This window comes from Neovison vison, chromosome 11 (assembly GCF_020171115.1).
Source record: "Neovison vison isolate M4711 chromosome 11, ASM_NN_V1, whole genome shotgun sequence".
NCBI classification, from domain to species: Eukaryota; Metazoa; Chordata; class Mammalia; order Carnivora; family Mustelidae; genus Neogale; species Neogale vison.
The window spans coordinates 35,044,307-35,188,485 of NC_058101.1; the positions used below are offsets into that span (position 1 = coordinate 35,044,307).

At 37.6% G+C, this 144,179-nt stretch overlaps 1 protein-coding gene across 6 annotated transcripts; it reads right to left on the minus strand.

Moving 5' to 3' along the window:
* Positions 1-6,137: 6,137 nt before the first annotated feature.
* N4BP2 (NEDD4 binding protein 2) lies at positions 6,138-96,276 on the minus strand. Of its 6 annotated transcripts, none has more exons than XM_044224404.1 (18): positions 96,043-96,276; positions 81,500-81,596; positions 60,925-61,264; positions 56,194-57,337; positions 55,489-55,613; positions 48,274-48,362; positions 43,467-43,543; positions 38,983-39,138; positions 34,820-37,206; positions 34,133-34,218; positions 33,562-33,607; positions 32,087-32,283; positions 29,002-29,120; positions 22,945-23,083; positions 15,923-16,111; positions 14,784-14,952; positions 7,635-7,758; positions 6,138-6,409 (listed from the first exon to the last, which is right to left on the minus strand). In XM_044224404.1, the coding sequence occupies exons 3-18, from the start codon at positions 61,148-61,150 to the stop codon at positions 6,364-6,366; spliced, it is 5,319 nt and encodes a 1,772-aa protein (XP_044080339.1). In that variant the 5' UTR covers positions 61,151-61,264; positions 81,500-81,596; positions 96,043-96,276; the 3' UTR covers positions 6,138-6,363. The 6 variants fall into 6 exon arrangements, with proteins under 6 accessions (XP_044080339.1, XP_044080340.1, XP_044080338.1 ...); XM_044224405.1 differs by lacking the exon at positions 96,043-96,276 and adding an exon at positions 95,666-95,682; XM_044224403.1 differs by lacking the exon at positions 96,043-96,276 and adding an exon at positions 94,884-95,028.
* Positions 96,277-144,179: the final 47,903 nt, after the last annotated feature.

Here is a 144,179-nt window from a genome sequence, read left to right on the forward strand (position 1 = left end):
CTGGGGATCTGGATAGAAGATCAAACTAGCCACATAATTCCCTTCAGCCAAAGCCCAATCCAGACTCTCTCCAATTCTGTGAAGGCTGAGAGAGGTAAGGAAGCTGCAGAGACAAGTCTGAGGCCAGCAGAGGCTGGTTCATGAGGTTAAAGGAGAGAAGCAAGTAAAGCAGCAAGTGCTGATGGAGAAGCTGCAGCAGCTTCCCCGGAGGATCTAGTTCAGGTCATGAGGTGGCCACACGACACAGACTTCTGATGTAGATTAAACAGCCTTCTAACAGCTAATGCAGCCAGAGACTTTAAAGTTGAGGCTTCCACTCACAGTTCCAAAAACCGAGGGCTCTTGACAATTACGCTAAGTCTACTCTCCCTGTGCCCCATAAATAGAACAAAGCCTGGCTGACAGCACATCTGTTAGAACATGGTTTACTGAGGGCGCCTGGGTGGCTCAGTGGGTTAAGCCGCTGCCTTCAGCTCAGGTCATGATCTCAGGGTCCTGGGATCGAGGCCTGCATCGGGCTCTCTGCTCAGCAGGGAGCCTGCTTCCTCCTCCTTCTCTCTCTCTACCTGCCTCTCTGCCTACTTGTAATCTCTCTCTGTCAAATAAATAAATAAAATCTTTTTAAAAAAAAAAAAAAAAAAGAACATGGTTTACTGAATATTTTAAGCCCACAGTTGAAACCTACTGCTCAGGAAAAAAAAAGACCCCTTTCAAAATAGGACTACTCATCAACAACGCACCTGGTCATCCAAGAACTCTGATGGAAATGGAGGAGATTATTGTTGTTTTCAGGCCTGCTAACATAACATCCATTCTGCAGCTGATGGACAGAGGAGTCATTCTGACTTTCAAGTCTTACTATTTTAAGAAACCTGTTTCATAAGGCTATCCCTGTCATAGATAGTAATTCCTCGGATGGACCTGAAAGCCTTCTGGAAAGTTCACAATTCTCAATGCCATTAAGAACATTCCAGATTCATGGTAAGAGGTCAAAATGTCAACATTAATGGGAGTTTGAGAGAAGGTGATTCCAACCCACATGGATGACCTGGAGGGATTCAAGACCTTGGTGGAAAAAATAACTGTAGATATAATGCAAACAGCAAGAGAACTAGAATGAGAAGTGGAGCCTGTGGATGTGACTGAACTGCTGTAATCTCATAAAGCTTTAACAGATGAGAAGTTGCTTCTTCTGGATGAGCAAAGAAAGTGGTTTCTTGAGATGGAATCTACTCCTGGTGAAGATGCTGTGAAGACTGTTGAAAAGACAACAAAGGATTTAGACTATCAAAAAAACGTCATGGATAAAGTAGTGACAGGGTTCAAGAGGACTGACTCTCAATTCTGAGAGGTCAGCTGTGGGCAAAGTGCCATCCAACACCATCACATGCTACAAAGAAACCATCATAAAAAGAAGAGTCAATCAATGAAGCAAACTTTATAGTCTTATTTTATGAAATTGCTACAACCAGCTTAAACCTTCAGGAAACACCACCCTAATCATCCATGTTGGTTAGTAATATTATTTGAATATTTAAGTTAAAATAGACTGTGATTTCCTTTTTTATTATTCCTACCACAGGGTAATCGTCAACAAAATATGTTGACAGAATGCAACAAGAACTGATTTTCACATTATTTGCAAACAATGGTCAAAAATGATGTGGTAGAAACTGCCATGAATTCCCCTAATACACATTCTCTTTCCTCCAAGAGAATGCCCAAATTTTAGCTGAAAGTATAGTAGACTGAAATAAGACAATTTTCCAGCCTCTCTTGCAGATAGATATGACCACATGACTAAGTTCCAGCCAATAAGAAGTAAGTGGAAGTATTGCATGGCCACTTCCAAAAATCTTCTTCAAAAGATCGCTGGCCCCTGCCCACTGCTCCTTTCTTCTTTGTCATTCCTCCAACAGAATGCAGATGTGATTATTAGAGCTCGAGGTACCCACCACCCTGGTTTAGGAATCGATGACCACACCTGGGGTATGATAAGAGTGGTGAGCTAAAATAAAAGGATCCCAGATCTCCAAAAACTTCGTAGAAAAGAGCACACCCATTGGTCCTGCAGTCCCCAGCTCTGGAATTTTATATGAGGAGAAAAATGAACTTTTATGTTTGTTATTGGGAAAACCCCACAATACCAGCTTCCTTTGTATAAGGGAGGAAGGCAGATTTATAAGTGGCAGTTTTTCAAACACATGTACTGTGTAGCCACATCTCTCTTAGTTGGGGGTAACAGGATATTCTTTCTTTCCAAGTAATTATTTTTATTCTTATGAAAATGTAACTCCTCTATAGTTGGAGTTAGAGAACCCAGGTTCAAGTCTTACCTCTGCCCTTAATGAGCCAATGGATCACCTTCCCTAAGACTTTGTAAGACACAATGTAATAAGATTCTCTTGAGCCTTAAAATATAACATATATGGAAGTGTTTCACAATATAAGTAACTACACAGGGACAGCTGACTGCAATTATAAGATACCTGTGGGGAGAAACGGTCTCAGGTTGTTATCTCCAGTAACAAGTGCTCAATAAATATTTGTTGAATAGATATTTTGAAGTCCTTGGTAAATGGGTGAATTGTTCTGCTTTGAGTGAATAAATGTTCACAAGTCTTTAATACTGATTAAAGTATTACTTGAGTTTCTTAGAGCCAATTCTTAATTTTGCTATCAGTCAAAAGATACAAAGGTGTGAAAAAACAAACCTAGCTAATCCATTTATCTAGTTCAAAAATGGACCCCAATTTGCTATAGCAAAATAATTTAAGAACACAAGTTGTGGTACATAAATAAAATTTTTATGACCCTTTTCTTTTCCTTGAAATTACCAAGTTACATATAAAGACACACTTTAATATTTAAACCACTAACCCTACCACATCAAATGAAGGATTTCCTCACACTGGACTGTGGCTAAAGTATTTTATTAAATTGAGTATGTAATTTGCAAATGGTTTCATAAGAAATTTTAAAAGCAAAGTTATAAAACATTTTCAATAAAAAAGTACAGAGTTAACAGCAAAATTACATTTTCTTTATAGTACAAATAAAAACATTACATTTCTGATACACTGTCTGAAAATCTTATAATATATTCTCCAACTGATAGCTGCAATATTATATTTTAATGAGAAGTTTCACCGTTAATTCAATCATTTCCTAGTAACAGGTTCATCATTTGGACCATAAAAGTCAACTGCTCAACTTTAAGGAAAATAATAAAATTTCTCATTAGATAATGTTAAGTTACAAAAGGCTCTCCAGGATATACATGTATGCCAGCCTTGTTTCTCTACTAAATTCTGTAGAGGCATTAAGTAATATGTAAACTTCAATTACATTTTAAAAATAAGCACCATTAACATACATTCTACATAAATTTGCTTTACCTTTTAAATGACACTTTTTTTTTGCCACACAAACATTTAAATCTGTTCTCTTTACCATGTAAATTAAAATACGCAATATTTAACCACTCCACAGAAAACTACCAAACTTCACCTCATTGCACAATGGAAAAGCACTTGGAAAAAACACTTGGAAAAAAAACAGCACACGTTATTTTTGTGTCTTTTTTATAGATTTTGTCATTTTCTTAAATTGAGAGCAGTTAAAACATTGTCAGAGCAATTTCCTGAGTCTCAAAGTTTCTAATATCCAGCTCAGAAATAACCAATCTTGCTATTATACATTTCTTTTTCTAAGAACACACACAAAACATTTTAATTTAAAAAGAGAAAGACCAAAATAAGGACTGGAAACAATCCAACAGAAGAACTGTTTAGCTTTTCTTTTCAAAATGTGTTATAATATGCAAGACAATTTAAAGTATAAGTCAGATTTTCTACCATATAATATGTCCTATATTTAAAGGCCATAGAATTGCAGATAGTATAGAAACACTAATAAAGTGATGAAACCTCAACTTGAAAATAATACAGAACTACAGAACTATATGGACAGCCAATAAATCTAAGACAACATGCTTCCAAGTATCACGTTGAAGTAAGGAAGTGAATGAATTGAAAATACTATTAAAGAGTTTCCTCAGTCCAACCTACTTCCCCTGTGGTTTCCACATTAGTTCTCTTTTTTTTTTTCCTGGTAGATACAAGTGAGAGACTACTGAAAAGAACTAATTGTTACTAAAACCTTCCAAACTACAGAAGTGTTATACTTTTAGAAGACCGATATACTTGCAAAGAGCCATTTTAATGAGTCCTGGATTAGCACAAATACACCAATACCTGAAAACTTCAATAATCCCCACACTGTCTTTACTTTTGACACACAGGATTTGGAAAGCAAGGGAAGAATTTGATAAGCCCTGAACCTTTGGCATGCAGGATTTAGAAAAGGGCAAACAAAATAAGAAAAGAGCAACTATAAAATTTTCTTTCATAATTATGTTGTTTAAACTATGCTAGACAGTGGGGTGGGAGGCCGTTTAGAATTAAACAACTTCATAAAAACACAAGATGCTCAAAATTTGCCTAAATACTTATAAATGATGATTAAGAAAAATACCCGAGATATACCAAAATAAAGCCTAAAGTTGAGGTTGGTACAGCAGAAAACGTAACCTCTTTCATTTGGTTTCTGCCCACAAAATACCTCACCCCTTGTTCATTTTTATTGCTCCCATGTTAATCATAATTACAATAACACAAATAAATTTATCTGAAGTGCACAAAAGCGACACTTTTTTAAACGGGGTGAGGAACTATAAAAACATGGAAAGCTAGTATGCAGCTGTACACACTCGAATAACTCTGGGTTTTAGCACTGTTATTCACATTTCCTAAATCATATTAATTTATACATAGAAATATTTTATTTCACTAACAACTGTAGTTTCATAATAAGTTCTTAAAATGAATTGCTTTATTTTTAATTTATATAACTCTTCTAGATGTTACAAAAAATATGTTAAACTGTTGGTTTTTCTTTTTTAAACAAATTATTATCAAACATAAGAATAATATTTCAATACCACTCACTAAGTACTTCTAAATAATAAATTTGTTTTTATTTTTGTGGAAGTAAATTTAATAATATAGCTCTTTTAAAAGCATGCTTTCATGATATATAAAAACATGTTTTTGAGTTTTATTTTCATTAAAATGTCTGTTCTTTTGGGAAACCATTCTATAATTCAGGATTCTTTCAGGAACAGCTCGACCCTGTAGTTCCTGATCCAAATGATTTTTAAGCTTATCAAAAAGCAACACAACCATTTGTTAAATTACATATGTTGGAAAGAGTCTCCATATCCAAAGTCAATAAGCCATTGTTTCATGTTGGAAAATTATACTTTACCACATTAAACTTGCGTAAATGAAATTATAATTGACATACTAACGGGACTTTTTAGCTCACACACACAAGAAGTCAATCAAAGTTTCCCTTCAAAAAGTTGGCTCATTTTAAAAACAAGGGTAAAAAACTTTCAAATTGTAAAGATTCCTTTTAAGATTATATCAAAAATGTCTTCTATATTTGCTTTAAATTAATAGAGGACTTTAACCTACTGCACTTTAGAAATCATATGCTTCAAATATAAAATATAGCTCTTTAGTACCGTCTTAAATACCATTTACACAGACAGCTCTAGAAGCAGTTCTATAAGACACCAATACTTGGTAGATTATCTAACCATTTCTCCTTCTCTAAAAACTTTTCTGCCTACAGAAGGTATAAAACTGTATTATAATCTCAAGCTCCAACTTTCCTCCTAGAAAATGCACACATACAGAACAAAAGGTAAGAGATCAAGATCATATACAAGACCAAGGAAAGTGCAAACGGCATGCCTTCCTTCCTGTAAGATATGGCAAAATGAAACTTTTTTTTGTATTTAGTTTTGAAATCAGAAAAGTATTCAAGTGTTTTTGTTAGATTATCTTTTCTTCATTACTACTACTACTACTACTACTACTTCTACTCCTTTTAATACAAGGCTTTGATGGGCATGAACCAGGTCTCAAAGCACTTTAAAATACCTTTCAAAGATGCCTTTAGGATATTACTAAATATTAAACAATTAATACAAAGGTATCATTTTTTTCTCTGAGAAAGAGTCAGAGCACTTCAAACTTCGAAACAGCAGCTAATACTTTTCTTAGACATTTTATAATCAATAAAAATTCTCTTTAATATAACAGACAACATATTTGGCATTTGACTCAGTAAAAAACTATTTTTTTGAGTTCTGAAAAACATCATCATAATGTTTTTACTATAACTGGACATTTCTAATAAACACATGTTTATAGTAAAAATGACTAAATTTACCGTAAATAAAACTAAGTTTAACCTACAAACCTTTACACGTCTAAGTCAAGGACGTTTATTTTACTTTAGCATGACTTTCAAGCATCCTGGTTTAATTTCAGAGAACCTACAGAAATGAGAAAAGACTTATTTTAGGTAAAAAGTTCAGAATGGTTAAGGAATATATCATGCATGTAATCAATTCCAAGTATCTATGCCAAATATAATATTTACTATCAAAGTATTCTCCTTTATTAAGTCAATCATCCAGGACCAATATCTATGCTTATGTATCCTTCAATCCATTGTAAAAATAAAGAATCCTAAGGCTAGGGGTTACTCCTAACTTAGTAATTATTTAAGATTTTTCAAAACTCTCGAACCTGAATTTGACCTTCATGAAGAGCATACTGTCTGAAGGATAAGCTGATGTCTGCATTACATTATTTCTACGCATTAAGTGAGTACTAAAAAGAAATATCTAACATAATCGTAAGTCTGATACCTCAGGCCGTGAAATGCTTCCAAGCCCTTAATGTGAAATTTAAAAAATACTAGTCTCTACAATAGCACATTAATTCCAACATGATAATGTTCTAGTCCAACTACTTTTTTAACAGACACACTGAAATGTCACCTGTTTGCATGCTCAGAATTAATGTTACCATTTCCTATAACGTAGCCAAACGACATTTTATTACATGGCATAAATGTAACTAAAACTAGAAGTAAGGGGAGGTTTGGTACCTAATGATAAACATCCTCAGGGAATCTATCCATCAACAGATCTTATTCTTAGACTTTTCTTGTCATTTCCTGTTACTGAATCATAATCACTTAATGAAAAAGGACATGTCATGTTTGTTAGTTAAGATCATTACAACACTTGATTTACGGACATGTATAGATTCATAGTGACTGGATGCTTCTGCTAAACTTTAAACAAATCCAAATTATAATCATATTTTAGTAGAAACCCCCAACTCCTTCCGAAATCTATGAATGCATAAATAGTAATTTTAAACTATGATACATATAATCTCACTATCTTGGATAATACATGATCAAAAAAACACAATTATACTTACTTTCTGTTATATTTTGAATTTATGATAGAAATAGTTTTGTCAAGTGAGTGCTTCAACAAGAAACACATTTGTCTTTCATTTCTGGTTTTCTGAACATCATATATCCAGCAGGGAATGTTGTATCATAATTTAAGCATAAACTTGTGCTTATACCAGGTGGTTAAATTTAGTTAACTATTTTAATAAGCCATCTGAGCACATGACTAGTGTTTACTATCTGTATATGGGCAATTGCCATTATCAATAACAGAAATCTATACTCACCTGAAGCTATGGCTTGTGAGGTATTTAATGACGGCTGGTTTGATGCGAGCAACTCCTCCTTGGCTGTGGTTTCCTCTCCCCGTAATCACAGACAGATAGGACTTCCCACCATTCTGCTTAAATTCTGTTACAACAGGAATTGGAACAGTTAAAATTCATTTATGTTACATTCTCAATAGAAAACAAACCTGAACTATTCAAACACATATGGAATTATTTTCATGGGGACTTAGATATTTATAAATTCAAAAAGCCCCCAAATTGAGGTTTTTAAATCCATGTTTCATCTATACTGTTTAAGTACAGAAGCCTCAAGGCAACTCATCCACCTAAACACAAGTGAAAGTTCTTCCCCTGTGGGAAAGGAGATTTCTGTGTCCTACCAGAATTTCTTTCTAAAATAATGATAATGACAATAACAATATTAATGATATCTTACAACTATTACACACTTGGAGTGAGGCACTGCTTAAGGCAACTTAATTTATTAACTAAGAATCTTCACAATGGGGGCACCAGGGTGGCTCAGTGGGTTAAACCTCTGCCTTCAGCTCGGGTTGTGATCCTAGGGTCCTGGGATTGAGTCCCACATCAGTTCTCTGCTCCTCAGGGAGCCTGCTTCCTCCTCTCTCTCTGCCTGCCTCTCTGCCTACTTGTGATCTCTGTCAAATAAATAAATAAAATCTTTAAAAAAGAAATAAAAAATCTTCACAATGACCCTTTTAATTAAATATTCTGAAGCCAGCCAGCTTTGGTCTGATTAACAGTTCTGCTGTTAATGGCTGGATGGTATGACCATGGACAAGTTATTTAGCCTATCTGTGCCAGTTTCCTTATCAGGAAAATGGGATACAGTCTTACTGTTAAAGATAATTGTTAAGAAACTCTTCTAAGGGCAACCTGGCTGGCTCAGGTTGGAAGAAGATGGGACTCTTGATCTCAGGGTTGTGAGTTTCGAGCCCTATGTTGAGTACAGAGATTACAAAAAAACAAAAAACAAAAAACCTTAAAAAAACTCTTCTAAAGAGATGGTTTTTAAATATTAAATGAGCCTAGGCCTCTTGTAAGAATATAGATCCTGCTCTGGATATGACCAGGTGAAAATCAAATGTATAAATCCAAAAAGTAAGGAACAGCTACAATAAAATAACAAAAACAGTGTTAAGTAAGAGTTGACTTAATGAATTTAATAAATATTTGTTCCTCAATCATAAACAGCACAAATTTTACCTTTAGCATAAAATATACATAATATAAATATTCTATATTCTGCTCATTAAGTTGCCCTAAGACTCCAGCAGATCCACTGTTTTTCAAGTCTCCTATCTCCAAGGCAATATTTAGCCCAAAACTTTAAGAGGGTATGTTGCCCTTGCATTTCTAATTCCTTCTTTGCTTAAGATCTCCATTAATTAATTTCTTTCTTTCTTTCTTTCCTTTTTTAAAAAGACATCATTTATTTATATGAGTGAGAGAAAGTTATAAGCAGGGCAGGGAGGGAGGGGCAGAGAGAGAGGGAGAAGCAGACTCCCCGCTGAGCAAGAAGCTCAACACAGGGCTTGACCCCAGGGCCTTGAGATCTTGACCTGAGCCAAAGGCAAACACTTAACCAACTGAGCCACCCAGGCGCCCCAAGATCTCCATTTCTACTCTAGTCCATACCCATTACAGGCTCCCTGCCGAGCAGAGAGCCCGATGCGGGACTCGATCCCAGGACTCTGAGATCATGACCTGAGCCGAAGGCAGCGGCTTAACCCACTGAGCCACCCAGGCGCCCCCACTTTGAAGAGTTTTTATGCTATACAATTGTTACTTGTGCCCTGTTCTTCATAGATGTGATATTACAAAGTTTATTTTAAAAAAAACCTCAACTCCCATAATAATTCCCTCTCATCACTCCTTCACTGCTGCCCCCCTTATCAGTTAGGGCAGTCATTTATACCACCTCATTTTTAAATTCACTGCTCTGAAAATGTTCCACAGTTAAATTGCGTGCCTCAGATAAAAGTAGGCTTTCAAAGGATGGCTACTGAATGAATTAACGTGTATGTTTAGAGGTCCCCAAATTTCATGCTATTCCTAACATTTAACATCCTTTAAAAAAAAAAAAATCTATTTAACTCATTTTTAAGCCCAGCTCAGATTTCTTATCATTTCATTTGTAAATATTTCTGTGTATATTTCAAAAAGGACTCTTTAAAACACACACACACACACACAATATCACCACCATATCTTATAAATAGCTCCTTAATATCATGCTTCTAAAAATGGCTAAAAGTTTCCCTCAAGAAAATGTTTTTACAGTGGTTTGCTTAAGTCACAGTTGAAACAGGTCCACACATTGCATTTGATTGATATTTTCTGAAGTAACTTTTAATCTAAATGTTCTCCCTCCTCCTGGGTTTTTCTTTACAATTTGTTGAAAGACTTGGTTTACTTATGGGACACCTGGGTGGCTCAGTAGGTTAAGCAGCTGCCTTCAGCTCAGGTCATGACGCCAGAGTACTGGGACTGAGTCCCGCCTTGGGCTCCCTACTCGGCAGGGAGTCTGCTTTTCTCTCTGCCTGCCACTCTGCCTGCTTGTGCACGCTCTCTCTCTCTGACAAATAACTAAATAAAATCTTTAAAAAAAAAAAAACTTGGTTTATTTATCCCAGATTTTCACAGCATGAATACTATTGATTGTATCCTCATGGTACCATTTAACCTGTTCCTCTGTTCCCTGTAAATCCCTACAAAGTAGTAAAAACTTCATGGGTGCTGGTGATGCACAGTCCAACCAGAAGGCACATAAAGGTCAGATACTTCTTTTGTTATTCACTCCCAAGTTTGACAATCCCCTTTTATTACTAAAAGCAATGGAGGGCAGAGCCACAGATTGTCCCCTGGATGTATTTCTGTTCAACAATACTACCACCTGGTGGTGACTCGCTGCAACTACAGACTACCACAGGTGGCAACACGCCCAAGGATAGGCCTGGCTTCAGAAAGGGTTTGTATCTTGGGTCTGACCTTACACAAGTTATTTAACTATTTTTCTTGTAATCTTTTAATACGACATAAAGCTCATGATTTTAAAAATGTACAATTCAGTGGCTTTTAGTATAATATTGTGCAACCATAAACACTAATTCCAGAACATTCCATCATCTCAGAAAGAAATTTTCTGTACTTGTTGAGCAGTCACTCCCAATCCATACTTTTTAGCCCCAGCAACTGCTAATATACTTTCTGTTTCTATTGGTTTGTCTATTCTGAACATTTCATATGAATGGTAATCATATAAAAAGCGGCCCTTGTGTACCTGGCTTCTTTCACAAAACATGTTTACAAGGCTCATCCATGTTGCAGCATGTATCACTACTTGATTTCTTTTTGTGGCTGAATAATATTCCATTGAATAGATACACCAAATGTTGTTTTCCCTTTTATCAGCTGATAGACATTTAGTTGTTTCTACTTTTTGGCTATTGTGAACATTCACGTACAAGTTTGTGTGTGAATGAATTGTGCTTTCAATTCTCTTGTGTACGTAACCAGGAGCAAAACCTGCTGGTTCATACAATAACTCTAGGTTAAACTTTTTGAGGAACGCCAACCTTTTCCATAGTGGCTGCACCATTTAACATCCTCACTAGCAACATAAAGGGTTAAGGGATGCCTGGGTAGCTCAGTTGCTTAAGTAACTGCCTTCAGCACAGGTCACGATTCCAGGGTCCTGGGATCGAGTCCCACATCAGGCTCCTTGCTGCCAAAAACTACTAGTTAATTAGAAAGAAAAGGTACATTTACACAAAGAAATCTAGCAGAGTCCCACATTAGCTAAGAAATCAAACTTAACATCACCAATAATGGGCCAAAATGACCACGTTATGGCTTTTGATGTATTTATCAAGGATAATTCAATATCACCTATGTAGTATTTTTGCCCCCAAAATTTTCCTAATCAGGAGGAAAGAATCAGACAAAACTGTAGGTCAATCTACTAAAAGCTAGGAGTCTTCAAAATGTCAACATAGACAAAAAAACAGGCAACGTAACTATTCCTATTTTTTCTTGAGTTTTCTCTACACCCAAAACGGAGCTCGAACTCATGACCTTGAGATCAAGAGTCACATGCTCCATTGACTGAGCTAGCCAGGTGCCCCAAACTATTTCTATATTACTGCAGGCTACAGACTCGGGGCAATCAGCTGGAACATATAATGTCTGACTAGATCCTGGCTTAAGGGGGAAGAAATGGCACAGCTGTAAAAGACGTTTCCATATAGCTGGAGAAATGTGGATGTGGCCTGTATATTAGACAATATTATTAAAACAATGTTAAATATCTTAAAAGTAACAATGGTACTGTGATTTTGTAGGAGGATGCATTTGTTCTCAAGAGATAAACATGCTAAGGTATTTGGAGGTAAGGTACCACAGTGGTTAACAACTTATTTTCAAATAGTTCAGCAAAAACCAGTTTTAAACAGATTAAGCAAATGTGGACAAAGGTTAACAACTGATCGATCTGGGTAAAAGATATATGGATGTCTATTATACAATTATTTCAACTTCTCTATGGGTTCTTAATTTTTCAACATAAAAAGCCAGGAAAAGGGGCACCTGGGTGGCTCAGTGGGTTAAAGACTCTGCCTTCAGCTCAGGTCATGATCCCAGGGTCCTGGGATCGAGCCCCACATCAGGCTCTCTGCTCGGCAGGGAGTCTGCTTCCCCCTCTCTCTCTGCCTGCCTCTCTGCCTACTTGTGATCTCTGTCTGTCAAATAAATAAATAAATAAATCTAAAAAAAAAAAAAAAAAAGCCAGGTAAAGGGGCTCCTGGGTGGCTCAGTGGGTTAAGCCTCTGCCTTCAGCTCAGTTCAGGATCTTGGGATCCTGGGATCGAGCCCCACATCAGGCTCTCTAATCAGCAGGGAGCCTGCTTCCCCCCCTTCTCTGCCTGCCTCTCTGCCTACTTGGGATCTCTCTCTGTCAAATAAATAAAATCTTTAAAAAAAAATCCAGGAAAAAAGATAGCAATAAGAGTACACATGTTGATATGCAAAGTAAAGCTCACTGTGACATAATAATTAAATGTGAGTAGAGGAATGGATACATTATGATGCACTCAGAATACTATACAGCGGTTATAATTTAAAAATGATACTATCAACATGAGTATATCTTGAAAACTATGCTGAGTGGGGCGCATGGGTGGCTCAGTGGGTTAAGCCGCTGCCTTCCGCTCGGGTCATGATCTCGGGGTCCTGGGATCGAGTCCCGCATTGGGCTCTCTGCTCAGCGGGGAGCCTGCTTCCTCCTCTCTCTCTCTCTCTCTGCCTGCCTCTCTGCCTACTTGTGATCTCTCTCTGTCAAATAAATAATAAAATCTTAAAAAAAAAAAAAGGAAAGAAAAGAAAACTATGTTGAGTGAAAATAAACAGTTTGGTTGAAGGCAGTGTGAAACCATGTACATTTATTTCTTAAAATTTACAAAAGAAATACTACAGAATGATTATTGATGAATGTACATATAGTAAAGGTATTTTAAAAACTAGACAGGAACCAAACTGAAAGATGTTGATTTACACCAGAAAGAGAAGGAAGAAAGAAAAAATGATTGGGAAGAGCAGAGGTACCTGACTGGCTCAATTGGTAGTGTATACCGACTCTTGACCTCAGGATTGTGGGTTCAAGCCCCACACTGAGTGTAAAGATTACTTTAAAAAAAAAATCTTAAAAATACCTGGAAAGAATACAAAGGGAAGAGTAAAAATAAAATGTAAAGCATACATGGTAAAATGTTATCACTTGTTACTTGGATTCATGGGGACACAGGTGTTTCATTATATTACTGTAAGCTTTTCAACATGGTTTTTATGGTAAACAGATGAATTTCCAACCTCTATATTAGTCATATTTCATCAAGGATTTAATTACAAAAGATACATGTTGAATTGATAAACTTGCATAAAGTATAAAGCCTCCCTACACATATTATATATGTAATATCATATATGCATAAGTTAACCAGAATAATATAGCTATCAGAGACAAGGCAGGGTTATGGAGCTATGAGTTCATACCTGGGGCATGGACTCCCATGTCTCCACAATAAAATGGAAGATAAAGAAAAAGCCAAATTGAGAATTCAAAAATAGTCCAGTAGTGGTAAAAGAAGATGACTTCTGGAATTGGAGTCTGGAGTAACTAAAACAGATTGACTTTTTCTAAATGCTACCATTATCCAAATGATAATGAAAAAGAAACAAGATAATTTAATGCATATGAAGTACATGATACTGGATGGAAAAAGATCCTCATCCAAACCCCTTGGAAGAGGTAGAACTTAGAGAAGAGGCAGGTAGTGGCCTTTTCTGAACCTGCAAAGACAAAATACAAGCAGAAAGGGAGAAAGGGAGCACCTGCATAATGCACACACTCTGAAAGCCTGCCTTCTGTGATAATTCTGTAAAAATCATATCACCTTATTTACTCCCACATTTTACTGAACACCTATTGAACAACTGGCATCTAATACACATTTATTAGCTTTAATAAATATCTACTGAACAAAGATGTCTGATACTCCTGAAAGGTCCCATTTATAAGTCACAGAGGATTCTCAGATTACACCATGTCCCCCCTTTAATATACAGCAAAGGAATACAATAAAACTGAAGTAGGGAGTCACCTAACAAGAATTAAAAACTTGAAACAAAAAAATATGAGATATGGAAATCAAAAGAAAATGTTAATGACTATGGCAATGAGCATTCTTTTCCAAGAAGGTCCCCTTGAAGCATGATTCTAAATACAAATATCCATAAATGTGACACAGATATCCTCAGCCGGTGAACTGAGAATCTCCTGAATTGGCAAGTTTACCAATATAAGCAAAAACATATTTTCTATTTACTTCCTTTTTAAAAGATTTTATTTATCCATTTGACAGAGAGGGAGAGAGACAGTAAGAGAGGGAACACAAGCAGGGAGAGTGGGAGAGAGAGAGAAGCAGGTTTCCTGCTGAGCAGGGAGCCTGATGCAGAGCTCGATCCAGGACTCTGGGATCATGACCTAAGCCGAAGGCAGGTGCTTAATGACCAAGCCACCCAGGTGCCCCATATTTTCCATTTTAAATTTGTCATTACCACAAGTTTTACCTTCAGTTTTCTGCTGTAAAACTGTCATCAAGTGTTCTATAGCTTCATCCACATGCAGCCCATGGAGGTCTAAAACATTCTGTGGCAGCAGGGAGGCATTGACTTTCTCGAAAATCTCCACAGCAGCAAGGTGATTAGCTTCTTTCATCTTCTGCTCATGGAGACTACCCTTTTATTTTAAATAGACCACCAGTAAACACTTTTGCTATTTGCTACTTAGAAGACAAATGAGGAAATAAACAGTGCCCCAAATAAAAGGTAAGACAAAAGAGGGAACCACAAATCTAAAATTTTAAATAATGCAGTGGCCTATGCAAGAAGGCACCAAAGTTTAGGTGAATTTCGGTGAATCAATAACGTAGTTCTTAAAATATTAAATCATCATTTCTAACAGATTTCCTAATCCAAAAACCATAGAAGAGGAAGACTTAAATAAACATCGCCTATCTCAAGAAGGACTCCATTAGTTATCCTTCAATAATCCTGATCTCATTCAACATCTTGTGGTTACTCCTGAAGCCATCCCTCAAGGTATGTTATTTGGGCTCACGAGGTTATACCAGTTTGATATCTTTCTCCACTCAATCACAAAAAGCAATCCATATTGGAACCACAAAGCTAAAAAGGAAATCAGATAGGTTTTTTATAATACTATGTCCAATAACCCTGAGTCAAAATTTTACTTCCCTGAAAGATACTAATGCAACTTTCTTTTTCTGGACCTAAAAGTGATATATTACTAAAAATTCAAACATGCTAGAAAGCACAAGTCTCCCATAATTCCACTCTGACATGGTCAATATTAACATTCTGTTGTCTTTCCTTCAGAAAACCTGCATCTGTTTAGAAGTAGTGCTAAATGACAGATTTTATCCTAAAAGAAAATATGGACTGACAGAATAAACTGTAATTCATGTGAGCCATAAATGCAAAAGCAACCATAGAAACTGAGCATTTCAACAGAGAAGAAATTCTCAGAACCATACATTTCTTATATATTAGGCTATCTTATGTCATTTATATAATCTACATCCCCCAGAATAACTTAATCTAGTCACAATAAGAGTACTACCTGCTTTAAGATTAATCAGATATCATAAAAGACAATTAAAGAAATAATAATCTGTTTTCCTCTTTACCTGTTGGGCATAAAATGTGGCAACGTGTTTTTTCCCCATCCGATAAGCTTCTTTTGCTTTGCTGTAGCATTCAATCCTCTTCTGTTGGTGCAGGAAAGCCTCTGCTCTGTAGTCATTATACTCTGGGTACTCAAAATCCTGGAAAGATGGTTCACTTGGTATGTCTTCAGTCTCTTTTGATTTCTTTGCCTACAAGATGTTAGACAATAAATAAAACACAAAAAGAGTAGAAAAATATAGGCTTTTTCTTCAGAAAGTGAGATGCACTATTTTTTGTCTTTTCTTTTTAAAGATTTTATTTATTTATTTATTTATTTGAGAGGGAGAAAGCAAGAGAGCACAAGCAGGGGTTGTGTCAGAGGGAGAGGAAGAAGCAGACTCCCCACTGAACAGGGAGCCAATGTGGGGCTCGATCCCAGGACCCTGAGATCATGACCTGACCCAAAAGCAGACGCTTAACCCACTGAGCCACCCAGGCATCCCTATTTGTTAACCCTTCTTCTCAGGAAAGGAGACTCTCCCCAGAGTCGACTTAGTAAGTCATGTATTTAGCAACTACATTAACTTTTTCATGCTATAAGTTACCTCTTCTTTAACCACTCTTATCTTAAAAGATGTTGCAAAGTTCTCTAAAATTATCAAAATATAATTAGGTCACAAAGCCAAACCATAAAAGAAAACACAAGATATTCAAAGAATAAAACTCATATAGCTAATGCAAAATTTTCCAAATTTTAGTTTGTAAACCCAGAGAATCCAGTCATTGAAGGTAGTAATGGCATATTTCAATTTTTATTTTAAAAAAATCAATAAAATCATTAAATAAATTCTTTTTGCAGGGACTCCTGAATGGCTGTCAGTTAAGCATCTGCCTTTGGCTCAGGTCATGATCCCGGGGTCCTAGGATCAAATCCACATCAGGCTCCTTGCTCAGCAGGGAGTCTGCTTCTCCTTCTGCCTGCCACTCCCCCTGCTTGTGGTCTCTCTCTCTCCCCCTGACAAATAAAATCTTTCAAAAAATAAAAAATAAAGCAGAAGGACATATGGAATGCCCACAACTATTAGTAAAAATTACAGGTAGGTTTCAATTTTTCAATTGCAGTTTTTCAATCAGCTCACTACTACCAACTAGCCACTATGCTAGTGTTGACTTCTGAGCTTTCTGAAACACCATCAATCAAGTAACTGTTATCCAAAATGGACTTTAAACAAGCAAAAGTAACTCTAAGACACAAAGTAATGAAAATAATAATTATGCTCCAATACTCCCCACTGAACAGAAAACTACAAGTTTCTGAAGATGTATCTAAGTATCAAAAGTTGGTGTTTAAAAAACAGCAAAATATAGTGACTTCTACATCCAATTTGGTTTTTGATTTAGCACATTCCTAAAGAGCTACTTGCAGAAAACTGCTTGCAAACGGCAATCTGATACATTTCTTAGCATGTCACTAGGGGGTGGGAGTGGGTATTAATTATTATGATTTAAGTGGATTTTCTTAAAAGCTTAAAATAATTCCAAGGGGCGCCTGAGTGGCTCAGTGGGGTAAGCCTCTGCCTTCAGCTCAGGTCATGATCTCAGAGTCCTGGGATCAAGCCCTGCATAGGGATCTCTGCTCAGCAGAGAGCTTGCCTCTATCTCCCCCTCCCTCTCTGCCTGCCTCTCTGCCTATTTGTGATCTCTGTCAAATAAACTAATAAAATCTTTTAAAAATTAAATAAATATAAATAAATAAATAAATAAAAGAATTCCAAGTATCAGGTGCCATACCAAGTAATTTAATGAACATTTTATGAAAACTCAATCCCAAAATTCCTCCAAAAATATAATTTTTAACTTCTTAAATAAATCATACTTTTCTGATACAATTAATTCAAAGTAAATTAAATAGTGTAGGCTCTTAAATTCCTAAAAGCTGAAAACTGTCATTAAATTAGAAATATTACCAAAAACTATAATTATAATGTACTCTACAATACAATCTTTAATAAAATGCCACTTTAATTTTTTAAGGTAATATCATTTGATCTATATTAAATATTACATTAAAATTTTATGTATATATTATATAATACCTACATTACTAATTGATCATTTTTTCAAATTGCCTGCCTGTGAATTGAGTTCTGAAGTCACAAATACTGGTTAAAAATACTGGTCTAATATATAATAGTTGATTGTATTACCTTTTTACTCATTACATTTTATTAAACCCCTAGAATTCTAGAGGTTTAAAACAAGTTAAAGAATAAAATAAAGGTATCACCATATTCCTGACTCATTATTAAAGTCAAAAAATTTATAAATAGCGTCACCTGGGTGGCTCAGTCAGTTAAATGGCTGACTCCAGCTCAGGTCATGATCTCAGAGTCCTGGAACTGAGCCCCAAGGCAGGCTCTGCACTCAGCGGAGAATTTGCTTTTCTCTCTCCCTCTGACCCTCACCCCCTCATGCTCTCTCTCTCTTTCTCTCTCAAATAAATAAATCTTAAGGAGCGCCTGGGTGGCTCAGTGGGTTAAGCCTCTGCCTTCAGCTCAGGTCATGATCTCGGAGTCCTGGGATCGAACCCCGCATCAGGCTCTCTGCTCGGCAGGGAGCCTGCTTCCCTCTCTCTGCCTGCGTACTTGTGATCTCTCTCTCTCTCTCTCTCTGTGAAATAAATAAATAACTAAGATCTTTTTAAAAAAATTTTTTAAATAAATACATAAATCTTTAAAAAAAAATTCTGTCTGTACAGTTGATTTACTTTTGCAACAAATAGCCAACCTATTTAATGAAATACAAAGCTCTCTCTCACATAAGAATATGCATGGACCCTCTGTCATTCTCACCATTACTTAATCACAAGCTTGTTTCATATTAATGTTAAGTATTCTATGAGTATATGGTTTTGCATCTGATAAGAATCAAAGATTTGGTAAGGAGAGGATAATAAAAATGCTTTCTATGACTTCTGAAAAGCCACAGTGCTTAACAGTATGAACATAAATATTTCATAGCATCAGAGTCTCTGTTGGTGTTCATACTTAAAAAATGCAAATCATATTTGGATCTCTGGGAAGAGACCCTTCATTTCTTATTCTTAAAAAAGAAAAAAAAAAAACCAGTATGCAATGAGAAATGCTTTCCCAAATAGCTATTCTCTTTCAAAATAAAACCAAGATTTATTTTTATAACCATTTCATAGGGATGTGGTTTATTACTATAACCCTATTAACAAGGGCCAAGAGAAACATGCTTCCTAAGAATTCTCCTCATTAATGCCACTTACTCTCTTGAAAGTATAATGTACTATAATACCAAAACCATTTCCCCTGGTAACAAGCTTGTAAAATTCATTAAAGGCTAAAGGGAAAAACAGTAGTATTAACAAAACAACAGTTTTAAATGCTAGTTTCTTGAAAAGAGACAAATCAACATATTAGTGGTACCATGATACCCCTGTTTAATATCTGTGGTCCTTTAGAGTCCTAGGATATCAAAGACAGAGTATTCTGCTCAAAAATCTGAAAATGTTTTTTATTAGTGTTATGATACCTGCCTATATTTTGTGTAAAAAGCTAAGAATAATGTCCAGAATAACTTAAAAGGTCTACATTTTGGCCAATGTTTACATAACTCATAAAATCCCCTTTTCTTATTCAAACATCTTCCAATCATCTCCCATTTTGAGCAAGCACACCTTCCTCCCATTATCTCCTCTACCACCATAATGACCCACAGTGCCTCGCTCTATTATCAGAAGAGAGAAGAAATAACTTTCATTCCTAATTTGGTCTTGATGGTCTCATCATCATCTTGTATCCTCTCTGCATCTTATGAAATATTATAATACACTTATCTATCCATGATGAACAGAGGCATGTACAGCTAACAGATCACATAAATACAAAAATGAACTGAGTCCTATATGTAAACAAAATGGTGAAATATTCAAAGAAAAAAGGGAGCACACATGTTATTCCTGGTGGTCTCAATTAATAAGTAAGAAAAGCAGGATAATGAAGGTCTGTGAAAAAAAAAAAGCCTAAAGGTAATACAAAATTGATATATAAAAACAATTGTATTTCTATGCATTTGCAATGTTCAATCCAAAAATAAAACATTTCATTTACAACAGCATCAAAAAGAATAAAGTAACTCAGGAATAAATTTAACAAAAGACATGCAAAACTTACATTCAAAACTACAATATAACTGTTGAAGAAATTAAGACCTAACTAAACTGAAATTCATGAACCGGAAGGCAATAATGTTAAGATGGCAATACATCTCAAGTTGATCTACAGACTCAACGCACACCACATAAAAATTCCAGCTGGCTCTGAAGCATCTGGCTGGCTCAGTCAGAAGAGCATGTAACTCTTGATCCTGGGGTTGTGGTTCGGAGTTTGAGTCCCATGTTAGGTGTAGAGATTATTAAAATAAATAAATAAACTTGAAAAAAAAATCCCAGCTGGCTTCTCTACAGAAATTGGCAAGCTGATCCTAAATTCACATGGAACTGCAAAGAAGGAAAACAATCTCGAGAAAAGAACATAGTTGGAAGCTCATACTTCCCAATTCCAGAACTTAACTACAAAGCTACAATAATCAAGGCAGTGTGGTACTGGTATGATGACAGACATACAGATCAATGGAACAAAACTGACAGTCTAGCAATTAACAGTCAATTCATTTCCAACAAAGGTGCTAAGAAAATTCAGTGGGGCAAGAACAGTCTTTGCAATTAAGTAGTTCTGTGACAGGGGATATCCACATGCAAAAAAATGAACTTGGACCCCTATCTCACACCCTATACACCAATTAACTCAAAATGTATCAAAGATCTAAATGTAAGTACTAAAATTTTAAAATTTTAGAAGAAAACATAAAAACAAAATCCAAAAAAAACAAAATATACAACATAAAAAACAAAAAAATAACCTCATGACCTTGGATTAGGTAATGGTTTCTTAACTAGGACACCAAAAGTATAAGCAACAAAAAAGATAAATTGTACATCATCAAAATTAAAACTTTGTACTTCAAATGAAAGACAACATCAAAAGAGTAACAAGACAACCCTCAGAACGGGAGAAAATTTTGCAAATCACATGTCTGATAAGGGACTTGTAACTAGAATATAAAAAGAAATCCTATGACTCAAGAATAAACATTTTAGGGGGGTGGGGTATGGACACTGGGGAGGGAAATGTGCTATGGTGAGTGCTGTGAAGTGTGTAAACCTGGCGATTCACAGACCTGTACCCCTGGGGATAAAAATATATTATATGTTTATAAAAATAAAAATTAAAAATTAAAAAAATAATAATAAACATTTTAAGGGGCACCTGGGTGGCTCAGTCAGCTGAGCATCAAACTCTCGGTTGAGGCTCAGGTCATGATCTCAGGGTCATGAGACAGACCCCACTCATGTAGGGCTCCACATTCAGTGGGGAATCTGCTTGAGATTCTTTCCCCTCTGCCCCTCCCCTTTTTCCTATTCACACACATACACACTCTCTTTCAAATAAATAAATAAATAAATAAATCTTTTTTTAAAAAACAAGAATAAAATAACATTTCTTTTTTTTTTTTTTTAAGAGTTTATTTATTTAACAGAGAGAGATCACAAGTAGGCAGAGAGGCAGGCAGAGAGAGAGAGGAGGAAACAGGCTCTCCACTGAGCAGAGAGCCCCAGGCGGGGCTCGATCCCAGGACCCTGAGATCATGACCTGAGCCGAAGGCAGCGGCTTTAACCCACTGAGCCACCCAGGCGCCCCTAAAATAACATTTCTTAATGGGCAAAGACTACAAATAGATATTTCCTCAAAGAAGACATACAAATGACCAATAAGCACATGAGAAAGTGCTCACCATCACCAGTCATCAGGGAAGTGCAAATCAAAAGGACAGTGAGATAACCACTTCTTTATTATTCAAATAAATAAACTGTTTATTAACGTTTATTTATAACCGTTTATAAACATTTATTAACCGTTTATTTCCTGTTTCCTGATGCTTTGACATCTGGGTCCCTTGCTAACCCCTGGAGATAAAGTATCCCCAGCCCTGGGGCTGGCTAATTCCTAGAGATAGCAAACAACTCATCTGCTAGCATACCTTCCAGAAGTAAACCAATCTCAAGCCCATATTCCCAACCACTTCCTTTATGGGGTTCTCACCCTCAGGGCCATCATCCACATTGCCTAATCACCTACACCAGAGAGGACAAAACCAGGGACGGTTCCTACACTCCAGAGCCTGTCGCAACTGTTCAAACCGGCCAATCCCAAACGTGTTTGCTCTGCCTCACCCATTCCTCTCCACAGAAACCACAGAAAAGGCTCTTGCCCATGTTTCCCCTCTGCTCGGTCTCCTGACTCTGGTGTGTCTCAATGTGGCCCTGGGTGGCAAGCCATGTCTCCTATTTCTAGAGATCTGTGAGTATAATAAACTTCTTCCTTCATGACATTGCCATGACTCAGTATCTTATATACCTGATTAAAACAAATCCCAGGTACCCTTAAGACAACTTCAAACCCACCAGGATGGCTATAATCAAAATGACAGATACTAACAAGTGTCAGAGACAATGTGGATAAATTGTAATCCTCATACATTACTGGTGGGAACATAAAATGGTACAGCCACTTTGGAAAAAAGTTCAGCAGTTTCTCAAATGGTTAAAGATCTCTGCCCACATATTCAACATACTTACACCTAAAACCCACCATACCATCACTCCCTCTGCTATTCAATTAAGCCTCATACTCTACCGTATACAGAGAAAGTATCTATAAAGAAAAAGTTAGACATTCAAGTGCTTGCCGTACATAACGACACTGAAGAAAAAAACATAATCAGCTATAAATTCATTATTTTGAGCAAACAGACATCCTAAATCAAACATACTGCTGGTGGTTAAATTTCTAACGTAGGTAAAATGTTGAGAAATAATCACTAAATTATATCAACAAACAATTACATTTCCATATACAATCATTTACCATTATAATAAAAATAAATAACTCCATACCTTTTTCTCCTTAGACTTCTGTGTAGTATGAGAAGGGACATTCTCATTTTGGTGAACGAACTCTTGCGCTACAACTGTTTTTACAGGGTCTCCTTCAAGGACACAGTTTAGAAACTGAACTGTGTGTTCTAATGAATAACTGTAGAGAGTTACAAACATAATGCTAATTTAAAAAGCAAAAGTTATATGAAAACAGTAACACAAGCAAACCGTCAAACATTTTAGAAGAATACGAAAAATTGGTTTACTTCTGAGTCTTAAACATGGACACTATATGCTCATTATGTATCTCAGAGACTCAAGAATGATCAGAAGGAAATTATTAAATAATAAGCTCTCAAAAACTAATTTTTGTAAATGAAGACCAAAAGGTAAAATACTGATAATTAATTTTTCTAATTTTTTTTTCCAGGTAGATCATCCACAACAAATCTTACTTTCATTTTATTGCCTATACTTCTCAGGCCCCTTGTTGGGTTCACACATGGTTTCAGTTTCCTCCAAACATCAAACACAGACAATATATCTTCAAATTGTCATTTTTATTGCGTGAAATTTCACTTTTTACTTAAACCATAAGGTTCTAATCAAAGAAATTCTAAGTAGGGACACAGAAAGGAAAATATACTATCTTACCTCTCACCCCTAATTATTTAGGCACATTTCCATGGAGATTCTATATTTTATGTAATATCAAATTTTACAAATTGACATAGACTTGAAATACTTGTGTTCCAATCTCTAAAGAAACTCACTCCAAAGCAAATGATTTTATACTGCTATTATTTCAGGCTATTTATGCTTCTGATCACTCCCAGTGACTACATAATGAAGAGCTGACCACAAAGGAGTATTTGTGAAATGTGCTAAACAGTGATCCAAAGTACTGTGATATTTTGCTATTCTTCTTGATGGAAAACCATTTTGGACTACCGGTTTAGCCCTCTGATATTGCGGCCTCAGATATGCTCCCCAAGGAAAGGTTCCTAGGGGCTGCAAGCTACCAGCAATTACCACCCTAAATAGCCCTTAAAATCACATGCTTGCTTACTCATGGGACCAGAAGGCAATATCCACCAGTAGTGGTGGTAGAGTAGGATGGCCCTGGAAGATTACAGCACAGGGATACATGTAATCAGTAACTGAACCCACCTACCCTTCTGAAGGGTAAATGTGAAGCTACTGCTAACTGAAAAAATTATCCAGTTGCCGGCAAACAAATGGAAGCAACTGATCACCTACCCTAAAGGGCCTGACTGACCCTCATGACTCTGGGCCATCACCAGAACGGACTCACTCAGCCCCCCTTCCTTGTCCAAGGAACCAAAACTCTGGGTTGTTTCACATCAGGCCATCTTTTATCAGCCCATAAAAGAGAGTTACCATATGTCAGTGCACACTCTCCTAATCCCCATAACCTTGGGAGATTTTAACACATAACTCTTAAGAAAACAGCCAGTTAGGGAGCAAAAATAAATAGGGAAGTTGTTTATTAGAATAATACCATTAAAAACCTGATTTAAGTGAATGTTTAGAACTCTACATACTTAAAAGAGAATATTCTTTTTCAAAAGCACCTTTCATGTAATATCTGTAAAAACTGATCATGCATAAACCACAAAGAAAATCTTAAATTCTAAAAAGAACTCTTCAGGCCACATTCTTGTACCTCAATACAACAAAACAAAATAAATAATAATCCTCACTCTACCTACCACTAGAGACATCAAACCATTTAGAAAATTAAACCCTCCTTAAAAAAAAATTAAAAACTTTTGGGGAAATGAGAAAATCAACCTGAATTAGAGATTATTTTAAAAATAATGAAAATGAGGGATGCCTGGATGGTTCAGTCAGTTAAATGTCTGTGTTCACTTCGGATCATGATCTCAGGGTCCTGGGATCAAGTCTCATACCCGGCTCCTAGCTCAGCAGAGAGTCTGCTTCTCCCTCTGCCTGCTGCTCCCCCTGCCTGTGCTCGCTCTCTCTCTCTCTCTCTCTCTGACAAATAAATAAATTTTTTTAATGGAAAAAATAAGGAAAATGAAAATATTATCTATCAAAATCAAAATATTATATATATATATATCAAAAACACTATACAAAGAAAAATTCATATCCTTAAGTGTATTTTTTAATTAAAGACTGAAAGGAAACAAACTAACCAGAGTTGAAAATATATCAACAAATTTTAAGAAAAAGGAACTATCAAAAACAGAAAGGAGGGACGCCTGGGTGGCTCAGTTGGTTGGACGACTGCCTTCGGCTCAGGGCGTGATCCTGGAGTCCCGGGATCGAGTCCCACATCAGGCTCCCAGCTCCATGGGGAGTCTGCTTCGCTCTCTGACCTTCTCCTCGCTCATGCTCTCTCTCACTGTCTCTCTCTCTCAAATAAATAAATAAAATCTTTAAAAAAAATAAAAAACAAAAAACAAAAAACAGAAAGGAATCACCAAAATTAAAAACAAAAATAAGGGACGCCTGGGTGGCTCAGTTGGTTAAGCAGCTGCCTTCGGCTCAGGTCATGATCCCAGCGTCCTGGGATCGAGTCCTACATCCGGCTCCTTGCTCGGCGGGGAGCCTGCTTCTCCCTCTGCCTCTGCCTGCCTCTCTGTCTGCCTGTGCTCGCTCTCTCCCCCTCTCTCTCTCTGACAAATAAATAAATAAATAAAATCTTTAAAAAAAAAAAAAAACAAATAAAAACGAAAATAAATGATGTGAAAACACGGATCAATAAACCAAGAGCTTGTTCTTTAAAAGGGCCAATCTGATAAAGAGCAAAAACAACACAGAGAAAAAAAAAACATCAGGAAAGGAAAAAGGGATACAACCAAATACAAAATGTTTTCAATTATCAAAGAATATTTATATAACTTAACAATATAATTATTGTTAACTTAACAATAATAAACTCAAAAATTAAGGTAAAACTGATTTTCTAGCAGACAAACTACCAGAAAAGATTCATGAAAAAAGCAATCTGAATAAAGCAATAACCTTAAAAAGATACTAAAGATTCTAAAGACCTTCTCTCTGAAAAGGCACAACTCCAGAACTTTCAAGGTACCAACTTTAAATTTTCTAGAGCATAAAGAAAAATGGCAGTCTTTCCAGATTATTTTATTAAGCCTAAAGCCAAATAAGACCCTGAAACCAAAATCTGACAAGGACAGCACAAGAACAGAAAATCACAGACCAAACTCATTTAATTACTGTTGTAAAATCTTGAAATCAATTCCTACACTGCATTTAGAGGAAAAAAAAAATCAGGGGTGTCTGGCTGGCACAATGTGTAAAGCATGTGACCCTTTTTGTTTTTTTTAAAGATTTTATCTATTTATTTGACAGAGAGATAGAGAACACAAGCAGGCAGAGCAGCAGGCAGAGGGAGAGGGAGAAGCAGGGTCCCTGATGAGCAGGGAACCTGATGCAGGGCCTGGGATCATGACCTGAGCTGAATGCAGACGCTTGACCTACTGAGCCACCCAGGTGCACCAAGGGCACATGACTCTTATCTTGGGGTCATGAGTTTGAGGCCCACATTGAGTATAAATATTACTTAAATAAACTTAGAAAAAAAGAAAAAGAAAAAAACCAAAAACAAAAACAAAAATCTGAAAGTAAAATAGGTTTTATTCTAGAAACTCACTATTATGCTTGAAATACACTAAAACTAAAGAAGAAAATTTGTATTAGATTCTCAAACGATTATAAAAAGGCATGTACTCAAAAAACCTCTTGGGGCCTGTGGGTGGCTCAGTAGGTTAACCGTCTGCCTTCAGCTCAGGTCCCAATCCCAGGGTCCTAGGATTAAGCCCCGCATCAGGCTCCCTGCTCAGTGAGGAAGTCTGCTTCCTTCTCTCCATCTGCCTCTCCCCCTGCTCATGCTCTCTCTCACTCTCTAATAAATAAATAAAATCTTTAAAAAAAAAAAAAAAAAACCTCTTGCTAAAATACAACTTTAATACTAAGATTTAAATACATATTATTCAAACCAGAAGTATCCCTAACATGCCAAACATCCAATACACTGTAATACTATGATAATTAAAACAACATAGTGGAAACCCAGGACCAAATAACTCAACAGAATTGCAAAGTCTTTAAAAGAAAATGTATATTTTGGAATATAGCAAATAGTAGTGTTTATATATATATTTTTTTAAAGATTTTTATTTATTTATTTGACAGAGATCACAGGTAGACAGAGAGAGAGGAGGAAGCAGGCTCCCTGCTGAGCAGAGAGCCCGATGTGGGACTCGATCCCAGGACCTTGGGATCATGACCTGAGCCGAAGGCAGAGGCTTTAACCCACTGAGCCACCCAGGTGCCCCATATATTTTATATCAGTGGGTAAAGATGATCTATTCATCTCAATTAAGTTAAATCTCTACCTCATACCATACACATAAAATTTAGGAAAATTTAAAACTCCTTGGGTAAATGGGAAATGCTAGATATGTTAAAACTTTTTAGCTATTAAAAATACTGAAGAGAGGTGCCTGCGTGTCTAATTGGTTAAGCGTCTGCCTCCAACTGAGGTCTTGATCCCAGGGTCCTGGGATCAAGTCCCAAACTGGGCTCCCTCCTCCTCTGTGGGTCTGCTTCTCTCCCTATGCCCACCCTCACTGGTGCTCTCTCCCCCTCTCTCTCTGTATCAAATAAATAAATAATCAAAAAATAAAATAAAAAAATAAAAACACTTAAGGAATATTTTTATAATACTGTGGTAGGACAGATGTCCTAAAATGACATGAAACCAAAAAGGAAGTGATTTTCTGATAAAACATAGGAATTAAAATATGTATAGACCCAAAGAGACTATCCTAGGTTAAACGATTAAGTATCAGGGTAGAAAAATAATTATAATCTACAGAAATAAAGATAACTACACATAACATATAGTGAGTTCTCACAAACGTCAAAAGAAATACAAAGAACCAAACAGAAAACCGGCCAAAATTAATGATGAGAAAAACAAATTAATGAAAAAGGCTCAACCTTCCTAGTAATCAAGAAAATTAAAATTTAGGGCACCTAGGTGGCTCAGTGGATTAAGTATCTGCCTTTAGCTCAGGTCACGATCCCAGGGTCCTGGGATCAAGTCCCACACTACTGGGCTACCTGCTCAGCAGGGAGTTGCTTCCCCCTCTGCCCTTCTCCCTGCTTGTGCTCACTCATTCTCTCTCTCTCTCTCTCTCTCTCAAAAGTTAATTAATTATTTTTTTAAAAGAAAATTTAAATTTAAACAACAATGAACTATTTTATCCACTAGAATGGCGAAAAATTTAAAGATTCTTAATATCCAGGATGGGTTACACTATCAGTACAGAAAGCCTCTATTAAAAAAAAAAATTGACATTAGCTCTAAAACTTTTCAATGCATACATTCTAAACCAACAATTTCACTTTAAACTAGCATACAACAGCATTCATCCATGTGTGCAAAAACGTATGCTCAAGGAGGCTTCCTGGAACTGGTTACCAATTTTTCTTGCAGTCAAAAAGGCCTTAAAGAGGAGCACGTTCAAATTATAGTACTTCTAGGGGGGAAACATCCACCTATGAATGACAACTGGGAATGTATTTTACATGTCTTTTTTGTCTTTGTAAAAAAGAAAAGTTGGAAAGACTCAAAGAATACATTTTATATCTGGATTTTTTATAAAGATGGCCATTAGAATGGAAAGTAAATAGATAAATCTTTAAAAAAAAAACTTAAAGATTACTATGGAACACTCTATGGACTTAAAGCAAATTACTAAGTATGGACTAGAAAAATAAACACCAACAAAACTACAAAACAGTATATAAAGCAACCTATTTTTGGTGAAATATATATATTTTACATACACAAAAAAGCAAACAGATACACATATAAGCACATACACATCAGTGGACCATGAACCACCTGTCAAAACCTGTTCACTTTCTATATTATGTACATTGCACTTAAGTAGTTTATAATATGCCTATTATGATTTGTTATCAGAAAAATTAAAATGATATGCTTTCAATTACATCATAATAGAACCTACAGATAATCCTATCACTCACTTGTGGTCCTTGAAAATGTCCACCAGAAAATTTTGGTTAATGGCTGGAAAGATCTTAAAGAGCTGCTTCTCCTTTAGTTTAGTGGCACAATCTTTTTCAAACAGAAGTGCCTCCCTTTTCTAAAACAAACAAACGAGAAAGACAAAAGTCATCCTTCAGACGGAATTTGTAAAACTAATTATGCTGATCCAAATGCATGGTTATTTTGTTGCAAAAAGATTAGTCATTTAAAAGCAATCACAGACTTTCTTCACTGATTAAAGACTGAAATTAGTAATGTAAGTATTCTTGCATTATTTATTTATATCCCATTTTTTACAAAGTATTTGAAGCTGTTCATTTATATACATACACAATCACACATATACAAATGTGTGCAAGTGTATATAAATATATATATACTCTCACATATACAAACTCAGCAGTCATATTATATTAAAAAAAGATGAAGATACATATTCATATACATACATACACACATATATAAACAGGATATAAATAAATGAAGAAGTCAGAGTACAGAAAAAAAAGCAAGAATATAGGATAAAGGTAGCAAGTAAAATTAGTATATAAATGCATGCCATAAAATCCTGTACATTGCTAAATATGGGCCACAAATTCAGTTCTGAGCTTCTCAGTGGCCAAAGCAAAGGGGGAAACAAAGATTCTCAGTGTCCATAAAATAAAAACAAACCAGTTGCTCAGGAGAAGTACAGCTTTTTCTGGTACTGAGACCTGAGAGAAATTTCTCCCATGGGTCCTCATAAAAGGGACACTGTGTGATGCTGTGAACAACGTCCTCAAAAACATATTCTCCTCAATGGGCAGAAACTACAACGTACAAATAAGTTGCAAATTCAGGTTGAGAGAAAATCTTAAAATTCACAATTTAAAAAATTTGCACAAACATATTTACTCCAAAATAACCGTATGAGAACTGTCACTGATTGTTATTTTTTTCACAAGTCGTAAATTGGATCTGTTTAAATTGCTAAACTTACCTAAAGAACTTACCTAAATAAAACGTGCTTTTTAAATTCTAATCTAGGATTATGGTAAACACTCTTAAAGTTGATTTCTAACTCTAAAACAATTTGCTGACACTCTGATGTAAGTAGTAATATTTTTGTTTGCTGTGAAGCTGCTAATGTTTGAAAAATAACTTCTTATAAAATTTCAAAGGTGACTCAAAAATATGAAAATTACAATAATCTAGAACAACCCTAGAACAGTTATTGCTTTTGAAGCCTAACGTATTTAGGTCATTTATAACACCAAACAACAATAAAAGAGGATCCACAATAGGTGACAATCTGACCAGAAAGAGAGACTAGTAGAGTTGAACACATTACACATCACAAGAGTAATGGAAACAAGCCACCTCAAGAATTAAAAATATCTCATGTTTTATTTAAGATATACATTATAATCTGAACTTAATAAAAAATTCAGTTTTCAGATTTACTGGCACTCTACCAGGTCACAGAATTTCTAAACTACAAATTCTAAGGCCTCATGACTGAAACTCATGACCTTAATCATCTTATTATTATTCTACTCATATATCATGCCTAATGTTTCATTTTATATTCTTTGCTTAAAAACATACAAAGTGTATTTCTCCTTTGGAGACAAAGAGTGAAAAGAAAGCACCAAGAAATTCTCTTACTGAGGTTCTACCTACAGAGAAGTCCTTGGGACAAAATAAGTACAGCTTCTATCACCCAACCCATAGAAAGATAAGCAAAAATCACTGATAGAAAAAAAAAAATGCATTAAGTTGGGAAGTCAAAGATACTCATCTGTTCGCTATTATACTGAGAGATTAAAGGGCAGATTAGAACCACAAAGATAAGTTTCAGTAGTAAAAACCGGCATTTCAACAAAAGGTGTCACACTATTTGGGCCTAAGTTCTAAAATTTCCTTATTTCTTTAAGTAAATGCATTTCTCCAATTTATTACACATATAAATGAAGAGGATATGTGAAACACCACATTATAAGACCCTATCAAAGAGATTGTTCCTTAGGTTATGTAAACATGCAAAAATGGCAGCATATTTCCAACTGATTAACAAGATAACTGGGGAAAATAAATACGAAGGTGGAGGAATCCCATCATTCTTCCAATGTCCCAATTCTATGTATTTCAGCCAAATGTAAAGATGCTCCTTTGAGTAGTCAAATGAGTAAGAAAGTAAAATGTTTAAGATCACCATCTAAAAATTACTTCTTTTCTTTGAGAATTGGACTAAATAACTTCTAAGGTCTTTCCCTTTTTGGTTTCTGAAATTCTCTAATACTAATTTTCAGAATTTAAAAAAAGGCTATGAAGAAATAGAAAAGAAACCAAATTCACTTATGGCTTCATAAAACTTGATATGGTGAATAAAGAACAAAAATAAAGTTCAAAATAAAGTTTCTATTTGAACTTGTTTGATTAAAAAGTTAGAAAAAGAAGAGTACTTAATTTTTTTTAAGTTTCTAGATTTTTCTCTAAAAAACTTTGTTTTAGGGCGCCTGCATGGCTCAGTTGGTTAAGCATCTGACTCCTGATCTCAGCTCAGGTCTTGATCTCAGGGCCATGAGTTCAAGCCCCAGTCCCACCCCCCAGGTTCCACGCTGTGCATGGAACCTACCTAAAAAAATATATATATTGTTTTGAGGTTGGAAACGTCATTAATAGCAAGACAGAAGACATTTCTTTTTACTAATTTATGAATAAAATTATCTTTAAATGAAAATTTCTTTCATGTTTTTCAACAATTAAAAAATTATTTTAAAAAATTAAAAAATTATAGAAATGCTAAAAGTCAAAAAATATATATGCAGCTCAATCACCTGCAAAATTAAATCTAAAAAAATTAACACAGACTGGCTTATTGTTATAGAATATCAACTAGTCTCCCAGAAGCAAAAAATTTCAGCTTCAAATTTCAAAACCGTTCCAATTTAACATTAACTTCAATCAGGTTAAATACAGATTCCAGACTAGGAAATACAGAATCAAATGAAAATCACAAAGTAAACATATCATCAACCTAGAGTCAAGAGATAAAAGCTTAATAGTTATACTAACTCATACCAAATCGTGTTTTTCCTGTAAGGCAATCTCTTCTGACATTATTTCTCTGAGTGACACTTTTTTAGTTTGAGTGTTCCAATGATCCAGTAAGGGTAGCATTTCAGGTGCTGCTAACGTCTTCAGTAATTTTTTGCCCGTTCTCTGAGATGATTTTTGTTCAGGATTATCAAGACCAATATGCCCAACCAGGGAAGGATCTACAAAAGCAGTATAAATAGAATCAGACCCTCAACAATAAACACACAATGCACTACTCATTCTGTTACAACTACCTCGGAAAGACCAAAGAAACATGATTTTTTTTTTTAATTTCTAGCTTATAAAATATAACTCTGAGGTTTCAAAATGTATCTTCTCATAATTACAAGCATGAAATAGGTGTAAATGTAGGTATATTTCAAATGAGCAAGGATCTGGGTATCACTGTAAATCAACGCGATGGTCCCCACTCCTTTCTGCACCACACGAGCACAGATAAACCGACGCACACACGCTGGTGGACAAAGGCAGCTGTGGCCAGGTGGAAGCCACCAGCAGAAGCTCTGCACAGCTCTGCGCAGCTCTGCTTAGCCACTCCAAACACTGAAAGGGCCAATATTTTGGCAAACCCATAAACCCATCAAGGCACACAACACATACTGAACAAATGATATTCAACATAAGGAAGAAACTGAACATTCTAAGTTCACAGGAACAAGCTTTAAGTGTATACTATCTCAGCATCTCTAGGGGTATCAGCACATTCTGATACACTTCTGTGCTTTTCCAGAGAGTGAAGACTGGAGATACTGCCATCCACATAACTCTGATACCCTTTCGGTACCTGGTACCTCTAGCTCTCAAACAGCTCTAGTTCTCGAAGCTGCAATTATACCCAAAGAACCTTCAACCAGAATCCCGGTGTGGCATGGGGGGATCTGAAGGCAACGTGCACAACAGGAGACCTCTGTTAACAGCTCTGCCACCCTGCGCTAATCACTGAGGACAATGCTACCTAACAAGTCTTCTAGAATCAAATATTTCAATTTGGCAGATGTTCCAAAAGCAAGCTGACTTTTGTGCTCTAATAAAATTAACATCAATACCCATTTTGAGTAACCAAGTAACAGCTGAATGATGCTCTCAATAAGACACACGAACACTTTATCGCTCTCAAACCAGAACAGTTTTCTTTCATTCAGAGCAAAATCTTAAACAGGAAACACCCTGACCATATGTACTACCAGATACATAACCTAAGGTGTTCCACTGTACTCATGAAAGTTAATCATAGGCACTTTTTAGTTCTTCTAGTTTTATTTTACATCAATATTAAATGTTAAATGTTTTAAAAGAACTTTTATTTGCAAATCAAAATGCTTGGGTAACATATTTTGTGGAAGTACATTTAATAATGAGGTAAAATTCATACACATATACTAAGTTTTGACATCATGACAAGAACATCAGAAGTAAAAAAAAAATATGTACTTTACCTCTCATCAACTTGCCACAGGATACCTCTTCTTGTCTTTGTCGCTCCTAAACACAAATGCAGGATGGGGGATTTGCAAAGGGAACGTGCATTAGAAAATAAGATTATATTATTTTTCTCTAGAAATCACTTCTCCTTGTAAAACTATTAATCATCCTTGCTAAATCTAAGTGAAACAATAAAATAAGCAAGATTATGCAAATGATCATATCAATATTTTTTTTCCACTTATAGAGCTCTGAGGCTGTTTATCTTTAGACTGTTTTTGAAATTTAATCAACTAGCACTGCAAGTCTTTAGAGAATAAAAAACTATGATTTTTGTCTTAAAAAAAAAAGCCAACAATCACATTGAGCTCCACCATTAGTTATATAATCTGGCCAGTCTGGAAATATTCTAAAATATTGGGAAGACAAAAAAATATCACTAATCTCTTTACTGGAAAAAGTTCATTCTCTCTCAAAGTCAAAATTCAATAGAATTCTTTCATACAACAGATTTTATTAAGAGCAAAGGTGAAGACAAAAGGAGCTCTTCATTTAAAAAAAAAAAAAAAAAAAAAGCCTACCAACCATTACAGATTCTTTCCATTTCTCATGAATCACTTTAGCCAGATTCAGATCTATATGAACCACACAATCCTCAACTGTTAGAGATCCTTGTGAAGGGAGAAAAGAAAAGAAAAATATAATCATTACTCATATGTTTTCAGAAAACATACTCAACCACCTTATGTACCATTAAAATTAATTTATATTAATTACTAACCTATATTCCTAGTTCTAAATCTCTTGGAATATATTTGTTTATGTACTATGTCACTGTTTTCACACTTCCTGGCAGGTGCAATTATAAAATACTTCATATATTTAAGTTATTCATGTCCATTAGTTTAAATGTATATATTCATTTCCACTACTCAAGACTTTTCAAGAAGTGTGTTCTAAGAAATTAATCTTGCCTTAAGTATCTCTGGAGTAGCACCGGAGATTCAAAAAGGTTCATCTGTGCAAATAAGTATGAGGTAAATACCACAGAAAATATATGAATGGGATGAACACAAACTCCATATAAATACTATTTCTTTAAATTACAGTTTTTAAAAATCCCCTACAAACAGATGTGTCAAAAATAAGGTAGGCAACACAAATTACTTTTATATTTCAATTAACATACAATTTTAAAATTAAGACAGAACCCTGAATCTGTATTCTAGTCACACAAAGACAAACATACACGTAATGTACTTTTTTCTTTACCTGAATCAATACCAACAGGGCCAAATAACTCATTGAGCTGAAAAGCCAACTCAGGCGGTAATGCCAATTCCAGACAGTCTATGGTCAGAGATTTGGGCATCACTGGCATGGGATTCAACGTCTCAGGTTTATCTTCTTCACTAACTCCAGCTGACAAAGTACTCTCAGCCATTAGAACTTTTTCCATTTCCTGTTCATCTTCATTCATAAATTCTTCGGTGTTTGGAAATCTCACACAATCCTTTGGGAAGTTTTCATTTTTCTTTATTTCAAGAGAGTCAATAAAATCAACTTCTTCATTTAATTCAAGATTTGAAGTGCTTGGTAGAGAGTTTAAAATATCACACAAATTCAAAGAAGAATGTATACTGTCTCCAGTCTCTGTGACTTCTAGGTGCTTCTCCATTTCACTCACATCTTGAGCACCAGGAGCTTTGAGAGTACCTGGGAAAGACTGCTTCATGTTATATAGACCTGGAAGTTCTGCCTGGCTACTGGGAAGTACTTCATTAGTATTCTTTACATCTAGAGTGGCATTCGGAAATAAACCTGTTATTAATCCAGTTTTTTCAGTAGTGATAGCTCTTATTTCTGCCTGCTCTGAATTTCCCTCTTCGGAATCACAGGAGGACTGTACGTTAGTGTTACTGTCAGCAGTGCCATGGCTAAATTCTGGCACAGAAGAATTAGAATCTTCTGAAGTTCCTCTTTGGCTAATAATTTCCTTCAAATTTAATCCCAGAGAAAATGGCCCAATTTGTGCTTCATCATATGATTTTTGGATATTCTCAAATTCAGTATCTTCGCATAGTTTAGTTTCAGAATCCAACAAAAGGCTTGTGGCCCAAATAATATCTTTGTTACACCTCTCATATAAGTCTTTTAGGGCTTCTAATGAAAAGGATCCAAAGAGTTTACAAAGAATGTTAAGATTTTCAGATTCATCAGCACTGGTAAGCTCACTTTCTTCGACATACGTGCTTTTGTCATACATGACCCTATATGGAATTGTTTCCTGAACATCTAATTTTGTGTTGCTATTGAAAGCTTTTGGTTTAAACCCATCTAATCGTCCTGTTAACACTCTCACAGAATCCGAAACACTAATTTTATTCTTTTCTATTTTCCATAAAAGAGCAAAATCCCGTGGTTCAGTCTGGGTACACATGCCTTCTTCTATTCCAGGAACTCTTTTAGGTTTTCCTTCTGGAAATTCAGCTAAAGTTTGTGGTCCTACTACTCCAGGAATAGTTGGCTCACTATTGGTAAAAGTAAGAGACAGTGTATGCTGTCTGTGACTGTTTTTACTTGGACAAGTCTTGCTCTCACAGGTCATTTCATTGGGCAGCGTTTCAGAATTTCCTAGAGTGGAACTGCCCAGGGTTTTTAGCTCTTCAGGGCTTGTGCCCCAACAACAGGTCTCATGGGCTGTGCAGAAGGGTGTCTCATTCATACCGTCATTAGTTACAAATTCTAGGTTGTGTTCCTTTAAACTATTCTTTGGCATTCTTGATCTGTGCTCTCTCTGAGCTAAGGAATCAGATGAAGGCCAGTCACCCACAATGGTGAATGACTGTTTTTCAGTATTTTTATATGTACCATATTGACAGTTATTGAAAGATTCTGAAGCATCATCATACTGTGACTTCCTATCATCCTCTGTACTTTCGTGTGGAGATTCTTGTTGCTGGATATGATCCATATTCACAGATAGGGTACTCTCCAATCCTCTGCGTGACTGAGAGCGATTATATTTTTTGTCACTTTGTATAGATGAAGCTTTTTCAGTTTTTCGGTTTCTTTTTGTCCTCTGACCAATAGTCTTATCAACTGGCCAGTCACCAACAAAATTTGACAGTTCATGTCTTGGGAACTTTTCCAAAGTTGACTTGCTTTTTTGTCTTCCAAAGGCTTTTTTCCTTACTGTGGCTCTTTCTTCCAGTGTTTCACCAGATGAAGATCTTTCATTATGAAAAGGTGTAGTATTTGAAAGATCATAGTCTTCTTGGTTATTTTCACCATAGCAAATACTTGACAACACTCTCTCTACAACACCAACTGCATCTACTTTACTGCACTCTTTTTCAGAAGCCAGTTCAACCTGTTCTTCTTTTTTACTTTTTTCTGTTACTTGTTTGCTTTCAGAATCAGAAATATCCATGTCTAAAACTTCCTGAATGAAAGCACTCTGAATGTTAGGATTCATAGCATTTATTTCTTTTCTTCCTTTGTTTAAATCTGCATTAGAGAGAGCTGTAACATTCTCGGGTAATATAGTTTCTTTGGTCACTTCAAGTTTCTTCTCTTCAGTCAATTCTAGATGCTTCAAAGATGAGGATAAAACATTTTCTTCCTTTTCAGAGGTAATATCTTCATTGTCTTTTGGGCTGCAAGATTTTTTTTAAGTATTATAAGGAAGTCTCTTAATGTTGCCGTTAACATTATGACTTAAATCAAAGAAGCATTCAACTGAAAGATAAGGCACTTAACATTCATTCTAAAACTTCTATAAATAAACTACATTAAAATTATAAAAGCTCATCTTGATCCTTCCCTGTACATTATGAATACATCCCTCTATTGTAACCCTAACACCTAACATAATACTTGGCATATAGGAAGCACTCAAACTTTTTTGAATTAAATAGTAAACATGAGATTTTCAGTTAAGGTGTTCATATGCATTAAACATTAAAGTTTTGATTCTAGGGGCACCTGGGTGGCTCAGTGGGTTAAGCCTCTGCCTTTGGCTCGGGTCATGATCTCAGGTTCCTGGGATCAAGCCCCGTATCAGGCTCTCTGCTCAGCTGGGAGCCTGCTTCCTCCTCTCTACCTACTTGTGCTCTCTGTCTGTCAAATAAATAAATGAAAATATTTTAAAGTTACGATTCTAAATTTGTTCCCAGAAGAGGACACCACCTCCCTGGCTTTTTCAGAACTATTTTAGCTTAATATATGTGAAAAGAAGTCTGCCTCTATAACACCTGTCATTTGCTACAGAGTAATGCTTAAGCTTCATTTACAAAGGTACAAAGAGTCAACAGGATTTGCACAACTAAAAGAAATGAGAGAAAGGGAAGAGAGCTGTCATTTGAAATGTCACCTATTAATTTTTTTTAAAACATTCTTCAATGTTAATTTCAGACTTAGAGCGCTTTTGCCTAATTATTACACTTTCAACTTCAGTGTTTTTTCCTTAGTCAATATATCAATTCATCTTCCCCTCTTTCTTTATTCTGGAGTTCTCAAAGTCCCAACTCTCCCATGAAGCTTTCCTAAATGAAATCACACCTAACACTGAGTCTTCTATATGCCAGATGCTATTCTAAGTCTTCTTAAAGTATTCATAATCCTTACATGATTCGCTTGAGCAAAGTGGTATTATTGCCATTATAGAAATGAAGAGCTGAAGTATAGAGAGAGTCTATAATTTGTCAAAGATTACAGAACCTTGGGATTTAAATCCAGGAAACACAGTTCAGGGGGCCCATGCCCTAAACCACTTTGCAACACAACTCCTCAATAAAAGAACATTTATGAATTTTCTCTTCCCAACTCCTTTCTAATAAAGCCTCACCATTCCTTATGATCAAAAAGTGTGGGCAATTTAGAGCTCTATCTATATTTAAGGTTTTTTTTTAACTCACCTATCTATTCAACTGTTGATATGCCTTAAATGTTTAATAGAATCAGTACTATGCTGGACTACAAACTTTCAAAAGGCTGTGACTTGTATTACTTAGACAAAGTATACCATTAATAATTAATTTTTATAATACTAACTTGGAAGAGTATTTTTACAAATACCTAAAGAAATTAAGAAGTGATGCAATTATATATAAAATAACGACAGCCAATAGCAGATACATACCTGAATCGTGGGCAGTTACATAAAGGCAGGAGTAGTCACAGTATAAACACAAAACCCTGAGGACAATGGAAAAACTCCCATGTCACTGCATATATAACTTCACTTCTCTTGCTGACCATACACAACTTGCTAACCATATACACCTTGCTTTAGGTAAGACTATATCTAAAACCCTACAAATAATAAAAGTCTACTTATATTTTTAAAGTTGTTTGGCAGAGATTTCACAAGCTCCAACATTATTCTTTTTATATTTCAAATTGAATTTGTGTATGGAGGGACTTTAACCTACCTAGTACTTCTGTCCTCACAAGAATAGGCACATAACTCAATACGTTCAATTTTCTCTGGAACTGAAGAACTCATGATTATTGGAACTGAAACAAAACGCTGATAATGTTCCAACATTCTTGATATTTTTTCTTTGCTTATACCATGAATATTACGCCTAAAAATTCCAGGGGAGAAAAGGGTAGAAAGGATATTGGTAATTAAGTTTTTTTCAAAATTGGAACATAAAATGTCAAGAAAATCAGTACTATTAATAATATGTAAAAATATCTAAGCTGGTTTATTATGACACAATATATACTGTTCAATTCTAATTTCATCTTATTCAGGATGTCTGAAATGACCATTTTTTAAATCACTGCATACGAACTTTTCTAAACATCATTTATCAATTTAGAAAAAGCCAGCAGATCCTAATAACTTTAAAAGAAGTTATTCTCAAGCTCTGCAAAAAAACATTTCGTAACAATATGACCACCACTTCAAGACTAATTATTAACTAGGAGGTTAAAAAAAAAATTCCACTATAGTCTTCTACTTATGCCACTACGGCAGGTTAGATGTCCAAAGGGCCCTCCTATTACAATAAAACTGAATCTCAAGTCAATTAAAGCACACATATATTTTTATACATTTTAAGTCCAAACAAAGAAAAAATTTCCTAGTATACCAAGTCTCTGGATGACCAAATATGAAATCTGTCATATTTGTGCTTTCACTCATGGTAGCTTATTTGTGTGTTTTTATGGACTCATGTTTAGTTGAACCTAATATATGAGAATCCTCAGGCCTTAAACTGGGGTGCTTTCCTTCATGCAATATCTGGATTTGCATCTGCCAGGAGGCCGGATGAATATGCTTTAGTCCCTCAAGGATCCTGTCTTAATGAAAACATCTTAGTTGCAACAAATTCCTATCTTGGGTTGGACCCAAGGCTTAGTGTCTATCCCAGAGCTAATATTAATTAGTATTTGCCGCCTGGGCAAATCTGGCTTTCATATTTACCTACCTCAATCTTGTCTGGTTTCAGATCACAGAGAAGCAAAGAGATAGAAAATATGAAAGAGAAGTTAAGAGTTATGACATAGAGGACAGAATAAAAAGGTAGTATACATCCAATCCAAGTCCCAGAAAGAGAGTACATGGGACAGAAGCAATTTAAAGAAAAATGGCTGAGGATTTTCCAGAACTGATCAAAGACATCACTGATGTCCCCTGATCTCAGAAGCCCAACAAATCCCAAACAAGACACATATTAAGAAATCCACTAGAAACATGGTACTAAAATTGTCGTTCACCAAAGATAAGGAGATGATATTAAAAGCAAGCAGAAATTAAAGGAAAAAAAACGAGTTATCTAAACCAAGTATTGGAATTATAGCTAACTTAACAAGAATAACAGAGGCCAAAAGAGAATGAAATGTTATCTTCAGTAACAGAAACTGTCAGTCTAGAATATATACACCCAAAGTATCTTATAAGAATGAAGGCAATAAAAGAATTTTCAGATTAAAAAAAAAAAAGAGTTTGACATGAAGCAGAACTATACTGTAAAGAAAACCCTAAAAGATGAATGTCAGACAGAAGGAAATCCCAGATGAAATATCTATGATGAAAGAAAAATTAAGCACAAACCAATAACTATATGAGTGAAAACACATACTGTCTATACATTCTGGACAATCATAGTATGTAAGTCAGAAGGGAGGTAAATATCAGAGTTAAAATGTTTGAAAGTCCTTATATTTGTGAGAAGGAAGGCTAAGAAAATGGCTTGACTTTAAAGCTTGCATGATCTAAGTTTTAATATAACGACTAAAAGGATAAAAATACTGTATATAATTTCTAAATTAAAAGGAAAAAATACGAAAATCTGCATTCAGTGAAAAAAAATCCAAAATAAGGCATGATAAAAAGGGAGAAAAAATCAAATATATAATTTTCTGTGATAGGAGAAAAACAATCACAGGAAAGGTGAAATAAAGAGAAAGTACACAGAGTGAGATAGTAAGAAACAAGACTAATTATATGAATAACCAAAATAACCATAAAAGAATTAAGCTTAAGAATGAAAAGCTAAAGATGGACAGAGAAGATTTTTTAAAACCCAGTAATGGTTATAAGAGATACACCTAAATGTAAAGACACAGAAAAGTCAAAAGTAAAAGTATGGAAAAATTGAAATAACACTCAAATCCTAAAAGGAAGCTGGTATAGTTCTATTAATATTAGACAAATTAGACTTCATAACAAAAATTAATATTAAGGGTAAAAGAAAATCACTTGACAAGGATAAAAGGTTCAATCAGACAGATATAAAAACTTTAAGCTTATAAGCACATCAAAAAATATCCTCAGAATACATAAACTGAAAATAGGTAGATTTATAAGAAGAAACGTGAACATACTCAATACAATAAAGGGAGATTTCAACACATCCCTCTCACATCAATTTCCTCATTCCTCTCTTATACATTAATCCATCAAGCAATTTTTTTTAAAAAAGTAAAGCTAAAGAAGATATGAGCAACAGAATTAATTTAATAATATAACATACTATAACCAGTATACATTTTTATCAAGCAAACATGAAACATTAATAAAAAAACAGACAATGAAGGGCACCTGGGTGGCTCAGTGGGTTAAGCCTCTGCCTTTGGCTCAGGTCATGATCTCAGGGTCCTGGGATCGAGCCCCACATCAGGTTCTCTGCTCAGCAGGGAGCCTGCTTCCCCCTCTCTCTCTGCCTGCCTCTCTGCCTACTTGTGATCTCTCTCTCTCTCTTTGTCAAATAAATAAATAAAATCTTTAAAAAAAAAAAAATGAAGTGGGTCATAAAATGCATCATTTAAAATATCAGGGAATTAGTATCACACAAATGCACAATCTTACCCACTACAACTAAGTTGAAAATGATTTCTTAAAAGAGAAATATAAAAACTATCTGCTCACAAAGTTAAAAACATAATTTTAAATAACCCAAGGGTTAAGAAGTGAAGTTAATCATAATGCAAATTAGAGGATAAATGATAAAAAGAAAGTATTATATATTAACATTACATATTAAAATTCTAGGAGCATCTAATTTCCTAGGGAAATTTATAGCCTCAAATGCTCGTACAAGAAAATAACCTAAACTTTCAGATGAATCCTTATAAAAATAATAGAATAAACAAAGCAAAATGGATTTTTTAAAAAGCAAAGAAGGTAGAATAAAAGAGAAGCGGAAATGAACTGAACATAAAACAAACTTATAACAGAAAGATCAAACAAGCAAAGAGATGTTTACTTGAAAAGGCTAATAAAAAAAATCTTGTACCTGGTGAGAATAATCAAGAAAAAAAGAAGGAAGATACATATAAACATATCCAGATTGAAAAGAGAAACTTAAGTATGGATGAAACAGATATAAATGGTAGGAGAATATTATAATTATTTTAATAAAATATTAATAAATTTGGAAACTTTGGTATAATGGACAAATTCCGACCGAAACTTCTCACAAAGAAAACAGCAGGTCCAGATGTTTCAAAAGTAAATTCTATCAAACAGCCAAACTTACACAAACTCAGAAAAGAGAAAAAGAAGAAATACTTTCCAATTAATTTTATCAACCATGATACCAAAGCCAGGCAAGAAAGGGCAAGGAAGAAAAACATTATTGATCAACCTTACTCTTTCATACTGATGCAAAAATCCTAAGCAAAATATCAGAAAACCAAATCTAGTAACGTACCAAAAACATGTAAAAAGGAATGAAGTACTGATACATGCTACAATACAGATGAACCTTGAAACATTATGCTAAGTGAAAGATGTCAGACACAAAAGGCCACAAACTTTATGATTCCATTTATATGCAATGTCTAGAATAGGCAATTTCATAGACAGAAAAGCAAATTAGCAGTTGCCAAAGGAAAGGGAGAACTGGGAGTGACCAACAGCAGGTACGGGGTTTCTTTGGAGGTGATGGAAATGTGTGCTAATTAGATAGTGGTGATGGTTGCACGACATTAGGAATATACTAAAACTATGTTGTCCTTTAGTTAGAAGTGAAATTAGTTAAAATGACCAAGAAAAAAATACCCTGACCAAAATCAAGTTAGGGTTCTCTCCAAGGGAATACAGAGCACAAAGCAAACTGTCACTAGGCAGCACAATGATTTGTTCCTCCCAGCCCATGTCGCTCAGGTATGCCAAACCTCAGGATCTAATTTCAGATATTGACATTATACTACTAATAAGTGATAAAGTACTGACTATATAAGACAACTGGAATGTTTGTTAATTAACTCAATCTTAGGAACAAAAAGATACAAACTTCATAAACTGAAAAAAGGTCTACAGGAAATACAAAATTTGTTATCAAAGCTGCAATCTAATCTGTTTTGTTTCATTCATTATTTATAGGGAGAAAAAAGTCTAGATGGACCTTCTATCACAGCCATAAAATTAAAAACATGTTAAACAGTCTCTAAATTTTACCTTGCAAGTTCCTTTGGTTTGAACTTCCACCATGTATCCGGTTCCCGGAAGAGGACTTTATATTTATGTTTTTGAGACTACATACAAAAAAGACAAATGTATTTAAAAATACTACTTCCATGAAATTAAATGCATTGTTCCCAAATTCACAGCATGTAAAAACTGAAAGAACCTAAAGATTATGTAATTGTGATGAGTTTGTTAAGCTGTCAAAAGGTACAATCTCTTTGACCCAGCAATTAATTTCTAGAAAGTTATGCTAATAGATTATGTAAGTGCAAATACACACACATACACACACAAACACGCACACAGACACAAGCTATCCAGTTCACCATTATTTGTGGTTAAAAAAAAAAAAAAGAGGACCACACAGTGACTATTAACACACAACTGGATAAAGGTACAACCATACAATGAAAATACAGCAATTTAAAAAAATGCTGTATGTGTTAATGGGAAAAGGTCCCAATACAAACTGTCAAGAAAGTAAGATACAGAATTTTCACTTGGGTAAAAAAGAATTACTCACACATTTTTATATACTTTCTTCTACAAAGATTCTCAAAAATATTACTAAAAGTATCTACCTCAAGGGAGTGGGAATTTTGGCATTCTTTTTTAAAATTTCAATATTTATCTTACATGTATTACTTTTATAATTTTAAAACTATTTTAAGTAATACTTCATTCCATTTTTCAAAACTCTAACATGGCTATAATCTAAAAGCCATGCCTTACACTTGTACACTAGTACACTTGTACACATCTCCCCTCTACACCTCAAGGATAACTTGAGTTTAGCAATTCAACCCTCTCTCTGAGGTAGTGTTAATTTCCTCACCACCTTGAACCAGTCTCATCACATTCAGTTATTTCTCCCATGTTACTCTTAATCCCCTTTCCCCTGCCAGCAATCTCCCCATTCTCCTGCTCCTCTCTGCAGGAAATTCCTCAAAATAATTATTACACTTTGTCTCCAATTCCTCTCCCCACATCTCTTAAACCCACTCCAATTGGGCTTGGCTACCCCACCGAAACTGCCCATCAAGACCACAGATTACTTCCACGCTGAAAAATGCTCCGGTTAATTCTCAGTCCCCTCTTGACTTTCAGCAGCGTTTGTCACAGTTCATCACTCCCTCTCCTGACCCTTTCATCCTGCCCCTCTGGAAGGGTGTTCTCACTCTTTTTTGCAAGTCCTTTTTTGCCCAGACCTCTTCCCACTTAGTCCTTCACTTAGTCCTTGGTCCTCTACTCTTGATCTATACTCACTTCTTTGGTAATATTATTCCATTCCCTGGCTTTGAGTATCATCCATATGATAATGATACTTATCAGATACTTATCTCTGGCTCAGATTTCACTCCTAAACTCCAAACTCACAGATCCAATTACCTATTCAACAAACTTAATATATTCAAACCTAAACTTTCAAAATCTATTACCACACACCTATCATAAAACTATTTTTTCTGAACCCTTCTCCATCATTCTCACCTCCTGACAACCTCTAATTTACACAGGCCAAACACCAACCTTGATGTCACACTGAACTCTTCTCTCTCTTTCACATCCATTTTCGATCCAATACGAAGTTCAGTTGGCTCTACATTCACAGTATACCCAGAATCTAATCAGTACTGTCACTTTCACTGCCACCATGTTGGTGTAAGCTATATGATCTCTTACTTTAATTATCACTACAGTCCTCTAATTAATCTCCCGCTTCCACCCCACCCTGCCTCTACCCCAACTCTAGTCTCAACACTGGGATACAGCAATCCTATTAATAGTAGATCATGTCCTTACTCTGCTCAAAATCCTGTTATGGTCTGAATGTCTGTGTCCCTGCAAGCCCCATTATGTTGAAACCCCACTCCCACCATGTAACTGTGTTTGGAGATAAGGCCTTTATGGAGATAATTAAGGTTAAAATGAGAACATAAGGGCAAGGCTCCAGTGTGACAGAATTAGTAAGCAAATAAGAAGAGACACCAGAGAACTCATTATATACCATCAGAGAACACGGCAAGAAGGCAGCCATCTGCAAACCAGGAAAACAACTCTCACCGAGAAACCAGCCCTGCCAAACCTTCACCTGGGACTCCAAGCCTCCACAACTGTCAGAAAATAAACTTGATGTTTAAGGCACCCAGTCTGTGGTATCTTATGGCAGTCTGAGCAGATTAATACACCTTCCTTGTCACTCAAGGTAGAATCTAAAATTCCACAGTGATCTCTGAGCCCTAATATAATCTGCCCTATCTCCCCAACTACCATTACATCTCTGACCTCATCTCCCACTACTGATCCCCTCAAGTTTTATGACAAGATGCAAAGTACTCATTGCTATTTTCCATTATTCTGACAGAAAAGCCCCCAAATCAACCTAGGTAACAAGTGACAGAACACCCTGTAATGCATCTACTCACTTCCAACTCCTCATCTCAGTACCAAACTGTATACACTTTATTCAGGGGCTGGCAACAGCCCCAGTCTCTAATTACCTCAAGGAGTGTCCTATAGCTCTTAGATCAAATTAATTTTAAATGAATATACACATACAGAAGGGGAAAAAAAGAGAGACTATGAATTTAAAGACTTTTTCAACTCCCATATCAATAGGCAAATCTTAATAACATTTTATTACTTGGGAGGATTCTGATTTATGTTAAGCTATATGACAGCTCACAAGGGAAACTATATATATTTTTTTTTTTTAAAGTAATAAGCTTTTGCTAGATGCCACTGAGCATACCTGACTGCTTGCTACTTAGCCCCAACTCACTTCCAAACTACTTCTATAAATGAGAGTCATGTTAGTAATAGACGGTTATCTCCAACCTATTCACTCCCCCACAGCTCTCATTATCTTGCTACCAAAAGGAGCAAAAAGCGATCCTCTTCTGTACAGTAATTGCTATATCTACTTCTTTTTGAAGTAAAAATGAATTTGATCATAGAATGATCACAGAATGATCACAGAATTTGAAATATCATTCTATGATAAGCACCAGTCCTTTATACTTCTAAGCAAAGTTGGGAAGAGCCAAGGAATCAATACTGGAAAAACAGCTTTATAATTTCAATTATTATATAATAAAAAAAAAAGAAAGATACTACTATGGAAGCCTGAAGGCTAAATGAAAATCAGTAACACAGTAATGCAGAGGCTTTTTATTTTCTACATTGGGAAAATGGGTGTTAAAGAACCTCCATATGATAGGAGGAAGCTAAGGAAAACACATAGAGAAGGCAAGTAAGGTTAAGGGAGAAAGCATTCCCCATGATAAATATGTTAGGCTAGAAACTGGGAACTCCTGAGGCCAGAAAGCAAACTGACTTTCACTTGCCCATGTACTAATATTGAGTCTTTCTTCCCTGTACTGCCCCTTCATAAAAGTAAAATCTCATTTGTTCTCAAAGGGCATAAATTTTCTTCAGAAAAATGAAGAGTCACACCCTCAAAACTGTATAAGTGCATGAAGCACAGCAAAGGAGGTACAGGCTGGATATGCTGAGGACATTAAAAAAGTACAATATTCATTAACTGAAGAAATATAAATCGAGCTTTAACATGCCAGACACACGTGTGCTAATACTGGGGGAATAAACAAAACCCATAATCACAAAAGCTTCATTCGTTCACCATTTTAACCCAACAAATATATATTTATCATACGCCAAGCACAGTGCTAGGCCTTGAAGATTCAATGATAAATAACACAGACCTATCTTCAAGAATATATAGATGGCTTAGAGCCAAATTTAGGCCATCAGCCAGTATTTGTATAGCCTAAGAGCTAAGGGCAGTTTTTTGTTCTCTTTAAAGGATCATTTAAAAAGAAAAAAAAAAAAAAAAAAAACCCACAACAGAGACTATAGGTGGCCCACAAAAACCTAAAACATTTACTACCTAGCACTTTATAGACAAAAGCTAGCTAACCCATGGCTTAATGATAAAAGCAGCAAGTTAATGGTATCACAGAATTAAGTCAGGGTACCATGAAAACAGAAAGAGTACTCCACTCCACTTTTTAGTAAGTTCCTGAAAAAAGTGACATCAAAGCTGGGGAAAAAAAAAAAAAAAAAAGAATCTGGCCAATTTGAAGAACTGAAAAGCGTTGAATTTATAAAAGTCTGAATTTATCAGAAAAGCAGAATCAAAAGAAATTTGGTTACTAACAAAGGACGGCCAATTTTGTTTCTGCCGAGTAATAGCAATAAGGAAAAATATTTGTGTGTATACACATTAACACACAGACACATATACCCATATAAACATAACATTATAATTTATTATCTATATACACACAAACATAAAATGATAATTTAATACCACTATTTTTTCAAAAGACCTCAAAAATGAAAATAATCGGGACGCCTGAGTGGCTCAGTGGGTTAAGCCGCTGCCTTCGGCTCAGGTCATGATCTCAGGGTCCTGGGATCGAGTCCCGCATCAGGCTCTCTGCTCAGCAGGGAGCCTGCTTCCTCCTCTCTCTCTCTGCCTGCCTCTCTGCCTACTTGTAATCTCTCTCTGTCAAATAAATGAATAAAATCTTTTAAAAAAAAATGAAAATGAAAATAATCACAGGATTTAAAAACTAAATCTCAGAAACTGAAAACTGATTAATTTTAGCTTTATGCAAATACTACTCCTATTTTTCTCATTTCACTTAAGACCAGAGAAAGCTCAGTTACAGACAGTCCCAAAGACGGTTTGCTTAAGATTCGGTTATGTAATCAAATTCCCCAACAATTTCAAATTTACTACCATAGACTTATGATAATTTATGGTACAAACCAAAGAAACATATGGCTTCATTTCCCATGCCTGTAGGTTTGTATTGTCTATTATTACAGGAGACACCTTCTTCTCAAACGCTTCTTTCGCTGAAAAACACAAAGAGAAGACGACAAATCAAATTATGAAAATTATAATTTTCATAATTTGAAAATTATAGATATGTGGTGATTTTACTCACAACTCTACTACCTTTTTTTTTTTTTTTTTTTTAGGAGGGGGAAGCGCAGCAGGAGGGACAGAAAGAATCCCAAGCAGATTCCACACCCAACTCGGACACCAATACAGGGCTTGAACCCACAAACCTGAGATCACAACCCAAGCCAAAATCAAGAACTGGTTGCTTAACCAACTGAGGCACCCAGGCCCCCCACAACTCTACTTCTGAATGTCACTTTTGAGTGTATGAAAAATTAAAGTACAGGTAAATGTCAGATAATAAAAAATAAATACTAAAGTTATAATCAGAGAAAATTATAAAATAAAAACTGTCTAAATTTTATGTGTGTTACATGTATTAATGGCATAAATGGCGAAAAAAACTATCATTAAAAACAATATCGTGCTAAAAATAAATTAATTAATTAATTAATTAATTAAAAAAAAACCAATATCATGCTAAAAGCAACATGGTATCCTGGATTAGATATTAGAAGGGAAAAGAACTTAAACAGAAAACTAATATCAGGGTGCCTGGCTGGCTCAGCCAGTAGAGCGTGCAACTCTTGATCGCAGGGTTGTGAGTTCAAGCTCCACATTGGGCATGGAGCCTAATTAAAAACAAAAATTGTGGGGCGCCTAGGTGGCTCAGTGGGTTAAGCCACTGCCTTCGGCTCAGGTCATGATCTCAGGGTCCTGGGATCGAGTCCCGCATTGGGCACTCTGCTCAGACGGGAGCCTGCTTCCCCCCTCTCTCTGCCTGCCTCTGTTTACTTGTGAACTCTGTCTGTCAAATAAATAAAATAATTTTAAAAATAAAAATTGTAAAAAAATAATAAAAATAATTAAATAAATTTAAAGAAAAACTAATCCAAATAAGGTCAGAGTTTAGTTTTAGCAATATACCAGCACTAATCTCTTAGTCTTGATAAATGTACCACGATTATATAAGATGTTAACATTAGAGGGAAATAAATGAGAGGTATACAGAAACTCTACATTGCCTTTGCAACCTTTCTATAAATCAAAAATAATTCCAAAATAAAGTCTTAAAGCAAACAAGTACAAATTTTAAACAAACACACACAAAAAGATGTAATGATTTAAAATAAAGAAAACATTACTATATACTGTCATGCGAGAGATTTTCTTTCTTTCTTTTTTTTTTTCTTAAAGATTTTATTTATTTATTTGACAGACAGAGACTACAAGCAGGCAGAGAGACAGGCAGAGAGTGGGGGGAAAGCAGGCTCAATCCCAGGACCCTGGAATCACAACCCAAGGCGAAGGCAGAGGCCCCAACCCACTGAGCCACCCAGGCATCCCTGCAAAATATTTTCTTAAAAAACTATGTTTTTTTTCCCAAGGACTAGAACCATTCAGGAAATTAACAATGAAGCACAATAAATAAGCTTTACAAGGAAATTATGTGGAAGTTTTAAAAATTCCATGTACTCTCTTATAAGTCAGTAATAAATGGGCAAATAATCCAATTTAAAAATAAGGAATGATTAAGGAACTAGAAAAGGAAGACAAAACTCAAACACAGGAAAAGGAAGGAAATAATAAAGATTAGAACAGAAATAAATGATACACGGCACCTGGGCGGCTCAGTGGGTTAAAGCCTCTGCCTTCAGCTTGGGCCGTGATCCCAGGGTTCTGGAATCAAGCCCCGCATCAGGCTCTCTATTCAGTGGGGAGCCTGCTTCCTGCCCTACCTGCCTCTCTGCCTACTTGTGATCTCTGTCTGTCAAATAAACAAATAAAATCTTTAAAAGAAAAAGAAAGAAAGAAATGATACAGAAACTAAAAAAATAATAGAACCAATCAATGAAACCAGAAGCTGGTTCTACTAAAAGATCAACAAAATTGATAAAGCCCCCGCCAGACTCATCAAAAAAGAGAGGACCCAAATAAACAAAATTACTAAAGAAAGAGGAGAAAAAACAATACCACAGAAATATAATTTTTACAAAATATTATGAAAACCTGTGTGCCAACAAACTGCACAACTTAGAGGAAATGAATAAATTCCTCAAAACATATAACCCAACAAAATTAAAGCAGGAAGAAATAGAAATATTTAACACACCAATTACCAGCATGAAATTGAATCACTAACCCAAAAACTCTCAAAAACGAAAGTTCAGGACAGATGGTTTCACAAGCGAATTCTACCAAACTATTACAAAAAACAGAAGAGGAAGGAAAACTTCCAAATTCATTCTATGAGGCCAGCATTATCCTGGTACCAAAACAAAATAAACACTACAAAAAAAGAGAACTACAGGCCAGTACCTCTCATGAAAAAACCCTCAAGAAAATATTAGCAAATCAAATCCAACAATACATTAAGAAAATCATACACCACAATCAAGCAGGATCTATTCCTGGGTTGCTAGGATACCTCAATATTCGCAAAACAATCAACATGATACGTCACATCAATAAGAGAACGGATAGGGGCACCTGGGTGGCTCAGTGGGTTAAGCCGCTGCCTTCGGCTCAGGTCATGATCTCAGGGTTCTGGGATCGAGTCCCGCATCCGGCTCTCTGCTCAGCAGGGAGCCTGCTTCCTCCTCTCTCTCTCTCTCTGCCTGCCTCTATGCCTACTTGTGATCTCTCTCTGTCAAATAAATAAATAAAATCTTTAAAAAAAAAAAAGAGAAAGGATAAAAAACCACAGGATCATTTCAACAGATGCAGAAATAGCATTCAACAAAGTATAATATCATTCATGAGAAAAATCATCTACAAAGTAGGTCTAGAGGAAAGATATCTCAAACTTAATTTGCAAATGACATACCAATAAAAGGGTTAGTATCCAAAATATATGAAGAATTTATACAAGTCAACATCCAAAAAACAAATAATCCAATTTAAAAAATGGGCAGAAGACACAAAGGGACATTTCTCCAAAGAAGACATACAGAGGGCCAACAGACACATGAAAAGATGCTCAACATCATTCATCATCAGGGAAATACAGATCAAAACCACCATAACATACCACTTCACACCTGTCAGAATGGCTGAAATCGAAAACACAGAAACAAGTGTTGGTGAGGATGTGGAGAAAAAGAAACCCTCGTGCACTGTTGGTGAGAATGCAAACTGGTGCAGCCACTGTGGAAAACAGTATGGAGATTACACACACACACACACACACACAAACAAAAACAACAACAACAACAAAAAAAAAACTAAAAATGGAAATACTCTATGATTCAGGAATTACACTACTGGGTATTTACCCAAAAAGTACAAAAACATTAATTCAAAGGAATACATGCACCCCTATGTTTATTGCAATATTATTTACAACAAATCTATGGAAACAGTTCAAGTGTCCATTGACAGATGAATGGATAAAGAAGTGGTGTACACACAAACACACACACACACACACAATGGACTACTAATTCAGCCATAAAAAAATGAAATCTTGCCATTTCCAACAAAATGGATAGAGAGATAGAGCTAGGGAGTATACTGCTAAGCAAAATAAGTCAATAGAGAAAGACAAATAACACATGATCTCACTTATATGTGGAATTTAAGAAACAAGCAAAGGAAAAAAAAGAGAGAGAGACAAACCAAGAAACAGACTCTTCACTCATAACAAACTAATGATTATGAGAGGGGAGATGGGTGGAGGGATGGGTAAAATAGGTGCCTGGATTAAAGAGTACAGTCATCATGATGGAAAAAAAATACTTTTTTCAAAAAAGAACACAAGATACTTCAGAAAAAGTGCAATTTTTTTCAAGGATATATTATTTTTTCATTTAAATATTTTTTAAGGGAAAGACTATACCTGAATATAACTAATGTATTAAAAATTTTTTAAATCAAATCTTAAAAAAAAAAAACTTAGATAACTCTCCAAAGAAGATAAAGTAATGGCCAAAAGGACACAGCAAAGAATGCTTAACATCACCGCCCACCAGATAAATGTAATCAAAACCACAGTGAAATACCACTTCACAACCACCAGGATAGGTATAATCAAATATACAGATAAAGGGGCGCCTGGGTGGCTCAGTGGGTTAAGGCCTCTGCCTTCGGCTCGGGTCATGATCCCAGGGTCCTGGGATCGAGCCCCACGTTGGGCTCTCTGCTCAGCGGGGAGCCTGCTTCCCTTCCTCTCTCTGTCTGCCTCTCTGTCTACTTGTATTCTCTGTCTGTCAAATAAATAAATAAAATCTTTAAAAAAAAAAAAAAGAAGGTACAGACATAGCCTTTTAAAAAAAATATATATATATACACACAGATAAAAGCAAGTATTGGTGACCATTTGGAGAAGATGGAACCCTAATAAACCCCTAGCAGGAATGTAAAATGGTGCAGTTGCTTTGGAAAAACAGGCTGGTAGTTCCAAAAAAGTTTAGACATAGACTTGTATGTTCATACCAACATTATTCATAATAGGCAAAAAGTGGAAACACCCCATATGCCCACCAACCAATGAAAGTATAAATCGAATGTGGCATATTCATACAATGGAATATTATTCAGCCCTAAAAAAAGAATGGATTACTGATACATGCTACAACATGAGCCTTGAAGATGTTACACTAAGTGAAAGAAAGCCATTGACAAAAGACCATGTATGATATGATTCCATTTATATGAAATGCCCAGAATAGGCAAATCTATAGAGACAGAAAGTAACTGTAACTGGTTGCCTAGGGCAGGGAGAGGTTGGGGAGAAATGAGGAGTGACTGTTAATGGATAAAGGATCTTTTTTGGATGATAAAAATGTTCTAAAATTGATAAAAGTGTTCTTAAAAGTGATCGTTGTAGAGCTCTGAATATGCTTAAAACCATGTGATTCTTCTCTCAATAAAGCTATTTAAAAAGAGTTCTGCCTATTAACTTAATATTATTATTGTTATGGCTATTGCAGTAGTGAGGACATGTTGAACCACTGCTTAACACTTACTTTTCAACCTTAACAATCATGGGGGTAATACTAAGCCCTTTTACAGATAAAGAAAATGAGCTCTGGAGAGTATAAATAATTTATACAAGACAGCATAGCTAGTAACTGCCAAATCCAAGATTATTCTTCACCACATCCTACTATTTTTATTTTTTGTTATTTTTGTTGTGTTAGTATTTTCTTTTCTTTTTTTTTTAAGATTTTATTTATTTATTTGACAGAGATCACAAGTAGGCAGAGGCAGAGGCAGAGAGCGAGGGGGAAGCAGGCTCCCCACTAAGCAGATAGCCCAATGCGGGGCTCGATCCCAGGACCCTGAGATCATGACCTGAGCCGAAGGCAGAGGCCTAACCCACTGAGCCACCCAGGTGCCCCAACGTGTTAGTATTTTCATATTCCTGAGTTCTCACTTCAATATTCAGTTCAAGAAAAAAATACAGAAAAATTTAATAATGTCTGAAGATGGCAAAATCAAGAATCACTTTCATGTTGCCTTTATCATAAAATAAAGGCTAACATAGAGTCTATGTGTATTAAAAATTCCTCATGGGGACGCCTGGGTGGCTCAGTTGGTTAAGCAGCTGCCTTCGGCTCAGGTCATGATCCCAGCATCCTGGGATCGAGTCCCACATCGGGCTCCTTGCTCGGCAGGGAGCCTGTTTCTCCCTCTGCCTCTGCCTGCCATTCTGTCTGCCTGTGCTCGCTCTCTCTCCCTCTCTCTGACAAATAAATAAAATCTTAAAAAAAAAAAAAAAAAAATTCCTCATGGGATGCCTGGGTGGCTCAGTCAGTAAAGCTGCTAACTCTTGATCTTGGCTCAGGTCTTGATCTCAGAGTCCTGAGTTCAAGCCCCATGCTGAGCTCCACATTGGCGATGGAGCCTACTAAGAAAGAAGAGAAAAGAAAGGAAAATAGGAAAGAACAAAGAAAAGAAAAAGAATTCCTCATATGAAATTCATATGAAATTCTAAATACGTCATGATAAAACCATCTTCAGTGAACAGATCATTGCACTAATAAAAAGCAGTAAGGTCGGTTTGAGGAGAGCCATTTTTACTCTCACACTGTCCCCCCATAACAATAAAATCAATCTAGAGAAGAGCAGGGGTTAACAATATAAATTCCATTCTAGGGGGCACCTGGGTGGCCTAGTCGCTTGAGCATCTGCCTTTACTTCGGGTCATGATCCTGGAGTCCTGGAACTGACCCCTGAATTCGGCTCCCTGCTCAGCAGGGAGTCTGCTTCTCCCTCTGCCCCTCATCCCACCTGTGCTCTCTCTCTCTTAAATAAATAAATAAAATATATATTTTTTTAAAAATCCATTTTAGGAAATAGAAACTGAAGCATACCAGACAACTGGAGGCACCTTGAGCTATTCTGAGACCCATATGGAAAATCTGATACACTTCTGGCAAGATCACTACTGATTAAGTAAAACTTAAACACGCCATGTGATGTTCTAAGCATTTTACAAAATTTAACTTGTTTAATCCTAACAATTCTGTAACATAAGACTAACCTCTTTCACCTCTTACTCTGTAATGTAACAATTGCTACAATTTTATATATTATATATAATTAAGTAAATAATTCACTTCAGTAATTAAAGTTGGGGGGCACCTGGGTGGTTCAGTCAGTTAACCAACTGCCTTCAGCTGGTCATGATCCTGGGGTCCTGGGATCAAGCCAAGCATGGGGCTCCCTGCTCAGCAAGGTGTCTGGTTCTCCCTCTCCCTCTACCTCTCAACCCACACTCATGAGTTCTCTCTATCAAGTAAATAAAATCTTAAAAAGGAGAAATAAATAAAGGGAATTATACCCTTCTTAAAAACTGTCTCCCTCTCGGGGCGCCTGGGTGGCTCAGTGGGTTAAAGCCTCTGCCTTCGGCTCAGGTCATGATCCCAGGGTCCTGGGATCAAGCCCCGCGTCGGGCTCTCTGCTCCGCAGGGAACCTGCTTTCTCCTCTCTCTCTGTCTGCCTCTCTGCCTACTTGTGATTTCTCTCTGTCAAATAAATAAAATCTTTAAAAAAAAAAAACTGTCTCCCTCTCAAAAGACAAATATTTCATAGTGCTCTTAATATTACTCAAAATCTAATGTCTATTCTTACCACGATTCTGGTTCCATTCATGTGCTTCTCCTAAGTACTTTACATCAAACTGGTACTGTCCATTTATGTAAAAATAATCATCAGTACTCAGAATAACTCCACTTGGATTATCCTCTTGCAAAGTCCTGTGAAAGATAAATGGAATTATTTTCATTAATTTTTCTCCTAAATTCTCTCTCCTAATTTTTACAAGGTCATAATCCAAATAAAGAATTCAAGTATTGGTACTTAAAAATGAGAATACAATAATATCCAGACAACTCATATTGGAAATCCTCTTAGCAGAAGTTTGACTCCCTAGAACATTGACCTAAAATAAGTCTATTTTATTCCTTGAATTGAAAATCAATTATGGCTTTGTAACTCTGTAATCAAAGTTGAACTTCTCTTTTTTCCCATTCAAATTAGTTCTCTTTCACATAAAGCTATTTCTACTGATTTCAGAAGCTCACAGTCTTGGAATTATCTTTGAATTTTTCTTCTATTCTATCTCCCAAAATGAAAGTCTAAGATAGAAGACTTCAATAAAAACTTCTGGAGAAAAGAGTACTGCTATTAGCTACAAAGAAAAAAATTGAGTAAAAAGAAAAAATTTTAGTGGTTACTAAACATCTCTATTAAGCAATAGCATTTCACATATTCATACTCTGTTAATGTTCACGTTCAAGCACTACGCTGTTTTAAAAACTCAATTAAACCTCATACCTTGCCAAAAAGGATTTTCCTGATCCTGGAAGCCCTCTGAGAAGAACAAGAACTAGTCCAACATAAGATGACGTCTTCTTTCTTACAATCTGAGAAACTGGGGCTTCTTGCACTTGATAAGCACTTGTTCCCTCTTGATTTCTCCATACCTTTGTTGGGGAAGTGTGAGAAATAATTGGAGGGGGAAACGTGTAGTTGACCGGTCTCCAGTGTGTAGTGGTGGTTACAACAGGTGCTACAAAGCCATGATTTCCTTGAAAGAGATCAAAAGCAGGAATCATTGGATTCCACATTGGTGGAGGTGGAGGAGGAGGCAGCAGTAGAGGGAGAGGGGTAAGTATAGGGCAGTAATTCACATCCTTCCCCTTTGACGGCAGTTCAGTATGTTTCTGTGGCTTGAAACCAAATTCTTCAGAAGGTACAAATGCATCAGGGACAGAAGTAGATTTCTGATCCTCACTTGTACCTAGTAAATCAAGCCCCAGATTTTGCACGGGAAGGCTTAAAGGAGGCTGAGGTTCGTTGGCATCCAAATCTACAGGGGCTGGAGAGAACGGAGTCTCGACACACTCAGATTCTAAAAGCTCTTTCTGTCTTTGACTGAGATTGCTACCACCCACCACAGTGTCATTTGCTACATTTAAAGAACTACTGAGAAGAGAATCTTCCAATGCCAATGTGTCATCCTTTATAAAACTTTTGGACTCATTAGAAACAGAATGTGAAATTAAGGTGTTTGAACTTAATGCAGAGGCAGAATTCTCTAAATTTTCACTGTTCAAATCCACATTTTGTACAGAAAGAATGGGAGTCATACTATTTGAATCGGAATTTATAAATGCACTCGGGTTACTAACACTATTAACATCTTGCAAAGGCAAAAATGAGTATACTTGGTCATCAGAAGAGTTCAATTTCTCAAAAGCATTCTGTATCAAAGAATCCAAGTCTTCAGTTAGCTGCATGTCCAAAAATGAATCCATTTTTGATTCTTCACTCTCTTCTTCAGGAGGATACTTTTCCATTATTTCACGTCCCACAACACTTACTTGGTTCTCAGAAGCAACAAAGCTTTTTGAAGATGATTCTTCTACCTTGGCGTCAGTGGCAGATAATTCTAATAGACAATCCATTGCATTTTCAACTGTACAACAACAAGAGCAGTATACATGTGTATTGAAAACAGTGAAGTATAATTTGATTAAAATCTGGGTAAATTTATACTTTTGCACTGAATGGAATATAGAAATTAATATTCAAGTCATTTTTTAATTAATATTTTACAAATATACCAGTCTATATTAGTGAAAGGTTTGAATGAAGTCATGTAATGCTGTTACTATCAGACAAATTGCATTAAAGTAGGACAATAAATTGCCATCAAGAAGATAATCTCTGAAAACTGTGAATAAACATAAATATCTATGAATTATATCTAAAAATTATCTGTAAGTTGTATCTAAAAATTATCTGTAAGTGGTATCTAAAAATATCTATAATTGCATATATTATGGTTATTTATAAAGACCCAAAACCAGTTAATTCATTCGATAAGTACTTAGCTACTTGCCTATCCTTTTAAATATTAAGCATTTTTAAGTACTCTCCTATAAACCTGTTTATATGGTTTATGCTATGAATTTCACTTAATACAAAAAACAGGCATCAGCATATCAGACATACTCTGTTCAAAGTAAATAAGACATAGTTTTTACTATACTTAAGGGATTTTTACAGCCTAATGGAGGTAAAGATAACTAAGTTAGAAAACAATTACATTATAATATAATATAGATTAAATAATACACACTTTTAGTAATACACAAATGCCATAGCAGCCTTATAGGAGAATAAAAAAAAATTTCACATAAGGTAATAAGTGAACTGGGACTTGAAGATTAAAAAGAAACTCGTCAGACACAAAGGGAAAAGTAAAGACAGTCTTGAAAACACAAAGCATGTTTAAGGTATTAAGAGAAGTTGGTTGGAGTATGAGCACACAATAGGTATGGAAGATAAAAGGAGACAAAACTGGAAAAGATCAAGTATAATTGGAAAAAGTGCTACATGTCATGGTAGGACATATCAATTTTACTTTCTACAAAAACTACCTGTCACCATATTTGAGCTAGGAGCTTTTTTTTTTTAAATTTCTTTTCAGTGTTCCAGAATTCATTGTTTATGCACCACACCCAGTGCTCCAAGCAATCTGTGCCCTCCTTAATACCCACCACCAGGCTCACCCAACCTCTCATCCCCCTCCCTTCCAAAACCCTCAGTTAATTCCTCAGGGTCCTCAGTCTCTCATGGTTTATATTTATCACTTCAATGAACCATCAAATAATAATATGAGGTATAGTATTTCTAGCAAATAGATGAAGAAAATGAAGTTCAAAAAGTATATTAAGTTGGCCCAAGTCACTATTAAGTGACAGAGTCAGGTATTAAGTGACAGAGTCAGGACTGGTATGTCTGACTCCAATGCTGAGCTCTTTCTATTGTAATACAAATACAGAATTAGAATTGTTAAGCATTTAAAATTTGGAGTTTTGCTTATTTTTGTGTTGTCCTCTTTTGTTTTGTGGAAAATATATATGATAAGGAAGCAGAGCACAGGAGGTAATAGCTCTGGTCTAGAGTCAGAAAACCAACACCTGAATCTCCGCTTGCAGCCTAAGACCCTCTGAACAAGTTACCTAACTTTCCTAAGCCTTGATTCTCTCATTTGCAATATGGGGATAATAAAAGTACCTACCTCATAGGATTGTTGTGAGGATTAAATGAGATAATCCGTGAAAATGTGCTGTGCACAAGGACTGGCACCTAGTAAGCACCCAAATAATGTTCCCTTAAGAAGAAAAACAAAGAGGAATTGGAGGGGCAGGCCTGGCAGAGATCAGTTAGGATATTATAGCAATAGTACAAAGGTTAGAAGCCCTAAACATGGGGGGGAAAAAAAGAAAGAAAGAAAGCACGCAAGCAAACACAGAAGTAGTTCTACGAAGAAAATCTACATAATAGAAAAACCACAAGGTCAACCAAAAAAATTATTAATTATTCATGAAAAATTTACATATAACTAAAAAAATTAGAGCACAACAATTCAGTAAAATATTAGAAAGCTATTAAAAATAGTTATAAAGATCATAGCAGCACTGGAAAAAATGCTTAGGTTAAGTTTAAAAAGCAAAATACATATTTTCATCAATACTATTATTCAAAATACTCAAAATATCAGTATTTATGAACAAGGTGTAGAGAAGGTCCTGGAAAAGATAAATGTTTTTTGTTAGGATGTAAGGGTAATGTATTTTTCTTGTAATTCCTCATTTCTATGTTAGTGTATGTGAAACAAATTTTAAAGTACCGCAACATCAGGAAATAAATATTGAAGTCACACATAAAATTCTGCACACTATCATTTCCGAGCATCATATGGACTGCTGAAAACTGGTTTTCTGCATACATGTCATAACAGGATAGTTAAAATATGCTCACATCACAGTCCATGTGATAAGTAAAAATGGAAGTTTCTCATGCATTAGCAAAACTTCCCCAATCTTGAATAATTTTATCTTATACTGATCATATGAACACTAAGCATTAACATTTAATTTACTCATTTAGTCAACTTTGATTGCTTGTCCATCTGCCAAAATACTTCCAAACAATTTATTACAAGTTATTAATAATACTAAAGATAAAGACTTTACGGGGCGCCTGGGTGGCTCAGTGGGTTAAAGCCGCTGCCTTCGGCTCAGGTCATGATCCCAGGGTCCTGGGATCGAGCCCCACATCGGGCTCTCTGCTCAGCAGGGTGCCTGCTTCCCTTCCTCTTCTCTGCCTGCTTCTCTGCCTACTTGTGATCTCTGTCTGTCAAATAAATAAATAAAATCTTTAAAAAAAAAAAAAGATCAAGACTTTACAAAAAAAATCTCAATTCTCACCAAAAAAGTCATATGAGATACATATTATTATTTTTCTCATTAAGTAAACAGACCCAGAAAGCTTAAGTGGCAGAACTAGAAATCTAACCCAGGTTTCTTGACTCCAAAGCCAATATTGCGAAACACTACCCTATTAGCATCAACTCCTAATCAGCTCTTATTCCCACAATTACAATTATCTTTTCATTCAATAAATATTTACTGAGGTCCTATCTGAATCATTTGTTATTTTAGGGGCTGGGGATACAGCATAAAAACAGTTTATAAAAATCTGTCTTTATGGAGCTTACATCCTAAGACAGTGGTTCTCAGTTGGGGATGATTCTGGTCCCCAAGGGACATATGACAATAGATGGAGGCATTTTTAATTGTCACAAAAGGCTGCTGAAGGTTGCTACTGGAATCTATGGAGAATAGGCCAGGGATGCTGCTAAACATCCTATGATTTACAGGAAAGCCACTCACAACAAGAATTATCCAGTCCGAAATGTTAATAGCACCCACCTGTTCTAGGGGAAAGATTAAAAAAAAAATAAAACATAAAATATGACATCTATATATACATCTTACATCTAGAACTGTATATTTCTGAAAAGCAGAAAAAACTATGCTTTCTTCTTCATATTACTCACAATACCAACTTAGTACCTTGCCCATAGCAGATGCTCAATAAATTAACAAAACAGAAATAAGGCAATCATTTTTCTATATTACTACTAGTCATGGCACAGTACATGGAATCTTCTTATATGATGCAAAGGGTTCAAACTAAACTTTCTCTCACCTTTGAAATCACATTCAGAAAGCATCAAATATACTACATCGGGATCCAGATCAGAAAACATCTCTGAGATACTGGTGAAGAGTTCCTCCTGATCAACTTTTGTCTCACACATGGAAGGAATAGTAGTTGGCTCCTCATGACTAGCAACACCGGATACGACAACTTCCTTAGAGTTTGCAGTCTTCCGAAAAGGATTTCCCCCAAGATTTTTCCTTCTCCTTGGCATTCTGACTTCCAAAACTAAAATGTTTCCCTTTTCTTATTTAAGATGTTTGATATTTAAGTCATACCTCAAAGAAAACATGGTTAAATATCTTGCACAATCCAGCAGTAATAGGACCTAAAACAGAAAGCAAGTAAAAACACTCAGACTATATAGTTACATTTCCATTTCTAAAATTGGAATGACATCTTTATTTAACTCTAAGAAAGTACCACCAACTCTGGTAGCAAAGCCAAAAAGCAGTCAGACAACTTCTCTCTCTCTAAAATACTCAAGTTTTGCCAGGATTGAACATGTTAAAACTCAAGATATTAACAACTGTAATCAATTTTCCCAACAGTGTATACACTATTTTAATGTCATTATTTTATTTTTGAAAAACATAAAACAGTATTCACAATGACAATGCCTACTGAACACCAAATTTGGATGTCTAACAGGCATTATAAACTTAACATGTCCAAAACTGAGCTCTTGGTCACTTCCTTCACATCCACTCTTCTCAGTCTTTCCATTCTCAATTAATACAACTCTATTCTTCCAACTGCTCAGATCAGAAATCAGATCTTAGAAAATTCCTAACTCCTTTCATCCCACATCCAACCAGTAAGCCAACTTTGTCAATACAACCCTCAAAATGTATCCAGAATATGACCTTTCCTCACAATCTCACTGCCGCCACAGCCTATTGCCCAGATTACTATAAAAGTCTCAAACCAATCTTCTTGTCCCTTCTCCTATTTATATGTAGCAGAGCAATCAGTAGTGACTCAGTTAAACTATAAGTCAGATCATACAGATCTGCTTAACTATCTACTGATTTCCCATTTCACTCAGAGTAAAAGCCCGCACCCTTAAAACCCATAAAAAGTAAAAGCTCATAACTCAGACATGTGTTACATCAGTACTGTCATCCCTAAACCTCTTTCCCTTGCTCAGTGTCGCTCCAACCACACTTCGCCCCCTTGTTCTTCTCCAACACACCAGCCATGTTCCCTGCGGGGAACTTTTACATTTGGCTCCCTCTACCTAAACTACTAGTATCTCAGGTATCTATAGACGTTTCTTTCCTCAACCCCTTCCTATCATTACTTAAACATTACCCACTCAAGAAGTCAATCCCCCAACACCACTTATCCAACTTTCCTTATTTGAATTTTCTCATAAGACTTATCATCTTCAAAGAATGAGTATGTTGTACTCATTTTTTATTGTATTTACTACCCATAATTAAGAAAGTGTAAGTTGGGGCGCCTGGGTGGCTCAATGGGTTAAGCCTCTGCCTTCGGCTCAGGTCATGATCTCAGGGTCCTGGGATCGAGCTCCATATCGGGCTCTCTGCTCAGCAGGGAGCCTGCTTTCCTCCCTCTCTGCCTGCCTCTCTGCCTACTTGTGATCTCTCTCTGTCAAATGAATAAATAAAATCTTTAAAAAAAAAGAAAGTATAAGTAAGCTCCACAAGGGCAGGGACTCATTGATCTAGAGAACCCCAGATAGTCTACTTGCTTTCTCTACTTGGATGTATCTAATAAATGTTTCAAATTTAACATCTAAAACTAAATGTCTGATATTTTCCCCAAAATCTGCTCTAACCATTTGGTCTAGCTACTGTCCTCATTCACTCATATTCCAGGATCCTAAATGCTCTGCTTCCAATCCTTGTCTCCTACAGTCTATTTTCAACACACTAGGCAGAATGATCTTTGTACCAAATACAACATACATATATACAACAACCTACAAGTCAGAATGAATCAAGATCTGCTCTAAATCCTCAAGCGGTTCTCCACATCACTCAGTAAAAGCTAAAGTTCTTACAGTAACCCATCTCCCTGCTGGCCTCTGATAAACTCCTCCCCAAAAATTTGCAACTCCTTCAAATCTTTATTCAAGTGTCACAGTCAATGATTTCTTCCTTGATTACCCAATTTAACATCATGTCCCCCCAATCCCTCTGCCCCAATCTCCCTTTCTCTGAACCAACCATTGGTCCTTAACACCCATACTATAAAATTTACCTTTTAATTAAATTTATTGTGTCATAGCTCTCTCCATCTTCCAGAACTGCACTGTCAATATAGCAGCCACTAGCCACATGTGCCTATTTAAAGTTAAATTGCACTTTTCTATATTAATAGCACATAAAGTAGAATGCAGAGGGGAAAAAATTATCAGAGACAGAGGAGGACATTATATGATCATAAAGGATCAGTGCACCAAGAAGACATAGCAACCCTAAATGTGTATGCACCAAACAAAAGAGCCACTAAATAAGTGAAGCAGAAGCTGACAGAACTGAAATGAAACGTACAGATCCACAATTAGAGAAATTTCAAACTCTTCTCTCAACAATTGATAGAATAACTAGACAGAAGATGAGCAAGGATACAGAACACAGTAACATCATCAATTAAGAATAATCAACTTTTAGGGGCGTCTGGGTGGCTCAGTGGATTAAGCCGCTGCCTTCGGCTCAGGTCATGATCCCAGAGTCCTGGGATCGAGCCCCGCATCGGGCTCTCTGCTCTGTGGGAAGCCTGCTTCCTCCTCTCTCTCTCTGCCTGCCTCTCGCCAACTTCTGATCTCTGTCTGTCAAATAAATAAATAAAATAAATCTTTTAAAAAAAAAAAAAAAAGAATAATCAACTTTTATAGAACACGCCACCCAACAATAGCAGAATACATTATTTCCAAGTGCCCACCAAATATGTACCAAGAAAGACCATATCCAAGGCCTTAAAACAAATCCAGAAAATTAAAAGGACTGAAATCATACAAAGTGTATTCTCTGACCACAATGGAATCAAAGCAGTAATCAATTAACAGAGATACCGGACCTTAAGCAATATACCTAATAACCCATGAGTCAGAGAGAAAGTCTGAAGAAAAATTTTAAAATACACTGAAATGAATGAAAATAAACCATATCAAAATTTGTAGGACACAGCTAAAGCAGCAATGCTGGAAATTTATAACCAAATGCATACAAATCATAAAAGAGGAAAAGTCTCAAATCAATAATTGAAGCTCCCACTGCAATCACCTAGAAAAAGAAGAGCAAAACAAATCCACAGCTAGCAAAAGGGAATAAATAAAAATAAGAGCAGAAATGAATAAAACGGAAAACGTAAGAGCAAAAAAGAAAAATCAATGAAACAAACTGATAGTTCTTTAAAAATAAAAATGACAAACCTCTAACATGACTAACAAAGAAAAAAGGAGGAAAGACACATAGTACCAATATCAGGAATGAAAAAAAGGATGTCACTACAGAACCTTGTATGCTGAAAACTATAGAACACTGATAGAAGACATCAAAGATCTAAATAAATGGGAAGACACAGGATGTTCACGGACTAGAAAACTGAACATAGTAAAGATGTTAATTTTCCCTAAAATGATAGAATTCCTTTCAAAACCCCAGAAAGAGTTTTTGTGAATATGGACAAGATTATTCTCAGATTTTTTTTTGTGGATACGGACAAGATTACTCTCAAACTAAATGCTACAACAATTTTGAAAGAGAGGAATCAGTCAACTCAATTTCAAGATTTATTGTATAACTACATTAACCAAGACTGTATGGTATCCAGTAGAGGGACAGACATATAGATCTGAAAACAGATTATACACTTGGAAACAGAAGAGAGAACCCAGAAATATACCAATATGTTTTTGACAGGTGCAAAAGCAATTTAATGGAGAAAAGATAGTCTTTTCAACAAAGGGAACTATAGCGAGTGGGCATCCACAGATTAAAAAAAATAAATGTTGACCTCATTTTCACATTTGATAGAAAAATTATCTCAAAATGGACCAAAATCTCAAATCCATAAAACTATAAACATCTTAGGAAAAGAAACAAACAAAAACAAAAACCAAAAAAAAAGGAGAAGATCTCTGGGACCCAGAGCTAAACAAAACACCAAAAGCATAATCCATAAAAGGAAAACCAGATAAACTGTACTTCATCAAAATTAAAAACTTTCACTCTCTGAAAGACCTTGTTAAGAAAATGAAAACATAAGTTACAGATTGGAGGAAATACCTGCATACCATATATCCAACAAAAGACTGATCTCTAAAATACATAAAGAACTTACCAAAACTCCAGAGTAAAACCAAAGAATTTAATTAGAAAATGAGCAAAAAGCGTAATAGCAAAAGGATATATGAATGGCAAATAGGCACATAAAAGATGTTCAACATCATTAGGCATTAAGTAAATGCAAAATTAAAGCTACATACAATGAGATATTACTTACACAGCTATCAAATGGGCTAACCTAAAAACTAATGACAACACAAAATCCTGGCAAGGTTAGAGAGAAAATGGATGGCTCATACACTCTGCCAGGAAGGTAATGGTACAGTCACTTTGGAAAAGAGTTTGGAGGTTTCTTTAAAAGCTAAACACACAACATCATACAACAATTCAGCAATTGCATTTCTAGGCATTTATCTAAGAGAAATTAAATATTAAGTTCACCCAAAAACCTGTACACCAAGTTTATAGCAGCTTTATTCATTATAACCAAAAACTAGAAAACCATTCGGATGTCCTTCAATGGGTGAACTGTTAAACAAATTATGATACTTCCATTCCATTCCACAAATTACTAGTTAGCAATAAAAAGGAATAAAGTAATGATACACAAAAATAACCTGGATGAAATTCCAGAGTTATGCTGAACGGAAAAAATCCAATCCCCAAAGGCTATATATTGAATAATCCCATTGATATAACATTTTAAATTAAAGAGATAGAGAAGAGGGGCGCCTGGGTGGCTCAGTGGGTTAAGCCTCTGCCTTCGGCTCAGGTCATGATCTCAGGGTCCTGGGATCCAGCCCCGCATCGGGCTCTCTGCTCAGCGGGTAGCCTGCTTCTCTTCCTTTCTCTCTCTGCCTGCCTCTCTGCCTACTTGTGATCTCTGTCTGTCAAATAAATAAATAAAATCTTTAAAAAAAAAAAAAAAGAGATAGAGAACAGATTAATGACTGCCATGAGTTAAGGAAGCGATGGGAGAGGAGGGCAAGTGGGTGTAGCCATTTAAGGGTAAGTTGGGGAATTCTTGTAGTGATGGAAATGTTCTATATCAATGACAATATCTTGGTTGTGATACCATAGGACAGTCGTGCAAAAATGTTCCACCGGGGGAACTGGGTAAAGAGCACAGGAGATTTCTCTGTACATTTATTAGAGCCAGATGTGAATGTATAATCCCAAAATAAAAAGTTTAATTCTGAAAAAAAGCATGTTAAATTAAAAATTCATTTCATCAGTCATACTACTCATATTTAAAATGCTCAGTTACTACATGTGGTTAATGATTACCATATTGGAGAGCAGAAATAGTAAGCTTTTCCCATCAGTGCAGAAAGTTCTAGTGGACAGCAATGTTCAGCAATATAAGATCCATGGAACAAGTGAATATCCTATCTTGGGAAAATAAACTATATAAGCAAAAAAGTACAAAGAGGAAATCATAAGGAAAAAAAAATACTAACAGATCTAGCCACATTTAAATGTAAAAGACCTATGTATCAGAAACAAAATTAGGGGAAAATACGTACAACATATAGCAACTGTTTTCAATTTTTCTCCTTCCATTCTTTCATAGATTTTTGCCTCCACCATTTCTACAACTACCCTAAAACTGCTCTTATCTACCAACAGTGCACAAAAGTTCCTTTTTCTCCAAATCCTCATCAACACTTAATATTTTTTTGACTTCAGTACTTCTGACAGGTGTAAAGTGGTATCTCATTGTGGTTTTAATTTGCATTTCCCCAATCATTAGTGATGTTGAGCATCTTTTCACTTGTCTGTTGCCTATCTGTATGTTTTCTTTAGAAAAATGTCTATTCTGGTCCTTTGCCCATTTTAATCAGATTATTCGGTTTTTAGGTATTGAGTTATTTGGAGTTTCCTCAAAATATTAAAAATAGAATTACCATATTATCCAGTAATTCCACTACTGGGTATTTACCCAAAATGAAAACACTGATTCAAAAAGATACATGAACCCCTATGTTTATTGAAGCACAATTTACAATAGCCAAGACATAAGGGTGCCTGGATGGCTTAGTCCATTAAGTGTCCAACTCTTGATCTCCGCTCAGGTCTTGATCTCAGGGTCATGAATTCAGGCCTCTATGCCCAAGAATCCATCAACAGATGATTAAAGATGTGGGATGTGTACATACACACAAACACAGTGGAATATTACTCAGCCATAAAAAAGCCATGAAATCTTGCCACTTGCAACAACATGGGATGGACCTAGAAGATATAATGCTAAGTGAAACAGCCAGTCAGGGAAAGACTAATATCATATGATTTTACTCATATGTGTAATTTAAGAAACAAAACAAATGAACCAAGGTGGGGGGAAAGCCAGACTCTTAAATACAGAGAACAAAATGGTGGTTGCCAGAGAAGAGGTAAGTTGGCAGATGGGTGAAATAAAGGGGATTAAGAGTATGCTTATATTGATGAGCACTGAGAAATACATAGAATTATTGACTCATTATACTGTATACCTGAAACTAATATAACACCGTATGTTAATTATACTTGAATAAAAAAATAAAATTTTTTTAGAAGGAAAAAAAAGTTTTAGAGATCTTAAGCAACCAAAGGTTTTGGTACTTTCTCCCATATTCATTTCAAAGTACAAGCCAATCTAAACTAAAATAAGTGAAAAAGAAGCCCAGAAAGGTTCTGATTTTCCCTGTGATTTATGTTGTTCTTTTTATATCAAATATTAAATCATTTTCAAAAAAAAATTAAAATTGCTCTTATCTAAATCACCATTGATGTACATGTCAATGATAAAAGCCAATGATAAAATTCACCAGGAAGATGTAACAATTCTGCAATTCTAAGTTTGTATTCAACTTGTAAAAATGCTCCCTCTATAACTATTAGAAAAAGAGGCCCCCCCAACAAAATAGAAAAAAAAGAAGGGAGGAACAATAAGGACAGAGAAGATCAATAAATAACTTGGCTTACTATCTATATAACATTGAATCAAATAACCACAGAATATACTTTATTTTCTAGTACATATGGGATTATATTAAAATTATTAACTAAAACAGAACTAGAAGACACAGTTGTTTGAAAATATACTCCCATACTTAAGTCAAAGAAGAATTCCACTATATTAGTGAAATGCTAACATCAATTTAAGATAATAGTTAAAGGGCATCTGGGTGGCTCAGTGGGTTAAGCATCTAACTCTTGATTTTGGCTCAGGTCATGATTTCAGGGATGTGAGATCGAACCCCGGGTCTGGTTCCGCACTCAGCTCAGAGTCTGCTTGTCCCTCTCTGTCACTCTGCCTTCCTCACCCCCCACAAGCCCTCTCTAAATAAATAAGTAAAATCTTTTTTAAAATAAATAAATGAAAATTTAAAAAATAAAATAAATATTGGAAAATATTTTAACCAAATAAATATATCCAAATTTGTGAGATTCAACTAAAGTCATGCACAGAAAAAGACGCATACAAATGCGGGTGCCTGGGTGGCTCAGTTAGTTCATCTGCCTTCGGCTCAGGTCATGATCTCAGGGTCCTGGGATCTAGTCCCACCCAGCATCAGGCTCCCTGCTCAGCAGGGACTCTGACTCTCCCTCTCTCTTTCCCGTCCCCCCATTCATATTCTCTCTCAAATAAATAATTAAAATCTTTATTTTAAAAAAAAGATGCATATAAATGCATATATTAGAAAAAAAGAAAGGCTGAAAAATCAACTGTCCAAACATTCAATAGGCAATTTGGAGGGGGGCGGCAGCAAAGCAAATCAAACCCAAAAAAACTAGAAAGGAAATAACAAACAGCAAATACAAAATAGAAAACAAATACATAGTAAATGGGATCAACAACATCAAAAGACAGTTCTCTGAAATCTAAACTAGTCTTAAAAAAAAAAAAACTATTAAAAATAACAAATCTCTGGCAAGAGTGACCAAAAGAGAGAGGAGGTACAAATTACCAATATCAGAAATGAAAAAGGGGACATCATTATTAAGTCCAGAGACAGCAGAGTTGCACAGTGGAAGCGTGCTGGGCCCATCAAGTCCAGAGACATGTGTTAAAACAGGGAGAGAGATCATAAATAATTTTATGCCAATTTTAAGCTTTAAATGGAATGTACATTTTTTAAAAAACATACATCATACCATATCTGAAATAACAAGATCTGATAGTCCTATATCTATTAAAGAAATGGATCTTTAACTTAAAACCTTCCCACAAAGAAAACCCTAGGGTCTAGATGGCTTCATAAGTAAATCCCAATAAATAACCTATAATATCAATCTTACACAAACTCTTCTAGAGACTCAGTTAAAGAGAAAACACTTCCCAACTCATTTTATGAGGTCAACCTAACCTTGATACCAAAACCTTACAAGGATATTAAAAGAAAAAAGTTCCAGGCCTATTTCAATCATGAAAATAGATGCAAAATTCCAAAGCAAAATATTACAGTAGCAAGACATAAATTATGAATGATATATTATACAAAACACAAAAAATATTAGTTATTTATTAAAAAATGTATCACAACTAACCTGAATTTATTTTTAGATTATAAAGTTGTTTTAATGTTTGGAAAATTAATCAATGCAATACCCAGTATTACCAAAAAAAGAAGAAAAATCATATAATGAACTCAATATACACACAAAAACTATTTGAAAAACATCAACATCCACTCATGATAAAAACTCTACACACTGGGGCCCCTGGATGGCTCAGCCATTAAGCATCTGCCTTTGGCTCAGGTCCAACCCAGGGTCCTGGGATCAAGCCCCCCCCCCCACCTCTGCCACTGGCAGGCTCCCTGCTCACCAGGGAGTCTGCTTCTCCCTCTCCCTTTGCTGCTCCCCCCAGCTTGTGGGCTCTCTCTCGCTCGCTCGCTCCCTAACAAATAAATAAAATCTTTGAAAAAACAAAAAGACTATTCTTTCTCCAATGAATGGTCTTGGCACCCATGCCAAAAATCAACTGACCCTAACTATAAGGGTTTATTACAAATTCTCAATTCTATTTCACTGGTCTATATATCTACTCTTATGCCAGTATCACATCATCTTGACTTGTAGTTAAGTTTTAAAATCAGGAAAAGGATGCCTGGGTGGCTCAGTCAGTTAAGCGTCTGCCTTTCAGCTCAGGTCACGATCCCGGGGTCCTGGCATAGAGTCCCACATCTGGCTCCTTGCTCAACAGGAATCCTGCTTCTCCCTCTGCCTGCCAAATCCCCTGCTTGTACTCTGTCTCTCTGTATCTCTCTCTCTCTCTGACAATAAAATCTTTAAAAAAGTAAAATAAAATCAGGAAAAGTGAGTCTTTGAACTTTGCTCTTCTTTTCCAAGACTTCTGACTATTCTGCGCCCTTTGGATTTACATGCAAAATCTAGAATTCGTTTACCAATTTCTGTAAAAAAAAAAAGCTTTTCGGAATATTGACAGGGACTCTGTTGAATCTGTAGATCCTAAGTCAAAGTTTTGATTTAAAGCCTCCAAGACCTCTGCATTTCATATAGAGTAAAAGCTCAAATTCTTAAAATGGCCTAATTAAGATACTAAACAGTATGGTTCCCTAAGAACTCTTTCAAATCATTTCTTGGTACTCTCCCCCTTGCTCTTTCTTAAATTCACCCAGTATTCTCCTGTTTTACTGCCCTTATACTTACTTCATAGCCTGAAATGCACTCCCCCAGATACCTACCTCACTCACTCCTTACAAGATTTAACTTATGGCACCTTTGAAGCAAGGCTTCCCCTAACCATACTATGCAAAACTGTACACACGAATGTTCTCTCCATTTCTCTCTCATTATTTTTTCCCTCCAAATCAATTACCACTCTGTAATTTCAATGTTTATGTTGGTTAATGCTTGTATATACCCTGACACTAGGAAGTAAACTCTTTGAAGCCAAAGGCTTTTGGCAATTCTGTTCACTCCTGCACTGCCATCACTAAACTAAATAATAAGTACCAAAACTATATACCAATACCAAAACAATGTCTAGCACATAGTAAGCACTCAATAAATTCCTGCTAGATAAATAAAGGATTAAGGTAAGGAAAAAGAAATAAGAACAGGAAAGCAATAGGTATAGAATTCTAGAAAGAAACTGTAATACTCAATAAAAATTTAAAAGTTTAACCCCATTAATAAAATGAAGTTAAAAGAGGAATGCATGGGTGATGTCATCGGTAAAGCATCTGCTTTTGGCTCAGGTCATGATACCAGGGTCCTGGGATGGAGTCCCATATCGGCCTCCTTGTTCAGCAGGGAACTTGCTTCTTCTGCCTGCCACTTCCCCTGCTTGTGCTCTCTCTCCTCTCTCTCTCTCTCTCTCTCTGTCTCTCCAACAAATAAATAAATAAATCCTTTTTTTAAAAAGTGAAGTTAAAAGAATATTACTGAGGTGCCTGGGTGACTCAGTTAAACATCTAACTCTTGATCTCAGCTCAGTTCTTGATGTCAGGGTCCTGAGTTCAAGCTCCACATTAGGCTCCATGCCCATCCTCTCTCTTTCTTTTTTTTTTTTTTTAAGAGAAAGAATATTACTGTTAGTCAGATATGACTGTTATGTTGCTTACTAGGAAAAAAAATAATCTTTAAATAATAATAGCCATTGTTGGCAAGGCTATAGTGAAATAGGAATTCTAATACACTGTAATGAGAATAAACTAGTAGAACCTTTATAGAAAGCCAACTGGCACTGTGTATCAAGAAATCTCAAATTAGAGTTGATCTTTGAACAACGTTGGGGGAGGTGGTAAGAACACCATCCAGGTAATCAAAAATCCACTGATAACTTCTGACTTAACTACTAACAGCCTATTGTTGACTGGAAGCCTTACTGAGAATATAAACATAAGTCAATTAACACAAATTTTGTAAATGTATTATATGTATTATATATTATATGCATTGTTTTGTTACAATAAATTAAGCTAGAGAAAAGAAAATGTTATTAAGGAAAATATAAAGAGGAGAAAATATATTTGCAGTACTATACTGTAAGAAATCTGCATACCAGTGGATCCAGGCAGTTTAAACCCGTGTTGTTCAAGGGTCAACTTACATTCTTTGATCAAACACTTCCACTTTCAGAAATTCATGATAGAAAAGAATCAGATTTACATATTTAAATAGATATTTATAAATAAATATTCAAAATACAGTAATTTTTTTACAAAGAAAAACTAAAAAACAATAAAGTAATGAGAAAGAAATGACAAAGTAATTTCTGGTGATAGCAATTATCATTTATTAAATACTTAACATACATCAGCTAGAATGTTATGGCCATGATTTTACTTAACTTTTAAAATAGTAAGTAATATTATGCCTATTTTGCAAATAAGAAAAATAAGAACTAGAAAAGATAAGTATCAAGCTTAAGGGTCTCAAGGAACAAAACTGAGATTGAACCCAGATTTATTAGATTCCACCAAGCACAATATCCCTTTAAGATTCCTAAAATGGAATTTTATACAGTCATTAAAGACTATATTTTGGATAATATTTGAGAGGGTTTTTTTTAAGACAATGTTAGAAAAGAAAGCAAGACACAAAACTAAATATAATTTATACAGACACCCAAATGGAACTAGTTTAGATTATAATATTAGACTAGAAAAGAAATCTCTTATTTATGGGATTATAAGTTACTTTATATTTAGATACTACTCTTTTTAAATACTACTTTTGCATTTTCCAAATAATCTATACTATATACATACTTTAATAAACAGGAGGGAAAAAAACAACCACAATTAATAAAGCTGAATCTTAAGATTTCCTCTATACTTCCTCCGCCTGGCAAGCCATACATCCCTTCTACCTCTTTTTCCATCATGTCCATTTATACAGAAAAATATCTAAACATGTAGGCAGCTTAAGTGTCCAACTAATATTTAGTATAGTGAAGCACCTCTATGAAAACATACACTACCACCAAGTACCAGTTTTACTTTATGTACCCAGATTATTTCAATCCCATTTATCCCCCTGAGTGATCTTCAACTCTTTTATCAACTGATCCAATGCATCTTTCTTCTTCCATAAAGAGAGCCTTATTAATACACTAGTTTAAACAAGGTTATGTAGCTTCTTCACATATATACCTGACCTAAAGAGTGTATTCTAAAAGGATATGGGAAATAAGGATGGGTAAGTTAAGGTTTGATATATTATGGAGAAATGTGAAACTGGATCAAATGAAAAACCTAAAAACAAGTAATATAAATTTTTATTAATAATGAGACCATGAAAATTTAAATTTCATATACACATTTTCTAAGCTCTTCTATCTCTATAATTCAATTTTAACCTGATAGAGAACCTAACCAATATGTATTTGCTCACTGATTATCATCAGAATATTCCAGCAGGAGGCCTTAACAACTCAAGTTTTTTTTGGTTTTTTGTTTTGTTTTGTTTTAAAAGATAAAGATACATGTTCTTTTAAACATTAAAAAAAAAGTCTGGGAGGGGGGGACAAGATGGCGGGGTACTAGGAAGAGGCGTCTTTTCAGCTGGTACCCCAAAGTGAGCTGATTACCTACCAAAGAACTCCGATCACCCATGAAATCAGCCTGAGATCAGAATTATACACGTCTGGATCTCTACAGGGGCAGAAGACGCCAGTGAGCAGGTAAAGCGGAATGGGAACGGCGGACTGATATCGGAAGATAAACAAAAGGGGGAGGGAGCCACCAGAGGCGACCCGTGGGAAAGTAATACCCCAATACGAGCAAGAGTGCCCTGCGTCTGGGGACCAGCATTAACTTGGAGACTGGTTGAAAGCACTCCAAAAGAGCAAAGGATCGCGGGGACAAATTGTGGGAATCGGGGCGGCTAGGGACAGGGGCTTAAGTCCCCGGTCCCAGACGACCTCCCTGGCGCGGAGGCAGAGAGAGTGCGGCGGAGAAACCGGCTCCTGGTCCCTAAGCCGCCAGCGCGCCCCAGAGCGCGTGGGTTCCGGCTCCTGTGAGGGGATGGGAGCTGCGCCGGTCTGCAGAACGCGCACTAGCCCTACCACAAAGCTTGAGATGCGCGCGCACGTCCCTCCAGCTCTCCTGGGTTTCTAAGGCCCGGGGGCGCTTCTTGACCTGCGCCATTGTTTCAAAGTCTAAGCCCCGTGCGCGCGAAACTCTTCCCAGGAAAGAGGCGCGCAAAAGCCCAGCCTGCGGCTTACGGACCAGCGCCCCGTTCTCAGTGTCCCAGACGCGCGCCTGACCCACAGCCGCCTCTGAAAAGAGGTGCGCGCAAGCCGGGCACTCCCAGCCTGGGCCGGCGGCAAAATCTCAGTGTGCGATCGCTGCTTGGAACCTCTCTGGCGATCAGGAGCTCCCAGACAGCCGCCACTGCCTTGGCTTTGGGGACGGGCAAAAGATCCTGCGCCCCCAGGGTCTGCAACTTGGAACCTGCTCTGCCAGCGGCCAAGGGGGAATTTATTCAGCTTCTGCACCCAGACTGAGGCTTCTCTCTGAAACGGAGATCAGGAAGTGTTCCAGGGTGCACCTTGACTGCACCAGAGTTGATACATCCAGCTACATCTGTTCAGTCTTCTCCCACCAAAATGACTAGGAGGAGGAATGCCCAACAGAAGAAAAATACAGAGGATGGACCCTCTGCAACAGAGCTAACAGCTATCAACATAGACAATATGTCGGAAAGAGAATTCAGGCTAACAATTATCCAGGCAATAGCTAGGTTGGAGAAAGCCATGGATGACCAAACAGAATTGATTAGGGCCGAACTGAAAGCGACCAGACAGGATGTTCACAATGTTAGGGCGGAGCTTAAAGCTACCAGGGAGGAGGTCCACAATGCTCTCAATGAGTTCCAATCTAATCTAAACTCTCTCAAAGCTAGGGTAACTGAGACAGAAGATAGAATTAGTGATCTGGAAGACAAACAGATAGAGAGAAAGGATCAGGAGGAAGCCTGGAACAAACAGCTTAGATCCCACGAAAGCAGAATCAGGGAAATAAATGATGCCATGAAGCGTTCCAACGTCAGAATTATTGGAATTCCTGAAGGGGAGGAGAAAGAAAGAAGTCTAGAAGATGTCGTGGAACAAGTCCTTCATGAAAACTTTCCGAATCTCGCGAATGAAACCAGCGTTCATGTACTAGAGGCTGAACGGTCTCCACCCAAGATTATACACTCCAAAAAAACATCACGACACCTGATAGTCAAATTGAGAAATTATAATTGTAAGTATAATCTCTTGAAAGCCGCCAGGGCAAAGAGGCTCCTTACTTACAGAGGGAAGCCCATCAGAATAACGTCAGACCTGTCCACAGAGACCTGGCAAGCCAGAAGAGGCTGGCAAGATATATTCAGGGCACTAAATGAGAAGAACATGCAGCCAAGAATACTTTATCCAGCAAGACTGACATTCAAAATGGATGGAGAGATAAAGAGTTTCCAAGACCGGCAAGGCTTAAAAGACTATGCAACCACCAAGCCGACACTGCAGGAAATATTAAGGGGGGTTCTATAAAAGAGGAAAAATCCCAAGAATAGCATTGAACAGAAATATAGAGACAGTCTACAGAAAGAAAGACTTCAAAGGTAACTCGATGTCAATAAAAACGCATCTATCAATAATCACTCTCAATGTGAATGGCCTAAATGCACCCATAAAACGGCACAGGGTTGCAGATTGGATAAAACGACAGGACCCATCCATATGCTGTCTACAAGAGACCCATTTTGAACCTAAAGATACACGCAGACTGAAAGTGAAGGGGTGGAGAAGCATCTTTCATGCCAATGGGACTCAAAAGAAGGCTGGGGTAGCGATTCTCATATCAGATAAATTAGACTTCAAACTAAAGACTGTAGTCAGAGATACAGAAGGACACTACATAATCCTTAAAGGGACTATCCACCAAGATGATCTAACAATTGTAAATATCTATGCTCCCAGTATGGGAGCAGCCAATTACTTAAGAAAACTGTTAATCAAGATAAAGAGTCATATTGATACGAATACACTAATCATAGGAGATCTTAACACGCCTCTTTCAGAATTAGACAGATCATCGAAGCAGAAAATCAATAAAGAAACAAGAGCATTGAATGACACATTGGACCAGATGGACCTCATAGATATATATAGAACATTCCACCCTAAAACAGCAGAATACTCATTCTTCTCAAGTGCACACGGAACCTTCTCCAGAATAGACCACATACTGGGTCACAAATCAGGACTCAACCGATACCAAAAGACTGAGATTATTCCCTGCATATTCTCAGATCACAATGCTGTGAAACTGGAGCTCAATCACAAGGAAAAGTTCCGAAGGAACTCAAACACCTGGAAGCTAAAGACCACCTTGCTTAAGAATGCTTGGATCAACCAGGAGATCAAAGAAGAACTGAAACAATTCATGGAAACCAATGAGAATGAAGACACTTCGGTCCAAAACCTATGGGATACAGCAAAGGCGGTCCTAAGGGGAAAATATATAGCCATCCAAGCCTTGCTCAAAAAAATTGAAAAATCCAGAACACACCAGCTGTCTCTACACCTTAAAGAACTGGAGGATCAACAACAAATCAAACCAATTCCACACATAAGAAGAGAAATCATCAAGATTAGAGCTGAGATCAATGAGGGAGAAACCAGAGATACAGTAGAACGTATCAATGAAACTAGAAGCTGGTTTTTTGAAAGAATCAATAAGATCGATAAGCCACTGGCTACACTAATCCGAAAGAAAAGAGAGAAATCCCAAATTCATAAAATTATGAATGAAAAGGGAGAGATCACAACTAACGCCAAGGAAGTAGAAACAATCATCAGAAGTTATTACGAACAGTTATATGCCAATAAGCTTAGCAACATAGATGAAATGGATGCATTCCTGAAAAAATATAAACTACCAAAATTGAACCAGGAAGAAATCGACAACCTGAATAGACCGATATCTAATAACGAGATTGAATCAGTGATCAAAAACCTCCCAAAAAACAAGAGCCCAGGACCTGACGGATTCCCTGGGGAATTCTACCAAACCTTCAAAGAAGAAATAACACCTATTCTCCTGAAGCTGTTTCAAAAAATTGAAGCAGAAGGAAAACTTCCAGACTCTTTCTATGAAGCCAGCAACCCTGATCCCCAAACCAGGCAAGGACCCTACCAAAAAGGAGAATTTCAGACCAATATCACTGATGAATATGGATGCTAAGATTCTCAACAAGATCCTAGCCAACAGGATCCAACAGCACATTAAAAAGATTATCCACCATGATCAGGTGGGATTCATCCCTGGGCTACAAGGATGGTTCAACATTCGCAAATCAATCAATGTGATACAACAAATTAATATGAGAAGAGAGAAGAACCACATGGTCCTCTCAATTGATGCAGAAAAAGCATTTGACAAAATCCAACATCCGTTCCTGATTAAAACGCTTCAAAGTATAGGGATAGAGGGAACATTCCTGAACCTCATCAAATCTATCTATGAAAGACCCACAGCAAATATCATCCTCAATGGGAAAAAGCTTGCAGCCTTCCCATTAAGATCAGGAACAAGACAAGGATGCCCACTTTCACCACTCTTGTTCAACATAGTATTAGAAGTCCTAGCAACAGCAATCAGACAACAGAGAGAAATAAAAGGTATCCAAATTGGTAATGAAGAAGTCAAACTCTCTCTCTTCGCAGATGACATGATTCTTTATATGGAAAACCCAAAAGACTCCACCCCCAAACTACTAGAACTCATACAGCAATTCAGCAACGTGGCAGGATACAAAGTCAATGTGCAGAAATCAGTGGCTTTCTTATACACTAACAATGAAAATACAGAAAGGGAAATTAGAGAATCGATTCCATTTACTATAGCACCAAGAACCATAAGATACCTTGGAATAAACCTAACTAAAGAGGTAAAGGATCTGTACTTGAGGAACTATAGAACACTCATGAAAGAAATTGAAGAAGACACAAAAAGATGGAAGACCATTCCATGCTCTTGGATCGGAAGAATAAACATTGTTAAAATGTCTATACTGCCTAGAGCAATCTATACTTTTAATGCCATTCCGATCAAAATTCCACTGGCATTCTTCAAAGAGCTGGAGCAAATAATCCTAAAATTTGTATGGAATCAGAAGAGACCCCGAATCTCTAAGGAAATGTTGAAAAACAAAAATAAAGCTGGCGGCATCACCTTACCTGATTTCAAGCTTTATTACAAAGCTGTGATCACCAAGACAGCATGGTACTGGCATAAAAACAGACACATAGACCAGTGGAACAGAGTAGAGAGCCCTGATATGGACCCTCAACTCTATGGTCAATTAATCTTTGACAAAACAGGAAAAAACATACAGTGGAAAAAAGACAGTCTCTTCAATAAATGGTGCTGGGAAAACTGGACAGCTATATGTAGAAGAATGAAACTCGACCATTCTCTTACACCGTACACAAAGATCAACTCAAAATGGATAAAAGACTTCAACGTGAGACAAGAATCCATCAGAATCTTAGAGGAGAACATAGGCAGTAATCTCTTTGATATCAGCCACAGCAACTTCTTTCAAGATACGTCTCCAAAGGCAAAGGAAACAAAAGCGAAAATAACTTCTGGGACTTCATCAAAATCAAAAGCTTCTGCACAGCAAAGGAAACAGTCAAAAAAACAAAGAGGCAACCCATGGAATGGGAGAAGATATTTGCAAATGACAGTACAGACAAAAGGTTGATATCCAGGATCTATAATGAACTCCTCAAACTCAACCCACACGAAACAGACAAACACATCAAAAAATGGGCAGAAGATATGAACAGACACTTCTCCAATCAAGACATACAAATGGCTATCAGACACATGAAAAAATGCTCATCATCATTAGCCCTCAGGGAGATTCAAATTAAAACCACATTGAGATATCACCTTACACCAGTTAGAATGGCCAAAATTAACAAAACAGGAAACAACAGGTGTTGGAGAGGATGTAGAGAAAGGGGAACCCTCTTACACTGTTGGTGGGAATGCAAGTTGGTGCAGCCTCTTTGGAGAACAGTGTGGAGATTCCTCAAGAAATTAAAAATAGAGCTTCCCTATGACCCTGCAATTGCACTCCTAGGTATTTACCCCAAAGATACAGATGTCGTGAAAAGAAGGGCCATCTGTACCCCAATGTTTATAGCAGCAATGGCCACAGTCGCCAAACTATGGAAAGAACCAAGATGCCCTTCAACGGATGAATGGATAAGGAAGATGTGGTCCATATACACTATGGAGTATTATGTCTCCATCAGAAAGGATGAATACCCAACTTTTGTAGCAACATGGACGGGACTGGAAGAGATTATGCTGAGTGAAATAAGTCAAGCAGAGAGAGTCAATTATCATATGGTTTCACTTATTTGTGGAGCATAACAAATAGCATGGAGGACAAGGGGCGTTAGAGAGGAGTAGGGAATTTGGGTAAATTGGAAGGGGAGGTGAACCATGAGAGACTATGGACTCTGAAAAACAGTCTGAGGGGTTTGAAGTGGCGGGGGGGTGGGAGGTTGGGGTACCAGGTGGTGGGTATTATAGAGGGCACGGCTTGCATGGAGCACTGGGTGTGGTGAAAAAATAATGAATACTGTTTTTCTGAAAATAAATAAATTGGAAAAAAAAAAAAAGTCTGGGCTAACATGAAATTTATAAAGGTAGTAGAGTGAACACAAACTCTAACACTGGTATGGCCATAGTCAGTACTGCCATTAAAGTGAATATACCATTAAATACAAAAAAACCTTCCTATTGAAAGCTACATCATCAACACAATACTAAAACACTAAAGAAATTCCCCATGTCACTTACAAATAAATCTGTTATATTTATACAAAGGCTATTAATTTTAGAAAACTTAACTTTATAGAACAATATCAGAAAAGAACAAATTTCTGTAACAATCAAGATAGATATTCTATTTAATATATGCAATATCAACCAACTAGAAAGAAGAGGACTGGGGCGCCTGGGTGGCTCAGTGGGTTAAAGCCTCTGCCTTCAGCTCAGGTCATGATCCCAGGGTCCTGGGATCGAGCCCCACATCGGGCTGTCTGCTCCGCGGAGAGCCTGCTTCCTCCTCTCTCTCTCTCTGCCTACCTCTCTGCCTACTTGTGATCTCTGTCTGTCAAATAAATAAATAAAATCTTTAAAAAAAAAAAGAAAGAAGAGGACTAAGAAAATTGATACTAACAATCAAATTTATTAATTAATAACACTTTAGCTCCTTAAAGCCATCAAAAAAGAAAGAAAAACGAAAATAACACTCTATAAGGAATATATATGGAAGTCACAGAACTCAAAACATTCTATCACCCCAAACAAGATGAAGAAACATCTCTTTCAGAAACAAATGCCACCCAAACCAAACAATCCATCTTTACTGGGGATTAAGTTACCTACAAAAGGATTTTAAGTGTACCACTATGATAAGGATAAGATAAATACTAAATCTCATGAAGGTACCAAAAGGTGTGTCACTAAAAACAAACAAGCAAACAAAACATCAGCATTTATACAAAATGTAATCAGATTAAGGTGACCAGTAATCTTAAAATGTATTTATCTGACATAAAAACTACCATATCTAATCATTGAAGACATCCTAAATATCAATGGATAAGAGTATGGCTAAATAAATTATGGTAAAAGTCACCCTTTAGAATACTAGGCAACTATTAAACAGTTTAAGATAAAGAAACCAGATGTGTGTAGAAACCAGAAAGATCCCTGAAACATATTTTTAAGGGAAAAATCCAGTTGCTAAATAATATACAGCGTTTGGCCAAAAAACCGAGGAAGATGTAATTCTCTAGAGTTCTTCAACACTTTCTATAATTCTCCATTACATACTGCCATTATTAATCTTGCTTGATTATTCTATTGGCCTCACACAGTTGGTTTTACCAACATATTTTCATCTATGTGTGTATATTTCCCCATTAGCCATGTTCCTTAGTAACACAGGTAATGATACATACTCCAGTCTGACAGTCAGCTGTAGTCCCATACATAAAATAGGTGTACAAATAATATTTGCAGATGGAGAATATATAAAATATGAAGAAGCATTTTAGAAGCAGAGACACTAAAACATTAAAGGGGAAACATTAAAGAGGAAAAGCAGGACTACAATACAGTTTTTTTATACAACCATAGCTCTTTAAGAAGTTCTAGTAACAAAATCCATGATTACATTTTCTTTCTGAGAGATTTTTTTAAATCACTAAAACTGCTTGAGAACCTAAGTGCAAAAAATTCATACTCTATGACTTTAACAATACTTACCATCTGTCTGACATAGACGCTAAGAATGTACTTATTAAGGCCACAGTTGATATCTGCAAACTCTATAGCTCTTCCTGTTATTCAACATGTCTTCTCACTACAAAAAAAATAAAATATTAATATATTTTATATATACAATAAAGGCAAATCTACATTGAAATATAATCCTAAATGAAACTGAAGTTCAAAATATGTAATACTTATAAGTACATATGATATTCCACAGAGAAAGCCACAAAAGTGAGCCACAAACTGTGGAAAGAGCCAAGATGCCCTTCAACAGACAAATGGATAAAAAAGATTTGGTCCCTCTATACAATGGAATATTATGCCACCATCAGAAAGTATGAATACCCAACTTTTGTATCAACACGGACTGGAGGAGATTATGCTGAGTGAAATAAGTCAAGCAGAGAGAGTCAATTACCATATAGTTTCACCAACTTTATGGAGCATAAGGAATAACATGGAGGACATTAAGAAAAGGAAAGGAAAAGTGAAGTAGGGAAATCCATGGGGGAGACAAAGGATGAGAGACTATGGACTCTGAGAAACTGATGGTTTTGGAGGGGAGAGGGGCGGGAGGTTGGGTGAGCCTGGTGGTGGTATTAAGGAGGGCACGTATTGCATGGAGCACTGGTATGGTGCATAAACAATGAATCATGGAACACTGAAAAAATTAAATTAATTTTTAAGAAATAAATAAAAGTATATATCAGCAAAAAAAAAAAAAGAAAAGAAAAGAAAGCAAGCCCCAAAAGTAAAAAACAAAAACAAAGACAAATAAAAAAGACCCAACCTCATTTGTCACCACTGGAGGCAGCTGTAACCTTCCAGAAAAGACTATATTAAAGGAACAAATCAAGTATTTATTCTCCAGGCAGAACATCATTTCAAGATAACAAAATAGTCCTAATTGATGAGGGAAACGTCTTCACAGAACATGACTATGCAAAAAGAATGTAAAAGGAACAAAAGAATCTTAATATTTATAATGAGTAGCTGAACAAGAATCAGCCACCACCAAGAAGGTTAAAATTATTGGGTGAAACAGGTTGATAGAGATTTACCCGGTGCCGAAGTGCCATACAAAGATGACTTACAATGCAAAAAGAAAAAGATAACATTCAATAAAATGATCTGGTTGTCACCACCTCAGCGTGGTGATGAAACACAGCATCAAAATGATGGACAACTAAACATTATGTGCTCTTAACATGAAACAATATGAATACAAAGCATTACTAAAGTACTTGTCTAAAAACCTTTAACCTGAATCTGAAACATGAGTCTGCTTCTCCCTCCCATTCTCCCTTTGTCTCTCCCCTTGGCTTGTGCTCTCTCTTGCTCACTCTCTCGTGCTCTTACTCACTCTCTCTCTCTCAAATAAATAAAATCTTAAAAAAAAAATAACTTTCACTTGCCACCATTAATATCCTTTTAAATGGTGCAGAAAATTTAGATGTACATACACAGATATATAAAGTAAATATGGCAAAATTATTAAAAATTATTCAATCTAGAAGGTGGGTATACACAAGTTCAATGTACTATTCTACTTTCCTATATGCTTAAGTATTTTCCATTTATAAGTCTTTTTTTTTAATTTTTTATTTTTTTAATAAACATATATTTTTATCCCCAGGGGTACAGGTCTGTGAATTGCCAGGTTTACACACTTCACAGCACTCACCATAGCACATACCCTCTCCAATGTCCATAACCCCACCCCCCTCCACTTATAAAAGTCTTTACATGTACCATGCTTCAAGTAAACTAGTCTGTCTAATCTATAAAGAAAAAAATTATTTTTAATCCAAATACCAACACTTAATTTGAAACTTCTAATTCAAATATGCCAAGTTTTCATAAAGCAGAGTAAAGGTTATATCTAGTTATCTATCCATGTGTGTTCTGAGAAGAAAAATTCAACCACTCCATAAGTAATGGGAAGGAAGAAAATGAAAGAAAAAATCTTTTTTTTTAAAGATTTAATTTATTTAGACTAGGGTGAGGGGCAGAGGGAGAAGCAGACTCCCCACTGAGAAGGACCTCCACCACCCCACCCCCCGCAACCCGGGACTCTGGGATCATGACCTGAGCCAAAGGCAGACACTTAACATACTGAACCACCCAAGTGCCCCTGAAAGAAGAAATCTTCAAGGATAAAACTGAAGAGGGGCTCCTGGCTGGCTCAGTCAGTGGACCATATGACTCTTATCTCAGGTTGTGAATACAGAGCCCAGAAATAAATCCTCACATATATAGTCAAGTAATCTTTATTTATTTGAGAGAGAGAGAGAGAGCGAGTGAGCACGAGTGGGGAAAGGGGCAAAAGGGGAGGGAAAGGAAGACAGAAAGAATCCCAAGCAGACTCCTCACTGATGTACCTGATGTGGAACTCAATCTCATGTCCCTAAGATCATGACCTAAGCCGAAACCAAGAGTCAGTCACTTAACCAAAGGCACCACCTAGGGACCCCTACCTTCAAGTAATCTTTGACAAGGATGTGAAGGCTACACAATGGAGAGAGGATAGTCTTTTCAACAAATGGTGCCTAGAAAACCAGATATCCACATGCAAAAGAATGAACCTGGAACCTTACCTGACACCATATACAAAAATTAACTCAAAATGGGTTAAAGACCTAAACATAAGACCTGAAACCATAAAACTTGGAAGAAAACAGGGGAGAAGGCTTCATAACACTGGACTGGCATGACTTCTTGGTATGGCACCAAAGCACAGGAAACAAAAGCAAGAACAAACAGGACTACATCTAACTTAAAAAAAACCTTCTGCACAGCAAAGGAAAACAATCAACAGAGCAAAAAGCCAATCTACAGAATAAGAGAAATATCTGCAAACCAATCTCTGATAAGATGTTAATATCCAAAATACATACATCTTACAAGTCAAAAAACAAAACAAAACAAAACCTCAATTTTAAAAATGGGCAAAGGACTCCAATAGTTATTTTTCTACAAGTGATATACAAATGATCTACGAGTATATGAAAAGATGTTCAACATCACTAATCATCAGGAAATGTTAATCAAAACCATAATGAGGTATCACTTAACAACTGTTAGGATGGCCACTATCAAAAAGGGGGGGGTAGCTGGGACAAGCGTCGGTAAGAATGGGAAGAAACTGAAACTCCTGTGTACTGCTGGTGGGAATGGAAAATGTGCAGCTGCTGAGTAATATAAAGAATTGCTGATGACTATGTCGCATACCCGAAACTAATTTCACACTGAATATTAACTATATGGGAATATAAATTTTAAAAATAAAATAAATAAAATGTGCAGCTGCTACAGAAAACAATATGGAGGTTCCTCTAAAGTCAAAAATATATTATGATCCATCAATCCCACTTTTTGGGTATATACCAAAAAAAAAGAAAACAAGACCCCAAAGAAATATTTGCACAATCATGTTCAATGCAGCATTATTCACAATAGCCAAGAAGTAGAAGCAACCAAAAATGTCCATGCAACATAAATGTTCTTTAACAGAAAAATGGATAAAGAATAATTGGTGTATACACACGAACACACAATATGCAATATTATGCAGCCTCAAAAAAGCAGGCAATCCTGTCATATGCTACAACATGGATAAGCCTTGAAGACATTATGCTAAGTGAAATAATCCTGTCATAAAAATACAAATACTATACAATTCCACTTATACGAAGTATCTAAAGTAGTCAAACCTTAGAAACAGCAAGTAGCATGATGGTTGCCAGGGGCTGGAGAAGAGGGAGAAAAGGAGAATTCTTTGGGACTAGAGTTTCAGGTCTACAAGATGAAAAAGTTCTAGAGATCTACTGTATTAACAATGTACATATACACACCAACAAGACAGAAGAAAGAGAAATTAAGGAGATGATCCCATTTACAACAGCACACAAAACCATAAGATATGGGATAAATCTAAACAAAGAGGCGAAAAATTTGTACTCAGAAAACTATAGAATATTCATGAAAGAAATTAAGGAAGACAAAAAGAAATGGAAAAATGTTCCATGCTCATGGATTGGAAGAACAAATATTGTGAAAATGTCCCTGCTACCTAGAGCAAACTACACATTTAATGCGATCCCTATCAAAATACCACCATCAACTTTTTTCAAAGAAATGGAACAAATAATCCTAAAATTTGTATGGAACAAGAAAAGACCCCGAATAGCCAGAGGAATGTTGAAAAAGAAAACCAAAGTTGGTGGTATCATAATTCCAGACTTCAAGCTCTATTACAAAGCTGTAATCATCAAGACAGTATGGTACCAGCAAAAAAAACAGACACATAGGTCCATGCAACAGAACAGAGAGCCCAGAAATGGACCCTCAATTCTATGGCTGACTAATCTTCGACAAAGCAAGAAAAAATGTCCAACAGAGAAAAGATAGTCTCTCTTCAACAAATGGTGTTGGGAAAATTGGATGGCCACATGCAGAAGAATGAAACTGGACATTTCCTTACAACACACATAAAAATAGACTCAAAATGGATGAAAGACCTCAATGTGAGACAGGAATCCATCAAAAACCTTGAGGAAAACACAGGCAGCAAAGTCTTCAGCCTCAGCCACCGCAACTTCTTCCTAGAAACATCACCAAAGGCACAGGAAGCAAGGGCAAAAATGAACTATTGGGACCTCATCAAGATCAAAAGCTTTTGCACAGCAAAGGACATAGTCAACAAAACCAAAAAACAGAATGGGAGAAGATATTTGCAACTGACATATCAGATAAAGGGCTAGTGTCTAAAATCTATAAAGAATTTATCAAACTCAACACCCAAAGAACAAATAATCCAATCAAGAAATGGGCAGAAGACATGAATAGACATTTCTGCAAAGACGACATCCAAATGGCCAAGCAGACACATGAAAACAAACACAACACGCAGCATCAGGGAAATACAAATCAAAACTTCAAAGAGATACCACCTCAAACCAGTCAGAATGGCTAAAATGAACAAGTCGGGAAACAACAGATGTTGGTGAGGATGCAGAGAAGTGGGAACCCTCCTACACTGTCGGTGAGAATGCAAGCTGGTGCATCCATTTTGGAAAACAGTATGGAGGTTCCTCAAAAAGTTGAAAATTGAGATACCCTACAAACTAGCAACTGCTCTACTGGGTATTTATCCCAAAGATAAAAATGTAGAGCTCCAAAGGGGCAAATGCACCCCAATGTTTATAGCAGCAGCATCCACAAAAGCCAAACTATGGAATGAGCCCAGATGTCCATCAGCAGATGAATGGATAAAAAAGATGTTATATATTTATATATAATGAAATAGTATGCAGCCATCAAAAAATGAAATCTTGGGACTCCTGGGTGGCTCAGTCAGTTAAGTCTCTGCCTTCCGCTCAGGTAATGATCCCAGGGTCCTGGGATCGAGTCCCACATCAGGCTCCTTGCTCAGCAGGGAGCCTGCTTCTCTCTCCGCCTCTGCCTGCTTGTGTGCTCTCTCTCTCTCTCTGACAAATAAATAAAATCTTAAAAAAAAAAAAAGAAATCTTGCCATTTGCAACAATGTGGATGGAACTAGAGAGTATGATGCTAAGTGAAATAAGTGAATCAGAGAAAGACAATTACCATATAATATCACTGATATGTGGAATTTGAGGATCATGGGGGAAGAGAGAAAAAAAATGAAATGGGATGAAACCAGAGAGGGAGACAAACTATAAGAGACTCTTAATGTCAGGAAACAAACTGAGGGCTGCTGGAGTGGAGGGGGCTGGACAGGATCGGGTGGCTGGGTGATGGACATTGGAGAGGGTATATGCTATGGTCTCTGCTATGAATTATGTAAGACTGATGAATCACAGACCTGTACCCCTGAAATAAATAATATGTGTAAGTTAATTTAAAAAAAAGAAAATAAAAGAAGCAAGGTGATTAAAAGAAGGTATTTCTTTTTTTTTTTCTTTTTTTTTTTTTTAAAGATTTTTTTTTATTTATTTATTTGTCAGAGAGAGAGGGAGAGAGAGCGCGAGCACAGGCAGACAGAGGCAGAGGGAGAAGCAGGCTCCCTGCCGAGCAAGGAGCCCGATGTGGGACTCGATCCCAGGACGCTGGGATCATGACCTGAGCCGAAGGCAGCTGCTTAACCAACTGAGCCACCCAGGCGTCCCAAGAAGGTATTTCTTTTAATATTGCTTCTTGCCAGTAAGATTGCTAAAGCTGTTTAATAATACATAATAAAAACAAATGCATTCACACACAAAAAAATGCACATATAGTTAACACTACTGTGCTTACTGTTCATCTAAAGATGATTAAGATAGTTAATTTTATGGTATATGTTTGCCAACTTTTTAAATAAAATTATAAGGGGTTTAAGTACAAAGGGAAAAAAAATAAGAGAAGGTGATTTAGCAGGGAAAGAAAATGTTCACTGAAGAGTTGGAGTCAGAACAGAGAAGAAAATCACAAATAGAAATCCTGAGAAGTGAACTACATTGGTTACAACTACATAATGAGTTATCAGCTTTGAGTCCCAGGATAGAATAGACCTCCTGGATCTTTATAGCTCCAAAAACTATATGCAAAATACTCTACAATCTACTAGGACTGTACATATGCTATATCCATATCCTACTCAACCACTTCTTTCCCCAAAACTCCTTCTCCTCCCCTACTCCACCAGGGGTCTGTTTTCTGCTAACAGACCCCTGACACATAAACAAGCACATTACGTGATCTAATCTAAACGAAGCATAGCACCTTAGCACCTCAGCTCTTCAGCTGCAGGCATCGGTCAAGGTATGGACATGTGACCAAATCTACCAAAACCTCATAAATAAGGCTCTAAATAGAGCTGTGCTGGAAGGAACCAGGTCCTACCACATGAAGTATAGCCACAATAGGAGAAATGGCACCAGTATACACAGATTTTAGGTATAGGAAGGACCGACCTACGGCCAAGTTCCTACCTTAGCCCATATGGCCACTTCTAGCCATACCATTTCTGTTGTATGGTTAACCAGTAACTTCTCCTTTGAAATAGGCTATTTCTAACTGTATCTCTGTTCCTTGCAATCTAAAAAGTCCTAACAGAGAAACTGAATATATGGAAATTTTACGTAAAGATGTATTTCACTGACACTATAAAAGGGCCTACCTAGTATCCCTTTCCTAAGCGAGAAAACTTTCATCTGGGGCACCTGGGTGACTCAGATGGTTAAGCATCCTCCTTCAGTTCAGGTCATGATTCCAGGATCTTAGAAAGGAGCCCCCCATCAGGCTCTCTGCTCAGTAGGGAATCTACTTCTCCCTCTGCACACTCGCTCTCTCCCCTTCTTCCTTTCTTGCAAAAATAAAATCTTCCCAAAAAGGGGGGGGGGACTTTCATCTATTATATATAGTGTCTTCTTCCCTTCTCTAGTAGGTAAACCCCAAAATAACTACTTAATTCCCTCCATGCAAATCACATCATTTTTTAAGATAGCCAATACACCTCTTTCTTTGACTAACCCTAACCACTACAAGGTGAGATGACAGATAAGCAAAGTAGAACAATGTGATAATATAGGTTGGCTAGGGAAACAAACAGAAGAAACAGGACAAACCCGAAAAACCAGGCCTTGAGATATCAAAAAAAGCTTCCCCACAGAGGTATGATCCTGACTGAGACCCAAAAGACAAGCATAAGACAACAAAACCAAAGGGAAGGGAAGCAGGGAACCAGAGAAGGCAATGCAGAGGGAAGCTCCTGTACTCAGGCTTAGATTGAACAAACCCGGCATCCTAAGGAAGAAATGCTGTAACCGAATATGACCAGCACACTGAAGGCAAAGGGAAAAGGTGAGAGAGGATGAAGACGAAGAGGTGAACAGAAACTAGATCATGAGGATCCTGAAAGCCAAATTAAGAAGCTGACTTTATCCTAAAGATGATGAAAAGCCACAATAAAGGTTTATTAGCAGGGAAGTAAAATGTGCAGCTGTGTCAGATTATTGTGGCTACAATGAGGGGGCGGGGGAGAAAGGCAACACTGGAAGCAGGGATACAACCTTAGGGCAGTCCTCTCCTAAGGTTGTAATACAACCTTAGGAGAGGTTGTATTACAACCTTAGGAGAGGACTGCAGCAATCCTAGTGAGAGATGATGCTAACCTTGAGCAGGATGGTAGCCTTGGGGATAGGGAAAAGGCAGGCACAGAGTCAAGAAATACTAAGAAGAAAGAATCCAACAGGGCTCAGTGATCAATCAGAATGTGAAAGCAAAAAGAGAGGACAATGGATAGCCCATGTTTCTGCCAAGTTATTATTATCAATCTCTAGCATTTACTGAATTTTTAACACACATGCATTATCTCATTTAATCTTCCCCTAGAAAGAAGACTGAGAAGAAACAGTCTGTTCTGTATTTTTGGTTTGAGGATAGGAGACGGAAAGTTGTTAATGACTACAATTTGAGATAGGCTTAGTCCCGATGATAGCATACAAATGGACATGTCATGAAGATAGATGATACATGAGTCCACTTATCAGGAAAAGAGCTTTGGGTTGGAGATAGAGAATTATCAGAATATAGATGGTAACAGAGAGAAATATTTTTAAAAGTAAAATATCTCCTCTATTCATGCCAGTATTTATTCAATACTTACATACCTAAAGTAATTAGGTTGGGACCAGTGTTAGCAGGAAGAAAAAAAAAAAAGCAAGATTCAGTGAGGCTCAATTACTAAAGGGAGGGAGGAAGGAGCTTAGCCTAGCATTAAGTGTATATTAGAAATATATCAAAGGTTCAAAGGTTAGGGGGAGAAGGACAGAGAAAACAATAAAACACTCTAGGAGAAGAAATAAAATTCAAACATTTTTTTTTTTAAAAATGCCCTGCTTTGGGGTGCCTGAATGGCTCAATTGGTTAGGCAACTGACTTGATATCAGCACAGGTCTCAATCTCCGGATTATGAGTTCAAGCCATACGTTGGGCTCCACTTTCAAATAAATAAATAAATAAATAAAAAGAAACCTTGCTTCAGAACAACAAAAAAGTATCATTAATGTCAGTTCTCACAGTAATTCTTAAATTTAATGAATAGAAAATGTACAAAAATGTTTTTCTTCAAAAAAGTAACATGGGGAAATTCCCTCTACCAAATACTATTGCATATCATGAAGGGGTGCCTGGGTGGCTCAGTGGGTTAAGCGACCAACACTTGATCTCAGCTCAGGTCTTAATCTGAGGGTTGTGAGTTCAAGCCCCACACTGAGCTCCACACTGGGCATGGAGCCCACTAAAAAACAAACCAAGCATGCTATGACAGTAACAATAAAATTAAATGGTACAATCACAAAAGTCCAATAAAAGACTGAGGAACTATTACAAAAAATGCAAGAATCCAGAAAAAGTCCTAACTATATCTCAAAATTTACATGTAATAAGATAGGCTTTCCAAAACACGAAGATTAAAGTTTTTAACAGTGATAAATGATTTAATAATAATCTGTAAAACAATTAAGGTGGTATTACCTTAGAATTATGAATTTATGCCTCGAATTTATCCTAAATTCTGATTACAAAGTTAATTTTAGGAATATTAGGGAAAAACTGATTATCACAGCTGTAGAACAATGAAATGTTTTAATTTAGAAATGTGAAACAATGGGACGCCTGGGTGGCTCAGTTGGTTAAGCCGCTGCCTTTGGCTCAGATCATGATCCCAGGGTCCTGGGATCGAGTCCTGCATTGGGCTCCTTGCTTGGCCTGCTTCTCTTGCTGCCTCTGCCTGCCTCTCTGCCTGCTTGTGTGTTCTTTCTCTCTCTCTTTGGCAAATAAATAAAATGTTAAAAAAAAAAATGTGAGGGGTGCCTGGGTGGCTCAGTGGGTTAAGCCGCTGCCTTCGGCTCAGGTGATGATCTCAGGGTCCTGGGATCGAGCCCCACATCGGGCTCTCTGCTCAGCAGAGAGCCTGCTTCCTCCTCTCTCTCTCTGCCTGCTTCTCTGCCTAACTGTGATCTCTCTCTGTCAAATAAATAAATAAAATCTTAAAAAAAAAAAAAATGTGAAACAATGACAAAGGAAAAGAATGATGGATTCATGTATGAACATTTTAAACTTCTGACAAATAAAAATAACCAAAAAATAGAACCCCAAGCTAGAGAAAAATATTTCAAGAAAAAAAGACACTAATAACCATATATTTGGACCATTCTCAACATTATAAGAGAAACTGATGTAATATATGATCAAAGGATATGAACAATCCATGTTTAGAAAAATGGTGTCCACTATCAGTCTAGTGGGGTTTAGTGAGACTGGTACACCCAGAACCAGTGCTCAGTCAAGGGCAACATGTGGGTTCTTCCTGCTACTAATTCCACTACTGGTCATAAAAACCTAGCTCGCATGGCTAGTTTCCTCCTCATGGCTAGTTTCCTCCTCCGTGGAAATTAACAAAATGATTTTTTTTAAAAATTTTCAAAGTTATGTGAGTTTGGATAGCACAAATTAATTAACCTGAACCTAGATGTACTACTAAAATAATTTCTGGAGAACAAGGCTGAGATTCTTCCAACAGTCTGCCCACCTACACATATTTTAAAACTTCAGTTCAGGGGTAGTAAGGTACTTAAAAGAAACTTCAATAAACCACAATTCAGAGTAATGTTAAAATCTGTATATGATTTTATATAAGCAAACTGAACTGTAATATAGAGGGAAAAAATGTTTATGTGACAAACCAATATAACTTATTTCACCAATTTTAAGACATTTTTACATTTTATGTGGTAAGGACAACCCTAAAATCAATGACATATCACAGTTACTTGGGAGTTTTTTTGGTTTTGGGGGGTTTTTGTAAACGTACATAAAATAATCCATCTTATAACTGATGCAAGGAATGGTAGATATTTGGAAATGTCACGATTTACTTGATATCAAAGCTTTTGTTTCAGAGGGCCACAAAAAGAATATGATAAGAGTAAGGTTTGGGGTCAGAAAGATCCAGAACTAATAGAATCCTGGCTCTGCCAAATACCAATTGGCTGATGTTAGGACAACTTTCTTCGCATTTCTCATATTGTCTGTTTCCTCATCTGTGAAATTGTACCAGTAATAATGCAAATCTCATAGAACTGTGAAAATTAAATACAGTAGCCTATGTACAGTGCCTGGCATACATGCACATACACGCATGTACATACACTTAAAACAGTGCCTGGCATACATGCACATACACGCATGTATGCGTTTATATACATATGCACAAATACAAACAGGTATTCTTGGTAGCCACTTTTATTACTGTAAGGATGAGGGTGATTAGGCCGATAATGATTTTTGGCTTACTCATTGCCTAGCATGGTAAATATTTTTCCAATCATTCAATCTCTTCTTTAATTCCTAAAGCTACTTCTAAAGGCATTTAATAGGGATCTATTAAGATTCAATATTTGGCCTGACCTATTCTTCACAAGACTTACAACATGAGTTTGCATATAAAAAGCTGAAGGAAGGAAGGCAAAGAGGATAGCTGTTCCCTAAAACTCAGAGTGATTACTAAATGGTTACCGTTTTGCGTATCAAAAGGCACCCACAATCACGGATAATCGTGAAGCCAAATAAGGAGATTTTTAAAGAAGGAAAATGCTCAGATAGTTAAAAAAACATGCACCTACGCTGATATTTATTTAGCCTCTACTGTGTACAAGATATTATACCTACTTCAATAAAGAAAAATACTCTTCCGTAATAACTTAAGCCCACTTTTTCTATTCGGTCCAACACCTGGTCCCCTTTACTCTTCCCTTCAAAGCTATGAAAATCAACAGGTACACAGACTGACATTTCATCAGTACTGTATGCTGGATTTCTGCACTGGGATTTTGCACTGGTTTTGTTGTTGGTCCCCCCCCCCATTAATATCATAGTCTTTTTTCATGAAGTAAATTGTAGGCTCCTCGTACAAAAGCAGCCATTTCTTCCCTATTCTTCCCACCATCTCCACCACTGCAGCCCCCCTGTCCGGGCACAACCACTTAAATGATAAAGGCTCTATCTAGCATAGGACTTAGAAATTGTTGACTTAATTTCTGACCTTTAAAAACGTACATGTTAGAAAACTGAACCACGCCGAGCATCCAAACACATGACGTTTATATTTCTTAAAGCATGTAAGGATTCTTTCATTGAAAATTGAAGGATGGTTAAAAGGAGTTACAAAAGAGAGCTCGGTGTTTGAGAAAAAAAGCCATAGAAATAATAAAAACGTAACGAAAACCTGATGCTAGGATAAAAGGTAATTTTTTTTTTTTTAAGTGAGAGAAGAGAGGCATCCGCAAATCAGTCATTGTTTTCCCAGAGACGAGGTTGATCACCAGGATTTTCTTCTCTGCGCTCAGCCAATCCCCACCTTTTCTGAGTTAACCAGTCTCCAGGCAAGCAGCGCTTCTTGATTGGCTTAAAGATGTTGTGTAGAAAAACCAGCCAATCCTGCCCGCAAGTCGGAACTGTGCTATGGAGACATTACAACCACTGCATGGCGAGAATGTGTACAAACCTGTCCCTGCCACGAATAGCAGATTGCTAGTTCTAAAGGCTGTTGCGGAAAGGAACATTCTTTAAAGCGACACCAAGCGAGATCTGGCATCTACACGTTATTACTCTAGCTCTCGGGGGGGGGGGGGGCTGTTTACTGTTTTAATCAAACGAGCTTAAGGAATAAACTGTGCCCCCGGTCGGATGACTCACTCTATGGAAGACGAATTTGCACAGGGACAGCTCGGAGAGGGTCCGGATGCCAGAAGGGTTCATTCAGGCAAGGTCCCACAGAGGATCAAAGTTGCAGTGGGGGAGGGGGGTGCGGACGAGGGTCAAAGAGGCACAAATACCAGGGACCTGCGGTGTCTCCCCACAGTGTCCAAAATCGGAACGTGCGGAGTGCGAGGTTGTGTTTGGATACGAAGTGAGTAAATAAACGGCTTTGCTAGGACTACGGGAGGGTGGCCCGAAGTTCCGAGAAGGCTCCGCCTGGGAAACGCCGAAGGTGCTCGGAGAAGCACGAGGTCAAGTCGCGGCGGAAACCCACAGGGAGGCAACCCCGGGGGGTCGAGAGGGGTGTGTCTGGGGCCTGGAGGCCCGCCCGGGACTGGGAGGCCGGGGAAGCGGCCGCGGCGCCCGCCTTCGCCCGGCTTCGGCGGCACGCCAGGACCCGCCTCTCACCGACGCCTCACTTCCCTTCCGTCCAGGCGGCCAGGCCCGCGGGCCCCGCGCCGGCCCCCACGTTCGGGGATTTGGGCTTCGGTCGCAGCGCTGCCCGCCGCTGCCTCAGGCCCTTCGCTTCGGTTTGGGGCTCCGGAATCCCTTCCCTCCCGGACCCTCCGCCGCGCCTACCACCCGCCGCCTTTACCTGCTCCGAAAGCGGGTGGAGGGCGTCGAGGCCGGGGCCGCGTCGTCGAGTGCGCGACGCGGCGCCGCGGGTCCGCAGCCCTTTCCCGCCGCCGCCACTGCGCTCTCCGGCGCGGCGCTGGGCTGGCGAGCAGCGGCGGCCGCGGGGCAGGGGGGGGGTGCTGCGGGGTGCGGGGGGGACGCGAGGCGAGTGCCGGGCGGGGAGACACTGCCGCTCTCTGTCCGGCCGGGGAAGAGCAGCCTCGCAGCAGCCAGCCGCGAGAGGGCGGGTGGGCGGCCGAGTGGGGAGGGGTCTCGGGAAGTAGGGAATGGCTGCCACGTCGTTCAGGTGGCTCGCTGCCCTCCGCCTCCCCCCACACACCCTACGGCTCCCCGCCGCGACCTCTGGTTCGTCCCCGAGTCCGCCGTGGCGCATCGGCCCGCCCCGCGGGGCCGGCTCCCGAGACCGGGCCGGCGGGCGCTCTCTCTCCCGCTCCCTCAGGAGAGCGAGTCCGGGCCTGGCCGATTCTGCCATCGGACCCCCGCCTTCACCAACACCACCACCAAAAAGGTCCCCCGAAATCCTGTGTTTCCCCCTTTCCCGGTGGAGCGGCCACAGGGAGGAGCAAACCCTTCTCCAAGTGTCGAGTTTTCGGGGAAGACGGGCGCTGTTTTGAGCTCGTGAACGTTATCGATCAGGGGCCCCAAATTTTTGCCGAAGTAAACGGCGCGGGAGACCACGGCTGTTTCTAGCCCTCCGCGCGCTCCCAACCCGAAAAGCAAGGCAGAAACCCAAGGTCGTACTCGGCGCTGGTCGAGGCGGGGGAGGAAATGACAGCCGGGGCGGGCCCGCCAGCGCGCGGGTCCCGGCCGCAAGTTGGGAGGGACAGCGGGGCAAGCCAGACCGCCTCAGCATTGCCTCACTGGGCTGTTGACTCGGGGCTCCGGGCCGCGGCCGCGGCGGCGGGCGCGCGAACCCGCCGTTGCGCGCGCGGCGCTGCCCGCGTCGGTTTCCGGGCCGCGCCGGCAGCTTCGGCGCGGGGAAACAAAGGGGTAGACGGCGGCTGCGGCCGGGACGGAGGCTGCCGGCTCCCAACCCGCGCTGCCCACTTGGGTCCGAACGCGCTGGCGGAAGCACCGAAACGTGTGCTTGTTTGCGGTGCTGGACTGCAGGCACTGACCTTGCCCTCCAGTTAGAGCTTCAGTTTCCAGATACCAAGAAAAAACGAGGTTTTCTTCCCTTCTGCGATCACTGTACCATGAGCTTGTCGCCTACGCCTGCTCCGTTTCTTCCCCTAAACTCTGCTTTCTTTGGTTTGTTTCTTCTGTGATGGGACGTGAAGTCACTGTTTTCAGGTGCATGAATTTTTCACACTTGCTTTCTGCAGGGGATGGTGGTTTTGCTGATCCTTTTTTTTTTTTTTTTCTCGTTCTGTCCGACTCCCTTTGCGATTGCTTTTTATTCCACTTTCATTGTTTTTCATAGAGAAACAAAACAGCTTCCTGACGAAGTACTCCTCTGCGTCGAAGAGGCAGACTGTCCATGTTGTAGTAATTGCTTTAAAGTGAGTGGAAAATTGGGAAAAGTTCAAGTGAATTTTTATCTTCATCTGGATCTCATTGGAATACCTACTCACACTCAATGGAAACATTCTAGTGGGGTTTTTTTTAATAATCAGAAATATTTAAGCGGAGACTTCAGAATGGTAGATTTACTAATGAAACCAATACACAATTTTACTTTTGTATGATTTTTTTTCTATTATTAGAGATCCTTGAGTCCCAATTAAGAAACTACAATACAAAATCTTTACTAATGCTTTTATTAAATTTCAAAACAGCAAAAATTTTAATAAAGAACCCAGAATCTCAAGATATAAATAGCTATTGCTGAGAACCTAACATTAACTCTGCCTCTGAACAGCCATTAAAAGAGGCTAATAACAGTGATATATGCCACTTTAGAAATGAAAGAACCCTAGTAATTATGAACTTCAAACAAATCTAGCAAATTAGTATCAATTTTGTTCATATGAAGTATGTTCACCACGGTAATAACACATTTTAAATTCTTGATTTTCCTTTGAACACTGTTATAGATTCATCACTTCTTGCCTGAACAATAAGAAAGAAGTGTTCTTAACATTGGAAAATATATTTGAAGCCAAGACATCATCCAGCTTGAATTTTTTTAAAAATGAGTGCTTCCTACACCAATAAGAGAAAAACATCGATATTACAGAATTCTGAAAATCAGACTCAAACGAAGAACAAAGCAATCTTGACTCAATATTCACAATGCCAGCCTTCCTTTGTGAATATTTATAAAAATGTTCTCCTTCCTTATTGGTTTAAATTCTAAGCCAATAGCAGAAGTACAACACATCTTTGAAAGGATGACACATTAGCACTGGCTTAAAACATTGGATAAATAGATTGTTTTTCATGCTCATTCTCATTTAAGATCATGTATCTTTTCATTTCAAAGAAGAAATTTAAGAATATTTGAATAGTTGAGTATCTTGATGTACCTTAAATACCAAATTGCTACTCTTGATCACACTCTGCTCTCTGTAATCTTCCAATGGGTTACATTACAGTTTGCTAAAATATTTTAATTCTCTAAAATGCCAGATGAATCTGAAGAATGACTAAATGCCTACAACCTAATACTTTAAGTAAGATGAACACTGCCATTTCTTTCTATGAAAGATAACCTTTAAGGAAATAATAGTTTCTCTTTTAGAGAATGTCTTGGATTTTTGTAAATAAAATGACCAATGCATCATAAGTAAATCTTTAATATTTGTCTAAAGCCATCTTTGGCCTATTTAATGGCTAAATACCAAACCTGCTTGTTGATGTTTATATTTATGTTTAGAACATCAGTATGATTTCCTCCCAATCAAAAATAATCTCTGCTTTCACATTCTTTGATTTTGACTCAACATTCTGCTTAATTATAATTATTTACATATTTATAATTTCCCTCAGTAATTCATCAATTCCTTGAAGATAGATTCCATTCCCCATTCAATCTTTTATTCCTCAGAACCTTGTACAATATAAACAATCCATGGATATTTGCTGAATGAAAGAATGAGTGAGCGTTGCTCTACAACACACCATATGGCAAATCAAAGAAAACCTGTCTCGGGACTTTTTCCTCCTGTACATAATAACTGATAAATACTTGTTTTCATTCCAATTAAACTTAGAGTAACATTGTTCCATTGTTGTTAAGTGGGCTCTACAACCAGAGTGGAGCCCAATGTGGGGCCGAACTTACAACCCCAAGGTCAAGCCCCCAAGATAAGACCTGAGCTAAAATCAAGAGTCAGACACTTAACCATTTAACCACCCAGGTGCCCCTAGAATAGCATCGTTGCAAGAAAGCTACTGAAAGAAAATAGGACCAACATATGCTGGAGCGCCTGTATTTTTCAATTTTAAATCTAGTGGAAACTGGATAGTGGGTAATATTGCTGTCATCTAAAGTAAATAGTATCAGTGGACTTATCTTTATAAAGGATTGCTTGGGACGCCTGGGTGGCGCAGTTGGTTAAACGACTGCCTCCGGCTCAGGGCGTGATCCTGGAGTCCCGGGATCGAGTCCCACATCGGGCTCCCAGCTCCATGGGGAGTCTGCTTCTCCCTCTGACCTTCTCCTCGCTCATGCTCTCTCTCACTGTCTCTCTCTCAAATAAATAAAATAAAATCTTAAAAAAAAAAAAAAAATTAAAGGATTGCTTTACCATGCTTAACAAGAGCTACGAGCTCTGTGACTTCAGGAAAATTACTTTAAGCCCTCTAAAACTCACTCATCTCTCAAATGCATTCATTATATTCACTTTCTGATTAATTGAAATAATGAAACCATGTAAAAATACTCAATAGAAAGTAGTTACTATTACTTGCAAATATTAGTGGGCTCAATCATGAAGAAAAATGACTTTTTATGCAATTATCTATAAACGGCAGGCATAAAGTTGTGTTTAAAAGATTTTTAAGGGGCACCTGGGTGGCTCAATGGGTTAAAGCCTCTGCCTTCAGCTCTCCATCATGATCCCAGTGTCCTGGGATCGAGCCTCACATCGGGTTCTCTGCTCGTCGGGGAGCCTGCTTCCCCCCACTCTCTCTGCCTGCCTCTCTGCCTACTTGTGATCTGTCAAATAAATAAAATCTTTTAAAATAAATAAATAAATAAATAAATAAAAGATTTTTAAATGAGGAAACACATATCCTGAGGGAAGGACTAGAATACTAACCACATCTACTAATGGGAGATAACTTTTGAGAATTGAAATTTGCTAGGAGAATAGATCTTAAGTATTCTACGCATATGTACCCCCCCACACACAAGGTAATCATATGAGGTGATGGATGTGTTGATCATTCCACAATATATGTTAAATCACGTTGTACACACATAAGTATGTATAATTTTATCAATTGTATGTCGGTAAAGCTGTGTGGGGAGGTAGAAGGAGGAGAAAAATATCAACCTACTATTGAGAAACCAAAGAGCAATAACAAAAAATAAGCAAGCAAAAAACAAAAATAAGCAAACTGAAACAAGAAAAAAATAAGGAGAAAGAGAGTGTTGCAGACTGAGTGAAAACTTCATGAAAAATGAAATCTGACTGCCTCAGAAACTTCACAGCTCTCCACTATTTATTTTAGCTTTTCTCAAAATTGTAAGAAACACTGTATGAGAAAATCTGTAAATGAAGGGTAAATAAATTATACCTTTCCTTTAAACGTAAGGCTTCTCATTGCATTCTGTCCTTTGAATAAATTCTGAGAGATTTTAATATAACATGGTACACTATGAAAGGGAGGAATAGCATTACATATTACATATTTTCATGGAGAGTATCTCAGGGCATAAAATTTTATATCATGCTTTGGGAAGAAACACTCATTTATATGTTTGAAGATAAAATCCCAGCCCCTCAGCCCATGCATCCAAATCCTGCCACCAATTCTACAAATATGGACTTCAAATGGACCCTCAAGCCTAGAAACACTGAGAAATGCTCTTGAGAAATGTATCCCTGTTTTACCCAATTTCTCCATGCATGAGACAGTCTCCAAAGCTGACAGGGAAAGGTAGAGACGGGATTGGCAAAGAGAGTATTAAAAATAAAAAACCCTAAGACAACTAGAACTGCTGTATGGCAAGGATAGCTTTCTCATGCCTGGGAGAATCCTGTGGGTATGATAGCGACCACAGTCTGTCTTTGTGGGGGATTTTTACAGGAAGCCATGCTTCAGTCCAGAAGCATATTGTGGTAGCTCCAGTTTACGTAACTGTTAAGATTTTATATCATTTAGGGGCGCCTGGGTGGCTCAGTGGATTAATGCCTCTGCCTTCGGCTCAGGTCATGATCCCAGGGTCCTGGGATTGAGCCAGCGGGGAGCCCGCTTCCCCCTCTCTCTCTGCCTGCCTCTCTGCCTACTTGTGACCTCTCTCTCTTCAAAGATTTTGTATCATTTACCAATAAGGAAATATTACTTCCCATAGCCATTCCTGGTGACATCTTTCTGTCAGTCACATTACTCTTCCATTTGTGACAATCATACATTTCCCAATATAACCTACTTTCGATGATGTTAAGCCCTTGGCCAGCAATCATTCATTTTCACTTATTTCTGTCTTTACACTCCCGGCTCAAATTCCTTTTCTCCTGTAAAGTTCTCCCAAATACCCCAAACATAATGAACTGCTGCGGCTTCTATGCCCACAGCAATTTATATATCCGCTTTTAAGCGATTGCAGTGGTGACTATGTGTCACTGTGTATCTTCCCTAAATTGTGAGCTCTCTTCCCCTAGGCAAGAAGATGTATCCCCAGTTACTAGAAAGGGTTCTTTACACATTGAAATTAGTAGACTCCTTTTAGGGTAACTTCCTCACTCACAATTTCCCCTTAGTTTTATTTACCCCCATTCCATAAAGTGCACTCCAGGATATTTAAAAAAAAAAAAAAAAAAAAAATGACTCTACCTCCCCAGCCACAGTGCATTAACCAAGAGTAGGTGTCTTTATCCAATTAGCCCTTCCTGGGAAATGTTAGAATTAGGACAAAGACAAAAAACATCATTAGTAAAATCAAATGATAAGAAAAAAATGCAATTCGAATTGGAGACAAATGACTGATTTCTCTAATATATAAATATGTAGAAATCAATAAGAAAAAGACCAATAATCCAATAGGAAAAAAATAGATAATACATAAAAAAGATTGCTCACAGAAAAAAGAAAAATTACTCTTAAATGTGTGAGTGTTCCAGTTTTTATTGCAACATTATTTGTAATAGCAAAAAAGGGGGGAAACCTAGATGTTTATCAACTCAGAAATGGTGAAATATGTTACCTCACAACGTCAAATCCTAGGGCATTCTCTAAATACTGATACTGTACAGTTTCCAGAATAAATTGCTCAGAGAAAATGTGTGTATGTTATACTGCCATTAGTGGGGGAAAATGGGGAGAGAAGAATACCTAGACATAGAGATAGATAAATGTGTTTTATCACACATACATAAAATAGGTCTGGAAGGAGCTGGAACAAACTGGTACCATTGGTTGCCTTGGAGAAACAGAAATAGGTAACTAGAGGGAAAAGGGCTGGAAAGACTTTTCACTGTACCTTTTTGAAACAAAAGAATCTATTTACTATTTTTAAAAAATATCATTTAAGTAAGAATAAAATACTCTAGAGAGATTCAGTTTCTTTGCGCAGCTAAGCCTGTTAGAGGATTAACTCAGAAGTTGGGGCCAGATATATTCTGCAAGAAGGCTGGGGAGCAAAGGAACCTTTCCCAGAAAGAATGAAGCAGACGAAGCAGAGAAGACAGATTGAGAGATGGACAATTTGGTTGTAGTCTTTCCTGGGGCTAGCTGCAACCCTCTCCTTAGTTTCTTTATTTCTTTCTTTTTTAAAGATTGTATTTATTTATTTGAGAGAGAGAGAGAGAGAGCGCACAAGGCAGGGTGAGGGGCAGTGGAAGAGAGAGTAGCAGACTCCCCACTGAGCAGGGAGCCTGTTGAGGGAGGGGCTCTATCCCAGGACCGCAGGCTAATGACCTGAGCTGAAGACAGATGCTTAACCAACAAAGCCACGAGGTGCTCCTCTCCTTGTTTCTCTTAAAACATCTCTTTTATCAAATAAACCTCCCCTTTGTGGGCCTAGGTTAACTTGAGGTGTTTTCTAATAGTGGTGTCCAACAGAGTTTAACTATTTAGTAGGTTTTTTGTGAATGCTTATTAAAATGAAATGTAATGTTCTCTATAATGAAATCCATTTGGGTTCTCAAAATCTGATTGTACTATTTAACAATTAAAAAAAAAAAAAAAACAGGGGCGCCTGGGTGGCTCTGTGGGTTAAGCCTCTGCCTTTGGCTCAGGTCATGATCTCAGGCTCCGGGGATCAAGCCCCACATTGGGCTCTCTGCTCAGCAGGGAGTCTGCTTTTCCCCTCTGCCTACTTGTGATTTCTCTCTCTGTCAAATAGATAAAATAAAATCTTTTAAAAAACAAAAACAAAAAGAAGCACAAAAAATACTTTCTTTCAAGTTGAGAGAGGGCTGGCTCAGCAGGCATTCTAAAAGATTTTCACCCTAAGCAAAAGTAGTGTTTGATGGTGGAAAATATAACCTGGGCCTGGGGCCAAAATATAAACTATGGCCTGGGGCCACATTCCACCTAAAAGACCTTCCTCTCCAATACTGCCTAAGAGCTGAGACTTCTCAGTGAATGTTTGGTGATAGCATTTCTGAAACATGAAACTTCTTGAATGTTGCTAGTTAGGACAGTTTGAGGATTGAGTACAAGTTGTTGGTTTGGTTTAAGCTGATTTGTATTTTAGGAAAAACATTAGGGAACAGAGCAAGAAGAGCACCAATCCTAACACAATTATTTAAGCATTTTCAAATATAAATTTCCAAGACCCAGAACTACTTACTACTTTGAAGCTAAACATTTCTGGAAGTGGTTTCCATTTCTTTTAGCATTTTTTCAAATCTGTGGATAGTACTATTTATTTTACATCATCCTTCCCAGAACTAAAAAGGTGGGAAGTACTTGGGAAATTCCTAGAAGGTCCCGAGTGAACTTGTAAAGCGTCCGCTAGAGTTAAAACAGCCTACAAGTGAAGTTAAATGTATTCTGTATGAGCCTGGTATTGTAATGCACATTCCAAGAACTGTAGCATAGAAGCTTCATTTGTGTTTATAACTTTTTTTTTTTTTTTTGAAAGACTTTGAGAGAGAGAGAGAGCTCCTGAGCAGGAGCCGGGGGAGGGGCAAAAGGAGAGGGAAAAGCAGACTCTCCACTGAGCAGGTAACCTCACTCGGGGGCTCGATCCCAGGACCCCGGGATCATGACCTGAGTGGAAGGCAGACACTTAACTGACTAAGCCACCCAGGCGCTCCTCTACACTTTTTATATAAGGTGAATTTAAATAGGATGATGAAATGATATCTGCTGTAAAGTAAGTCAGAATAATTGCATGTATACACTAAGGGGTAGAACAGCACAATTTATTTGTATCAATTAAAATCCCATTGAAAAATTAAATAACATTAAATAAATATCAGGAGCTATTCTTTCTTCAACCAATATTTCTTGAAAACTTAGGGATATTATAAAAGTAAAAGACACAACCCCCGTCTTTAAGGAGACTGGCAATTTTTCTTTTTTTTTTTTTTTAAAGATTTTATTTATTTATTTGACAGACAGATATCACAGTAGGCAGAGAGACAGTCAGAGAGAGGAGGAAGCAGGCTCCCTGCTGAGCAGAGAGCCCGATGCGGGGCTCGACCCCAGGACCCTGAGACCATGACCTGAGCTGAAGGCAGAGGCTTAACCCTCTGAGCCACCCAGGTGCCCCACTGTGGCAATTTTTCTGAGGTAAGACGTACATACAAAGCATAATCATTGTCATTTTTACTAGGGGGAGTAGGATAGTGAAATGAAAAATAATATTGGCTTTTAGATTTCTTTTTAAAGATTTCATTGTTTATTTGAGAGAGAATGAAAGAGAGAGAGAGCATGAGGTGGGGAGGGTCAACGGGAGAAACAGACTCCCCACCAAGCAGGGAGCCCGATGCAGTTCTTGATCCAGGACTCCGGGATCATGAGCTGAGCCGAAGGCAGTCACTTAACCAACTGAGCCACCCAGGTGCCCTTTCAATCATTTTGAGAATCAAAATTTTAATTGCTTTAAAGCTAAAACTCAAATATACAGGTGTTTTTGTTGTTGAAAGATTTTAATATTTAGTTTAGAGAGAGAGAGCATGCACAAATAGAGAGAAGCAGAGGGAAAAGGAGAGAGAATCTGAAGCAGACTCCCCACTGAACACAGAACGCAGTGCAGGACTCAAGACCTGTGCTGAAATCAAGAGTCAGACACTTAAATAACTGGGCCACTTGGGCACCCCATACAAGGTTTTAATCAAGTAAACTAGGTAAAGAAAAAACTAAGAATATAATTATGTTCCTAGGAACATGATATTCATAGTTCCAACTTGCTCTTTGAGTAGAATAGTATCACCTAACATAACTGGTGTTGTTGTTTTTTTTTAAGATTATTTATCTGAGACAGAGCATGAGAGAGAGCGAGCATGCGTACAAGCAGGGGAGAGGGGCAGATGGGGAGGGAGAAGCAGACCCCCCACTGAGCAGGGAGCCAGATGGGGGGCTCAATCCCAGGATCTGGGATCTTGACCTGAGCCAAAGGCAGACACTTAACGGACTGAACCACCTAGGCGTTTCCATAAGTGCTCTTTAAATATGTAAAACAGTTCCAGATTTTGCTTTGCATCCGCTATAGATGTAGGTGTTTTAAAACATGTCCTTCATTGGGGCTCCTGGGTGGCTCAGTGGGTTAAGCCGCTGCCTTCGGCTCACGTCATGATCTCAGGGTCCTGGGATCAAGTCCCGCATCGGGCTCTTTGCTCAGCAGGGAGCCTGCTTCCCCTCTCTCTCTCTGCCTGCCTCTCCATCTACTTGTGATTTCTCTCTGTCAAATAAATAAATAAAATCTTTAAAAAAAAAAAAAAAAAGCATGTCCTTCATTGAACATTCGTTCATGATAGAGCATAGGAATTTCTCATTGTTTTGATGGGTTGCTGCCAAAAAACCTGTTTGAAAGAGGAGAAAGACCTATACTCTGAAAACTATAAATCACTGATGAAAGAAATTCATGAATAAAGAAATGGAAAGACATTCCATGCTCATGGACTGGAAGAAAAAATATTGTTTAAATGTCTATACTCCCCTCCCTAAGCAATCTATACATTTAATGCAATCCCTATCAAAATATCAACCAGCATTTTTCACGTAATTAGAACAAACAATTCTAAAATTTGTTTGCAATCACAACAGATCCCAAATAGCCAAAGCAATCTTGAAAAAGAAAGCAAAGCCAGAGGCATCACAATTCTGGAATTCAAGGTATATTAGCTGTAGTAATCAAAGCAATATGGTACTGACAAAAACAGACACATAGATCAATGAGACAGAATAGAAAATCCAGAAATAAACCCATAGCTATTGGTCAATTAATCTTCGAGAAAGCAGGAAAGAATATACAATGGGGGAAAAAATAGTCTGTTTAACAAATGGTGCTGGGAAAACAGGACAGCAACACCCAGAAGAATGACACTGGACCACTTTCTTATACCAGACACAAATATAAATTCAAAATGGATTAAGGACCTAAATGTGAGATCTGAAACCATAAAAATCCTGGAAGAGTGCATAGGCAATAACTTCTTTGACATCAGCCATAGCAACTTCTTTCAAGGTATGCCGCCTGGGGCAAGGTAAAAAAAGCAAAACTAAACTTTTGGGATTACATCAAAATAAAATAAAATAAAACGGTTCTACACAGTGAAGGAAACAATCAGTCGAAACAAATGGGAGAAGATATTTGCAATGACATTGTCTGATAAAGGGCTAGTATCCAAAATACATAAACAACTTTATGATTAAAAAGTGGGCAGAAGACATGAACAGACATGCTCCAAAGAAGACATCCAGATGGCCAACAGACACATGAAAAGATGCTCATCATCATTTATCATCAGAGAAATGCAAACCAAGATTATAATGACATATCACCTCACACCTGTCAGAATGGTTAAAATCAACAACACAAGAAACAACAGGTGTTGGCAAGGATGTGGAGAAAAAGGAGCACTCGCACACTGTTGGTAGGAATGCAAACTGGTACAGCTATTGTGAAAAACAGTATGGAGGTTCCTCAAAAAGTTAAAAATAGAAATATCTTGGGGCGCCTAGGTGGCTCAGTGGGTTGGGCGTCTGCCTTCGGTTCAGGTCGTAGTCTCAGGATCCTGGGATCGAGCCCTGAATCAGGCTCTCTGCTCAGCGGGGAGCCTGCTTCCCCCTCTCCTTCTGCCTGCCTCTCTGTCTACTTGTGATCTCTCTCTGTGTCAAATAAATAAATAAAATCTTAAAAAAAAATAGAAATATCTTATGATCTAGCAATCTCACTACTGAGTATTCACCCAAAGAATACAGGAACACTAATTCAAAGGGATACATGCACCCTTTTGTTTACTGCAGCATTATTTATAATAACAAATCTATGGAAACAGCCTAAGCATCCATTCATGGATGAATGGATAATGAAGATGTTGAGTGTGTGTATAAATGTGTGTGTGTGTGTGTGTGTTATTATATATTTAACATTTTCCCCCTAATCATTTTCTTTGATTGGGATGCCTGGGTAGCTCAGTCAGTGAAGCCTCTGCCTTCGGCTCAGGTCATGATCTCAGGATCCTAGGATCCAGCCCTACCTCAGGCTCCCTACTCAGTGGGAGTCTGCTTCTCCCTCTCCTTCAGCCTCTCCCCCACTCATGCTATCTCTTTCTCGCTCTCAAATAAATAAATAAAATCTTAATTTTTTTTCTTTTACCTACAAGTTCATTTTTTTCCTTCTGATTTTAAATTAGAACATTTTACAGACCTCTGAAAGTATGGTAGACCCAAGACATTGATCCTACTGTGTCCAATGGAGAAGTTGGCCCTGGGCAACACACTGAACCAAGTAAATCTTATACCCTGAAAAAAGTGTGTGCTCTCTGAGTGCGACTTACTCAAGAAAAAGAGCAGGAATGAAGCGAGATGCCTAGGTCATTCTTCCTAAATTTACCAATCAGGTATCACTCTCTTTCCTGGAATGGGTAAAGGAATAGTGAGAAGCTAAGGGTTATACCATCACAGCTCAATCTACATAAAAGAAAATACCAGTGGAGAAAAAGCAACCCTCCCTGAACAAGTCTGTCCCTACCATTGAAATGGTTGTGTTCAGTTATCATAACGTGATAATCCTGGCCTTTAAGATTACATATCTAGGCGCTACAATCTTTAAAAAAAAAATTACATATCTAACTCTTCTTGCTCTAGATTCCTTTTATTAGAAAACTTTCTGATTATAAGATTATGGCTTTCCATATAGATTTTCCTACAAAGAAAGTGCATCAGGCAGCTGATAAAACATACAATCTGCTCTTTGGTTTAATTTATTATCATAAATTAGTAAATTAGCATTCTGATTTACATATTATTCTCACAAGAAATTGGTTGGCATGAGAATCCGTGGATTCATTTAATTCATCTAAGTGATGTGACCGTGTTAACTGAACCAGAAACATCGAGATTCAAAATATAAACCATTGATGGCTTAATCTAAGGTACTACAACCCCAGGGGACCCTACCTCAGTGGTGAGCAAGTTTTTGTTCGCTGCAATTCTTTTTTCCCATTCTCTAACCATAGCGTACCCCTAACCCTCACACTGTTTCTAATAATAGTGTGTCCTCAAATTAGATGAGTGGTGAGGGAAAAAAGGGAAGAAATGATCTGTAAATATTTCCCACAACTGTTATTTCCTTCCAGGTCTATCCAATGTCAGAGTATTAAGAATACCCGGCTTTTTTCCATGACTCATAATTAGGAAAGAATTAATCATACAACAAATTATCCATTGGAAATTTTCATTTGGTCTTTTTTTTTTTTTAAGATTTTATTTATTTATTTGACAGACAGAGATCACAAGTAGGCAGAGAGGCAGGCAGAGAGAGAGGAGGAAGCAGGCTCCCCGCTGAGCAGAGAGCCCAAGGGGCTCGATCCCAGGACCCTGGGATCATGACCTGAACAAAGGCTTAACGACTGAGCCACCCAGGTGCCCCCCATTTGGTCTTAACCACCTCCATGGCCAGACAAGATACTATGTTGGACCAAGATAAAGAGTAACTGGTAATACAACAAAGTTTTGTTTTGTTTTTTAAAGATTTCATTTATTTATTTGAGAGAGAGCATGAGCAGGGAGGAGAGAGAGAGGCAGTTTCCCTGAGGACAGGGAGCCCGACATTGGATTCCATCCCAGAACCTTGAGGTCATGACCTGAGCTGAAGGCAGACACTTAACTGGCTGAGCCACCCAGGTGTCCCCACAACAAAGTTTATAATGGAACATTTCAGTAGTTATGATCTTTCATTAAATATATATTGAGAGCCAGTGATGTGTGAGTCAGTAGGCCTCTAACATAATTGGAAGCTGAAGCATATCTAGCTACGTGTCCAGGAAGAAAAGGAAATAGACTTTGGTAAATATATATTAATTTCTAACTCAACAGTTGGGATTATCATCCCCATTTTCAGAGAAAATGGAGGCATAGAGAGTAAAGAATTTGCCTGAGATCATATCTAGAAATCATGTCTCAAATCCAGGCCTGTTCAGTTTAATAAACACTTGCTCTGTCCCTGCTCTATGGCAAGCCACGTGGTGGACATTGAGGGACAACCCTGGTCTTCCCTTAAAGAACCCCACCAGTTTCCCGACATCAGTTCAGTAACCCTACTTTCATGACCACTCATGCTTTTGGCCAGCTCTCTTGGTTCCATGGGAGAGCCATGCCTCCTCCTAACCAGGAGTGCCTTTTACCCTGTGCTCTAGATCCCACCCCTCACCTTCATTCTTTTTTTTTTTTTTAACTTTTTGTTCTGAAATAGTTTTAGATTTACAGAAAAACTACATAGTGCAGAGTTCATGTATATCCTTCACCCAAGCTTTTTCTGATATTAACAATTTGCATAACCATGGTATAATGATCAAAAACAGAAGTGAACATATAATACCATTAACTAAACTATAGACATTCTTGAGATTTTACTGGTTTTGCCTTAATGGCTTTTGTACCCTATCAGAGGGTACATCATGTCAATACATCTTACTACTGGTGTCTTAATCTTGATCACTTGGTTAAGCTGGTATCTACCAGGTAGCAAAATTACTATTTTTCCTTTATATTGATAAAAATCTCAAGTTACGTGGAGATTTTGCAAAAATCCTGTTTCTCCTTGAATTGTCACTCACTGATTCTACCACACATCAGTGGATCTTGCCTGCAACAATTATTACTGTTGCGTTTGCCTAAGAGAGATTGTATATTTCCCTCATTCATTCTACACTTACTAATTGGAATTCTCCTGTGAGGAATAGTTATACCTTCTCCTTAGTTTATTTGTTTAATTATATTTGTGTCAGTATGGACTTACGGATATTTATTTTATTCTGTGGGTCATAATTCAATATTATCATTGTTTTATTTCTCAAATTGTTCAACTTTGGCCACTGGGAGCTCATTCAGGCTAGTTTCTGCATTCTTTTGACATGCCCACTTCCTTTTTTAAGCACTTCCTTATTTTCTTGTACCAGAAGCTATTCCAGACTCCTTGAAATCAACAACTTTTCCAAGAAGTCCCCTGGTTCCCTTTATTAAAGAATGGCATTTAAGAGCCAGTCTGGGTGCTAGAAGTGTTCATTGCTACTAGAGTATCTTAATAAACAGTGGCCCTCTTATTGAACAGAGCTAAGGAATTACATGTATGTTTATTAATGCACATATGCATATATTCATATATATGAATATATGTTATGAATATATATATTCATCAGTTTTTGCTGACACCATTGATTCCAGATCACAAAGTTTATCCCAGCCTATTTTCTTCCTTTATTTGTAACTTCTTCTTTCTCCAACAATGAGAAACCTGGCTCTCATTATCCACAATATATTTACTCATATGTTCAATCCTAGTATATACATAAAGTAATTAGAGAATGTTAACCCATACCAATGTGAGAAACAGATTTACTCAGCACAATACTTGTGTGGGTTTTTTGTCTTTAGTCTTCAGTAACTGGTCCATACACTCTTTATTTGTGTTTTTAATATATTTTTTTCAACTAGTATCTTTGCTAAGATGTTAAAGTCTAAGTAGATTTCATCTTCTTTAAAGTTTTTATATAAATTTCAGTTAGTTAACATATTACTTAGTAATATTAGCTTCAGGTGTAGGCTACTACTCAGAATAGGAGAGTAAAGATTTCCCCAGACATGGGCACCTGGGTGGCTCAGTGGGTTAAAGCCTCTGTCTTTAGCTCAGGTCATGATCCCAGGATCCTGGGAGCCTGCTTCCTGCCTCTCTCTGCCTGCCTCTCTGCCTACTTGTGATCTCTCTCTGTCAAATAAATAAGAAAATAAATAAAATTAAAAAAAAAAAAAGATTTTCCCAGACAAATAAAAACTAAAGGAGTTCGTGATCACTAAACAAGCAAGACATGTTAAAGGGGAGGGACTCTTTGAGTGAAAAGAAAGACTAGAAGTGACAAAGACAAGAAAGAAACAGAGAAAATCTCCAGAAACATACAACAAAGCCAGTAATAAAATGGCACTAAATGTATTTTAAAATATCTTTTCATTTTTACTTATTTTTTTAAAAGTTTTATTTATTTATTTGACAGAGAGAGAAAGAGCACAAGCAGATGGAGTAGTAGGCAGAGGGAGAGGGAGAAGCAGGCTCCCCACTGAGCAAGGAGCATAATGTTGTGTTCCATCCCAGAACCCTGTGATCATGACCTGAGCCAAAGGCAGTCACTTAACCAACCGAGTCACCTAAATGGCTCATTTAAATATCATTTTTAAAAATACTTTATTTGCTTATTTACTTAACACAGAAAGAGAGAGCACAAGCAGGGGGAGCAGCAGGCAGAGGGAAAGGGAGAAGCGTGCTCCCGTTGAGCAAGGAGCCCAATATGGGGTCTCGATCCCAGGACCCTGGAATTGTGATGAGTTGCTTAATGGACTGAGCCACCCAGGTGCTCCCAAATATCTTTTTTTTTTTTTTTTGACAGACAGAGATCACAAGTATGCAGAGAGGCAGGCGTTGTGGGGTGTGGGGGTAGCAAGCTCCCTTCCGAGCAGAGAGCCCAATGCCGCACTCGATTTCAGAACTGCGGATCATGACCTGAGACCAAAGGCAGAGGCTTTAACCCACTGAGCTACCCAGGCGCCCCGCTCCAAAATATCATTTTAATGCCTTCTTCTTAGCATTTAAACACCTAAGCCCTCTCCTAAATGAAAAACGCTGTTCTCTCATCCCACATTCTCATTCCACTATAGCCCTTAGGACTGAAGGCAGTTGAATCGTTCTATATTCACAATCTCCATTCCCTCCACTTACATTCATTCTTGAACTCATTGCACAGACTTCTGTCTTTACTACTCCCCCCAAATTACTCTTACTAAGATCACTTCTAATCCCCGTATTCCTATAATCAGCAGACAAATTTTTCTCTCAAAAAAGTATTTCACACTGTCTAGCTCTCTTGAGCTTGACCTTGACACCCAGGGCAGAGACTCTCCCCGTTTTTCTGCCACCTTTCTGGCTAATCCTCCTGTTCTTTCCAAGTTCCTCTTTTTATGCCTCAAACAATGATGCTTCTCTGATTCTTTCCAGCACCTTCTTCCATTCTTACTGTTCAGTTCCCTGAATTATCTCAATATATCCAATGTTTTTCAGTTACCATCTGTATGAAAATGACTCCCAAATCTAGAACTACAATTTAGATAGATTTCCAGCAGGCGCCAGAATCATACATCCAAAGGCCTTTGAGCCAATCGTTACTTGAATATCTCAGAGGAACCTCAGACATAACATGTTCAGTTACCAACCTGTCATCAGACCTGATCCTCCTCAATAAACCCATTTTCTTTTTTCTAAAATAAGCCTATTTTCAAACACTTTTTATTTTTATTTTTTAAACATATTTTATTCATTTATTTGTCAGAGAGAGAGAAGAAAGAGTACAAGGAGGGGGAGCAGTAAGCAGAGGTAGACGGAAATGCAGGCTCCCCACTGAGCAGGGAGCCCAGCATGGGACTCCATCTTGGGACCCTGGGATCAACCTGAGCCAAAGGCAGAGGATTAACTGACTGAGCCACCCAGGCACAGGGAAAGGGCGGTTTTTAGAAAGTGTTTGAAGGGATGCCTGGGTTGCTCAGCTGGGTAAGCATTTGCTTTCAGCTCAGGTCATGATCTCAGGGTCCTGGGATCAAGTCCTATGCTGGGCTCCCCGCTCAGGGGAAAGCCTGCTTCTGTCTTTGACCTTCATACTGTTTGTGCTTTCTCTTGTGCTCTCTCTCAAATAAACAAAGTCTTCAAAAAAAAAAAAAAAAACTCTCTTTCTCTTCACTTAGTTTAAGACTCAGATATAAATGAATTAAATTTTTTAAAAAGATTTAATTTATTTATTCGACACAGAGAGAGATCACAAGTAGGCAGAGAGGCAGGCAGCAAGAGAGAGAGGGGGAAGTAGGCTCCCTGCTCAGCAGAGAGCCCGATGCGGGGCTCCATCCCAGGACCCTGAGATCATGACCTGAGCCAAAGGCAGAGGCTTAACCCACTGAGCCACCCAAGCATCCTGAATTAATCATTTTTCATATTGAGTTTCATATTTTGTTCAGTAGTAATTCTGAAATGTGATACTTACTGCTGAAAATGACACACCTTCTAGTGCTTAAGTCATATTTGTCTAAAATCAACTAGAAATTCACTTTTTAACCCTTTCAGAGCAGGAAAACAATTATTTTTCTTGTAGCAATAAACTCCTTACATCTAAACGTCACCTCCTGGTTTCTCTCAATTAAAAAAAAATTAACTATTTTTATGTTCCATTTAGACTGCATTTCTTTCAGTTCTAGAAGTTAGAGATGTATATATTTAAATTTTGTTTAAAGTACCAACTAATGAGGAAAATCTATCTCTAGTGTTCCTTTAATTACACTTCCAATGTGTCCTGAAGTTTCCAAGCCAAAGATTCTGTATTACACCCTTTGCTCACCCACACACAATTAGCTGTATTACCAAGTATTCTTTCTAAAATGTAAATCTGTTTTGTCCTGTTAAAACTCTCTCCTTCGTGCTTCAAAAGACAACATCAAGAAAATGAAAAAACAATCCACAGAACAGAATTATTTTGCAAATCATGTATTGGATAAGGGACCCATAGCCACTATGTATAAAGAACTATTGCAACTCAATAATAAAAAGACAAATAACCTAATTTAAAAGTGAGCAAAGGATCTGAGCATTCACTTCTCCAAAGAAGATATACAAATGGCCAATAAGCACCTGAAAAGACACTCAACATCATCAGCCATGAGTGGAATTTTATTAACCATGTGTTTCTGAGGCTTTGACATTTGGGGGTCTTGGTGATGCTGAAGCAACTGTCCCTTGTAGGGCTATCCACCCTTAGATAGTAAGGGACTTGCCTGCATATGCTTTTCATATGCAAATCAACCACTCCAGAGCCCACACTCCCAACTACTCCCTTATCAGGCTAGTATTTCCCTACCCTAATTACCCCAAACCCACATACCAAGCAACTAGGAGCAGTGCCTTCAACACTGTGGAGCCTCTGAAAATTATTCAGCCTAGCGAATTCTAACCCTGCTTACCAGCCTCGCCTGTGTTCTTCCCATAAAAACCACATAAAAACTCTTTCCCATAAAAACTCTTGCCCACATTCCATCCCCATCCTGACCTAACTTGGTGCCTCCCCTTTTGGCTTCCTCAGGCAGGGCTTGGTGTAACCCCTCCTCTTGTGATCTGTATGACAGCTATCTCTTCAATGGCAATCTGATCTTTTGACCTTGCCATTCTTGAATAATATAACAAAATCCACATTTTAAAACAGAAATGCAAATTAAAAATATAATGAGATGCCACATCACATCCACTGGGATGGCTGTCATCAAACAGAGGAAGAATAACAAGTGTTAGCAAGGATGTGAATTCCTGAAATTGGAAACCCTCAGACATTGCTAGCAGGAATGTAACATGGTGCACCTAATTGGAGAAGAGTCTACAGGTTCTCAAGAAATTAAACGTACAGTTATCATATCACCCAGTAATTCCATCCCTAGGTAATACCCAAGAGAAATGAAAGCATGTCCACACAAAATCTTGAATGTGAATCCTTATAGCAACATTATTCATAATAGTCCCAAAGTGGAAACAACCCTAATCTCTATCAACTGATAGACCAAATGTGATATATCCATGCAATGGAGTATTATTCAGCCATAAAAAAGGAATGAAGTACTGACGCATGGTGAAACATGGATGAAACTTGAAATCATGATCAGCGAAAGAAGCCAGTAATATTATATATTATGATTATATATATATTACATATATATATACACAAAAGTAGATTATGCGCTGCCTAGGGACAGGTGGGATGAGGGGTAACAAATAAGGAGTACAGGTTTCTTTTGGGAGTAATGAAAATGTCCTAAAATTGATCGTGGTGATAGGGGCACAATTCTGTGAATATACTAAAAGCCGTTGAATTGAACATTTTAAATGGATGAATTATATGGTTTGTGAATAATTACATGGTTATATTTTCAAAGAATTTAAAAAGTAATTTATTTATTTGTCAGAGAGAGAGAGAGATCACAAGGAGGGGGAGCGACAGGCAGAGAGAGAAGCAGGGTCCTCGATGAGCAAGGAGCCTAATGTGGGACTCGTTTCCAGGACCCTGGGATCATGACCTGAGCTGAAGGCAGACCTTAACTGACTGAGACATCCCGGGGTCCCTAATTATATGGTTAATAATTATATCTCAATAAAGCTGTTTAAACAAACAAAACAAACAAAAACTCTTCAATGGCTTCCCACTTCCCTCAAAATAAAAACTAAATCATGGAGATTAATAAGGCAATAAGAAATCTGGGCCCAGCTCATGTCATGGGTCACAAGTCTTCTCCTCAACCATCATCACTCTCCTTTTACTCTAAATCTAGCCATGCTGAACTTTTTTGTCATTTCCCCAAACATATGTGGAGGTTTTAAAATATGTTTATGTAATTTTTGATACTCCTTCTTTCAAATAGTTGTAGCCTAATTCTCTTCTCCTTTAAATATGGGGTAGACTTAGTGACTCACTTCTAATGAATGGAATGTTTGTACAAGTGATGGTGCATGACTTCTAAGACTAAGTCATGAAAGACATTGTGGCCTCCTTGTTCTTTCTGTAGGATCACATGCTCCTGAGAAAGTTGTCATATTTCAAAGATACTCAGGCAGTGCTGGGGAAAGACCCTTGTTGTGAGGAAGTGGGCTCCTGCCCATAGCCATGCGAAAGAGCTCACACACCCTTCAGTCAAGCTTTGTTAAATGTCCTGATGACTGTGGCCCGAGTCAGTATCTTGATGACAGAGAGACCCTCAGCCACAACCGCCTAATTAAGTCACTTCCAAATTCCTGACCACAGAAACTATGAAGAGATAATGGTTTAATTTGTTTCTTAAGCCACTAAACTGGGGGGATTAAAAAAGATATAATATGACATGCGACCCATCATTTCCAAGCCAAACATCATAAGATATTTACCTCACTCACCTCCCACGATCCTTGTCCTTCTCAGTTCAGAATAATTTTCCAGGCTTCCCTAACTACTGATTATGTCTCCCTGCTACCTGCTACCATAGCACACATCTGTTTAATCAAATCGTCTGTATACCCCCCTACACTCTAAGTTCCATGAGGTCCCATACATGATCTAACTTGTCAACACTGTGTTCCTAGCCCCTGCCATAGTGCCTGACCTATGTAAAACTGTAAATAAATATTTAGAGAATGAATAGTTAAATGAATAAATGATTGAATTAGGGGTATATTAAGGAGATAATATAAATGTAATGAGATAAAGAACCCACGTATGCAGGGCTGCTATGAGAATCCGGAAGAATGACATTTAATTTGATCTATAGCACTCCCTTACTTTGTAACTTTTGGCAAGTTACTTAACATCTCTGTTTCTCATTTTTTCTAATGGAGAGTTTCCTTATGTACCAAATTGGGATAATAACAGTTCCTATGTCATAGGATAGTTGTATTAATAAGTTAATATCCAGTAGAAAAAAATAGTAACATCTGGGAATGAATTTAGAGAAGAGCTCATGAGAAAGGAAAACCTCAGTAGAGTCTCAAAGCATGTGTATAAATTGGGTAAAGAAAAGTTGGGACACTGGGGGGTATCAAGGCAGAGAGAAATGCAGAAACAAAGTTTCAGAGGTTAGAGGTAGCAAAGTGCATGCAGAAAACTTCAACAATTCAGTATCACCAGAGTATAAAATTCAAGGAAGGGGAGTGGCAGAACAGGAGGCTAAAGGGGAAGGGAGTAGGGAAAGCAACATGGAAGGCCACCTATGTTATCTTACAACTTTGTAATTTATTCTGGAAAAAAAAAAGGGGGGGGACCACTGAATGGGAGTGAGTTGGTCATATTTGCATTTTGGACATCTTGTTTCAACAAAGAGAGTCTACCAACTGAGCCACCCAGATGCCCTGGACATATATTTTTAAAATATTTTAATTTTTTCATTAACATATAATGTATTATTAGCCCCAGGGGTACAGGTCTGTGAATCGCCAGGTTTACACACTTCACCGCACTCATACCACATACCCATATTCATAGCACATACCCTCCCCAATATCCATAATCCCACCACCCTCTCCCGACCCTCCTCCCCCCAGCAACCCTCAGTTTGTTTTGTGAGATTAAGAGTCTCTTATGGTGTGTCTCCTTCCCGATCCCATCTTGTTTCATTTATTTCTTTCCTACCTCCCAAACCCCCTACGTTGCCTCTCAACTTCCTCATATCATGCCCTGGACATATTATTTTGACCGACTTAAAAGTCACTAATCTCCATACCCACTAAGATGGCTACAATAAAAAATGTGGACAATAAAAAGTGCTGGAAAATGTATAGGAAAAATGGAACCCTCGCATGCTGCTGTTGCCAATCTAAAATAGTGCGATTCTTCAGAAAATAATCTAGCAGTTCCTCAAAGAGTTAAACATAGAATTACCATATAATGCAGCAATTTCACTCCCAGGCATATACCCAAGAGAAATGAAAACACAATTTGTCCTCTCGAAAATGTATGCGTCAACATCCATAGCAGTATTATCAGTAATAGAAAAGCATGGAAACAAGCTAATGCCCACCAAGTGATCAATGGAGAGATAAAACGTGGTAAATCTGTACAATGGAACCATGAAACCTGGCCATAAAAGGGAAAGAAATGTTGCTTCAGGCTACAATGTAGATGAACCTTGAAAACATGATGCTAAGTGAAAGAAGATAGACACAAAAGGCCACATATTAGGGATTCCATTTACATGTAAAATATAGGTAGGCAAATCTGTAGAGACAGATTGTAGATTAGTGGGGGCGCCTGGGTGGCTCAGTCGGTTAAGCGTCTGCCTTCGGCTCAGGTCATGACCCCAGGGTCCTGGGATGGAAGCTGACATCAGGCTCCCTTCCTCAGTGAGGAACCTGTTTCTCCCTCTCCCTCTGCCTGCTGCTCTACCTACCTGTGCTCTCTATCCCTCTGTCAAATAAATAAAATCTTTAAAAATTTTTTTTAAAAAATGTAGATTAATGGTGGCCTAGGACTAAGGCAGGGTGGTATAGAGATTGACTGCTAATGGGTAAGAAGTTTCTTTTTTAGGGGCACCTGGCCAGCGCAGTCAGAAGAGCATGTGACTCTTACTTAGTCTTGGGGTCTTGACTTTGAGCCCCAGCTTGGGTGTAGAGATCACTTAAATAAATAAAGCTTTTTTTAAAAAGGAGATTCTTTTATAGAACATGGAAATGTTCCAAACTTAGATTATGGTGATGGTTCCACAACTGTGAATATACTAAAACCCCTGGATACCTGATATAGGTGAATTTTACAGTGTGTGAATGATATCTCAAAAAATATGGTTTTTCTGGGGCGCCTGGGTGGCTCAGTGGGTTAAGCCACTGCCTTCGGCTCGGGTCATGATCTTGGGGTCCTGGGATCGAGTCCCGCATCGGGCTCTCTGCTCAGCAGGGAGCCTGCTTCCTCCTCTCTCTCTCTGCCTGCCTCTCTGCCTACTTGTAATCTCTTTCTGTCAAATAAATAAATAAAATCTTTAAAAAAAAATATGGTTTTTCTTAAAAAGCCAATAGTCTTTCCAATAGAATATTGTGTCACATGGTTGTTACTATTATTATTACTTTTTTAAAGTTTCTCTTAAACGTATGTGACATAACATGTGCCATGAAAGAGTCATACATTTTGAATTTGCAATATTGCCTTTCGTGGCATCAAGTTTTTACTTCTTTATCCATGTTAATATAAAATTTTTGAAACAAAATGGTTTTAAAAGTTCCCAATCTAGTCACATCTTTATTTTAGTATTTTTTTCCATCACATTGAAATAGTAACATTTTGCAGGGCACATTACGACTATAGAATAAGGAACATTAGAGATGGATTTTCCTCATACAGTTGGTACTTTATTATTTTTTTTTGAAAGAAAGATACATTTTTAACTAGAGGAATCAAATTTTTTTTCTTTTTTAAGATTTTATTTATTTATTTGATAGAGAAAGAGAGCAAAAGCAGGGAGAATAGCAGGGGGAGAGGGAGCAGCAGGCTCCCCACTGAGTTGGGAACCTGATGTAAGGCTCTGTCCCAGGAACTGGGATCATGACCTGAGCCAAAGGCAGAGGCTTCATTGACTGAGCCACCCAGGTGGCCCATTCACCTAGTACTTTAAACAAAACCTAAAATGTATAAATTTTTGACTTCTGGAAATAAAAGAATATTTCTAAAAAAAAATCTGAAAAGGATATAAATTATTTTGAGAACCAATTTTTACTTGTTAAAAAAATATGGTTTAAATACCAGAAAGAGGGACACCGGGGTGGCTCAGTCAGTCAGTTAAGGGTCTGCCTTTGGCTCAGGTCATGAACCCAGAGTCCTGGGATCGAGTCCCACATCGGTCTCTTTATTTAGCAGGGAGCCTACTTCTGCCTCTGCCTGATGCTCTCTCTGCTTGTGCTCTCTCTCTCTTTCATTCTGACAAATAAAATAGATAAAACCTTTAATACATAAATAAATACTAGAAAAACTATTATCTTAGCAATGTGTCATATTCCAGAAATATCATTAACTAAATTTGGAGAAGGATATAGTTAATTTATATCTGCAATCATAAACTAATCCAACAAAAAATATTTTTTTAAGTTTAAAAAGTGCTTCCCTGCTTATAGAAAACATTAAAAAATACACGTAATGCTTGAAATGACCAAATAAATAACATTAACATTTACTTAACTTTTAAATGGGCCAAACCAACCTATTTCCTTCTATTTCTCCCCCCAGCAAAACTTGAATAAACTACCTTATTCTCATTATGTCCAATTAAAGAGTGAGACATCATCACACAATTTTTTTTCTCTACTCCAAAGTTATTTTATGCCACAAGTCCTGCCAGGTATTTGATGACTTTCAATAAAAGCAAGAAGTTTCAGTAAGAATTCCAAGATTGTCTCAAAGATTCCTGCCCTTTGATTTATATGCCTTGCCTATCTGAGCCCAGCGAATATGATGGAGTATCTTTCCCATGATTAGATAACCAAATTGGACTTTGAATTAAGAGAAAAAATTATCTTGAATGGGCCTGCCTTAATCAAGTGAGCCCTTTAAAAGACAGTGAACTATCAGAGGGATGTTTTCCGAATCCCTTGAAGAAAAAAGTCATTTTATGATAGGGTGCCATGTGGCAAGGACCTGAGAGGAGCCTCTAGGAGCTAAGACCAGTCCTCAGCTAACAGCAAGCAGGAAATGGGAGTTTAATCAAAAACCACAAGGAATTAAATTCTACAGACATCCACAGTGAGCTTGAAAGAGGACTCTAAGTCTCAAATGAGAACGTAGCCGTGGCCAACACGTTGATTTCTGCCTGGTGAGACCCTGAGCGGAGGACCTAATGACGTCAAGCCAGACTCCTGACTGATGTAAATTGTGAGATAATAAATACGTGTTGTTTTAAACTACGAGACTGTGAGGGGCGCCTGGGTGGCTCAGTGGGTTAAGCTGCTGCCTTCGGCTCACGTCATGATCTCAGGGTCCTGGGATCGAGTCCCGCATCGGGCTCTCTGCTTGGCAGGGAGCCTGCTTCCTCCTCTCTCTCTCTGCCTACTTGTAATCTCTCTCTGTCAAATAAATAAATAAAATCTTTTTAAAAAATAAATAAATAAATAAAATTTAAAAAATTAAAAAAAAAATAAACTACAAGACTGTGATAATTTTTAATGCTGCAAAAATAATTAATATAAAGGAGGTAAGAGACAAACCAGCTTCCCTTAGATTCTAGGGTGTAGTTCAGTAGTGTTAAGTTTATTCACATTGTTTGAAACACATCTCCAGAACTTTTCCATCTTGCAGATCTGAAACTTTATACCTATTAAATAATAACTCCCCTCATCCCCTCCCCTCAGTCCTAGTAACCACCTTCTACCTTCTGTTTCTATGAATTTGGCTGCTTTAGATATCTTGTATAAGAATCACACAGGGAGAATTTTGAAACCCATTAAAAAAAAAGTTTAATGAAAAAAAAAAGGATCATACAGTATGTGGTGCTTGGATGGCTCAGTCAGTGAAGTGTCTGCCTTCAGCTCAGGTCATAATCTCAGGGTCCTGGGATCGAGCCCTATGTTGGGCTCCCTGCTTAGCGGGGCATCCACTTCTCTCTCTCCCATCGCCTCTCTCCCTGCTTCTGCTCTTTTGCTCTCTGTCAAATAATAAATAATTTTTTAAAAATCATACGATATTTGTCTTTTTGTGACTAGTTAATTTCACTTAACATAATGTCTTCAAAGTTCATCCATGTTCCAGCATGTAACAGGATTTCCTTCCTTTTTGAGGCTGAATACTATATCACTTTGTATACATTTATACCACATTTTCTTTATACATTCATCTGTTGATGTACATTTAGTTTCCTTCTACTTCCTGGTTATTGGGAATAATGTTGCCATGAACATGGATGTGCAAAATATCTCTTTGAGATGTTGTTTTCAATTCGTTTGGATGTATATTCAGAAGTGGAATTGCTGGATTATATGGTAGTTCTATTTTTAATTTTTTTAGAAAGCATCATACTACTTTCCACAGTGGTTATACCATTTTACACTCCCACTAACAGGATTCCATTTTCTCCACATCCTTGCTAATACTTTTTATTTCCTGTTGTTTGTTTGTTTTTTTATAGTGGCATCCTAATGGGCATGAGGTAATGTCTCAATGTGGTTTTGATTTGCTTTTCCCTAATGATGAGTGATGTCAATAATCTTTTCATATGTGTATTTCCACTTGTATATCACCCTTGAGGAAGTGTCTAATCAAATCCTTTGCCCATTTTTTAATTGAGTTATTTGATCTTTTGATTGCTGTATTGTTCTTTATATATAGAGGATATTAATCCCTTATCAGATATATGATTTGCAAATATTATCTCCCATTTGGTAGGTTGCCTTTTCACTCTTTTGATTGTGTCCTTTGATGCACAATAGTTTTAGTCTGAAGTAGTCCCATTTGTCTATTTTTGCCATTTTGTCTGTACTTTTTTTTTTTTAAGATTTTATTTACTGGGGCGCCTGGGTGGCTCAGTGGGTTAAGCCTCTGCCTTCAGCTCAGGTCATGATCTCAGGGTCCTGGGATGGAGTCCTGCATTAGGCTCTCTGCTCAGCGGGAACCTGCTTCTCCACCCCCTCCCCCAACCCCTGCCTGCCTCTCTGCCTACTTGTGATCTCTCTCTCTGTGTGTCAAATAAATAAATAAAATCTTTTAAAAAAATTTTTTTTATTTACTTATTTCACAAAGAGAGAGAGAGAGACAGCAAGAGAGGGAATACAAGCAGGGGGAGTGGGAGACGGAGAAGCAGGCTTCCCGCTGAGCAGGGAGCCCGATGCTGGGCTTGATCCAGGACCCTGGGATGAACACCCAACACGGGGCTCTCAAACTCATAACCCTGAGATCAAGAGTCACACACTCTTCTGAGACAGCCAGGTACCCCTCCTTTTCCTTTTCTAAACATAGACTGGCAGGAAAAAATACTTGCGTGAACTAAATTCCTTGGGTGTAGTGACCCTGGTAAAGATTTGGTATGAGTATTCTTGATTTCTATTTATCCTTTTCCTCCCAGAGATGGTCATTATTTTCTTTTGTTTCTGTCATCATGTTCCATGTCCTGAGAGGTTGGCTTTATGACAAATGAGAATATTCTGTCTGGTCTCCATCAGTTACAGGATGCAGACAGCCAAATAGGCTACGGCTCCAATACAAAACACTATACTGGGTCTGAGCTGAATTGGGTCCAGCGTGATGCAACATTCCCTTAGTCTGACTATGCCAACTCTCAGAAGATTGTGTCATTAGGGGTCCAGTCCATAAGGCGACTTTTGTCGTCTCAAGCTTCATTGTCTTCGTAGTAACAGAAAAGTCCCATTCCAGTGGCATCTGCCTGGTGTCACAGATAGCAAGTTTATGTCACTTTCTTGCAGGAAACCAGAGATACCGTTTTCACTATACCATCCTTATCACCTATGACAATGAATGCTTCTGCTTTCTTAGGATAACTCTGGGAGTGAACTTTCTGGATCCTGTGAGGACTGCCTCTTTTGCACTGCACTTTGAAATGTGTCTTATGTTCTTGGTTGAGCTATGAAAAGGCATAGTGGTTTAAGCCACTACTGGGATTAAGATTCTACTTGTCAATGGCCAGATGATGGGTCCTTTGTACTGGCTATTTTTGAAAGAAAAAAATTTTACAGAGCTCTCATCCTAAACAATTATCTTACTGGTACTGATGGAAAGACCAAATTAAAGAGAAGACACGAAGGAGTATTACAGCTAGGCTTAGAGACTCCCTTAACAAGATGAAAGGACAGAAATTAGAACAAAAAATAATGTCCACATCCAGTGTAAATTCCCCTTCTTAAAATCTGGCCCATCTGCTTGTTTTAACTTCCCTCTCCCTACAAGATTTGCAGAGAACACTTCAACCTAATCTTCAGGCCCACAGTATAAAGATACTAATGTAAATGCTGAATGCCAGAAATTGAATTTAGTAGAAGCATCTGAGACAGGCAGTAGGGCTCACTTTGCTGTTTCATAGAATCTCTGCTTTTCAGGCTGGCTCTGCCAGCTTCAGGAATTCCTATGCAATATTCTTTGTGGATATATCCTGGACCCCCACTATAAAGAATTCATGTACCACGAACAGCTTCTGATCTTTTAAAATGTAAAGCCATTTTATCTCCATTTTCAAAAGTTCCTACCACATTTAGAGAAGAGTTAGAAAGATCAGTGGCCATTCACAACTGCACTCACTGATCATCTGCTAAGGGGTGTTCTTCCCACCCACAGTTATACTGTAGTTAAAACAAACCAGACAACTCCCTGAGGAAACCCCACCACCACTACCACCACCACCACCACTGCTGCTGCCATTAACAGAGGAAACAGATGACCAGAATTTCTCCTAGGCCTTCCTATAAGTGATCAGCTGAAGGTCCATGTTCAGGGGCTAATAGAAGCGATAGTAGAGCCATTTCCCCCTAAGGTAAAGTGGTCCAAGGTTGAATTGTGAAGCAAATCCAAGAAAACCAGCTGGATGGGTGAATCAACCTAGGATATCAGGTAGGCTGCAACCTAATTCTTTGAAGACTTGAGAGCAACTGTCCTTACCTTACAAATCCTTGTGAAACTACAAATGAAGCTCTGGAAACAAAGTTCACCTATTCCTTTTTTTTTTTTTTTTTTTTTTAGACTTTATTTATTTATTTGACAGACAGAGATCACAAGTAGACAGAGAGGCAGGCGAGGTTGGGGAGCAGGCTCCCTGCTGAGCAGAAAGCCCAATGCAGGGCTAGATTCCAGGACCCTGAAATCATGACCTGAGGCTTTAACCCACTGAGCCACCCAGGTGCCCCCACCTATTCCTTTTTACAAACTTCCAAATCTCCCCAATTTATGTCAAAAGGCTTATAAATATTGGCCTCAGAAAACCAAGACTTTCTCGGGGAAAGCATGTATTCTTTCTCTATGTCTTTGTGATGTAAATGTAACTTGTCTAGACCATTTCTATAAAGTACAAAATTCAGAGAAGTAATTCTTATCAGAAGAAGAATGAAAGAGGGAAAGCTCATTTGAAACTCAGACAAATGAAAAAGCCCTTATGTGTCTTCTCCAGAACTACTGGTTTTTAAAAAGCTTTAACCATCTGAGCAGGTAGCATATATTTATTCTATCTGCCAGAAATATGCGTTATACCTAACTCTCCCTATAACTAGTGAGTTTTATATTATTGTACCTGATTCATGGCAGTAACTTTAAAACGGAAGCTATAACATTTCTGTTTCTATTTGTATGTCTATATATACATGTGTTATAAATACGTGCCATTTTCTACCTCCAGATGGTATACTAAAATTAATCTATAAAAGAGCTCATTTAATTGGTTTAAAGAAATTTGTTTATATAAATTAAGTATTCCTAAAAATTTTCAGAAATAGAATACAAATTAGCCCAAATGTTTTTCAGGTTCTTATCATCTGGGAAAATATACTGCAGCCAGTTTAAGTTGCCTGATTTAGTTAAAATAGATCCATCTTTAGGGTTACCTGCCTTAAATATAATACTTTTATTCTATCTAGGGTTCCTAAAGATCAGATGAGTTCATGTTATCTCTTACAAAATTTGTCAGCAAGAAGAAGAGGTTGGTGGGGGGAGGGGGGTTGGGAGAAGGGGGGTAGGGTTATGGACATTGGGGAGGGTATGTGCTTTTGGGTAAATTGGAAGGGGAGGTGAACCATGAGAGACTATGGACTCTGAAAAACAATCTGAGGGGTTTGAAGTGGCGGGGGGGGTGGGAGGTTGGGGTACCAGGTGGTGGGTATTATAGAGGGCACAGCTTGTATGGAGCACTGGGTGTGGTGAAAAAATAATGAATACTGTTTTTCTGAAAATAAATAAATTGGAAAAAAAAATAAATAAAAAAAATGTATAACAAAAAAAAAAAAAAAGAAGAAGAAGAGGTTGGTATGATGGCTGACTTTGTCTGATATCTCAAGAAGTTTGTGTGAGTATCCTAAGCATAATTGTTAAGAAGTAAATTAAATACATATAATTAGGATAAAAAAGTTTTTTGTTTTTTTTAAGATTTTATGTATTTATTTGATAGAGAGAGACACAGTGAGAGAGAGAACACAAGCAAGGGGAGAAGGGAGGGAGAGGGAGAGGGAGAAGCAGCCCCCACCCCCAATAGAGAGCCGGATGTGGGGCTCTATCCTAGGACCCTGGGATCATGATCTGAGCTGAAATTAAATGCTTAATGACTGAGCCACCCAGGCACCCCAGGATAAAAAAGTTTTAGATGAACTTCTTTTTTTTAAGATTTTATTTATTTATTTATTTATTTGAGAGAGAGAGAGAGAGAGAGCACACGCCTGTGGTTGTGAGCAGAGGGAAGAGCAGAGAGAAAGGGAGAGAATCTCAAGCAGACTCCTCCATGGAGCTCAGTGCAGAGCCAACACAGGGCTTGACCCCAAGACCCTGAGATCATGACCTGAACCAAAACCAAGAGTTAGACACTCAACCAACTGAGCCAACCAGATGCGCCTTAGGTAAACTTTTTAAATGGTTTCCCCAAATCTTCTTGGTAACTTGAAGCCTTAAATTTTGCTAAGGTAAGTTAAAGATTGAGTTAAATTAATTAAATATCCAGATCATTTCCAACTAAGATAAAATGCTGAAACATTAATTACTGAAAATAGCTTTACCCACTTTTTGCTTCCTTTTACAGAGGAACTAAAGACATTTGGATGTATTCATAAACATGTTTGGTGCTATGCTGAGAAATTTACTATGAGAAAGCATATGTTTCCAAAAATTATAAAAAGTATTCATAAATTTGCCAGGCCACAGAATTCTAATACAAAAGGCAGTTCATGATTTTTCAGTTCTTTACTTTCACTAAAAATGAAGGTTTTTAAGAGTTAAAAAAATTCTAAAATATGTATTTTACCCAACATTTAAATAATTCTTTTCAAATTATTCCATAAAACAAAAGATGAAGGAAGGTTTCCAAATTCGTTCTATGAAGCCAACATTACACTGACACCAAAACAAGATTAGGACACTACAAAAAAAAAAAGAGAATTACAGGCCAATATCTCTAATGAACATAGATGCAAATATCCTCAACAAAATATTAACAAACTGAATCAATAATACATTAAAAAAATCATTCCCATGATCGAGTGGGATTCATTCCTCAGATGAAAGTGTGGTTCAATATTTGCAATCAGTGTGATACATCAAATCGACAAGAGAAAGGATAAAAAATATGTGATCATTTCCATTTATGCAGAAAAAGCATTTTACAAAGGACCTCATCCATTCAAGATAAAACCCTCAACAAAGTAGGATTAGAAGGATCATACTTCAACATAATAAAGGCCATATATGAAAAACCCACAGCTAATATCATACCCAAAGTTGAAAAACTGAGAGTGTTTGCCCTAAGATCAGGAGCAAGAGAAGGATGTCTACTCTCACCACTTTTATTCTACATAGTACTGGAAGTCCTAGCCACAAGATTCAGACAAGAAAAAAAATAAATATAAGGCTTCCAAATTGGTAAGGTAGAAGTAAAATTTTCACTATTTGCAGATGACATGACACTATATATTCAAAATCCTGAAGACTCCACCCAAAAACTATTAGAACTGAAGAAATTCAGTAAGGTTGCAGGATACAAAATCATTGTACAGAAATCTGTTGCATTTCTATATATTAATAATGAAACAACAGAAAGAAAAATTAAGAAAACAATCCCATTTTTATAATTGTATCTAAAAATAATAAAATACCTAGGAATAAATTTAAATGAAGAGGTGAAAGACCTATACTTTGAAAACTACAAAACACTGAAGAAAGAAATTTAAAATGACACAAACAGAAAGATATTCCATGCTCATGGATTGAGCAATTTATGGTTTAATGTAATCCCTATCAAAATGTCAATATCATTTTTCACAGAACTAGAACAAACAATCCTAAAATTTATACGGAACCACAAAAGATCCTGAATAGCCAAATCAATCTTGAAAACAAAACCGGAGGTAGCACAATCCCAGTTTTCAAGATACACTACAAAGCTCTAGTAGTCAAAATAGTATGCTATTGGCACAAAAATAGACACATGAGGGGTGCCTGAGTGACTCAGTGGGTTAAGGCCTGTGCCTTCGGCTCAGGTCATGATCCCAGGGTCCTGGGATTGAGCCCTGCATCAGGCTCTCTGCTTGGCAGGGAGCCTGCTTCCTCCTCTCTCTTTTCCTGCCTCTCTGCCTACTTGTGATCTCTATCTGTTAAATAAATAAATAAAATCTTTTAAAAAAATAGACACATGAATCAATAGAACAAAATAGCCCAGAAATAACTCATGAATATATGGTCAATTAATCTTTAACAAAAAAGGCAAAAATATGCAATAGGAAAAAAGACAATCTCTTTAACAAATGGTGTTGAGAAAACTGGATAGCTGAATGCAAAAAAATGAAACTGGACCACTTTCTTGCACCATACTCAAAAATTAACTCAAAATGGATTAAGAACCTTAATGTGAGACCTGAAACCTTTAAGGATCCTAGAAGAAGCACAGACAGTAATTTCTCTGACATCAGCCATAACTACATTTTTCTAGGTGTGTCTTCTGGGGAAAGAAAGATAAAAACAGAAATAAACTATTGGGATTACATCAAAATAAAAATCTTCTGCACAACAAAAAGAAACAATCAACAAAACTAAAGGATAACCCACTGAATGGGAGAAGATATTTGCAAATGATATATCTGAAGATGGGATAGTATAAAAAATAAATAAAGAATGTATACAACTCAACAAACAAGAAACAAATAATCCAATTAAAAGAAAATAATCCATGGGCAGAAGACATGAACGGATATTTCTCCAAAGAAGACATACAGGTAGCCAAAAGATAAATGGAAAGATGCTCAACATCACTCATCATCAAAGAAATGCAAATCAAAGCTACAATGAGGTATTACCACACACCTGTCAGAATGGCTGAAATCAAAACACGAGAAGTAACAAGGGTTGGGGAGGATGTGGAGAAAAAGGAAAACTCATGCACTGTTGGTGGGAATGCAAACTGGTACAGCCTTTGTGGAAAACAGAATGGTGGTGTCTCAGAAAATTAAAAATAGAACTACCATATAATCCAGTAATTCCACTACTGTGTATTTACCCAAAGAATATGAAAACACTAATTTGAAAAGATATATGCACCTCTATGTTTATAGCAGTGTTATTTACAATAGCCAGGATATGGAAGCATCCCAAGGTCCATCAATAGATGAAAAAGAGATTACACACACACACACACACACACACACACACACCACACACACACACACACAGCAGAAGGTTAACCATAGAAAATAATGAAATTCTGCCATTTGCAATGACATGGATGGACTTAGAGAGTGTGATGCTAAGCAAAATAAGTCAGTCAGAAACAAATACCATGATTTCACTCATATGTGGAATTTAACAAATGAAATAATGAACAAAGAAAAATGAACAAAGATGAACAAAGAAAAATGAACAAAGAAATGAACAAAGAAAAAAAGAGACAAACTAAAAAACAGACCCTTTTTTAAAAAGATTTATTTATTTATTTTAGAGAGCCAGCAAGCAAGGGGAAAGGCAGAGGAAGAGGGAGGAAGAAACTTTAGCAGACTCTGTGTTCAGTGTAGAGTCCAACTTGGGGTCCAATCTCATGACCTTGAGATCAGGACCCGAGTGGAAACCAAGAGTTGGACACTTAAACAACTACGCCACCCAGGGGTCCCTGAAACAGACTCTTAAATATAGAGAACAAATTGTTGGGTACCAGTGGGAAGGCTGATGAGGGGTTGGGTGAAATAGGTGATTGGATTAAATAGTACACTTATGATGAGTACTGAGTAATATATAGAATTATTGAATCACTATATTGTACACCTGAAACTAATATAACACTGTATGTTAACTATACTGGAATTAAAACATTTTTAAAATCTTATCTCCTTGTAAAAAAAAATTCTAATATATGTAATTAAACCTACTAGAAATAATAGGGCATATATCTAGGGATGCAAGTGAAGTAGAATGTGTGTTTTCTTTTGTGTGTGTGTGTGTGTGTGTGTGTGTGTGTGTATTTTCAATAAAAGAGGTATAAGGAAGAGAAAGGCTTTTTTATTAAGAGAAAAGAAGGTAATTTTGTCCTAAAGAGAGATTGGCTATTTCAAAACAGGAAACAGGGAAAAATGTAAGACAAAATCTGAAAATTGTAGAAGCATTTTGGAAAAGGAAGCTTTAGAAAGAAATTTTATGCATGGTCAGGGCTGGCTAAGATTGAAATGATTTTAATTAAATGAATGAATTTTAATATGAAAAGTAAGCTGGTGCAAAATTAGAATTTAGTTTTCTTTGTGTTATAAGAACAAAGTTTTCTTAGACTATTGGTCTGCTCTTAATAGGAAATTATAAAATGTTTTTCTTTACCTATTAAAGTAATCTGCCTAGAAAACAAAGATTCTTCTTTTTTTTTTTTTTTTAAAGATTTTATTTATTTATTTGACAGAGAGAGATCACAAGCAGGCAGAGAGGCAGGCAGAGAGAGAGGAGGAAGCAGGCTCCCTGCTGAGCAGAGAGCCCGATGCGGGCCTTGATCCTAGGACTCTGAGATCATGACCTGAGCCCAAGGCAGCGGCTTAACCCACTGAACCACTCAGGCACCCACAAAGATTCTTCTTGTCAAAATAATTTCTCATGTTCTCTTTATCCAATATTTGCTGAATCTTGGGGTACCTGGCTGGTATAATCAGTAGAGCATGCAACTCTTGATCTTAAGGTTGTAAGTCCAAATCCCATACTGGATGTAGAGATTACTTAAAAATAAAAATTTATTTTTTAAAAAGATTTTATTTATTTATTTGTCAGAGAGAGAGAAAGAGTACGCGCACAAGGCATGGAGCATTAGGCAGAGGGAGAAGCAGGTTCCGTGTTGATCAAGGAGCCTGATGCAGCACTCAGGACTCAATCCCTGGAATTATGACCTGAGCTGAAAGCTGACTGATTTACGCAAATGTCCCCAAAATAGAATCTTATAGAAAGAAAGAAAAAAGAAAGAAAGCTGAATCTTCTCTATCATGAGAGTTAAGCTTTTTTTTTTTTTTTAAACAACTATTTAACTTTCTTTTATATTTGTCTGCAGAATCTTTAATTGTCACTATGGTTAAATGGGTATCTAAGTATTGTTTCATAGTAACCTATGATCCTACTTGAAAAAAATTTTTTAAACTTTTAGATATTTTTGGAGCGCCTGGGTGGCTCAGTGGGTTAAGCCTCTGCCTTTGGCTCAGGTCATGATCTCAGGATCCTGGGATCGAGTCCCGCATCGGGCTCTGTGCTTGGCAGGGAGCCTACCTACTTCCTCCTCTCTCTCTCTGCCTGCCTCTCTGCCTACCTGTGATCTCGGTCAAATAAATAAATAAAATCTTTAAAAATATATATAAGCATTCCTGATCTTGTATGAAATGCCTAGAAACCTGATATATCCTGGTATAATGCTATCGTCATAATTCCAGTTATTATCTTAAAATGTATGTCACAGAAATAAACAGATTTCCTTGTCAATTGCATTATAATGAAATCTCATCAGATCTTTAAGCACCATCTTTAGGTCTTTTGTCATTTACAGTTGTTTTACTCTGATGCTTTTGTAATGGTGTTCCTTCAGGTTCTTCATCTTCAAGGAGATTCATGGAAAGAACTTTGACAAGTACAGGATTCTGATAACTCTTTTGATCATAAACTGAATTGGATAAGAATTTCCAAAACTAATGAAAACCTTGGACTGAAGCAGAACAAATATTACTTAAATGGGATTGAGGGAACTGGGGAGGATGATTATAATTTTTTTATGACATTTTGCTTGAAACATTGCTGGTTCCTTAATGTTTTATTTTTCCAGATTTAAGGAAACATCTTTTCTTTTTTTTTTTTTAAGATTTTATTTATTTATTTGTCAGAGAGAGAGGGATAGAGAGCGAGCACAGGCAGACAGAGAGGCAGGCAGAGGCAGAGGGAGAAGCAGGCTCCCTGCCGAGCAAGGAGCCCGATGTGGGACTCGATCCCAGGACGCTGGGATCATGACCCGAGCCGAAGGCAGCTGCCCAACCAACTGAGCCACCCAGGCGTCCCAGGAAATGTCTTTTCTTAAGCTATCTATGACTTAAAGCAGTTTGGTAAAATATACCTTTGTAACAAAGATGAAACATTACCCTTTCTCCCTAGCGGATCCCCCAGAACTCAGAAACTCTTGAGTCCTCTTTTCATGGCAATATAGTTAGTTATTTGCAAAAGTTCACTAAGAGTGTTGTCCTTGTTACAGGACACAATTGGAAATATTGCTTATTTTACCAAGGCTTTGGCTGGAATGACTATGTTGAGAATGTGTGTGGATTCAGATATGACCGGACAGCTTTAAGGGACTGTAGTTGACTTTATGGAGCTAACAAAGCCTCTTGGAAAACTTGGCCTGCTACCTTGCTTACAGAGATCCTGACAGCCTTACCAGGTGAGTAAGGAAGACCACTTCCTGGCAGTCCCAGAAACCTCAGAATATTTGGGGGACCTTGAAAAGAAAGTAGTTTACTCAAATCTATAGGTATTGCAGGTGGAGTCAGATGGTGAGTATGTGGCTTGTCTTCCTAGCCTTAAGAGGTTTTTCAAAGACCAATCTAAGATTCCTTATGAAAAGTTCCAGCAAAGCAGATTTATGATAAATCACTATTTTTGCTACACTTATATAAATAATCAGGTCCCGTTTATTGAAACTAGACTTAATTTGCAAACAAATTAGTCTTACTGTGGTTATCTTTGATAAAAGTGAGAGTGATTAGAGAGAGAAAAATCATGTTTCAGTAAAACATAATTTACGGATTTAAAAGTCTAGTGCTATTAATTATCTTTGAGGTTTTGTTTTCTACCCATACAGTAGACTAGATCCTGAATTCTTCTAGTTTCTTAAAATATATGGCCACAACTCTCCTAATTAACATTTTCAATTTTCTCTCACCTTTCTGATTGGGAATCATTGAAAACTAAAACTACCCTTTCCTCAAAGCCATGTAAGCGAAAGCTAAACAATTTATAAACTTCAGAGAAATCACCACAACAGCTCATGTATGGACAGTTTTCATGCCTATTGCTGTGCGGCTACTCAGAGAGACCACTACCAGCATTTAGACTACAGACAAGGAAAGTCTATCCAGTTGTCACTGCCAGCCCTTATTCCATCTGAAGATGCTTCTAGGCTGACATCTAAAAATCTTCTCAATGGGCTGCCTTCAGAACCCAGACACAGACATTATAATCCACTCCAATTATTAACTATTGTTTTTCTTCTATTTCCATAGAAATGCCTTTTATCAAATACCAGATTGTTTGAACCACAGGTCTCACTTTGGGAGCCCTCCACATCTCTGCTTCCTGAAATGAGACACAACTGTCTAAGTGAAGCGACCTACCCTTAGCACGAACAGACCAGTTCCACGAAACGAAACAATCTACCCACTCAGCTCCTAGACTCTGAAGCTTCTTGGGGAAGTTTCGAAGGCAGGACCGAAGGGGAGCAGAATACGCCACCCCAAAAAATGTCACTTGGGCATGTGGATTATTTTGAACTGAAGTCAATCAAGACCCAACAGACCTAAGACAAACTTCTACCTCTCCCTTAACGACCTCCAAGAATTTCGATTGGGGGCCTGGCCCAGAAAGAAAGCTATTACCAGAGACAACTTTTTATCTGAAAGACATAGATCTGTGTGGCAAGACAACAGCTAATTACCAACATGGTTTTCTTATCGTCCTGTGAATTATCCTCCTCCTCTTTGAAGCCCCAGGCCACTATCCCATTCCTCAGCAGAGGATGGCAAATAAGCCTCAACTCCCTGACATGCCCTTGAGTCTCAGATCGCTGGGGCTCTGGCACCTGGGAAATTTAACTTGTTTTTGTCCTGTTAATCTGTCTTATGTCAATGTGATTATCAGACCAGCCGAAGAACACAAAAGGGAAGAAAGGAAAATTTGTCTGCCCCTATACCTTTAACATGACTGTTCTTCATGTGGCAACGCACAGTGGTCTAAAAGACTTGCCTACATCACCACAACTAATTAAAAGAAGAATTAAAAAGAATTTAAAAATTCTGTCTCATTGCATCATAGTACCCTTCTAGCAGCCCAAACACCTTCCTCCTCCATCTCCCACTTAGCCAACAAAAATCTTATAATTAAGAAAGGAGGATCCTGGGGTGCCTGGGTGGCTCAGTCGGTTAAGCATCTGCCTAGGGCTCAGGTTATGATCTTTGGGTTCTGGTATCATGCCCCAAGAGGGGCTCCTTGCTCAGCAGGAAGTTTGCTTCTTTCTCTCTCTCTCTCTCTCTCTCTCTCTTTCCTCTCTGCCTTTCCCCACCCCCTGCATGTTCCCCGTCTCTCAAAATAAAATAAATAAAAGCTTAAAAAAAAAAAAAAAGAGAGAGAGAAGGAAGGATCCTTTTCTGACACTTGTCCATATTTAATAATGGGTTTAGAAATGCCTGAAGAATTTTTATTTCCTTTACTTCATTTCAAGGTTTTTTGTTTTTGTTTTAGCAAAAAAACACCCCAAATATTTAGAAGAAATGCTTTTGATTTTGTTGCTGTCATGGCATCTTAGCAAAAAAAAAAAAAAAAAAAAGCTGTGGACCTGATTATTATGGCAGTGCCACATCTGTCCTTTAACATTTTGTAACATGTATCAATAAAACTCAAATACCTCAATTATACTGGGAGGAACTCACTTGGACACAGCCCTTTATTTTCTAGAAGACACCAACTATTGCTATGAACAAAGGAGAGGACTCAAGAGTAGCTAGGTAGGAGCTCTAAGGATGGCAAACGGGTTGGAAGTCTGACTGTGGGATTTTCCTTGAAGCTGAAAGTTTACATGGCAAGTAGGCTGCTTCTACTTAGATTCTATGTTTATTTGTAGTGGTTTATGGTGGGGAAAGCAGCTGATGAAGAATGTGATACCCTGGGGCGCCTGAGTGGCTCTGTCAGTTAAGTGTCTGCCTTCGGCTCAGGTCATGAAACCACGGTCCTGAGATGGAGCCCCGCCTCAGGCTCCTTGCTCTGCCCCTGCTCCTGTGTGATCTCTCTCTTGCTCACTCTCTCTCTCAAATAAATACTATTTTTTTAAAAAAATGTGATTAACCCCACCCCCACCCCGAACCAGGATTAGAGTCAAGCAAGTAAGTCACTCAAGTAGGGTGTAAAGTTTAAAAACTCAGTCATCAAAGCAAATAATACTTTAATGCAATATTTTTAAAACACAAATTTGGTACAAACACCCCCATAATGAACAAAATAGCAAAACTTTATTTTTATTTTTTTTAAAGATTTTATTTATTTATTTGACAGAGAAAGAGACAGAGAGGGAACACAAAGAGGGGGAGCAGGAGAGGGAGAAGCAGCTTCCCTGCTGAGCAGGAGCCCGATGTGGGGCTCAATCCCAGGATCCTGAGATCATGACCTGATCCAAACACAATCAGAACAAGCAACAGAAAACAAACCCCAGCTTCAACAAGACTAGGAGATATCTGTACCCCCAGCTCATAGCAAATGAAGACAAAAAGCAGGTGGAGAAATGATAACTAAATTTGCAGAGGGCTTGGAGCGCCTGGGCGGCTCAGACCTAGTCGGGCTCCCTGCTCAGCTGGGAGTCTGCTTCTCCTTCTCCCTCTACCCCTTCCCTCCCCGATCATATTCTCTCTCCCTCTCTCTTTAATAAATAAATAAAACCATTAAAAATTAAAATAAAACTCATTCCAGAAAGGCTTAAGCATTGAAGCCTGTCCCTAGAAGGCAGTGGTAGGAATGGGGCACTGAAAGCAATGAGGGGTGTCTGAAAAGACTGAAATAGAAGCAGTTAGCCCTGTAAGACTTCCTCCACTCCCATCAGTCAAGGACCCATCCTCCCCAGCTCCCACAGTTACTTTCCTGGGGAGAAACCACATTAGAGGCTCTTGGGGAACACTAGGCAGGGTGAGGCTTTAAGAAAAGTCTGCTTCCAGGGCGCCTGGGTGGCTCAGTGGATTAAGCCGCTGCCTTCGGCTCAGGTCATGATCCCAGAGTCCTGGGATCGAGCCCCGCATCGGGCTCTCTGCTCTGTGGGAAGCCTGCTTCCTCCTCTCTCTCTGCCTGCCTCTCGCCAACTTCTGATCTCTGTCTGTCAAATAAATAAATAAAATAAATCTTTAAAAAAAAAAAAAAGAAAAAGAAAAGTCTGCTTCCTGAATCGTGAGCGTCCTCCCTCTCTTACCTCACCCTGTGGTACAGCACCAGCCAACCTTATCCTTCTCAGGCAGCAGATTAGAGGCTGTCTCTAGATAAACTAAATTGCTACAGAGAAAATACCTACCCATACTGACATTTGGGGACCACACCCACGCCCACAAGCTGGCTGACTATCTCCTCAATCTAAAAATAAGCCCACAAGCTAAGAAGACCTGCCCACTCACACAGTTTCCAATCAGCTTTGCAGTGATTCATTTAAAAACCTGAACAAACATCCAAGGATCACCAGATCTTTGAGGAAAGCTTCCAACAGTAAAGACAGAGGCCAAAACAAATAAACCGAAAGGGAAGGAAAAGAATTCAGAGGAAACAGATAATGCAGATGATAGAAGAAAATTTCAAAAAGTAAATTTATATTATCAGGGAGATAAGATTCTAATCCCTTGAAAGAAGACTGAAATTCTCTCAGAAGGAAGGAAAGAAGGAAAAGGGAAGAAATGAAAGGGAGGAGGAAGAAAATGTAGAAACAACAGGTGATTTTGGAAATTAAAAATGAGGGTAAGGCATGAAAGATAACAAAATTAAAGTATTAATCTGAGAGTTTCAACATCTACCTAAAGGAGTTCCCCAAAGAGAAGACATTGTCAACAAAATTATTAAGGAAACAGCACAAGAATATTTTTCAGAAAAAAAAGTCAACAGGGCACCTGGGTGGCGCAGTTGATTAAGCACCCAACTTTTGGTTTAGGCTCAGGTCGTGATCTGGGGGTGGTGAGATCGAGCCCCCCCATCAGGCTCTGTGTTCAGCATAGAGTATGCCTGAGATTCTTTTTCCCTGTCTCTCTGCCCCTCCCGCTCATGCTCTCTCTCTCTTTCAAATAAATAAATAAATCTTTAAAAGAAAGAAAGAACAAGAGGAAGGAAGAAAAGAAGGAAAGAAGGAAGGAAGGGAAAGAAAGAAATGCCAAGTCTCCAGTATAAAAGTCCATATTAAGGGCACCTGTGTGGCTCAGTTGGTTAAATGTCTACCTTCAGCTCAGGTCATGATCCCCAAGTCTTGGGACTAAGTCCCACAAGAGGCTCCCTGCCCAGCGGGGAGTCTGCTTCTCCTTTCCCGCTGTTCATGCGCATGTTCTCTCTCTCTCATGCTCTCTCTCTCAAATAAATAAATAAAAATCTAAAGAAACAAAACAAAACAAAATAAAAGCACATATTGAACAAGCAATTATGGAATCATTATATTACACACCTAAAACTAATATAATGTTACGTGTCAGTTGTATCTCAATGAGAAAAAGTATACTGAGTGCTCAATATAATAAATTTAAAAAACAGCAACACTAAGACAAATCAACTTGAAATTTTGGAACCCAGAAAAAGAGATGATTCTAGAAGCTTTCAAAGAAAAAAAAAAAAAACACAAACAGAAGACTGAGAGTTGGAATCATGTTGAATTTCTCCACAGCACAGCATGCTGGAAGGCAACGGATCATTGTCCTCAAAATTCAAAATTCAAAAATGGCTTTAACTTAGATATACTTAGATATGCATAGTATTGCAATGTTTTCTTCTTCACACTCTTCATCAGCATGACATTAGAGGATATGCTCCAACTTAATAAGAGCATAAAAGACAAAAGAATAAGTCATTGGATCCAGGAAACTGGGCCAAGCGAGGATGACTGCTGTGTAGAAGGTCTAAAAGGAAATCACTACAGATCCAGGAAGGAGGTCTACCCAGGCAAGAAATGGCAGTGATAGTGTGGAAAATGGAATTCGCCAGCATTTTACAGAAGTCAGAGAGTCAAAGAAAACTAAGCAGAGAGGGGGAAAAAAGGGCAGGTGTTAAATATCATTATTCTACACTCTCCGGCTAAGCAGTAGACAATATTTACATGCTAGTGGTATTGACAACTCTGGAAAGTTAAGGAGGAATCCCTATTTCGGTAAACCTGTTTCTGATGGCTTTGAGAAGAAAGACACAAAGGTCTGTGATCTCGAGATGGTAGAGCCTGGAAAGAGACAGATGACTGTGGCCTTGATGACCTACTTCAAGAGTGATTCAGTTTGCAATAGGAAACAAGTCAGGAAAGATCTTGGATAGAGCCAAGAACAGAGCTCACCTTCTTTTTTTCCCAGGACAAGATCCTCAGCTAATCAAAGAAACTGCCCTTCTACCCCAGCAGCTCCAGGCATGAAGTCCTGGCTGCTTCTGAAAAGGATCAGTAAGGCAAGGAGGCAGGGATCCCTGCAAAATCATCTGCCAGAACTCAGCCTTTTATGCAATAGAGCTGTTAGATGATTTCAACAGAAATGCCCCAAACGCTTGAAAAACTGATCAACTTTGGCTCTGCATTACCTCCAAACCTCCAAAACAAGACAAACAAAAACACAGTATGAGAAATACAAGAGTCAATATTACATTTTCTTAGTTAAGATTATTTTGAAACAGAAACTCCTCCAACTCCCTTCAGCCAAAAAAGAAAATTCACCATAACGATGCAGGGGAATCTTGAACCCGTGGGTTGGAAACATAGCTGGGAAACCAGGAATAGAAAACTGTCACAGACCAGACCAAATGCCCTTTTAGTCTCTAGTCTGTCTGTCTCTCTCCCTGACTCCTTTTCTTCTTACCAACCACTTTTGACCAATATTTTGAATTCACTGGTTTAATTGTCCTTCCGGGGCACCAGTCTGGCAAAAATCCCAGCCTGGATCAATCCAACATTTCATACCATCTATAGGTGGACCTGCACTGCCGTGGACCCATGGAGAAAACCATGCGGTGTGGATTGGTATTATTGGGACCAATATGAATTTATGGCTTCCAATATCCACTGGGCCCTTAATCCTGACCAGGGAATCTTTGGCTCCCCTATTCTGTGCACACATCCGTTCTTCACCCCTCTTCTCCACTCTTCTTTCATCTCCAATCCTGCTGCCTCTCCCTCATGAGTACCGAATCCCCTCATCTCTTACTTTAGAAAGAACAGGAAGTAGTATAAGAGTAAAAGATTATTAGAAATAACAACAGAAGAAAGATATAATAATAATAGCCTGGAAAGCTCTATTAACACTCTGGAAACTCTGTTAACACTCACCAACTAACCATTCTTTGATCTTTCTCCTGTTAAATAGACACGGCATCTCTTCCCCTACCTGGGAGGCTGATCTCTTTAGTGTGTCTCTTCAACCTCATTAGGGATCTCATTCAAATTGTTATCTCTGTCTCACGTATTATATGCTGAAGACTCACAACCTGAGCCCTTCGACCTCTAGCAGCTAACACTCTTTGACATTTTTAGCTTAAATTTTTTAAAGTATGGCTTAAGCATGAACTATTTTAGGCTGTGTGCTAGAGGATATTGTGGTGAACTAGACAGATGTGATCCTTGTGAACGTCCCAGGCCAGGAGAGAGATTTTGAGTAAAGAATTATAAGTCTGATTTGTGTTAATTAATGAGAAGTACAGGATGCTGTGGAAATTTGCAGTAAGGAAAGTTAACTTTACCTAGAAGTCAGGAAAGGCCTTCTTGAGGAAGGTAAAATTTAAAGCTGCCTCCTAAGGAATGTATAAGAATTCAATAAGAAGAAAGAGGTTTAAATACTATGCAGGTCTAACCAAAATCTTATCAGATTTTCATGAAACTTAACAAGTGTATTCTAAAATTGAAATGAAAAATGGGGTACCTGGCAGGCTCAGTCAGTAGAGCATGCGACTCTTGATCTTGGGGTGGTGCATTCAGGCCCCACGTTGGGTATAAGCTTACTGGAAAACAAACAAACAAACAAGTAAGTGAATTAAAATTAAATAAATAAGATTGAAATGAGAAAGAATAAAGTTAAGAATCACCAAACCAATCTGAAGAGGAATAAGATGGAGGAACTTGTCCTCTGAAGACCTATTGCAAAGCCATAGTAATTAAGACAGTGTAGTCTCAGTACAGAAATAAAATTAGAGCAATGAAACCTTCTCTATCCCTGTGCTTTTCTGTTCATCCTTCAAGACACAGTAAGAATTATCACTGCCTCCAGGAAACCTCTGAATATCTCTACCCTCAAAATCTTGACTAGGTTCTATTTTGTGGTGCCTCCATGAAAGTTCCCTGAGAGTTACCACATTTACTCTAATATTTGCTTCCTCCGTTCACTATTAGGACAGAGGTCGTTACTCTTCTTCACTGTTGATCCTCAGCCTACCTGGCATTCCTTTAAGGGAAGACTTGAAGGGTACTACTTTACAGGCAGCATGAAAACAGTGCTATCTCACACCACCCCCCCACCAGTCTATCTCTTGCTACTGTTGACTTCCCATCCATTTTCCCTCGTTTATTGAAGATGTTAGTGCTTTCGGCCACAGTCGTATTCTCAAAATGGCAGCCAATTTTCTGAATTTATGATCTACAAAGACAATTCATCCAAAGTTTGTCTTTGCAGTTTCTTGACATCATCATCTTTCAATAGATTCATTCTACCTCAGCTTCTCACTTAGAGGGTCATGAAGTCTACCTTCAAAATCATGAATTCAATCTCTCCACTGTGGACATAAAAGAATGTCACCCAGGGGTGCCTGGGTGGCTCAGTGGGTTAAAGCCTCTGCCTTCGGCTCAGGTCATGATCCCAGGGTCCTGGGATCAAGCCCCGCATCGGGCTCTCTGCTCCGTGGAGAGCCTGCTTCCTCCTGTCTCTCTGCCTACTTATCATCTCTGTCTATCAAATAAATAAATAAAATCTTAAAAAAAAAAAAAATGTCACCCAAATGAGAACAAACAGAAGCTATTTTTTTAGAACTTGCTATAGCAAAGCAGTCAGCCACCATCACTTGCTTTTGGCAGAGACCCAAAGGCAAGCAAGAAAGCTTCATCATTAAAAACAAACAAACAGGGGTGCCTGGGTGGCTCAGTGGGTTGGACCTCTGCCTTCGGCTCAGGTCATGATCTCAGGGTCCTGGGATCAAGCCCCACATTGGGCTGTCTGCTCAGCAGGGAGCCTGCTTCCTCCTCTCTCTCTGCCTGCCTCTCTGCTTACTTGTGGTCCCTGTCTTTCAAATAAATAAATAAAATCTTTAAAACCAAACAAACAAAAAACTCCAGGTATGCTCTGGCGGGCAGTGGTTGGCATGAGGAAGGTGGAGCATGCTAGCTGGAAATGAGACATCTTATGTGATTGCTTCAGGGAGCTCATGTGTCTCTCTCTTGTTCTGAGTTGGAAGGGAGGGCCAATAAATAAATAAACAAATAGGGAGACCAGCAGGCATTGACCAAGTCCTGATCATTCCATGCTCATTGCTTCAGAGGTTATGGGTCAGAATTCTATGGCTATATATGGTTTGGCCATTGTCCATTTGTATATTAAGTCTTCCACTACTCATTAAGCATAACCTTCAAACTTTCCAGTACCTGTCCAAGTATACCCTCTTTGGTGATTCTTCACCTCACATTTGAACTAGTTGCCATCTCTCACTGGATTTCCTTTTCTTTTCTTTTTTAGGTAGGCTCCATGTCCAATGTGGAGTTTGAACTCATGACCCTGAGATCAAGAGTTGAATGCTCCACCAACTGAGCCAGCTAGACATCCCTTACTGGATTTTCAACTTCTCTGTACTGGATATTTTCCTTCAATATCCAGGTAAGTTACACTCTTTTATAACATCAAAACAAAACAAAGCAAAATGAACAACAATCCCCTATCTGAATTCCATCTTTTCACCTACCAACACACCACTACCCTTTGCAAGAAACTTCCCAATTTTTCCAAATTTTTGGATCCACCAAAAGCCTCATTCCTAACTCTTCTCTCTACTTTCCCTGAGATGGTCTTTATTCTAAAACTGATGTATATCATTACCATCTTTGTATGTATCTGAATTTCATCATTAGGTTTACTCTACAAAGTTGTTTTTTTTTTCAATTTATTTATTTTTAGAAAAACAGTATTCATTATTCTTTCACCACACCCAGTGCTCCATGCAAGCCGTGCCCTCTACAATACCCACCACCTGGTACCCCAACCTCCCACCCCCCCGCCACTTCAAACCCCTCAGACTGTTTTTCAGAGTCCATAGTCTCTCATGGTTCACCTCTCCTTCCAATTTACCCAAATTCCCTACTCCTCTCTAACACCCCTTGTCCTCCATGCTATTTGTTATGCTCCACAAATAAGTGAAACCATATGATAATTGACTCTCTCTGCTTGACTTATTTCACTCAGCATAATCTCTTCCAGTCCCGTCCATGTTGCTACAAAAGTTGGGTATTCATCTTTTCTGATGGAGGCATAATACTCCATAGTGTATATGGACCACATCTTCCTTATCCATTCATCCGTTGAAGGGCATCTTGGTTCTTTCCATAGTTTGGCGACTGTGGCCATTGCTGCTATAAACATTGGGGTACAGATGGCCCTTCTTTGCACGACATCTGTGTCTTTGGGGTAAATACCCAGGAGTGCAATTGCAGGGTCATAGGGAAGCTCTATTTTTAATTTCTTGAGGAATCTCCACACTGTTCTCCAAAGAGGCTGCACCAACTTGCATTCCCACCAACAGTGGAAGAGGGTTCCCCTTTCTCCACATCCTCTCCAACACATGTTGTTTCCTGTTTTGTTAATTTTGGCCATTCTAACTGGTGTAAGGTGATATCTCAATGTGGTTTTAATTTGAATCTCCCTGAGGGCTAATGATGATGAGCATTTTTTCATGTGTCTGATAGCTATTTGTATGTCTTGATTGGAGAAGTGTCTGTTCATATCTTCTGCCCATTTTTTGATGGTTTACTCTACAAAGTTTTAATATTTCATCCTTTGGAAGTATAAAATAAACAATTTCATTTCATTCAAGCAGGTATTAATGTATGTAGCCCTAAACAATATGTACCATGGGTTTTTTTTGTTAAAGTTTTACATAAGCATATCTTTAAAAACTTGCTCCTTATGCATAATTTTTTTTCATTTTAAAATAATTACAGAGTCACAGGAGGTTGTAAAGACAGTGCAGAGAGATCCTATGAATCCTCCATCCAGTTCCCCCCTTCAGTTATATTTTATATAATTATAACTCAATATGAAAACTAGAAAACTAACATTGTTTGTTTGTAGTTTTATACCATTGTATTGTGTGTAAACACCACTGCGATTGAAATACAGAACTATTTCTTTACCACAGATGTTTTCCTGTGCTACCCTTTAGAGCCATACATTCACTCCCTAAAAACTCTGACAACCATTAATTTATTTTCCATTTCTGTAATTTTGTCAGTTGTAGAAAGCAATATAAATGGAATCATGCAGCATGCATTCTTTTGGGACTGGCTTTTTCGCTCATCATAACACCCTTGGGATCCATCTAAGTTGTTTGATGTATCACCAGTTTGTTCCTTTTTATTGCTAAGTATCATGGTGTGGATGTACAACAGTTTATTTAACCATTCACCTATGGAGGGACATTCTGGTGATTTATAGAGTAGGGCAATTACAATCAAAGCTGCTATGAACATTCATGTACAGTTGATATGTGAGTGTGAATTTTCATTTCTTCGTGATAAATGCCTAGCATGCAAATACTGTGATTAATGTATGCTTAGTTTTTAAGAAACTGCAAATTGGGGTGCCTGCGTGGCTCAGTCATTAGGTGTCTGTCTTTGGCTCAGGTCACGATCCCGGGGTCCTGGGGGTCGAGCCCCATTATCGGGCTCCCTGCTCGGTGGAAAGCCTGCTTCTCCCTCTCCCACTGCCCCTGCTGTGTTCCCTCTCTGTCTCTCTTTGTCAAATAAATAAATAAAATCTTAAAAAAAAAAAAAAAAAACTGTCAATTTTTTTTTTCCAGTGAGGGTACACCACAGGACATTCCCATAAGCAGTGTATGAGCAATCTAGTTTCTCTACATTCTCGCCAGCATTTGTTATTGTCACTACTTTTTGTTTATCATGTCTTTTCTAATAGATGTATAGTAATATCTCATTCTGGCTTTAATTTTTATTTCACTAATAGGTATTGAAGTTGAACATCTCATTTGCATCAGTATAGTATATTTTCTTTGGTAAGAAAAAATTCTTTTCCATCTTTTACCCATTTTCTTTTTTTTTTAAAGATTTTATTTATCTATTTATTTATTTAGAGAGAGCATGCACACATGTACACGAGTACATGTGTGGGATAAATGGAGCAGGAGAGAATCTCAAGTAGGCTCCATGCTAAGCACAGAACCCAGTGTAGGGCCCAGTCTCACAACTTTGAGATCATGACCTGAACCAAAATCAAGAGTCCTATGCTTACCTGACTGAGCCACCCAGGTGCCCCTTTTACCCACTTTTTAAAAAAGATTTTATTTATTTATTCAACAGACAGAGATCACAAGCAGACAGAGAAGCAGGCAGAGAGAAGGAGGGAAGCAGGCTTCCCGCTGAGCAGAAAGGCCGACTCAGGGCTCGATCCCAAGACCCTGGGATCATGACCTGAGCCGAAGGCAGAGGCTTTAACCCACTGAGCCACCCAAGTGCCCCCTCTTTTACCCATTTTTAACTGGATTTTTTTTAATGTTGAGGGCTTTTTATATATCCTAGCTCTAAGTCCTTTATCAGGTATGTAGTTTGAAAATCAGAACAAAAGTTTTAATTTTGAAAAAGTCCAATTTATTCAATT

What these genes read in the sequence shown, in the direction of transcription:
- N4BP2 (XM_044224404.1), bottom strand. Translation starts at nt 61,150, where the DNA reads ATGCCAAGGAGAAGGAAAAATCTTGGGGGAAATCCTTTTCGGAAGACT. An exon ending in AATGGAAAGAATCTGTAATG is followed by an intron (nt 33,608 to 34,132) that starts GTTGGTAGGCTT and finishes ATTTGTGTTTAG; the next exon opens with GAGCGACAAAGACAAGAAGA. An exon ending in GACATTTTCAAGGACCACAA is followed by an intron (nt 23,084 to 29,001) that starts GTGAGTGATAGG and finishes AACTCTCTACAG; the next exon opens with TTATTCATTAGAACACACAG.